Source organism: Lutra lutra, chromosome 1, assembly GCF_902655055.1.
Source record: "Lutra lutra chromosome 1, mLutLut1.2, whole genome shotgun sequence".
Lineage (NCBI taxonomy): Eukaryota > Metazoa > Chordata > Mammalia > Carnivora > Mustelidae > Lutra > Lutra lutra.
Window position 1 is genome coordinate 104014438 of NC_062278.1, and position 121896 is coordinate 104136333.

The 121896-nt window shown below is 42.1% G+C and overlaps 1 protein-coding gene, 1 non-coding gene and 2 pseudogenes across 4 annotated transcripts; 2 read left to right on the top strand and 2 right to left on the bottom strand.

Moving 5' to 3' along the window:
* Positions 1 to 7036: 7036 nt before the first annotated feature.
* Positions 7037 to 7156, top strand: LOC125089507 (uncharacterized; annotated as a pseudogene).
* A 2612-nt stretch (positions 7157 to 9768) lies between these two features.
* Positions 9769 to 121377, top strand: USP13 (ubiquitin specific peptidase 13). 3 transcript variants are annotated; one of them, XM_047731115.1, is made up of 21 exons: positions 9769 to 10078; positions 33475 to 33600; positions 40470 to 40530; positions 50165 to 50286; positions 55904 to 56046; positions 56994 to 57178; positions 63895 to 63989; positions 65298 to 65485; positions 67423 to 67494; positions 67860 to 67953; positions 77007 to 77132; positions 78192 to 78345; positions 79906 to 80080; positions 86204 to 86292; positions 88641 to 88763; positions 90120 to 90146; positions 94081 to 94224; positions 98503 to 98669; positions 100239 to 100392; positions 114824 to 114908; positions 116575 to 121377. In XM_047731115.1, exons 1-21 carry the CDS (start codon positions 9911 to 9913, stop codon positions 116666 to 116668), a joined length of 2592 nt encoding a protein of 863 aa, XP_047587071.1. In that variant the 5' UTR covers positions 9769 to 9910; the 3' UTR covers positions 116669 to 121377. The 3 variants fall into 3 exon arrangements, with proteins under 3 accessions (XP_047587071.1, XP_047587085.1, XP_047587079.1); XM_047731129.1 differs by lacking the exon at positions 9769 to 10078 and adding an exon at positions 19815 to 19819; XM_047731123.1 differs by lacking the exons at positions 9769 to 10078; positions 33475 to 33600; positions 40470 to 40530 and adding an exon at positions 43527 to 43717.
* Positions 18512 to 20983, bottom strand: LOC125087700 (60S ribosomal protein L12-like; annotated as a pseudogene).
* On the bottom strand, positions 30059 to 30238 carry LOC125090247 (small nucleolar RNA SNORA81). Its single transcript, XR_007124255.1, has one exon. It is a non-coding gene; the product is annotated as a small nucleolar RNA SNORA81 (small nucleolar RNA).
* Positions 121378 to 121896: the final 519 nt, after the last annotated feature.

Here is a 121896-nt window from a genome sequence, read left to right on the forward strand (position 1 = left end):
TATTGTACAAGTCAAGAGATCATAAGAGCTTTTAATTAAGTATAATTACTTAGTACTAAATAAGTGATAAGAATTTTTAAAAGTTGGTCTATATTTTCTAATAGTAGCTGTATCATTTAGAAAGTGTTTTCAGCTACTTGTAACAGAGCATCCCCCACTGACTACACCTTTCAAAAAAGGCGACTTAAACAAGATAAAATTTTATTTTTCTTTTATGTAAGACCATTCAGAAGTAGGCAGCCCAGGACTGGTATGTGCCTCTAAGAAACCATTAAAGACACAGTATCTTTCCATCTTTACGCTCTGTCACACCTGGATTCCGTTCTTAGGATCACTTCACTTTCCAAGATGGCTGCTGGAGCTCCAGGCATTACATCCAGTTGCCAGGCATCAGAAAGCCCTAACCTTCCACTTACATCTTAAAGTCTAGAACATACTAGAGGCACTGAGATGCAAAGTTGGAACACTTAGTTTTCTCCCTAAGCCCATTAACCGATTTATTTTTCTAAGAGAGAAGGAGAGATCAATGTCGGAAATCAATTAGCAATCTTTTCACAGTAATAAACTTTCTTAAAACCAACTTTTTTGAGCAACTTCTCTATGTAGAAGCAAGGTTTAGGTTTGGGGACACAAAAACATATTACAATGACCTCTGGCCTAATGCAACTTGCAGTCTAGTTAGGATGACAGTACATAAACAAAAGATTTTAAAAAATACATACTTTAGTAGCTAATGGGTGATATGGGCAGTAAATGTATGTGATAGGGTTTCTGAAAAATACGGGGCAAGTGGGATCTAGAGAAATTTAATGAATGAAGGAGAATATTCCAACTGGGGCTCATCATGAGCAAAAATAAAAAGCACGAATGTTCATGCAGTGATCAGTGAATACTGAGTAGACCGACTTAGAGATACATATGGGGAAAGGCAGTTCCCCAAAGTAGCCTGCAGTCATTCCCACAGAGAGGAAGGAAGGAGTCAGATTTGGGGATAATGATAGAAATAATAAGGATGGTTAGCATATTCCAAGAAGTCTGCTAAGTGCTTTATGCATATTTCATATCCTTGTAGCATATTTTGCAAGATGATTATAGCAGTATTTACGTATGTGTTTATTTATTGCTGATCAGCATACCTTCTTTGTAGAATGGCCCCTTTCCCACTACAAAAATCTGGATCCTAAAAAAAAAAAAAAAAAAAAAAAATCTGGATCCTGAGTAGAGACACATGTGGATGGGATAAAATTATTGTCGACAGGTGGCAGCATTTGGAAAGAAGGTCTATAAGTGGCTGCTACTATGAATTGGGACGTTTGGTTTCTGGTAGTTCAGCCTATCCTTCAGTATTGGGAGTCATCCACTGGTCTTCCAAGACATTCCTTCTTAGTGCTTACGTTGGTCAGAGCTAGTTTCTATTGCTTACAACAGAAGAACTCTAACTTTGTCGGTCTCGGAGAATGTGTTGCAAGCAGCGGATCCTGAAGGATATGAGGGGGTATTGGGATTGCTTTTCAGTTACAAATTGGATAGAAGGCAGTTAGATTTCCATTCAAATTTCAAGATAGAAAATAGCATCCCATAATACTCAGCGGTGAAATAGATCAACCAAGTTAGCACTTGTGTTGTCTGTGACTATGTGTCCAGAGCCATGTAGCTCTGGGGAAAGGTGGCTGCCCTAGACCCCAGGGAGAGGGAAATGTCAGGGCTCTATTTTAAAAGACGTTAGATAATCTCATGCAAGGGATGGGCATGCTCAAGTATTTACAGTCTTTAAGGAATAGGATGAATCTCGAAGTATTCATGTTACCATGATAAAATGATTGCTTCCTGCTTGCAGCTCTAGAATGAGATTCCTGAAAATCAAATCAGACTTTTGAAAATGCTGTCTCACTTACTTTTTTCCGCTTATTTTATGTTCAAGTTATGGCACAGATGAGAAAAAGGTAGGATCCCCATGATTTGAAACAGAGAAATCTAGGAGTATGTAGGAGACTTGGAGAGTCCCCAATTCTGAAATCCTCCTGAACTCCAACACACTTTCCAGGCTCATTAGCATTTTTTCCATTGTCCAACCCTGCAGTGTTTTCTACTGATAACTACTTTCACTGATAACTCCACATGGTCCCTAAGAGTAGATCGCAAAATCAGAGTGGAAGGAGTTCAGCAGCTATAATCAAAGGAGTTATAGGAATTAGCAGATTCTATAAAATAGCACAACATTTGTGGGAATGAATTCTGAGGATATTTGATCAAGGAGGGCAAAACATGAATTTGGAACAGGTCAATTTGATCAATATGGATCTACCCAGCAGTCATTCTGTATAAAATATATTAGCATGGGCATGATCCTAAGCCAAACTTAGGTTGCCCAAATGCTGGCTCATGCAGGATGATGAGTTAGGGGTTCCTTGGTATAACATAGATGAAGAGACTGAAGACACAGAAATGGTGAATTTGATCTATCAAATATGTCTCCAGTGGGGCTCAGAATCTCTCAAAGACAATTTACTAATCATTCCAGTGGCTCTGAGTGCTGCTGACAAGAGTCGGCAGCCCTAAAGTGGGCTTTCTGATTTCTGTGGGGCTGGGAGGAGTCCTAGATGGATCTCAGGTGGTAGTAATTCACTGCCAAGAAAGAGCAAAGCAGGGACGCCTGGGTGGCTCAGTTGGTTAAGCAGCTGCCTTCGGCTCAGGTCATGATCCCAGCGTCCTGGGATCGAGTCCCGCATCGGGCTCCTAGCTCGGCAGGGAGCCTGCTTCTCCCTCTGCCTCTGCCTGCCATTCTATCTGCCTGTGCTCGCTTTCTCTCCCTCTCTCTCTGACAAATAAATAAAATCTTTAAAAAAAAAGAAAAAGAAAGAGCAAAGCAGGAGTTGTTATGGTAATAGGCAGCAGTCCAAACATTATGAACAGATCTCAGGGAATGGACTAATTCACAGATAACTCTGGCTATGGTTTCTTGTGGGGCTACCAGAAGTGCATGCAGTGGACATGCCACTAAGATATATCCCATCCTCCCCATCTCCAAGCTTAGCAAGCAAAGACCTGAATCAAGCCACCATGTTAAGTAGTCATGGTTACAGATAGGACTTAGTTGTCACCATAGAGCTTCCTGATTGAAGAGGAAGCTGGGTTCCTCAGGAAAGATGCTCCAGTATTACCAAATATGGCTATGAACCTACCATCTGGCCTTCCCTGCAGCCACTCCCCTAGTAACTGTGCCCTGGAGAATGAGAAATATCCAAACTTTTTAGAGACTAATAGAAATAGAAATACGTCTATTTCTATTTCTATTAGAAATAGAGACTAATAGAAATAGATTCTGATGGAATCTACAGTCTGGTAGAATGCCATTCCTACCTGCCAGAGGAAAGGCTTATTGGGAATAGATGATATACGAGCTTCTGATCCCGCTCACCTCGTGGTAGGCACAGAGGGACCCAAGCTCATCCTGTGGGTAGCACTCCAGTTCTTGAAAGTATTTTGAGAATACGTAACCTTAGCGAATTGTAGAATCTCCACAGTGACTCCCTTACCTGTGGAGTAATCATTACTGTAGAAGGAAAGACCAAGAAGATGCCATTGATGTTCTCTTTCTCTAACAGGAGTCTAAACATGAAACACAGCTGCACTTCAAGTGGAACAGCAGGAATTCGTGCCAGTATCAAAGACCAGGAAGACAGAACTGGGGATTGCTGTCATATTCCCCTTCTTCCCCCCATCATTTCTATTACTTTCCCCATTAGAATGGAGAATGATGGTGAACTGTGGTAAAGTTAACAAGGTGGTGATTTCAACTTGGCTGATATTCCAGAGATGATCTCCTTACTGAAGCAAATTAGTACATCTCCTGGCATTCAGTATGCAGCTACCGATCTGGTGAAGGTGTTTGCTCTGTTCAGACAAACAGGTCTGCCATCACCTGGAGGATAAGCAGCACAAGTCCAAGGTCATGCCAATTCTCCAATTATGGATCATAACATATAACCTGTAAAGATCTTGACCAGGGGTTGCCAAAATTTTCCTGTAGAGAGTTGGATAGGAACATCCTGGGTCCATACGGTTTCTGTAATACAAAAAGCAGTCATACACAATACAACAAGCAGTCATGTAATACAAAAGCAGTCATAGACAATATGTAAATGGATGAATGTGGTTAGGTTCCAACAGAACTTTATTTACAAAAGCAAACTGCAGGCTGGATTTGGTCCACGGACTGCAGTGTGCTGACTCCCAATCTTGGCCATCAATATCTATATGACATCATATTAATACCTACAGTGATGACAATGTGCACACAGGACCTGGACAGCAGGAAGAGGCAGGGGTCCTGTGACAGAGGATAAGATATCTTCTGAGAAAAATAGGGTCTTGCCATCCCAGTGAAATTCCTGAGGGGAGTTTGATAATAATAGAATGAAGGTCAAGTTCTTCATCTTGAGCTCCCTATCTCTAAGAATGAGGCATGGGGCACCTGAGTGTCTCAGTTGGTTAAGCATCTGCTTTTAGCTCAGGTCATGATCTCAGGATCATGGGATGGAACCCCCGCTCTATTTTGGGCTCCTTGCTGAGCAGCAAACCTTCTTCCCCTTCTCCCTCTTTGTGGTACCCTGCCCCAACTCCAGCTTATGCTCTCCCTCTCTCTCTCTAATAAATAAATAATTAAAAAAAAAAAAGAATGAGGCACAGTGTTTGATGAGTTTCTTTGGATTTTGGAACCAATATGTACCATATTTAGGTAACCTGCTTTACTAGCAAACCTGAAAAGTGGCATGTGGCCCCATGGTGTGTATATGTCTGTGTGTCTGTATGTGTGTATATATATGTGTGTGTGTATATATATGTGTGTGTGTGTGTGTGTATATATATATATATATATATAGTGTCTATATGTATGTATGTATATGTGTGTGTGTATATATATTATATTATATTAATATAATATAATATATAATTATATATTATATATTAATATTATATATAATATTATATATATTATATATATGTATATATATATATAAATTTTTTTTACTGTGTTTACAACAGGGTTTTCTACACCTGAACGGAGGCCATGTCTTCTTATGTGCACATGGAAATGGTAAGTGGGCATGAGTAGGGATTGTGTCAGATTGGCCTGAAAGGCTGTATGCTATGCCTACCTATCTCTATGAGTAACTCATGAGTCAGGCTTCTGGAAGAACTGTGGTGAGTATTACACATCACAGAACCCAAAAAGATGAACAGGGATCTCAGATTTCCTCTCAAACTGAGTAACAGCTTACCTAATCTTGACGTTAACAGTTGTTTAAGGAGTTTGTTCATTCCAGTGTGAACCTATCTTCTAGTTACCCAGATTGCCCATAAACCTACCAGAAGAAACTTGCTTAGTTTTATATATGGGTGGTGAAGAGGACAGGCAAGTTAGAAAGAGGGCAGATGAAAAAGAAATTGACATAAACAGTGGTAGTGCAAACAGTTAACATCTCTCCTTATTAAGAAAAATAAATGGATAGTTAATGCAAAACATCTAAATAACTCAGTAAAGCACAAACAACTTTGTTTTTCACTTAGAGATAACCACCATTAACATATGGCCTATTCCAATCGAACCTCTTTTCTCTGCTATGACTATGGATTATGTGTGTGTATGTATTTAAATAGAATATTAGTGTATATGCTCATTTATAACCTGTCCTTGAAGTTTGCATTATAGTAAACATTTTTCCATGTCAATGAATATTCTTATATCATGTGAGTTTAGATGGTTATATAGAATTTTCTCAAATGGAAAATGTATTACATTTCTTAAGCAGTGACCTATTGTTTTACACTTAATAACCAGTGCTTCCTGCAGAGGCTATCTGCCAGGATAGAGCATTTGAGGGCTGTGTCTCCACAACAAGCTATCACCATATACGGCTTGACTAGATCACTGCACACTATCGGAAGGCATCTGAGGTCAGGAGCTATTCCATTAATTGAAATAATTAAGGTATCTTTTTTCTCTGTAGATTTCCCCAATTCCCCCTTTTGGCATTAGTCACAGCAACATTCATGTCACGTCTTAATGTAACCTGTGTCAGTTCGGGGAACATTTGTGAAACCATGAATTTTACTTAAAAGACACAAACTGACTGCAAAACATATCTATTACAGTGTCACAGATGTGAGTCATTCACTTGGTAGGTACTTATTATTGAGTGCCTAAAATAAACAGAGCGGTACCTTTCTGGGTGGGCAATAGTCCACATTGTGTAAGGATACTAAGAGAATTAGCTTCGTTCAGAGTGTGTTATCTATATAAAGGGAAAAGATATGGAACCCTGACTAATTAAATAACGTACAAAAGACGTCATATGGCAGAATGCTGTGATGGGTACAGGCAACAGGGGCTGGTCTGTATTTAAGATTGGTCCCCAAGGGTTGGAGCCTATATCAGAAAAGGCTTGAAAGGCTGAAATGAGAGCGGAGAGCTTTCAACCAAGGCTAGGAGACAAGTGCATTTATTCTTGGGGACAATATAATTGAGCTTACCAGAAGTAGGTGGGGGACTGAAGTCTGAAAGAGTGCCAAGGGCGAGGTCCTTGAATGCGGGCTCACTTCAAATGACATGCAAGGAGGCTTTTTTTTTTTTTTTTTAAGATTTTATTTATTTATTTGACAGACAGAGATCACAAGTAGGCAGAGCAGCAGGCGGGGGGGCGGGGGGGAGCAGGCTTCCCACTGAGCAGAGAGCCCAATGCGGGGTTCTATCCCAGGACCCTGAAATCAGGACCTGAGTAGAAGGCAGAGGCTTAAAACACTGAGTCACCCAGGCGTGCCCCGTGAGGAGGCTTTTGAGCAGCAGAGTGATGTGGTGACTTCAACAGTTGATGTGGCAAAAGTTAGTTCTTAGTCTTAGGTCTTCTGACATCTCTTCAGCAAGACTGTGGACTTATGTTGGAAGTGAGAATTGTTTACCCATCCTCGCTTTATTCCTGCTCTTTCATCAAGATCTGCATGTACAAACCAGTCCGTTAGTCAAATTGTCTGGTTGAAATTCACGCAGTGGCAGTGTTGGAGTCAATGAGGTTTCATCTGAGGCACCATTATTGCTAATTGGAAACTTATTTCAATGAAGTAGTCTTTATGTAGAATTTGCAAAATTTAGTCAAATAGTTCCAGTAATTGAACCAGATTTTTTCCCCCTAAAATGGCATGATTAAGACATTGTTTAAATTCATTCAAGTTTTTCTAACTTTTTGTCTCAATAAATTTTTGTATTATAGGGGTGCCTGGGTAGCTCAGATGATTAAGCCTCTCCCTCTGGCTCAGGTCATAATCTCTGGGTCCTGGGATTGATTACCCCATGGACCCCCATATCTGCTCCCAGCTCAGTGGAGAATTTGCTTCTCTCCCTCTGCCTCTCACCCTGCTTATGCTCTCTCTCTTTCTCTGTCTCAAATGAATAAATAAATTTTAAAGATCTTTTTAAAAATGCTTCTATTACAAAACAAACATAACATCTTTGAAGAAATTTTGAAAATAGAAACAAAATCTTATAACCAAATTCTAAACATGAACTATTTAAATTTTACATGTCTTTCCAGTCTTATCAAAATGTGTGTTGATTTTTACCCAGTTGCAATATTGTATAAGCATTGTAAGCATGTGAGACTAATATACTACAAACGTATTAACTGGTTATTGAACTTAGAGTGTTCGCATAATTGAGTTTTAATTATTTTTTAAAGCAACACTTGCACATAATAAAAATGTAAATAGTACAGAAAGGTAAAGACTGGCAGTAGGTTCCTCTCTACTCTCAGGCTTTGTGTTCCTCTCCACAGAGCCTGATTGACATTAGTTTCTTATGTAGTCTTTTAGAGACATCTTAAGGCCAAACACACACACACACACACACACAAAATGTAGCCTCTGTGTGTGTATGTATGTGTGTGTAAATAAATACAATATTTACCATAGACACAACCAATTGGACAGAACACCTGTGGCATCCTGGGTGTACCAGAGTGCCTTGCATGCATGCATTCCTTGCTTTTACACGTGGATTTTCACTTTGCTTTTCTCATCTATTGGAAATTTCATCTATGTGGAAATTGCTCCACATCAGCTCACACCTGGTGCTGCATTCTTCTCAACAGTGCTATATTTTAACCACTTCCTACATAGGCACCTTCAGGCTGTTCCCAGTCTTTTGTTACTATAAACAATGCTCTAACAAGAATCCTTACACAGTGTGAAGTTATCTGTAACATAAATGTCCCGATGAGGACTTGTTGGGGAAACAGTGTATGCATATAAAATTAAAGTTGATACTGTTACTGTTTACTATTTTTATTCCCACCAACATATGAAAGCCTATTTCCCATAGGTAGGCCAACTCAACATATCTTAATCAGTCTGAAGGGTGAAAAACGGTGTCTCGATTTAAATTATATTTAATCTAGAAATATTTTGAACTGTAGGTTTTGAATGTTGTTGAAAAAACTTTTTCTCTGTAATTGGACAAGCAAGCATCATCGGTGAACCTGAACGTGAGGTGTGCTTGAGCCTTGCTTGACAGGATGAAAATTTAGGAGAGCAGGGCAAGAGAGGGGCTCATCTTCCTATCAGATTCTAGGTACCCTTGCCATCTCCCAGCTGAAACCGACACATCTGCAGAATCAGGCAGAGTTGCAGAGATAATGGGAGGGGGAAAATGATTTTAAAGACAGTCTGATTTGTTTAGGAGAGTCTTACAGAAACCAACAATTTTATTCACTATTTTTTTTTTTTTTTGTCATTACTGCGTTCCATTAATTGGCAGGAATCCGTGGGTACCCTGTCCTTTCCATTGGGTATAGTTAGGAAACCTCAGCGGAATTGAACCTGTGTTTTAAGAATTTTTTGGAGAAAATGAGAGTACGCTGTGTTGCAAGCTCTGTTCGGCAAATTATTCGCCTCCCCCCTACCCCATTCATTGTTTATTTTGAGGAATTGGACCTGAAACACAGGAAATCGTGAGTCTGAATAAGATGCTCAAATCAGGCTATTCAACGTACGACGCGGAGCCTCGCACAAATCAAGCAAAATACGTTCCAAAGAGAAAAATATAAAGCTACTCCCCGCGCGAAAAAGATCTTGATCCTCCTCACTATACGTAAGAAGGAAATCTGTATTACTGCAAAAATCCACGTCCATCCTCACTGGATCCTATTCTATTCTCTTTTAATAAGCTTTAGATGTTAAAAAAAAAAAAAAAGTGGGGAACAAGGTTTAGTGAGGGTAACACCTAAGTGCACAGCGCAAATTTAGATTTGGGCCCGACGCTGTGCAATCCAGATTTGCACATCGAGTCCCACCCCTACCCAGGCGGGGGAAGTCCCCGCTTTTATCTGCAGTTGTTTTAAAAGCAAGCGGTTTTTAAACCCCCAAATCCTGCTCTTTGTGTTAGCTGCCTTGGAGTTGCCCTTTCGCAACCTATCGATCTAGGGTAGAAAACACCGTGGGGGTGCCCCACCGCAGCCCGCCGTCGGGGGCGAGGGGAGCACCCCGCTCGCTGCCAGCTCCCGTGCCGGGGGTGGGGGGGCTCATTCGCCGCCCCCCGCGCCCCCGGATCCCCGAGCAGGGCCCCTCTCCAGGGCCCCCTCCCCGGCGCGCTGCGGCTGGTGCTCCCCAGCGCCCCGCCTGACGCTGCAGCTGGGCCGGCGATTCGCCATTGGATTAAAAATAGCAGCGTCCCCCACACCCCCGCCCGCCCGCCCGCCCCAGGCCCCCGGTGCCCGTTCCCGCCCCGCGGCCCTCTCCGCCCGCCAGCCCCGGCTCGGCTCCCGTCGCCCGCGCAGCCCGCCTCCGCCGCCGCCGCCGCGGGCAGACCCAGCGCTCCGGCCCGACCCGGCTCGGCTCCGCTCGGGTGCACGCCGCGGCCATGCAGCGCCGGGGAGCCCTCTTCGGCATGCCGGGCGGCAGCGGCAGCAGGAAGATGGCTGCAGGAGACATCGGCGAGCTGCTGGTGCCTCACATGCCCACGATCCGCGTGCCCAGGTCGGGGGACAGGGTGTACAAGAACGAGTGCGCCTTCTCATACGACTCCCCCGTAAGTGAGGCTCGGCGGCGTTCGCGGCGCCTCGGGGGAGGGTCCGGGTGCCCGCGGCCTGTGGCGGCCGCGAGCCGCGGAACTGGGCGGCACGTGAAGCCGGGGGAGAAGATGCGCAGTGGCAGCCCGGGACCTCCTCCCCCGGCGGCGGAGTTGGCTCCGGGGCGCTGCAGTTCGGCAGACGCCGAGGGAGCGCCTCCTGCGTGCGGGGCGCTGCTTTCCCCGAGGCTGCTGCAGCTGAAGACCGGGGCGCCGCGGGGCTTGCTCCGCCAGCCTTCCCAGGCTGACAGGGCCCCAGGTCCCAGCTGCCCGGCCCCAACCCCGCCACCGTTTGAAAGACAGATCCAATGGAAGAGTTCCCCGAGCTCAGCCGCGCGTTGCGGATGGTTTGCGTCCTCCCTGGGGGCGAGAGCGGAGGGCGGCTGGGTGGACCGCCTCGATCCCCACCCCCCGCCCCCGGCACACACAGCCCTTCTTTTTCTGGGACCGTTTGCTTTGCCCAGGGACTCCCACTCCTAGGCAATTCTGATGTCCTCGCTGGGCTTTTCTTCTTCCACTTTCCGTTGCTCCCCACTCCTGTTCTTCCCGTTAGAATGTCAGAAGAAACCTTCGGGTCCCTCCAACGGGGCGGCAAATAGGGGGTCTGCTGGATTACTACGGTTTCTTTCAATCGTTCCTCTTACTGCTCTACGTGCATCGCCTGGGCCGAAATGCATTAGTGTAAATTATTAAAAGTTTAGCCGCGGGTCGTGACCTGAGACCGGAGGGGGGAAGCTACGACAGATCACCGCCTTACACCCCGGGCGGTTGGTGGTAGTTTTCACCAGGTGGCATGTATATGTGCGACAAGGAAAAGGAGGGTGAATGTCCCTTTCCAGAGTCAGATGGGCTTCAAAGTGACTCAGCTGTCTGGCGTTTATCATGTCTTTTTGAGGACCAGGTTATTTTTATCCACCCACTTTAGATCTCATGTGTCACCCGGCAGATCTCAATGCGACCCGGGAGGTGCATGGATTAGAGGGACTGAGGCAGGTTTCAAACAATAGTCTATCACATTTTACTCACATTTATGTAGAGTATTGTTGGAGGGAAAAAAAAAAATAAAGCCCAAACGAGAGGCAAATTTTCCAAATTCACTGTCTGCTAGATTGATATTGACTGATTTCAAAGCGTTTTTGTTCGTTATATACTGGAGTCCCAGAATTCGTATCCTCCCTACGATATTCGGTTTTTCTTTTATGTTAATTCCGGATCATTTGGGGGATAAAAATTTAACTTTTAAAATTACTTACTTTCTTTTAAAAGGTCTAAGTAGAATGAGATGGTTGTATTTATATACTTAGTATATTATGATCACACTACTTAAAGTGACTGTCAGGAGTGTCATTGAATTGTATTCTCCACAAAGTATTTGAAAATGCCATTTTCAGATTTTGTGTCCAGTGATGGGCAGGTTCCCACTAGTAGCTCCTAAGGGTGGAGAGGACTGATGGTCTTAACTAACTTAAGCAAGTCATAGATTGTGAAGTCCAGGAAACGGGAAAAAGAAAGTGGCCTAGTCTTTTAGGATAGTACAATGTTTGGAGTGGATGAAACTACTTTTTCTATGTTTGATCAGGGCTGCTCTTCAAATTCATCTTACCAATTTTGTTATTGGAAACTTTTACCGTATTATAAAATATGTGGTAGGTGTAAAATAAAGCTGATTATTTTAATTCACTTCCACAAATAGTTCCTGGGAGTTAATGGTGTGCCATACACTATTCTAGAAGCATCATGTCCAGCATAAAATGATGATTTCATTCATATCACAGTAATTCCTTCTGGAGACTGGGCTTATTTACAAGGCCGATGAATCAGTATATTTCATCATCTATGAGAGAAAGAGAAAGAAGGTTTTATAACAAGTTATATTAAAGCACAGTGTGTGATCATGGGAGATCTTTCCCTATGGTACTTAACACTTCATCATGAATCAGATACGGGTTCTTGAGCACCTACTATGTGCCAGCTCATACACACATGGCTGTAAGAACCATACAAGAGTAAAATCCAATGGTGCCAAACACCCCAGAGACTTTAGTCTACAGGTGCCATGGGACTGTGGTAGAGGAAAGAACAAAGCAATGTGAGTGGGGAAAAAAAAATCATTGGATACTTTTGAAAACGGCCATAGATAAAGACGGATAGAAATAAGTCCAACATCTAGAAAGGTAAATCACATGTGGACAAACACATAAAGTGTGAATATTTTTTTCTTATTTGCTTGTAATGTAGTGGGAAGAAAAAAATTGATTTAATGAGTAGCGAGGTCATAACCAAGTGGAGAGTAGAAGATTAGAGCCTTGAATACCTAAAACAGGAACTTGATTTAATATGGTCAGTTATGGAAGACTACTATAAGTTATGTGACTTAAAGTGGTGTTAGAGGGAGACGGAATTGATCATTTTTTATTACAGATCATGTCTAAGGCCTGGTGTGACCAGCTTTGCTATTCCTTACCTGTGTGAGTATGAGGATTGAGTGGGACTGTGTAGTAACTCATTTCGGTGTCCTTCTCCTTCCTTCCTACCTTCTAGGGCTTAGCACAGGGCAGATTCTCAGTGACACTTTTGGGATGAGTGAGAATTTGTGCTTTTTGCCTACCAATTCATCCCGATTTCAGCCCAGGCCCACCTTCCCGCCTTGACCTGTAGGTTCACCTCTCCATGACATGGCTCATCTTGCAAGGTATGTAATGGGACCTTCTTGGAGAGTGAGTCCTTTGCATCTTTATCCCCCGCAGCTGGCCCAACATCTGACACATACATATACACCAGGAACCCAACTAAATGCCTAGGAAATGTATGAATTACCTGTGGTTATAGGTTCCAAAAATGCTAAGGATACAACATATGGGAAACAGTGCGAAAGGAATCATGTGGGCTTATCATGTGGGATGTGGTGACTTTATTGACTGTGGGGGACAAAGTGTGAGAGAGAGCCAGACTGGTGGGGTTCATCCCCAGTTCTGTCTCCCACCTGTGTAACTTCTCTATGTTCCAGGTTCTCCATCTGTTAAGTGGGGGGTAATAATAGAACCTACCTCACAAGGTTGTTTTGTGGAATAAATAAATTAATGTGTAAAGTATGCCTGGACAAATCATAATCACTCTAGGAAGAAAAGAAAGAGATAAAGAGTCAAGCCCAAGTGTTTGATTGTCTTGGGTATGTAGAAAGTTTGGTGTGGTTAAGTGGAGACATTGGTCCACACTTTTCCTCATAAGGCTTCACGGCCCACGATGTAAAATCTACTCATCCCTTGGTTGTTGAACTCCTCAGTCATCTGAATGTACTCTGCCCTCCCACATCCCCTCACCTTCTAGGCTGCCAGCACCAGGGAGGTCAGTCTCTGGGTTTCCAGTGGCAAAGATTCATCTCCTTTTCAGAAACACCCTCCTGTCTTGATCATCTTCTGCTTGAGACTTCATTGTTTCCTCTGAAATCCACATTAGAGTCTGTGTCATACAACACAGCAGTTATTTGTAGTCTCTCTTCCATAGCTGGCCATGATTTCAGTCTCTTTTTACTTAACTAGTCATTTTAAAACATCTGCTAGATGTGAAGCCTTCTACCAAGCTTTAGGATCAGGGAGGAGCTGGGCCATTCTTGTGCTAACCATGCCCCTTCCCACCTGGTTGGAGGTGGAGAGCTTATGTTATGCCTTCTCTTAGCTGGGGTCAACTGAAAGACTGAGACAGGGACTTACCATGGGCACTTTATTTTGGAAAAGTATCCCAGGGAATATAAGAGGAAGAACATCCAAGGGAATAGTGACAAAGGGGAGGAAGGAAAGCCAATTCAAGAGTGAGTTACTGAACCGGCTGCCATGGTGGACCACTGGTGCTCAGTCAGGCCAGGGACCTCTGGGGAACTGTTGGATGGGCCTTGATATCCTCCACCTGGGACATGGAGAGGGGAGTATTTATCCACTGGTCTGGTGGTCAGGGGTGCTCCAGGGATGAAATGCCCTCTTCCAGGTTTGTATTTGTGCCAGAGGGGATTCCTGAGGAGCCTTTCCACAACCAGCAGCTGCTGAGAAGAGAGAGATCCCAGTGCAGTGAGGCATGGACATCTGGCCACACCTGCTATGACAAGCAGCTGCACACACCAAAAAGGTGGCCTGAGAGGATATGACACCACCATAAGCGGTCCCTCACACCTCTCCTTCCCTTGCAGCATCAGCATGATTTTGTAAAAATGAGCTTGTTTCCCATTCTCTGAAGCTCTGAGATCCCTTGGCAATCCCAAAGGACACATTCCTTTGTAAAACTCCGGGGATCTGGGGCCTCATGGTACTGGCTGGTTTACATGGCCACTGGGAAAGGCTTTGAGATCATTTACTTGTAGGAACAGCTCTTGTTAGGGGCTCCCTACTGTAGTGGTATGCATGCTACCTTCCAGAAGTGAGACTTGCATCTTTGTGCTTATTTGTAAGGGAAAAATAATTTAATTTGGGGGTCTATATGGAAAAATCTTCCTCCTAAGGGATCAACAGATTTAAGATAGTAAAACATTTCCTATTTCTTTTCCCTTTGAAGATATAAACTTAAACTCATTCTAATTAGTTTCACATATTAAAAGTTCCTTTCCAAAAGCAACTAACTGAAATGTTTTATAGCAACGAATCTCAAGATATTTGGCTCCTATATACTCTTACATATTTTCAAGGATGCCAGAGAGCTTTTTTGTGGTTTCTGCCTATTGATATTTACCCTGTTAGAAATGAAGACTGAGAAAAATTTAAAACAACTTCCATTCTGTTAGCTGTTAGAGTGGTGGTGTCACCAGATGTCATGCAGTCTCCTAAAAATGCCTCTGTATGCTCAGGAGAGAGCAGGAGTGGAAAAGGCAGATAAGTTCATGTTATGAAAATAGTTTTTGCCTCGCAGTTGACTCCAAGGGACTTGGGTGCATGACAAGGTTTCCAGGTCATACTTTGAAAACCAGAGTTCGAGAGTTCTAGAGTGTGGGCGCAACCAGTTACTCTAGTGACACATCCCACCTGCACTGTGGCCTTTCTGGGTTCACAGTTTCACATTTGTGGTGATTGAATAATTGGTTGTTAATCTTAGCTCAGCTATCGGTGTCATATGTCTCAGGTACATTCTTTTTTTTTTTTTAAGATTTTATTTATTTATTTGACAGACAGAGATCACAGAGAAGCAGGCAGAGAGAGAGAGGAGGAAGCAGGCTCCCTGCTGAGCAGAGAGCCCACTGTGGGGTTAGATCCCAGGACCCTGGGATCATGACTTGAGCTGAAGGCAGAGGCCTTAACCCACTGAGCCACCCAGGGCACCCCTCATGTACATTCTTTTTGAAGCAAATTAAAGTTTAGAGAATTTGAGACATTTGAAAAAAAATTGCAGCTGTTTTGCTGGGAATCATTGGGCTTTTTGGAGGTGGGAATTCCGTCTTCTGTTGACTTGTGAACTTCACTGGAAGGCGATCTGGCTGGGCTGTTTGCTCCAGAACCTTAAATTTTAGCATCCTGATTTTTTCCCTTTGGCGACTGGTTAGGAGACTTTTGTCATCTTCTGCCTGGAAGGTGAAGGTCTATCGGCCAATACTGGGGGAGCAGGGAACTGAGTGGGAGGATAGGACGAGGGTGGTCTTGGCATCTGGATATTGGATATGGCTGGATATGGTCTTCTGCTTCTTAATCTTTTTTTGGGGGGGTTCTTAATCTTATCCCTGTTTTGTTAGGCCTCTCCTATGCTGCATGTTGTAGGGGCTGGGAACCTGGATGCTATAGTTGCCTGAATCTTTTGACAGAGGGATTCTTTTTCTTTCTTTCTTTTTTTTTTTTAAGATTTTATTTATTTATTTGAGAGATTGAGCATGAGAGGGGGGAGCATCAAGGGGAGAAGCAAACTCCCTGTTGAGAAGGGACCCTGATGCGGGACTCAATCCTGGGACTCCAGGATCATGACCTGAGCCGAAGGCAGTCAGTTAAACAACTGAGCCAACCCAAGCATGCTTTTTTTTTCTTTGAAAGATTTTTATTTATTTGTTTGAGAGAGGAGAGAGAAAGAGAGCCACAAGGGGGGAGGAGCAGAGGGAAAGGGAGAAGCAGACTCCCCACTGAGCAGGGAGCGCGATGCGGTACTCAATCCCAGGACTCTGGGATCATGACCTGAGCTGAAAGTAGATGCTTAACCTACTGAGCCACCGAGGCCTCCCAGAGAGAAGGATTCTGATTTCTATTCTGCCAGTGAGAGTTTCAGAAAGAGAAGCCACATTGTTACTATAGCAGTAGCTGGTGGCAGATATGGGATTTTCCTGTCAGCTTCAGAGTATCCTTCTGGGACTCAAGGCCACCTCAGCCATGGGGGAACTGGGATAATCTATGCAGTATCTTATGATGCTTGTATGTCTAGATTTCCTGAACATGAGTGGTGATTTCTCTGAACTTGGCTTTCACAGCTCTAACCATGAGTATGTACCCTCTAATTCCCTGTATTAAATTCCTTCCTGTCTGAAAAACCTAGAATGGTTGGCATTTTTGATCCACATCTGGACTGATACACATGCATTACACACACACCTCTAAGTCTCCATGTATTTAGAATGGAACCTCTGTCCCTAACTGAGCTCCTTGTCCCATATACCTGAGTCCCATGTTTTTACCTGCTCTAGATAATAAATCTCCAGTGGTTTGCTTGTGTGGGAGAGTCCACTGCGAGTACAGGAGGGATTTGGGCTCTGATTGCTACCTAGATGGGTTTTCAAACCTTCCTTCTTGAGAGCAAATTCTCTTTTCACTGCCCTGCATTGTTCTTCAGCCCTTGTCTCATCCCAGCTTGTAGAGTTACCTAGGGCTACTAATTCTGAGTCTCTTGGAAGTTCTGGGGTGGACATCAGATCGGATCTTTTTTTCTGCTGCAGGCCTAGATAGGGTTCCTTTTTGTCATCTTAGTCTTGTACTGCTTCTCTATCTGCAGTCTGGTTTCCAGATTTCATGGCTAAGGTTGATGTTTTTTAAAAACACAATGTCTTTACTGTTCTTTTCTTTGTGTTTCAGAAAGGAGTGAAATTGACATATTTGTGTAACCTGTCCCACATACCCTGGAATCCCGCTTTTCCAAACGAATTATCAAGAAGTCACTTCCTGTTTCTTTTTGGCTGACGTTAATTATCTTTCAAGTTGTATCATTTTTAGAGTCTAGGAATGTAAGAGACAATGCTTGTCCTGTCAGGGAGCATTTCGGGAAAGATTGTGTCCTCAGTTGTATTGAGCCCGGACATCTGCACAGCTTTGAATTCTGTTTTCACTCCCCTGCATTGTTCTTGCTGTGGATTGGAGCACAGTTAAAGGTACTGCCCTTCATTTAGGGCTACAGGCTGGGAGATGTGCAATATTATCAACTCTGACTCCCTCTCTTACTTTAAAAAAAATTGTATAAAGTGCACATAACATAAATTTAACCATCTTAACCATGTTTAAGCGTACTGTTTGGTAGCATTAAAGGACATTCATGTTGTTGCACGACCATCACCACCATAGGTCTCTGGAGGTCTTCATCTTGCAAAACCGAACCTCTGTCTCCCTTAACCAGTAACTCCCCAGCCCACCAGCCTCCCAGCCCCTGGCAACCACCATTCTGTTGTCTGTCGCTATGAATTTGCTCTAGGTACCTTATGTAAGCAAGCCCATATAGTAGCTACCTTTTTGGGATGGGCTTTTTTAACTTACCATGTTTTCAAGGTTTGTCCATGTTGTAGTATGTGTCAGAATTTCCTTCCCTTTTAAAGCTGAGTAACATTCCGTAATATGTGTAGACAACCTCTTGTTTATCCATTCATCTGCTGATGGACACTTGGCTTGACTCCGTTTTTGCCTATTGTGAATAACGCTGCTGTGGGGATGCGTGTATCTCCCTCTCTTTTCTTTTCTTCTTCTTCTTTTTTTTTTTTTTTAAGATTTTTTGTATTTATTTATTTGACAGACAGAGATCACAAGTAGGCAGAGAGGCAGGCAGAGAGGCAGGCAGAGAGAGTGGGGGAAGCAGGCTCGCTGCTGAGCAGAGAGCCCGATGTGGGGCTCAGTCCCAGGACCCTGGGATCATGACCAGAGCTGAAGGCAGAGGCTTTAACCCACTGAACCACCCAGGGACCCCTCTTTTCTTTTCTTTTTAAAAATATTTTATTTATTTATTTGACAGAGAGAGAGCACAAGTAGGCAGAGTGGCAGGCAGAGGGAGAGGGAGGGGGAGAAGCAGGTTCCCCACTGAATGGAGAGTCCAATATGGGGCTCAGTCACAGGACCCTGGAACCGTGACCTGAGCCAAAGGCAGATGCTTAACCAACTGAGCCACCCAGGTGCCCCATCTTTTATTTAATTATTTATATTTTGGTCAAATGATCCTTTATTGAAATATTTTCCTTTGTAGTTAACTAGCTGGGCATTCCACAGCATTCCACTGTTGATGTCATCTATAATGTCATGAGAGTGGCAACCATCAACTTGGCAGCCCACAGATTGGGCAGTCCCCATGATCTCTTTAATGGTTCCAGAGAGTTCTCTGGCTAAAGATTGGTGCTGCATCTGTTGACCAATACTGACAATCTCATCAAAAGTGATACTTCCACTGTGCTCAGTGTTTTTCTGTTTCTTGCTATCTCTTGGTGGTTCCTTGAGGGCTTTGATAATCAGGACACAGGCAGAAGGTACCCCTTCAGTCTGGGCTTGTCTGTTCTGAATGGGCAGTTTCACTGTAATCTTAAGATCTTCCAATCACTGGTCACCTTGGCGATGTCATTACCAACGTTTTTTGGAGACACACCCAGCAGGCCGATCTGTGGGGCTAGGGCAGACGTGGCTCCGCCTTCACCACCGGTGAGTTTGAACTTAGGCGGCATGGTGGAGGCTGCTGGTATCGGATGAGCCCGGCCGGATTCAGGACCACCTAAGAGAGTCGCACATTCGCCTCCTCCAAGCTGAAAGCTAAAAGCTCTCCCTGTCTTTTATATCACATCCGACTAGAAACCAGGTTCCAGGGTAGCCTCCTCTCTCCTTATCCACAGCCCAGGCTCAAGCCGACATCATTTCTTGCTTGGCCTATTGCACAAGAATTTTCTTAACTGACCACCTTGCCTTCCTTCAGTCTGTCGCACTGCATCCTTAGTTTTTCTTTTTCTTTCTTCCTTTTTTTTTTTTTAAAGATTTTATTTATTTATTTGACAGAGAGGCAGATCACAAGTAGGCAGAGAGGCAGGCAGAGAGAGAGAGAGAGAGGGAAGTAGGTTCCCTGCTGAGCAGAGACCCCGATGCGGGGCTCGATCCCAGGACCTGGGATCATGACCTGAGCCGAAGGCAGAGGCTTTAACCCACTGAGCCACCCAGGGGCCCCATCCTTAGTTTTTCTAAAACATGGTCTTATCATGTCATTTTGCTGCCTAGATATTTTCAAAGCACCATTCAGGCTTTCCTAACATAGCACCTCAAATCAGTTTACCGAGTTGATCCAACTTTCCTTGCCAGTGTTGTCACTTCGCTCCTAACCTCTGCTTACATTCCCTTTGGCCCAAGGGACGTTGTGTTCTACAAGCTCCATGCTTTCAGCCTCCATGCATTGGTGCATGCTCTTCCCTTGGCCTGGGATGCCTTCTCCCAACCCCCTCCCCCCAACCCAGGGAACACCAGACTGATCCTTAAAAATCAGCTCAGATGTTCTCTGTAAAGCTGTCACCACTCCCCCGTCCCCAAGCTGAGTTAGACACTAATTTTCCTGTCCTCATCAAGCACTTTGTACATCTCTCTCATGGTTGGGATACTGATTGCTGAGGACGTGGAACAGTTGGGGTCTTGTGCACTTGTGCTAGTAAGGCTGCATCTTTTCTGTTTGTCTATCTTTTTTATTTTTATTTTTTTAAAAGTAGGCTCCACGCCCAGCATGCAGCCCAACAGGGGACTTGAACTCCCTGTGAGATTGAGACCTGAACTGAGATCAAGAGTTGGACTTTTAAGTGACTGAGCCACCCAGGCGTCCCTGTTTTTTCAAAATCATGAACATTTATTTTGGAATAAAAAATGTTATTAAAAATAACAAATACCATATTTTTATTTTGTCATGTTATAATCTAAAAAGTCATAAACTTGACCCTTGACAAGCTAGGGAGAGGTGTCTTGGGTCCTTGCTCTGTGTTTTTTGTGTTGTGACTCTGGGCGCTGGAGGGATCTTGGTGCATGATCACACAAGGTGCCCCTTGGGGAGATGACAAGAGGGCTGGTCTCTGTGGAGGTAGCCTGGGCCTCTGGGCTGCCGCTCATGTTCAGTATTATGGGCAGTCAGCCCAGGACTCCTCTTGTCCCCAAGCACAGGGAAGATGGGAACAAGAGCACCTATTTTTAGGGCTGGAACAGCAGGTCAATGCAATAATGACAAGAATTTAATGAATCTGAACATGCCTCCAAACTAGAGGTGGTGCTTGAGGTGCACAACAGTATGTGTGCTTCCTCTGAGGAGATTAAAAATAAAATGATTTGTTTTGTGTTAATTAGGAAGTATTCACACTTACTTAGAGCCTACCAGGTACCCAACACTGCCCTGGGAGGGTTTGGGTATTTAGGAGGGAAACAGAGGACCACAGTAAAGAAGAATATGATGTGGATGTTTCTAGCATAGTACGGAGTATGAGCACCAATTTTGAGTGTGTGCTAGGAATCAAACACGGTACTGGGTACTTTTATATATATTATCTCATTTAATTGCAGTAGTAATTGGCTTGTAAATTATAATTACTATTGTCACCTTGTTTTACAAAAGAGGAAACTAAGAGTTGGGGAGGTTACATAGTTTGCTCAGGGACTTGTTCAAAGAGTGGTGCATGGCACAGATGGGACTTGAGCCCTGAGATGTCATGGCGTTAGACCCTGAAGCACTTAATAGAGTATTATATTCTAAACAGTGTGGCACTTACCATGTATGAATGGAGATTTCAGATATAGGAATAATCAATAAAATCTAGAAAAGTTAGTGGTCTGGATATCTGGACGGGATCCGAAAAGTGGCATCTTGGGGTAGGAAGGGACAGAGACACAGAGGTGGCACCAAGGTTGGCACGTACGTGAGGAAGAGAGATTACTCAGGCAACTGAAAAGTGAGGCTGGATCCTCTGCGGGTTAGAAAGGTTGGGCTTGGTAAGGTTAGACCAATGGGCTGGCGAGTCAGGAGCCCGGGAACAGTTCGAGGACAGTGGTTATTTGCTGTGGCTGTCCTGGAAGGAGAATGAGGACTAAGGTTGGGAGGTGGGGAGAACTTGAATAGGAATAAGGCTAGGGCTCTTGAAATATTGAGGGTGGTGCTTTCACGAGGGTGATGACAGTGGGGATAGAGATGGCAGAGTGGTGGGACTAAACTCACTAGACATTTTGATGAAAGATACACAGCAACTTAATGACCAAATATGCAGTGGATGAAGGAGTGGGAGGAGCTAAAGGGGATTTCAGGGTTTGTAGCCGGGCAGATGGGAGTGCATCAAGGGCATCAATGAGGGTCGAACTATCAAATCATGTGGGCAAGTGCTGTGTAGAGAAACTCAGACAGGAGTTGGGGCAGTATTTCCTCCAGGAATTAGAAATTTGAACAGATGATCATGTTGCACAAGTAGTTACAGATGGAATGCATGCAGACTTGACTGTTGTTTGAAATGAAATCACTCTAGAGCAAATCTGCCCCATATTGAGTACCTGGGCGATTGGCCCAGAGGCTGATGGCTCTTGTGAGTTGCAATTATGAAAACTTTCTCCTAATCCAACCAAGTGTCGCTTTCTTGGCCCTGGTTAATTCTTTGGGTGTTGTTCAGATGTCTCTGTCCCCAGTAGATCTTAGAAATAGACTTGGGGGACTATTAGCGGGATCAGTGGATTGACTAGCCAGGAGGAGGAGTGGGAGGGGACAAGGGTGAAAGTAATTCACATATTATGTCCTTTAAGTCCAGCTGCTGATTTGCTCCTTTGGACGTGTGCCTTTGGGCATGTTCTCTCCTTGAGTCTCAGTCGGAAGCTTTCGAAGGAGCCCCAGCCGATAGATGTACTCTGTTTCTAGGCCTGCACCAGGAGAGCAGGCTCACTGACAGATCCAGCCTGTGGCTGGGCATCGGTTGTTGAGGATGGGTGGGCTCTGGGGACATGCCCATGTCAGCCTGGGGCAGCCACCTCCCAGGGACTCCAGCTGTCCTTTGGAGTTTGCGAAGTGAAGCTGGTGGGTCCTGCTGGAGCCTCTCTCCTCCCCTTCAGGAGAGCCTGACAGAGCACCTGCCACAAGCTACTTGTGTGGGGTGCTCTCCCTTGCCTTCCCCTTCTGCTTTCCTGGAATGAAACGACCTTAGTAGAAAGGAAGAAACTGCTCTGTTCCCCAAACCTCCATGGTGGCATGTGCTTGCCCATAGCTGCTCACCTGGCTCCTGCCATCAAAGCAACATTTGCTTCTCAGTTGCACCAGGTAGGGTGTGGAGGGCCAGACTGGCCTGGGTTCCCACCCCTCGCCCTACCCGGTTGCTACTTAGTAGCGGTAAGACTTCAACAGGTATCTCAATTTCACTGAATTTCTCTGAGCTTTGGCTTTTCCCTCTGTAGTACCTACCTGGCAGGTTGTTATAATCATGGCTTCCCATTAAACCTACTTAATGCCAGCCATCTCTTTAATGGGATTTAGTTGGGTCGGGGGGAATCCTTTTTTTTTTTTTTTTTTTTTAAGATTTTATTTATTTATTTATTTATTTGACTAGAGAGAGAATATAAGCAGGGGGAATGGGAAAGGGATGTGGGGCTCTATCCCAGGACCCTGGAATCATGACCTGAGCCGAAGGAGACGCCTAACAGCTGAGCCACCTAGGCGCCCCAAGTGGGGGGATCCTTCTGAGAAGAATGTGAAATGGGATTTATAGTGTCTTGGGGTTGCCCAGGAGAGACCACCTGTCCTGGACAATTCTTTTTTTTTTTTTTTTAAAGATTTTATTTATTTATTTGACAGAGAGAGATCACAAGTAGGCAGAGAGGCAGGCGGAGATAGAGGAAGGGAAGCAGGCTCCCCGCTGAGCAGAGAGCCCCACGCGGGACTTGATCCCAGGACCCAGAGATCATGACCTGGGCCGAAGGCAGCGGCTTAACCCACTGAGCCACCCAGGCGACCCTGTCCTAGACAATTCTGCATGAGGCTCTGCCCTGCAGCAGAAGCTTTGGGCAGGAGTTTTTGCTGGCCTCCTTGGAGGGGCCTCTGTTCAGGGCTGTTATTCATACTCAAACCCAGCTTGTGGTGATGGGCGTTTTTCAGGTTAGCTTAGAAACCTAACCCTCATGTTTAATACAGTTTGTCAGGGAAACACATCCTGAAGAAAACCATCTTTTTTTTTTTTTTTAAATGAGAAGAAATGACTGTAAAATGTTTTTACCTTTGACAAGGTGGTTTCTCATTCTCTCTACTTATATGTAAGCTGGGAACTGCTTATGTGGATTGCGGCTTCAGTCTGGCCCTGCCGAAGGTGCTCACCTCAGTGTCCTCACTCCGATTGGATTTATTTTGCATTTTTGCCCTGTGAACCTTGTGGTAGCCGCTCTTCATGCCTTTTGCCAAAATCCTTCCGAGGCTCTTTGGGTGACAGCATCCTCACTGCTTCAAATACCCAGAACAAGGATGTGGTTTTATCCTTAGGAAAAAGGTTCCTAAATGACGGGTTGGGGGAACAGTAAATTTATAGTGTGTCAGAACGTAGCTGTTTGGAGTCTGCCCTTAGCTGTCTGGGTTGGCTGTGCAGCTCGAAGGCATATGTGGGAGTCCTCCGCAGAGAGGAAACTGGCAAACTTGGAGCAAACTGGAAGAATCATTACTGCATCAACACATCTATTTTTTCTTAACACTTTATGGCCACAAGCATGATTTATTGATGTCTGGCAGAGGGGCCTACACTCTCCTGGGATTATATGTCTTTCGTTTTTTCTACTTAGTTTATATAGATAATTTTGTTTCAGTGGATTTGCTGTTGGAGGCAAGGTTTCTGGATTTTGCAAATACTGTATTCTGGAAGTTTTGTTCTACTGGCGAGCTGTTTGAGTGTTTCCTTGCTGTCCAGCCTGTTTTTTGATAGTGCTTTTTGCTCATCCTATTTCCCCTTTCTGAGGACTGCGTGATTGCCCCCCTTGATCTGGAACCTTGTTTTACTTTCTTACTGCCCACTGACTTCCCATGTGCCTGTACTTCATTTTTGCTTTTAAAAACTCTTGTCACTTTGTTTGGCTCTAGAAACCAGACTGTACTGGGGATCTGTCCATTCCACATCTGTTTCATTCAGATGTGGAAGTACCTGGGAGGCAGAATTAATAGGCAGGTGGTTGCTTGATGAAAGCAAGAGTTGAGTAGAGAGAAGTGGGTAATCTTAGCAGTCTAACGAGGAGTTGTCCTTGGTTCTCTCCTTTTTCACACACCCCTGCATCTAATCCATCTTTTTTTTTTTTAAGTTTTTATTTATTTATTTGACAGAGAAAGAGAGCACAAGTAGGCAGAATGGCAGGCAGAGGGAGAGGGAGACACAGGCTCCCTGCTGAGCAGGGAGCCCAAGGTGGGGCTCCATCATAGGACCCTGGGATCGTGACCTGAGCCAAAGGCAGACACTTAACCGACAGAGCCACCAGGCTCCCCTTAATCCACCTTTTTGCTCAGGGGTTCTATCTTAAAATTATAACCTGCATCTGTCAAAGTTTCCCCTTCTTTGACTTCTTGCCACCTCCCCCAGGCTGAGCCACCATCTTGCCTTGTTTAGACAAGGGTTGTCTTAAAGAACTTTCTGTGGTGATGGAATTGTTCTGCATCCGTAGTGTAGTCACCCATAGTCACATGTGACTATTGAGCACTTGCCATGGGTACATTGTATTTGAGAAACCAAACTTCTCATTTAACTAATTTAAATTAATTTAGAGCTAAATATTTTTAGGCAACCAGTGGTTTAATGGGTCTAGACTGCATAATAGCTTCGTGACCATATATTCTCTTGGCTCCCACCCTATAATTCCCTCCAATAGCCAGAGTGATCTTGTAGTAAGATGTAAATGTCATCACAGAACCAACCGTCCTTGTCTTTCTCTCCCTCTGCTGAATCAACTCCTCCTGCCCCACACACCACCAACTTCTCTAACCCCCAGAGAAGACATCACCGCCTCATTCTCCTTCATAGCTTTTCCCACTTCACACAGATGATCTCTCAATCCCCTTTTGTGAACACGGATGTCATCTACCTGGGCTGGGGTACAGTGACCTGACTTTGTTTCATTTCTCTCTTGTCATCACATTCTCATCTGTCTCCCTGAGATTGCACTCTTCATTCCCTCTTTTTACTTGTGTGTTCCCAAATTTCCTGAGCTACACATTTGAGATAATTATTTCAGGTAATCTTAATTACTGTGAATAGCAAGAATATACAGCCCCTTAGAGCTATGAGGTTGATTGTGAAAGCCTAAAGAAAGTTTGGGTTAAGAAAAGGGAACATTTGGACAACTCGCTCGTTCAATCACGCATACATATAATTAGTTCTACACACATTCAGTAAGAAACATTTAATTATTTTTTACTATTATAAAATGAATCAATTTTCCTGAAGAAAAATCCGAAAATGTGAAAGACAACATGAAGAAAACCATCTCGCGTGATGTCTGCATGCAGAGATGACATCCCACGCCGTGCAGGGTCAGAACATTGTGTATTTTGTAATGTCACACCTGCTGTTTTGCTACCTGCTTTTTTTCACTCAGAAATACCTTGCAGAGCTTTTCCTATCAGTAAATATGCATTACAAATCAATCTTCAATGGCTGAAGGGTGTTACAGTTCACGGATGTATAAATTACTAAAGAAATCTGTTCTTGAGCATTCAGGTGATTTACTTTCACTCTTACAAGTAGTTAATTCAGTTCATTTCTTCCTTTTTTTTTTTTTAAATCAGTGTTCTAGAAAATACTGTATTCTTGTCCTTTTCATCTCCCTTTTGCATGGGTGTGTGAGTCACCGCCTTCCTGGGTGTTAGTATGTAATTTGTCCTGGACATGGATTTGTTGTGACTCCATCTACCTACATCATGTTTCTCTTTGTGGCAATGACCGCTTGTTTTCCACACGGTTCTGTGGTTATAAAAACAAGTGTTACGAAGCGACTCTGTTTCCTGAGTGCACTGCTCACACAGGCTCGCTCTCCCTTCCTGTCTTCCAGCGGAGGCTGGTCTCCAAGAACACACCATCGTAAACAAAGTTCTCTGAACACCTACTGATTGACAATGTGGTGTATTTTTATTTAAAATGACTGTTCACTTGCTATTCTGAAAACATGTAACCTTGACCTTTATATTCGCCTTGATTTTAATGTTCTTTTAAAAGGCAGTGGTGTAAAAAAAGTTGTCTTTGTCCTTGATGTTACTTCTGAATAGTATGTAGGCTAATACAGTGTAAAGTAATAAATGAACGGCTGTGTGTATATCATATTTATATCAAAATGCTTTGAAGACTGGGAGCTTCCAATGTTGCTTTTCTCTCATGGTTTGATTGTGGGGTGGGAGATCGTAGGGGATCATTATAGAGTTTTAGGGAAGCCCTGAATAGTATTTCTTGGCTTCTTGTGATTTCAGGTTTCTTAATCAAGTCTTACATGTTGGTCAAGTTTCTGTTTAGTGCATCATGAAAATGATCACTAGAATCTTATTTAGCTAAGAGCTTGCAGAGAAGCGCACACCGGCCTTTCTTGCCTGGATGACCCCCGCAAGTAGAAGCTAGATAGGGTCTAAGGTAGGATGGGATGTGGACATGGCAGCCACTGTCCTGAAGAACCAGTGAAGCTGGCTTGGTCACAGAAAGTAGGGGAGCTAGGGTCATGGGGTTCAAGTGTCCAAGCTGCTGAGAGCCTGGCTATAGCTGAACAAACCTGAAAAACTAGTGTTCCTGCAGATGCCAGAGGCTGTTTTTCTATGCATGGCCATCAGCTTTCTTTCGGTGATCCTCATTTTTTAGTTTTGTCCAAGACTTGAAATGGAGCCTGTGGTCTAAAGGGTCTTAAATACAGATCAGAAGGGCACTGGACATCAGTTCCAGAGAGGGACTAAACTCTGTGACTGAATGACAAAGGCCGGCACAAGCTTTGCCACTCAGTCCATAAATGTTTCTTCAGTTCTGCTCTGTACCAGGTACTGTTGTTGGAATTAAATAATGAACATGATGTGATTTCCCTGCCCTCCAGGATCGAATGTGTGATTCAGGATCTGAACCTGGTGGCCTCAAACGAAGAAAGCCTGGGTTTCTCACAGCCATAGATTTCAATGACTGAGATATTAACCGTCATGAAATACAAAAGTAGATTTGGGGTTCAGAACCAGCAGCACAGGGTGATGAGCCAGGGGACATGGGACTTGGTCATGGGCACAGGCTGGCAGGTGGACAAGTGGACAGGCGTGGGATCTGGGAGCTTGTACAGTCATGGAGGCTTTGGTGTATGTAGCTGGTTTTGGTGTCAGCTGCTCTGAAGGTTTGGGGCCTGACCCAATGTCTCTGAAGGTCCTCGGAGTGACGCTTTCTTGACTATGAGATATTCTTAGAAGTGTCCTGTCCTGAGCAGTTCTAAGAATGGGGAGTGGACATGGCAACCAAGTAGCTCTAGGCCAGTGCTACTCAAGTGTGGTCAGCTGACTGGTTCCAAGAGGTAAGTACAAATATTGAGAGTAAGCATTTAGAAATTTCTATGGCAACTTGACATTGTAGCCACATCAAAGTGTGTGGGCAGCAGATTAGTTTGTTTGAACAACATATAAACCCATTTGAGTTTTGTGGGACTTAACACATGGGAGTAAGTTCACATCTGGCGGGAGCCGGGACTAGTCACGTGCAGTGGAGTCACGTGCCTTTCCTTAATGAGTAGAACCAAAACGAAACACAACACAAAATAATCTGGTCTTTCATGATAGTAGTTCGACAAACACTTCTTTGGACACAGCACAAAGGTAAAGGGAGATAAGGCTGTGAGCCCCAAGGTGAAGAACTTAAATATAAAACCACTGATGACATTCCAGCTTCATTTCAGGTCTTGGTCAGTGCACAGACTTCCCTTTCTCTGTTCCCTTTCCTCCTTGTCATCAGCATGTGTTTTTTCCATGAACTTTATTTTTCTGTGCATGTTATATACAGTTCTATACTACATCCTATATACATGACATTCAATTCATAGTATTTACTCAGCCATGAAAAAGAATGAAATCTTGCCATTTGCAATGATGTGGATGGAACTGGAGGGTATTATACTAAGCGAAGTAAGTTAATCAGAGAAAGACAATTATATGATCTTACTCATATGTGAAATTTAAGAAGCAAAACAGAGGATCATAGGGAAAGGAGGGGAAAAAATAAAACAAGATGAAAACAGAGAGGTAGACAAACCATAAGAGACTCTTAACCATAGAAAACAAAATGAGGGTTGCCGAGCGGAGGTGGTTGTGGGGGGAGGGATGATCAGGTGATGGACATTCAGGAGGGCACATGATGTAATGAGCATGGGCTGTTATATGCAACTGATGAATCACTAATTTTATCCCTGAAACTGGTACTACACTATATGTGAACTAACTTGAATTTAAGAAAATCTTGAAAAAAAGAAAAACAAGAAAAATAACATTATAATATTTTGTTGTGCCACAAGTTCTTAGCTCCTCTGTTTGGGAGATTTTTTCCTCTTATAAATAGTGCATCTGTGAATATTTTTGTGCACATTAGATTTTTTCCCTCTTTCTTTTGGGTTCCTGCAGTCTTGTACTCAAAGGAGAACTACTGTGTTAAAGGGTCGTAGTTGTATTGATCTCTAGAAAGATGAAGCCAATTTATATTGTGAGAGTATATATATACAGGTTTTCTCTGTGGCTTCAGGCCTTGTAATTTTAATACTTTTTGCTAGTTTAGTAATCATACACTTGCCTTGAGATTGTTTTAATATGCTTATTACTTCAGGAGGTAGTGAGAATGTGATGATTTGGTTTTAATATTTTCTCACAATTAAAACTAAACAAACTTAAAAACTTACCAAGTTGAACCTGAATGCTGACATCTTGTAATTTTATCAATTTTTACATAATTTGGATATGAACTTTTCTTCATTGTACTTTACATATTTCCTCATTGTGTTATGATTGGTTTTCTATTTGTTTCATTTTTTTCCTCCTGTGGTGTAAAACTTGTTCATCAGTGTTTACATTTTTATACTCAACTATACCATCTCTGTATCCTATATTTTCTTGGCCAGAAATGATTTTCCCCTTCATAAGTGGAATAAATATGCCCTTCTCTTCTTTTCTAGTTTTTTAAATGCTTATCTCTTGGAGTTCTCTGGACTTTATACCAGTGTTTGGTATAAGATGTGGATTGATGTTAATTTTATTGTATACTGATGTCTAACTGTCCCATTAACTTTTATCAGTGATTACCCCCCATTTTTCTGTTTCTTGTGGTTTGACATATATTAAGCAGTTAACGTAGAATGAATATATTTTTGGAACTTTATGGATATGAAAAAAATTTATTTAAAAAAAACTACTGCAATATATCTGAATTTCATTTGTAACCTGTTTTAATTTAATAAAGTGCTCTACTATTATCTCTTGAGAAAAGCATTATTTTGTATTTATGCTCTTATTCTTTGAGTTGTGTTTCACTGTCAATTGGTAGTTTTCTAACTTGCATGATTTCTTTCTTTAAATTTTTTAATTTTTTTAGAGAGGAAGAGAGAAAGTGTGGTGAGGGTGGGGGAGGGGCAGAGAGAGAAGGAGAGAGAGAATCTCAAGCCAGACTCTGAACTGAACTCCCTGAGCTTGACATGGGGCTTGATTTCACAACCCTGAGATCATGACCTGAGCTGTATCAAGAGTTGGTTGCTCAAACTACTGAGCCACTCAGGCGCCCCCTATTTTTATTTTTTTCTAAAGACATAGTGCATCCCATCTTAAGACAAAGACACTGGGCATTAAGAGAGAGGCTCACCCCAGTCTTAACACTCTAGTGCAGTTCCTTCCTGTTCTTCTTGTATGTACTTTGCTAGCATCATTACAAAACCCAAGATGTGATCTAGTTTCTGCAATTTTAGAACAGTATTTATATAAATAAAGTTCTGTCCGATTTCGTGGCTGCACTTTTGGACACGGAAAGGCAAGTGCTTTACGGTATTTCCCGGGACACTAATCTTAGTGGGCGTGTGGCTGGTTAAATAGAGCAGGAGATTGAGGGTTTGAAAACCAAGAGTTGCCTCAGCTCTGATCCCAGGCTAGCAACCAAAGGAATTGGGAGAGACTTGTCAGCATGGTCTTGTCATCATTCGTGGAAGAAGCTGTTCAAAGCACATGACATGGAATGGACATGAAAGAGTCTTTGGACATGAAAGAGTCTTATAGGACCAATACGTAGACATTAAGATGGGAAGAGGGAAGAAAGCATGGGTCATTAGACAGAAGTGTCTGTTTGTTCTTTATAGGGTAGCTTTCGAAGGGATCTGTGTCTCAGTGCTTCCTGAAGTTTTAGCACCGCTGACACGTCCTATGGTAGCACCTCCCTCTCAGAGCTGCTGATGGACATGGCATGTGGGATGGAGGATACCCCAGGATGTTTTTCATAGAATCCTTCCCTGTGTGGGGCTAAAGCATTTTCCTCTCAGGTTATAGACTTTTTGACACTATCAGGTGACTCTAGAAATTGCGAATGAATGTTTGGGGTATATTAAATTTTTTATCAATTGCCCTAATAAGTCAAAAACTCTTGGCAATGAAATTAGCAAAGACTCTATGACTGTTTTAGAGATTACTTCACAAACTCTTGCGTTTACAGCTATCCTGTATTTTTCTCCAGAAAAATGCTGTACTTGAACATTTTTCATCTTCCACTAGCTAATTCCTTGGTTCTCCTACTAGTTGCTTAATATATTTTTTTCTGATAAATCAGTATTTTTTGCCTCCAGCCAGTGTGGCTGTCAGACTCACTGTTTTCTTCCTTGTGCTTATTTCCCCCAATTATACAATAGTTGAGATGATAGGAGGTACATGTGGCACATAGAACTGTAGCTCATAATAAATAATTGCGCTTGTTTATGTAATGCTTTATAGCATGGAATGTATCTCAACCCCTTTGAACTTAATGAAACCTGTCAGATGGGAATTATTGCAGCAGACATGCTTATGAAGGAAAATATGAGGCTCAGAGACTGAATGACAACCTTTAGGCCACAGAGCTATTAGTGGCAATTCAGGACCCTGGTTCCAAATCTCATATTTTCCCCGGTATATCTTTTGGTTTGAATTCTTTTTGACTGAATTACATTTTTGACCGAATTACATTTCGTTGGAAGAGAATGGAAATGTTATTTTTCAAAATCACAATATGTGGAGCTGAATTTAATGGGCTTAATGAAAAACTGACCATTATAATGATGCCAAGTTTTTTAAGGGTTATGACTATACAAAAAGCATGTATATTGAAAACTTCTGAAAGGATTTAATCTGTTGATCAAGTGAATATATGTTGCTTCTAGTTGAGAAACTTTTCTAGTTTTATTCAAATGATCTCATTCAAAGAGAAAAAGTTATCCAGAAGCACAAGCTAAATAACTCTGTCTTTTCTGAATGCTATTTTATAGTCAAGTTTTAAAAATTTCATTTGCAAGATGTTTGTTGCCAAAGTATAAAATTGAAATTGATTTTTGCCTATAAACCTGTATTCCAAGACCCTGGCTAAATTCATTGATTAGTTTTACTAGTTAGTAGTTTGTAGATTTTTAAGAATTTTCCATATAGACTATAATGTTATCAACAAATTGAGACCATTTTACCTCTTTCTTTGTGATCTCTATGCTTTTTTTGTTTTCTTGCCTCATGCAATATATTTGTTCCGATAATAGGCACGTATCTGAACTAATGCTGCTATAATATCCTCATTGTGATAAAACTTATTTATATCTGGGTTATTAACCATAGATACAGTGTTGGAGAATTTTATTAGAAATTTTAAAAAGATACAATCTTGAGTTATTGGAACTTAAAAATTATTTTTCATATATTTGTAGGAACATCAGTGTCTGTTTTGATATTGAATTTGTGTTCTACTGAAATGTAATGTAAGGAATTTTGATAGGTACTTGTTGGTAATTCTGATAGATTTTTTAAGAATTGTTTTTAAAAATTATTTGGTTACTTTAAAAAAAAATTATTTGGTTAAGTGAGACTGACAAGAGCTTAATAAAAATGCACTTTCATTGAGGAAAGGATGGCTTATTTTATAGTTTTTATTTATTTATTTAAATGAGGGGTGGAAAGGGAGGGGCAGAGGGGAGAACCTCATGTAGACTCTGTGCTGAGCCCAGAGTCCAATGTAGGGCTCTGTCTCATGAACCAGAGATTATGACCTGAGTCGAAACCAAGAGTCACATGCTCAACCAATTGAGCCAGCCAGGTGCCCCAAGGATGGTTAATTTTATAGGCAAAATTTACACAGAAGCATATTAAACAAAGTGAGAAAAAGAGGAGAGGTGAAATTGGGATAGAAACTCAAGCATCTAAAATGTGAACAATATCCTTGACTGTTCATTATGCCAGGATGTCTGTAATTAAATAATATCTGAAATGTGGCCTAGAAGGATAAAAAGAGAAATGGCTTTAGTTTAACTGACACTTTCAAGCCTTGTGAACTTGGGTAAGTAACTTACTTACCCTTAGTTCTTTTTTTAAACTGCAAAATGGAAATGATAATATTGTCAGAATCTGAAATAATGTATGAGAAGCACCTGGCACTCATTAGCATGCAAAAATATGTTGCTAGGCTTATGATAGGACTCCATCCTATCATAATTTACTCATTAAGTTATTAGTGGCTTATTAAATTGTCCTAGTTTATTAATGGTACCATCAAATATCATGTGTCACTGAAGGAAGGGAAGAATATCTTTGAATTGAATTGTCCTGCTAAAAGAGTATAGAACTTTCTGTTCCTGGAGACTTACATTGATCAGTGAAGAAGAATGATTGCTGTGCTGGTAGTTGGATCAATTGCCAAGCTTCTCCTTCCCTTATTGTCCTTTACACCAGTTTGGAGAGTCAGACAAGCATGTTTATTTCCCAGGGCCTCTGAGGCTCTCCTGAGGGGGAGACTGTGTGCAGCTGTCCGGGAGCACCTGGAACTCGGGGTTGGGACGGGAACTCCTCTTGTGGGTGGAGGGTCATCACAGGGGACTGTGACGGCCAGGTGGCCTTTTTCTGGGTCTTGTCTTCACCGATCACCCTTCTTCCCTTCACCTTTTTTGTATCTAAATGACTTGGCAAGGTATCTTTGGTTAATTTTGTCGCCTGTCTCTTTCTCCTAGAATTCTGAAGGTGGACTCTATGTATGCATGAATACATTTTTGGCCTTTGGAAGGGAACATGTTGAAAGACATTTTCGAAAAACTGGACAGAGTGTATACATGCACCTGAAAAGACACGTGCGAGAGGTGAGACACACGCTGGGAGAACTGGCCTTGGTATCTTTCCTGGAACGTTGTCGCGCAGTTCATTATCACCTGGAGGGTTTTCTCTGCCCACGTGATTTCTGATGCCTTTTGGTGATGGGAGGCAGAAGCATGACCCTTGGCAGAAATTCATAGATTTCCCCCAAACTCTACCTTACCCAGTTTAATTTTTCTCTTCCTCTGAATTTCTCGTTAGTGTTAACCAGACATGAGTTAACTGAAGGAAAAAAAAATGAAGTAAAAAATACAGACAAGTACACAAAATAATTTCAGAAATCTCCAAATCAGAAATAAAAAAAAATTTGGATATTTTTGCTTCAGACTTCTTATTTATTATATATTTCTTTTGAGCAAGAGAAAGTGCTTTCCTGAAAGCTCAAGTTCCTTTTGATTCCCTTCCGAGTAGTAACCATGGCTGCAAATTTGTTCTCATTCCTATGTACATCATTATATTTTATTTATGTACGGATAGTCATGAACAATATATGGAAGGACTTTATGTGTTTTTAAGGTGTAGGTAAAGACTATCATGCTGTTACATATAATTCTGTGTAGAGCATTCCCTTTTCAGATTGTTCTTGAAAGCTGTTCATGTTCCAGTGCGTCAGAACATACTTAATTCATTTTATGGTTTGTTTGTTATTCCCTCTTATGAGTGCCTTGTCATTTATTATCCTGCTGTCCTACAGATGAACATTTAGACAGTTCCCTTTTTTTTTGTTTCTACAAATGATGCAACCATTAACTATTTGGAAGTGGTAATGCTGGTGTGTGGGTGTGTTTATCTTCGTTTTGGCAAGGTATTGACAAAAATCCCAGTGCGGTTGCCCCCATTTATACTCCTGTCTGCACTGATTACCAAATCCTGTTTTCTTACATCGTCACAAACACTTGGTCAGACTTTTGATATTTGCCAATCTAATGGTTGCAAAGTGGCATGTAAATAATTGGCATTTCCTTCCTCAAGGGTCAAACATCTTCATATATGTCTACTGGCCATCCTGGTTTTCTCTTCTCTGATTTTTTTCCCTTATGGTCTGTGGCTTCACTTTTTGTTTCACTTATGAATTATTGTTTATAGAAGTTTTGAATTTGATGTTAGATTTATTAAACTTTTCCCTTATGAATTGTGCCTTTTGTATCTTATCGATGAAGTTGTTTCCCAACTCAAGGTCATAATGATACTTCTTTTAATACTTTTGTTTTTGAAGTGCACATGTGTTTGCATTAGCATATGTGTGTTTTGACGTTTTTGGATTTTAATCCACCTATAGTTTATTGTATTTGTATGAAGTATGGGAATCTGTTTTTTATTTTCCTTACTAGTAACAAGTTATCCTGCTCTTACTAGAGTAGTGCAGTCTTTCTCAATGATTTATAGCACCATCTTTTTTTACATTTTAACTGGGCATTCATACTTGGGTCTGTTTTGGGGCTCTTGGTTCTTTTCTGTTGATCTTATTTTTCTGTCTCTGCACTGGTGCAGCAAGCCTGGGTATCTGGTAGCACAAGCACTTTTACCAGAACTTTTCTGGGTTTAGACATTTGTTTTTCTATGTAGATTTTAGAATCAGTTCAACTAGTATAAAAATTCCTGTTGAGATTTTGAGGATATCACAGTGAATTTGGAGATTACTCTATAATCCACAACAGCGGGTAAACTCCAGGAGGGCAGGGATTTTTGTCTGTTTCGTTCAGTTCCATGTCTTCAGCCGTTAACAATCCCAGGACATAGTAGGTGTTTCAGAAATATTTATTGAATGTGAGTATTCAAAATGACATACCTCTCTGTTTATTCAGTTCTCTTTTGTCTCCTTCAGTACTGTTTTGTAATTTTCAATAAAAGAGCTTGTATTTTGTGAGTTTTTTTTTAGGTTATCTGTAATTTTTGTAACTATCGTTACTGCTAATTTTTACTTCTTCTGGTATTTTAATTGGTTACTGATAATGTTTGGGGATGTTATTAAAATTCAGATATTGATTTTTATAGTTAGCAGTACTCTTCAGCTTTCACTTCAGTCCTAATAGTCTGTAGACTGTGTTGGAACTTCTAAATAGTAAATGCTGACTTGAAGTTCATCTGATCATTCGCCTTAGCCCACCTAATATGTTCTCTGTTTAAGTTCCAGACAAAGGAGAGATCCCCAAATTGGACAGTGGGCAGAGTAGGAGGAAGAGGAGGAAGAAAGGCCAGGAGGTCAGATAAACCATCAACTCAATGATTAGCTTTAAAAAAATCTAATGTTGGCCTGATAGTACATGATTTATATTCACTGCTCCCGTTATGTGGGACCTAGCAATTCTTATGAGGTACGCTTTGTCCCGGACATATGTCTTAGTGTAAAATGATGAAGTTTTAGGAAACTGGGGGGAGAGGGGAAGGAAATGAAACCAAGGCCCAGAGGCTTGAGATAACTTGATCCCAAAGCTAGTGGTAGAATTGCAGAGTGCTGGTAATCTTGAGCAGTTAGCTGTGCCTCTGAAATTTTCAGTTAAATATTTCACTCTGTGACCACAACCCTCTCTCAGTTTAGCTCTCATTTATTCTGATTTCACTCTGTTGTTTTCCCTCCTTGCAGTCTGCAGGCCTGTGACTGGTCCAGGTGACCACTTTCCCTGTTTGTTGGGTGGGACTGCTTCTCAGGGCTTAAAATGTACTGTTACCACTGGTGCCTCAAGGGACACTTATCCCCTTGTCTTGCCTCCTTAACTGTCCCGAGAACTCTGGTTAGTCATGCTGTCAGTCTCATCCTGGCTTCTGGGAGCACATTATGAGCAATCCTGCACCACCGTGGTCTGGGCCATGTCAGACTCCTGGCCTCCCCCTTCCGCTGGGCTGACTCACTGCCCAGCAAACCTGGCCTGTAGCTTCTTCCACTCCAGACTCCAGATGTCATCCTCAGTGCCCTACCAGGGCCTCCCTCATCATCCTCAGAGAATGACTTGACTTGTATGTCCCTGAGAAAACAGGGACCTTGGACAGGAATTACTGAACATCTGTCTTGCCTCCTGGGAACTCCTTGCCTCTGGTTCCCATATCCCAGCAGAAAGCTATGTTCTCTCTGTCCTCACAGCTCTGTTTCCTCCCCAGAAACTTGCTTCTTCCTTAATTCCCTTTTCTTCAACATCTCCCTCTTCTGGCTTTTTTCTCCCACCTTAAATAAGAACACACCACAAAACTGTCCCTGTAATTTGTGTCCTCCTCTGGTCATCCCGTCCCTCAGATAAAGTGTCTTTAACAGCTTTCCTGTTCCGTTGCTGGAAGTTCAGCATTGCCATCGGGTAAGTCTTCCTGCTAAACCAGCTGGAACTATTGGGGCTGTAGTGACCGCGCATGGTCAGGCTTGGTGGATACGTTTCAACCCTGATTTTACTTGACTTTTTGAGTATTTGAACTTGTTTCCATCTTGGAACTGCTCTTCTGCTTTCTTTGGCACCATTCTTTCCTGGCTTCCTTCTGTTTTTCAGGCTGCCTTTTCTGACTTTGTCTCACTAGCATCTCTTCATTCATTCACTCCTTAGCGCACTTCCTAAGGTGCCTTTTTTTTTTTTTTTAAGATTTTATTTATTTATTTGCAGACAGAGATCACAAGTGGCAGAGAGGCAGGCAGAGAGAGGAAAGGAAGCAGGCTCCCCGCTGAACAGAGAACCCAATTCGGGGCTCGACCCCAGGACCCTGGGATCATGACCTGAGCCAAAGGCAGAGGCTTTAACCCATTGAGGCACCCAGGTGACCCCCTAGGGTGCTTTTTGACCATCTTTCTCTGGAGCTGCTCTTCCTCATCAGTGTTGTCCATTGCCTTGTTTAATCACTGTCTCTGAACTGATGACTTCCTAATCAGTGTCTCTCCAGAGCCAAAGACCTGACCATCTGACTGATGTGGCTTCTCCTACTAACACCTCATAGGTACTTCAAGCCCAGTGTGCTCACACTCAATGAATAATCCTCTTTCTCAGAGTTTTCCTTCATCTTGAATTCTAAAGACCTGGAAATCTTTTCGATTCTTCTTTCATTCCATGGTTGGTTGGTGACCCAAATCTAGTTATTTGGACCTCCCAAATGGCTCTGAAGTCCATCTGGTCCTCTCCATCCTGCTGTTTTTGCCTAAAAGCTCCTTATCGCTTAAAAGGACTAATGCTTTTGCTTCCTGACTTATCTTTTCTTCAAACTTGACGCCTTCCTTCCCACCTAATGTGCATGCTGCACTCCGAGTGATGTTTTCAAATGCACATGTCTGTGTATCTGTGGGACTCAGAAGCTTAAATTTCTGGTATCTCCCTTTGTTGCAGGATGAAGACTTTTTTTTTTTTTTTTTTTTTTTTTTTTTGCATGAGATTATAACGCCTTCCATAATCTGGCCCCTTCTAGCCTTTCTGACTCTACTTTTACTCCACCAGCTTTGTGCTTTAGGTATATCAAACCACCTCTTCCTGAAATATACTATGATTCATACCTTTGTACATGCTGTTTATTTTTCCTCTCTGGGATGTCTGATTCCTCTCATACCTGTTGTATTCTCTGTGATCAGTATATCCATCTGTCTATCCATCATCTATCTATCCATCCATCATCCATCCATCCATCCATTTATCTTTCCATTTATCTGCCTATTCCTCCCTCTTTCCCTCCCTCCCTTCTTTCCTTCCTTCCTTAACTTCCTTCCTGCATTAATCATTCATCCATCCATCCATCATCCATCCATCCATTGAACAAATATTTGCTAAGCAGCTGCTAAATGCCAAACATGCTGCCCTTCTTACCTGCCCACAATTTTCACCTCTGGAAATGTCATTTCCTCCTTATGATCCTGCCTTTTTCACATATCCCTTAATACTCACCAGATCTATTGTGCTATTTGTATGCATAAATGTTCCCCTGCTTTGCTGGTGGAGTTCTCAAGGGATGGACCATCTCTGCATTCATTTTGCAGTCTCAGGAGCCTCACAGAGCCTGACCCATGGGCACAGTCATGTTTGATGACTGAGAAGTTCCTGTTTCTCAAACCCTGTTGATTTCTAGTGGAGACTGAGGCAGGCACAGAGGTGATGGTCTTTGGAAGGAAAACCTAGTGGATTTTTTTGTTTTTGTTTTTCCTGAAAGGAAGTAGATCTAATCCATGTCTAAGGTGTGGATGGCAGAATCAGGGAGAGCCTCGTTTTCTAACAGGTGCTCAGGTGGCCCCTGTCCTTCTTTCTCCCTCCACCATCCTGCAGGAGTGGAGGAGACAGTGAGGTCGGGACGATTAAAAGCTGCCATAAACATTGGTAGAGAGATTCCAAGTGACCTCCAGGATTGGTTTATTTCATCCCTTTTTTGAGGCAGGCATGTGGTGGGGAGAGGAAGAGCATCTCGGAGACCTTGGAGGAGAGGGATTCCAAGAGAGGGGACATGAAATTTGGCATGAGTATTTGGAGAGACAGGTTTTTGAACTAAAGTGTTCAATCATTTTCACATGCCTAAGATGTGAACTATAAACGTATAGTAGAAGCTATAAAAACTTAATGTGAGAATCATAAAGATGAGTCAGCCTTCAATGCCAAATAATAAAATGTGGCAAAGGAGACTTAAGACTGATAAGGGAACAGACTAAAGCAGCACTAAGGCCTTGATGTTGCCAAAACTCGTGGCTACTTGGAAAGATGCTGGTCTTTGACCCTCACACCATGGTATGCGGAAATGTATTCTTTTCTAATAACTGAGAGGACAAACAAGGTGGAAATAAGATTTTGGCCATTTGAAACAAAAAAAAATTAGAAAAAAATTTTATTTATTTGAGAGAGAGAGAGTGCATGATCCGGGGGGAGGGGCAGAGGGAAAGGGAGAAGCAGACTTCCTTCCGAGCAGGGAGCTCGACTCAGGGCTCACACCTGGGACCCTCGGACCATGCCCTGAGCTGAAGGCAGACGCCTAACTGACTGAGCCACCCAGGCGCCCAAAACAAAAATTTTTATAATCCGATTTGAGGGTAAAATTTTGTGTGTGTCAGAAGGGTAAGGAATGATTTCTTTAGCTTAACCACTTGATGGGCATTTATTTCATTTCTGCCAGGGACTTCCACCAGAGGTAGAAAATACACGAAGCCTCGGATGGCAGCTAGCCATTGGCTGGTGCTCCAGAAATGTTCAAGGAGGTTAGACTGAGATTTAATATGACCAGACTATCAGTGACTGCTTATCAGGATTTATTAGCTCTTTCAACAGTGATTGTTGTGCATGCCCAGGACCAAGCACAGGGACCTAGTGGGTAGCAGGGGAATAAGAGAAGAAGAGCCTTGGGGTGCCTGGGTGGCTCAGTGGGTTAAGCCGCTGCCTTTGGCTCAGGTCATGATCCCAGGGTCCTGGGATCGAGTCCCGCATCGGGCTCTCTGCTCGGCAGGGAGCCTGCTTCCCTCTCTCTCTCTGCCTGCCTGCCTCTCTGTCTACTTGTGATCTCTCTCTGTCAAATAAATAAATAAAATCTTTAAAAAAAAAAAAAGAGAGAGAAGAAGAGCCTTCCCTCCAGGAGCCAGCATAATTCCAGCACTGGGCATGGACTCCAGTCTCTTGGAAGCATGTGCCAATTGGAAGTTGAAATGTCTAGTTCACCTTGATCCCTGGTTCCATTTCCTTTTCCAGAGGTGCTGTCTTGATAACTTGGTGAAAATAATCAGGTAGAACAATAGCATTGCCCTTCACCTGCCTCCAGTGACCTGGTCAAGTTCTGGTTTATTCTGGAATCTCTAGTCTAGGTTGAGAATTTCCTCTTGGCCTTTTGTTAAAATCCGAGAACCTATGAGATGTACTCCCCCACCCCTTCCCCTTTGTCTATTCTATAGGCTGCATTTTAAAACAATCTCTTGTTTTCTTTTCAGAAGGTAAGAGGGGCATCTGGTGGAGCGTTACCAAAAAGGAGGAATTCCAAGATTTTTTTAGGTAATGTAAATAATTATCAATAGTGTGCCCAGATTTTGTGTGGTGTGTGTGTGTGTGTGTGTGTGTGTGTACATGCTTGTTTAATTTGGAATAGTAGTTATTTATTGCTCTACAATTTAATGATAAGAGGAAACCATTTACCTTGTGATGACCTGCCTCTGTTTTGTGTTTACCTAGTGGTGAAGGATGCTTCTAGCACTCTTAGAGTTGGGTTTAGTGTTCTAAAGCAATTATACTTACAGTGACTGGAGAGTCATTATGATTCTGCTTCTGCTCTCTTTTTTCACTGCCTTGAAAGTAGAGACTTTTTAAAAAAAATATTAGTTCAACTACAGACTTTATTCAGATTTCTCCATTTTTCCCCCACTAATGTCCTTTTTTTAGGACCCCATGTTGTATTTAGTTGTCATTTTAAAAAATTTTTTTAAATTTATTATTATTATTTTTTATAAACATATAATGTATTTTTATCCCCAGGGGTACAGGTCTGTGAATCGCCAGGTTTACACACTTCACAGCACTCACCAGAGTTGTCATTTTTAAAAATCATAGCTAATCTTTGATAGTTCCTCAGTCTTTTTTTTTTTTTTTTGTCTTTAATAATTGTGACACTCTTCAAGACTACTGGCTAGTTATTCTGTAGAATGTTCCTCAACTTGGATTTGTCTGATGTATCCTCCAAAGTCTGAGGTAATGCATTTTTGGCAGGAGCACCACAGAGGTGATGTGCCCTCCTCAGTACATGATATTGGGGGTCATGTAATGCTGAGATGTCATCCTATTGGTGTGTAACCTTTATCCCTTGTTGAGGTGATTTCAGCTGGGTTTCTCCACTGTGATGATACAGTGTAATTAATAAATACTTTGGGAGTAATACTTTGAGTCTATGCTAGTATCTGGTTTCTCCTCAAAGTTTTGCACATGACTTATATCATCCGTCCATGGATCTTGCCTGCAGCAATGATTACTGTGGTGTGTGCCTCACAGTGATTTTCTTCTCCCTCATTCAGAAAAGCCAGTTTTGTTCATGCAAATGAGTACCAGTTTCTGTACCATGTCATCATGCTCATTTTTCATATTAAACTTCTGACATGCTTTTGCCAGGAGAAAAAGGGACTTGATAATTTTTGACCAAGTAAGTTTATATTCCTAAATGCCTAGGATTATTGTTTGAAAGAAATATCAAAATCATTTGCATGTTATGATTTCATTTTGGTAAAATTATACACACGATATATGTGTGTATGTGTATGTGTGTATGTATGTGTGTGCATGTATGAGTGTGTTTATATGTACATGTGTGGGTATATACACACACGGATACATATATAACTGAGAGTCCAGAAGAGTCTGGCAAAATATATTGCAGATTGTTGATATGGTAACTCTTTCCTAATGGTAGGATTAAGTGATTTTTATTTTCTTCTTTTTGCTTATCTGATATTTTTAAAAAATTATTTATTTATTTTTAAAAATATTTTATTTATTTGACAGAGAGAGATCACAAGTAGGCAGAGAGGCAAGCAGAGAGAGAGGGGGAAGCAGGCTCCCTGCTGAGCAGAAAGGCCAATGTGGGGTTCAATCCCAGGACCCTGAGACCATGATCTCAGCTGAAGGCAGAGGCTTAACCCACTGAGTCACCCAGGTGCCCCATGCTTATCTGGTGTTTAAATTTTTTTGTAACAAACATGTGTTACTGTTATAATGAAAAGACCCGTTAATTATTTGAAAAGTAAAGCCATTGGAAACAGTCGTGGAGCTGAGTGTCCTTCCTGCTCTGAGTGTCCTTCCTGCTCTGATCCTCCATTTTTCTACACCAAGCTTATGTCTGCTGTATTTTGTCCTGATTTTCAGTCATGGTTTTCTTTATGAGGCTTATTTGTAGCTGGTTTTTCTACCCTGGCCAATCTTTCCCACCTCTCTGTGGTCTTTCAACCACAACCTAAATCAACCAACCAAACCCAAACCAGCTCAGAATGGACCTCAAAGCTGAAATGATTGGGTGCATTCTGATGCTTTAGTTATTAGTCTTGGGCTCCCTTCTACTGATAAAGATGATGCAACTTCTGAATTTAGTGGCATTTTTGAAGGTGGAAATAATTAAACATTTTGAATTACTGTTGCTATTTTCCATTATTTTCTTTGGCTTGAATGGAGAAGTCAGCTGTCCCCCCCGCCCTTTAACCTTTGTGTCTTTGCTTGAAAGACCTTGCGGTTTGATTTCTCTAGTGATCATTTTAGTGGTATAGGATATGGTAAAGTAACTATTTTAAGAATTAATCCAAAAGTGAACACTGAGATTTTGTGCCTCATACTGTGTGGACCTCTTCCACTGCTTCTTGGGAATGCTAACCTACCATTCCATTTCAGCGGGTCTGTTTCTGCAGGCTGCTGTCTGTATTCACTCAGCATTCCATATCTTAGAAAACCACAGAATATACTGAAAAGTCACAGTCCAGCAAATAGATTCTAATTGGATTCCACCGGTTTTTAAAAAGCTTTAAATGTAAATGTCATTGACACTTCAGGGCTTGCCTCAGGCCCTGTTTCTCTCTAATGTTTGTTTACCCAGAATCGTCACAAATTGATGTTGGCTGCTTCATCCCACTAAGAATTTGGTTTTGTAAGCCCAGATTTACAGTTTCCTTGAGAAGATGCTTCATGGCCCTTGGAGCAGTTGCTTTTCTCTTGTTACACTGATCACAGCTGTTTTCAAGCTGATGAGGCTGGTGCAGTCAACTGAAGGACCATATTAGGGTTAGATCTGGCTTATATAACAAAAAACTTAAAATATTGGTGACTTTAAATAAAGGAGTTGTTTATTTCTCTCTCGTGTAGAGGATATTGGGAAGCAGCAAGTCCGGGCTGATGTGATTGGCCTCATGTTCATCAGGATCTAGACTCTTCCCCTATCTCTGCTCACTCTCCATCCTGCTCTGTGATTCCAACCTCATGGTCACTACAAGGTCCAAAATGCCTTCTGGAACTCCTGCCATTACATCCCCATCCCAGAAAGAACAAAGAGGAAGGGGGGAAGGACAAAAAAAAAATATCTCTTCTCCCTGTGGAGTCATCAGCTTCTTTTCGTCAGTCTTCTCTCAGATCCCTAAGCAACACCTCAATTTACACCTCTCTGGTCAGGAGCTGGTCATGTGGCCATACCACGTGCTGCGCAGGGAACTGGAAGGTACATTCTATTTACTAACTGGCTTCATGGAATAAAGTCTGTTTGAAGAAGAAGGGGAGAGTGGTTACTGGGAGGCAGCTAGTAGCCTCTGCCACATACTTGTTCACTAGAAGGGACATTAGGGTTGTCTCTTCTTGGAGAGGAAGAGAACTCAGAACTCCCTTGCAGTCTCTTTGTTTCTTTGACTAGAAAGAGTTTTTTTATTGCTCTTGAAAGGTCATCATGCCTGTCTTCCTCTCACAAAATAGATGTATTTGATTAATGCTTTCTCTTGGATAGAAGCTTCTTTTTCTCCAGTCACTTCATGATTTCATGACCAATATGTTTTTCACGGGCTCAACCGTGACATTGAGCCCATTGAATCGTTCAATTCTGACCTTCAATATTGATTATATAAGGGAAACTGAGACCATTAGATGGTGCTGAATGGCTTACTCAAGTCTCTGGATTACCATTTTGCCCCTCAGCATTCAAGTCACTCTTCCCGACTACCTTGATGTGCATTCAGGTAAAGTCACAGTTAAGGATCTTTCCCTCAGCTCTAGCTCTTGCTGGTGTGTGTGTGTGTGTGTGTGTGTGTGTTTAAATCAACAATGACCATTACTAATTTTTGAATCATTTAAATTTTATACTTTTTATACTTAGGATATAAAAAACATTTTTAGAACAATGTTTTTTGGACAAAGCTTAAAATTGAAAAGTTATAAGGGGCTCTATAATGAAAAGAAAGCCTTTGCTGCTTCCCTGTCTCCTAGCTTACTTGGTTACTCTCCCCAGAGAGTAAATAAATAATATTTATTATTTTCTATTTGCACATGCTTATGTATCTTGTATATTCTTTTTTTTTTTTTTTTTTTTTTTTTTTTTTTAAATTTGACAGAGAGATCACAAGCAGGCAGAGAGGCAGGCAGAGAGAGAGAGGAGGAAGCAGGCTCCCCGAGAGAGCAGAGAGCCCGATGCGGGGCTCGATCCCTGGACTCTGAGATCATGACCTGAGCCGAAGGCAGCGGCTTAACCCACTGAGCCACCCAGGCGCCCCGTATCTTGTATATTCTTCCAGCAATAGTATAGATATATATCATGCTTTTAGACTTTTTTCCTGGAGGCTGTTGGGAATCATTAACACTTAGTTTCCAAACTGTGCCCTGAGGCACTCGAGGGTGCTACAGTGAACTCACAGGTGCAACATGGATATTTTAACACTTCAAGGGAAGACCAGTGATGCTGGAACATTGCATGAACTATTAGCATGGTGTAGTTTTACTATTGGAGTACCTTAAATTCCTTTCAGTGACTTCACCTCTGTGGAGCTGGTTTTTTGGTGGTTTCTATGGTAAAAGGCAAGTACCATGTGAAAAACAAATGTGGAACAGGAAATGAGGGAAGCTGTGTTCCATTTGATTCAGAAAGAAGTTGTGCAGAGCCCAATAGGGGCACACATCCTGTTAGCAAGGGATTATGGTGAATTATGAGTGAAGTAAAACATTTCTGCCTTTCCATTTATGTATATTATTTTTTCAAATGGTTACTAAGTCATCAGAACATTAATACTTACTAAGTTGTTTGGACCCAACTACTAAATAAATAGAACTATTGGGCAGTTCTTTTGGCTTAGGGCTGCTATGCACCGAGAAAGTGGGTAGCTCTGTGTCAATGTTTTTAAGCTAGAGAGGGACACTGTTAGCTTGTCTTTTAAATGATAACTTACAACAGTAGGGGAGATTGTGAATTTGTGGACTCAACTACTATAAAACTTAACTGTTTTATGAGATGGAAGGAGAGTAGGAGGAATATAAGGGAGTCCAGGATCTTCAAAGAAATACCCCAGGACTTATGAGGTGGTTCTGGCCTAATCTTACATATTTTTTACAGTCAAGCTACAAATGTGTATAGATGTGTAAATACCTTCTAAGGCATTCAGTGCAGATCTTCAGTATGTCATTAAAAAAGTGTTAAATATTCACATTTTTATTGACTTGCCCACCTTCCCACCAACTTTCAGAAATAGGAGTAAAGGAGTCAAGTTCTTTTTTGTCTGAAGTTTGGGACATTGAAGAACTACTTCTAAATCTCAGAGAGCTTAAATTTCCACTTTTTTGTTTTTAGCCCAAGCATTCATACTTGATGAGAAAGAGGTTAAAAAGAGAGCATTTGTGGAAAGTCCTTGAAATGGGCCTGTTCAGGAAACTCAGCTGTATCTATAATGGCCAGAAGGTTCTGGTAAACTCCATTTTGCCCCTTGCTTCTGAAGTAGGTCCCAGAACAGGGTCTGTATTCAAGGGGGTTCCCCCTGTACCTTCTTGTGAGGGTGAATGGTTGGTCAGATTTCACAGCACTAGATCAGCGAGACTTCTCACCTCGAGCACACACATTAGTCAGTCTGGTCAGGTAGGGAGGACTCTGAGCTGGGTGTTGGAGTCTTGATTTGATTTAAGGATCTTTTCTTCCATGGTGCTGCTTCACAGCTTAGGCAAGTCACTTCCCGGAAATGGCTGGGGTCCCAGCCACTTCTCCCAGGGATCGGAGGAGATCATTGAAGTGGAAATGGGAAGAGATATTAAAAACATTTTTTTTTAAATTTAGAAAAAGTGTCCATTCATGTATTTCCAGTTAATAGCCATAGTGGAAGGTATTTGCTGGGAGAAGTCGGGGGTCCTAGTCCTACTGGTCCATAGGGTATAATTTCTCTGTAGGTTCCTCAACTAGATACTGTTGGGGTAGTAAGACTCTAATTAGGGAACTTTGGAACTTAGGATTAGAAATCTTAGATTTGTCCCTTAAAACCAGAGTGTAGGTTACTTCTGCTGACTTTACCTTAATTTGGAAAAAGATGTTTGGGAAAGGTCATGGTCCCCTTCTATCCCACAGAATTAAAAATAAAAATAAAAGCAACTACAGACAAAGTGTTTGTGCAAAAATTTTATTTATTTTTTAAATTTTAAAATTAAATTTAAAAAAATTTAATTATTGTGCAAAAATTTTTGCACAATAGCAGTTGTGCTTAGTTCTAAGCACAGACCTGTTACCAATTAAAAAACCCCCAAACGCACAACTATCCTTCTGAGACTCCTGCTTTGCTGTTGTCCTTAACATATTGGGGTATTTAAACTTCTTGGAATCTCCTTTCATAGACATTTAGTGCATGTGTGGTGTGGGCTGTGTACTGTGCAGGGGCTGGGCATATATGCAAGGTGAATAAGACGCATTTCCTGCTCTGACAGCTCACAGTCTTGAAGCCATTGAAGCTCACATGTTCTCCATACTGAGATCACAGAGGAGGAGCCCCATGTGGTACATCTCTTCCTGGGATGAGCCAAAGGGAGGGGAAGGCACTTTTGATTATGTTGGTTGTCAGGAGCCTAGAGAAGGTGGTGATAGTGATGGTGGTGGGTGCTCTCTGGGGAGCCCCTAATACATGCCAGATCCTATGCTAGATGCCTTAAAACCTTAACTTGTTTGGGGCGCCTGGGTGGCTCAGTGGGTTAAGGCTCTGCCTTCGGCTCAGGTCATGGTCCCAGGGTCCTGGGATCGAGCCCCGCATCGGGCTCTCTGCTCATTGGGGAGCCTGCTTTCCCCTCCCCCTCTACCTGCCTTTCTGCCTACTTGTGATCTCTCTCTCTCTGTTAAAGAAATAAAATACTAAAAACAAACAAACAAACAAACAAAAAAACCTTAACTTGTTTAATGCTTTCAGCAGTCTTGTGGGGACAGACAACATTATTCATAGCTTACTCCTTTGGAAAATGAACTCGCCCCAGGGTTACATAGAAATGACAGAGCAAAAAAAATAAAAAACAAAAAAAGATAAAAACAAATTACAGTATTTTAAAACGCCCACTGAATTTATAAAACTATGAAGTGAAACAAGGACATAATTACCATTACATGCAGATAGTGGTCATATCAGGGTTTGGGAGCTTTGAGATACGCTATCTGGAGGACTCTCTAATGACTAGAAAGTCTATTTATTGATATAAGTGCTGGTTACTTATTCTACTTGTAAATATTCATGAAGGTCACTGCATGTGAAGCTTTGTCTGTGTTATATTTTACATTAAATAAAAAGGGCTTTTGACCAATAAAAAAAAGAAAAAAAAAGAAAAAAAAAAAAAAAGAAATGACAGAGCAGGATTTTTTAGACTTAGTGTATCATTGTGTTTGTCCAGGTAAGATCTGACTTAGTATTAAGTGAGTGTGTTTTCTGTGGACAAGAGATGCTTAGATAATATGTAATATGAGCTGAATCTGTACACAGAAACAAAAGAGTTGTACTTCCATCCCTTAAAATTGTTATAAAAGATATAATAAAGATTTAAGAATAGAAAAATGCTCACCCACTCAACTGTTTTCATTTGTTTGGATTTCCTTCTGTTTCTCGTCTATGAGCATAAATTTTACAAAGTTGTCTTTTTTTATTTTTATTTTTTTTTTTTAAGATTTTATTTATTTATTTGACAGAGAGAAATCACAAGTAAGCAGAGAGGCAGGCAGAGAGAGAGGAGGAAGCAGGCTCCCCGCTGAGCAGAAAGCCCGATGTGGGGCTCGAACTCAGGACCTGGGATCATGACCTGAGCCGAAGGCAGCGGCTTAACCCACTGAGCCACCCAGGCGCCCCAAAGTTGTCTTTTTTTAAAAATAGATTTTGTTTATTAATTTGACAGAGAGAGACAGTGAGAGAGGGAACACAAGCCGGAGGAGTGGGAGAGGGAGAAGCAGGCTTCCTGCTGAGCAGAGAGCCTGATGCGGGGCTAGATTCCAGGACTCTGGGATCATGACCTGAGCTGAAAGCAGACGCTTAACTGACTGAGCCACCCAGGCACCCTACAAAGTTGTCTTTACAGTGAAGATGAATTTTGTATTTTTAACATTGACATAGCATAAATATTTTCATGTTTCTACATAGTCTAAATAAATATCATTTAAATAATATTCTACTGGGTTGAACACCATTCTCACTGAACATTTAGATTCTAATTTTTAAAATTATAGATATTGAGGCATTTAAATTTTTATAACATATAGAATGTCTGTCTTTGAATGATTTCAAGTAAATACATTTGTTACTTTTTTAAAAAAATTGAAGCTCTAATTGCTTTTGTTACATGATTCATGAATTGAGCAGCATCCCATCTAGCAAATTTTAATGACTTCTTAAACTCTTAGAATCATCTTTAACATTGCATTTTGTCAAACTTAGCTTTTATGGCTGATAATCTGATAATCTGATAATGTTGGCTATTTCTTTATTTTGTCATTTTTGATTCTTATTATTTGGATTATTTTATTAAATTGTTGAGACCATGTTTTCACTCTATCTTATTTTCCACTTAAAACTGCCTCCTTTTGAGAATTTGGGAAGAGAGCTGTTCCCAAAATCATACTAGGTTTTTGATTGGAGGCAAACAACAAGGTAATAACAGAACCCAGATCTTTTAGTTCTCAGGTGGTTGCTTTGTCTAGGAAAATAAGTTTTTTCTGTCTACAGATCTGTGTTTGTGCACCTGCTTAATGTGTGATGTGAGTGGAATAAGGCTCAGTAGCTCCCTGTCACCATAGTTCCAAACATCTAAATATACAAGCCTGATCTGGGATGCTGGCATCCATGTGAATGTAAGGATGAAATGTCCATGTAAATATTGTGACAAGACATTTCCTTGAGCCTTCACTTAACCTTCACCAGAGATTAGCCAAGCAAGCAGGTGATGACTTGATAATATAGCAGGCTAGAGGAGCTCAGTTCTGTTCCTGAAAATTCTGTACAGCCTGAGGACAACAGGACTACTATATTAGGGGGTTTCCCCCATCCCCTACAATATCTTAATAACTCCTAGAGGGGGATGGGGAGGGAGAGACAGAGACACAGGGAGGGAAATTGAGATTTCACTTTTAAATAATAGCTGTCACTTATTGACTAGTTATTATGTGCCAGGTCCCTTGTCTACAATTTCTTATTTATTCCTCGTATAAACTTTGTGAGATATGAGCTATTATCTCCATTCTACAAATAAGAAAACTAAGGATTAGAGACTTTGTGACTTGCTTAAAGTTACGTCAAATTTTGGAGCTGGAATTGAATTGGTTCGTTCTTCCACATTTCAGTGTTTTGAAAAACACCCAATCCATTCTTACGCAATCAGGAGCCAGGTACCCAACAGATCATAATGAACAAGTCATACCTTTAAAAGTCTTCACAAATTGAATATCTAGCACATGTGTCTATTTTATTGTAAAGCGGTATGGTAGGTCTCAGTCTTTATACATCTGTCACTTATTAATAGGTATTTCTAACTTAGGAAAGATGGTCTGCCTTTTACTCCTGGTTTGGGTCGTCAGATGAGGGAATCATAAATGTCCTGCTCTCGTTTGTTATTTCTGGTTTTCCCAGTGAGTGTTGGTGTAGAATGTTCTCTCTTCACTTCTTGTTCTTTGTTTTTGTTTTTTCCTCAGATCTAGATACTGATGACGATTTAAATAGCGACGATTATGAATATGAAGACGAAGCCAAACTTGTTATATTCCCAGACCACTATGAAATAACACTACCAAATATTGAGGAGTTACCAGCCCTGGTCAGTGAGTGTGCACGGCTGCTAGCTAGATGCGCGTGACTCTCTGTGTCAGGTGTGTGTGCGTGTGTGGTGTGTGTGCACGCGGTGGGGTGGGGAAGGCAGGTTGAATGAGCAAAGAGGAGAAGAATGAGCACAAACATGAGCGTGTAGCTTCTTCTCTGTGAAAGGGTCTTGCAGGGTGAGGTTTTAGTAGCGTTCGGTCAGATACCCTCTGCTGCATGGTATTTCCATTGCTCTGTGGGCCTCTAAGTGTATAAACATTGGGCTGCTCTCTCCCCTGTGACCTGGCCTCCCCTGCCTCCCCACGGCAGGCTGCCTGCCACCCCTCCCCCCATCCTTGGTGATCTCGTTTCTTGCCACCGTAATTCACAGTCTGTTGTGTAGATTTTCACACTGTGCCCCTGAGATGTACAGGGCCCATTGGAGAGGGGTGTTTTCTGATCAGAGGAATGGCTATATTTTTACCTCTTCTGCGTGTTAGCCTTCCACGTGAGATTTTGTTTGGGAAAAATAAGGATTTCTCTGCTGAAGCAACAGCAACACGATTATAAAAATAACCAAACGTTTACAAATCACAGGTCTGTGGGAGCTCCGTGGTAATGTGAGACTCCTTGAAAGTTTTGTTCCTCATGAAGGCTAAGACTACTTTCTAGGTTTTGGCATTTAGATTTCGTGGTGAATTTTTTTTCCTTTCTCTTCCCTGCCCTTGTTTTTTGTGGTGCAACATTCACCTTCCTGAACAGCATGAAGCTAGGGGCGGCAGGGGTGGTGTGAGGAAGCCACGTTCTGTTGTACTTGGAGCCCGTAAGGAGGCACGGAGCTCCTGCAAGGACTCCAAGCATTTTTCCTGTTCTTTCCTCCTTTCCTATGTTGTCTCTACCACCCCATCTTCTCTCCTTTGTTCTCTTCCCTTTCTTTTCTTCCTTTCCTCTCTATGAACACCCGGGGAGCAGGGAGGTCAGGGTCCATGGAGTTTACACATGCTAGCTCGCTTCTTCCCTCCTGGCACTCCCCCAGAACAAAAGCCAGGTGTTTAGGTCTGGGAATCTTCAGGACATTGTGTGACTTTGTATCCGCGGCCACCTGCTCCCTTGCCTCTGCCAGTACAGGGAGGGAGGGGGTGTTTGTGCTTGGGGTTCCCATGTCATTAGAGACCAGGTTTCTACCATTCCACCTCTTCTGCCCCTGACCTACTTTCTACCTAAATATAAGACCATAGAAATGAAAATGTTGTGTATTTAGCTACTGTACCTCTTTCCTCTAATTTACTGAATGTGACATACCCTTTTTAGTGCTAAGTGCACAGTGTTTAGCAGTGCATAGAGAATTAAATTACCTCTCCTTTCTCCAGTTCCCTGTGTTGACTCATGTGGCCGTTACCAAGGATAAAATATATGAGTGCGCCAAATGGTCTTACCTCGTCCCATTACCTGAAATTATATTCTAAATCTTGTATCTCCACAATACTGAGAGTTCTCACTGTCTGCCCTCATTTGATGTAACTCTTACGTCTGCCGTCAGAAAAGAGATCAAGAAACACATGATGAATAAATGTCATGAGAAATGATTTTTCTCTCACTCACTTATGAAGGGAAAGTCTTTATGTGAAAAATTTAGTGAAGGAGCCTTTAAGTGTTTTTTAATTAATCCTATATTCAGAATATAATTCGAAGTGTGAATACTTTTATTTAAGTAAAAGTGAAGGGTCATAGAAATCCGAATCCCAAGAATATATGTTATAATTTTTAATATAGAGTCTTTCAGAATCAAGAAATAACGTAAACATTTTCTAAAAAGGAGAGGGAGCATTATTTGAAAGCTGGGGTGGAGAGATTGAAGGAAAAGTCTGGGTTTATCTGATGGTAGCTGATAGGATTTATTTATGTAACAGATGCTAGTTCCTATCTTTTTGTGCTTCTGCTACATTTTTTGGTGTTTGATATTCTCGTTTGAAGCTTTGAAAGATTTTATTTATTTATTTATTTGAGAGAGAGAGAGCGCGTGCGCAAGTGTGTATGTGTATGTGTGTGTGTGTGTGAGAGAGAGAGAGAGAGAGAGAGAGAGAGCGCGTGCGCACCAGAGTGAGCTAGAGACTAGCAGGGGGAGTGGGAAAAGAATCTCCCGACTGAGCAGGGAGCTGGAACTGGGGCTTGATCCCAGGACCCTGGGATCATGACCTGAGCCAAAGGCAAACTTTTTTTAAAAATTTATTTATTTATTTGACAGAGAGCGATCACAAGTAGGCAGAGAGGCAGGCAGAGAGAGAGAGAGGGAAGCAGGCTCCCCGCGGAGCAGAGAGCGTGATGCGGTACTCGATCCCAGGACTCTGAGATCCTGACCTGAGCTGAAGGCAGAGGCTTAACTCACTGAGCCACCCAGGTGTCCCGCAAAAAAATTTTTTTAAGCTCTTGAATAACAAAAATTATTGAGCTGAAAATCACCCAACCAGATGACTCTTCCTTCATCTTTTGAGCGTCTCAGCTCAGAAAAAATTCTGTTTCAGATAGGAACATTGTGGAGTCTACCAGAAGGTTAAACCACCTCTCAGTGATGTGAAGTTTGCAGAGACATAGCATTTGGAGCTCAGTGGGGATCTTGTAGCCTGAAATCCAGTGCCTCATTTTAGACTTCAGAAACTGCTTGTAAATATTTAGCATCCAGCTCCCTGGGGGAAAGGCCTGCTTTGTAACGTTTGATGATTTCCGGGGTGTAAATATTCTCACCATGGCTGATTTCAGGCTAACAGGATGTCTCTGGAAGCAGGGTTGAAAAGAGAGTGTGTAGCAGCACCCCATTGTATAAAATTCCCACCGGTCACATAATGTACATGTAAATAACCTCAAGAGCACACTGAAAATCGTAAGATACAGTAGAACAGGAAGAGAAGAGTTTTGAATATCTGTTACTTTTTTAAAAAATAAGCATTTTACCTGATTGTGTTTTTATAATTTGATTTTCAACAATGTCTGTGTTTCACAACCATCTTGCAGAATTTTTAAAAATTTAACCATCAGTTCTGTGAGCCAGTTTGAGTCCGTTCCAGAACACTACCGAATTTGAGGACTGTGAGGCCTGGGATGGAGCCAGGACTAGTACCAAGTTTTTTTCTCTTCGCTCAAGACAACCAATCCAGGGAAAGATAATTCATGGCCTAATTATAGGATAACAGATCCTGATCTTCAGCTGTGATCCATACGAAGGATTGCTAAGCAGTTTCAGCTGATACTCTGAAAACACTAGATCAGTGTTTGGTCGTGGCCTGGAAGTTTGAGGAAATTTTGTTAAGTGTCACCAACATGTTTTTCAAAGAAAAGAGAGAATATTGTATTCAAATCTTTTTTTTTTTTTTTAAAGATTTTATTTATTTGACAGAGATCACAAGTAGGCAGAGAGGCAGGCAGAGAGAGAGAGAGAGGAGGAAGCAGGCTCCCCGCTGAGTAGAGAGCCCAATGCGGGGCTCTATCCCAGGACCCTGGGGTCATGACCTGAGCCGAAGGCAGAGTCTTTAACCCACTGAGCCACCCAGGGGCCCCTATTGTATTCAAATCTTGATCAACCTTATTGTGCATCGTGGAGAAGATTCAGAGGAGGACAGAGAAGGGATTGAGACAGTCGTTGTAGCAACCAAAAGATTGTAATAACAGACCAGACTGAAAAGCTTAGGATGTGCAGCCCAAGCGCTAAGACAGCATGGAAGGGTTCAGGTAGCTCAAACCTGGAGCATCAGGAAAGATTTGGGGTGACCTGAACCCTGTTTTCCAGAGGCATTCCTGGAAGGAAGTGGGAGATGAATTTTGATAATTGAAAAGAAAGGCTAATTGTATAAAAGTGGTTTTGGTGAGAGGTGAGTGGGACTCTCTTTTTAAAAAGGTTTAGATATATTTATGGATGTTTGGCGTGTCATGGAGTATAACCTTTTTGAGGGTGGAGACCTCTTCCTTACTCCTGATGGTGCCTTGCTCCATGTCATCCATCGGTAGTACCGTGGAGAATTTTAAGCAGGAGCAGGAGAGGATCTGATATTCCCAGCAGACCAGTCTGGCTGCCATGTAGTGGAGGGGGCAGGTGTGGGGGAAAGGAACTGTGGGAGGCTGCTGTGTGGCTGTCTGGGTGAGCTGTGTTAGCGGCTGGGGCCAAACGAGTGTGACGGAAGTTGAGAAGAGAAAGGTTCCAAATAGCTTCTTGGTGTAGGAGTGAGAGGAGTTGCTCAGGGGTTGGGTGGGCAGGGGAAGGAAACTGAGGGAGCAGCCCTCACTGTCTCTTATTAAAGAGTTCTGGGCCTACCTAGGGGAAATCACTCTGCATGAAACTCAGCTAATTGTGCGGGGGGTTAGCGAGGTAGAATACAAACCTTGGTTTAAAAACCTTTTTAAACCATCCAGTGGCTTTTCTTGTGTTGGGAGTTTGACATCCATGGCCACTATCTCCTTGTGGAATACTGTCATCACCCCCCACCTGTCATCCCTCCCAGCCTCTGGCAATCACTAATCTACTTTCTGTCTCGTTGGATTTGCCTGTTCCAGACATTGCATATAAATGGAATCATACAACATATGTACATCTTGGTGGTTGGCCTCTTTTACTTAGCATGTATTTTCAAGATTCATTCACGTTGTAGCATGGATCAGGCCTTCATTCCTTCTTATTGCTGAATAACATTTCATTGTGGGGACATGCGACATTTTATTTATCCATTTGTCGTTAGTGGGCATCAGGGTAGTTTCTGCTTTCTGGCTATTTTAAATAATGCTTCTATGGACATTTTTGTAAGTTTTAGCATGGGCACATGTTCTCATTTTTCTTGGATATATACCTAGGAGTCGAATTGCTCAGTTTAACTATTTGTGGAACTGCCAAACTGTTTGCCAAAGTCACTGCCCCATTTTACATTCCCACCAGAATATGATTTTAAAGACAGTTAGGAATAATTGTTACAGCATTAAGCAAATAGCAAATGTAGCGATAGGCATATGTGCTGGATTAATTGGGTTTAGGAGAAAGCAGAGAATTTGCACCCCCTTCCCCTGTGGTCAGTTGGTGCCAAGCTGGACATCACAGATTTGCTCATGATCTCGACTGATCTGGCCAGAGACACCTAGGCATGTCCCTGTCCAAGGTCACATTTGCACCAGATTAAGAAATGGAGCCATGCTGCTTGCATTCCATTCAAATGCCCTTGACCGCATGCCATTGTGTGATGAGTTGAGGATATTGGATATCTGGGTGTATATTTGTTAGAGGAAAACACTCACTTGGGTAAATCCTAGGCATTTCTGTAGCTAATTTCAGTCTTGTAAATCCTTCACCGAATACTTTTCACTGTGCTTGCTAAGAAATAGTTAAATCTGACTCCTGTGCTTGGCTTTACAAACTGGATTGGGTTCCTTGCTATCTTCTATCCTTGTCAATACTGCACACTCCAGGTTAGGAACAAAATTGAGCTGGATTCATGGAGAAAGTCCTGGAATCTGCTAACTGAGATCTTGCTCTTATGGTCACTGCTGTCTGAATTTTTTTGGATCAGGCTGTATTTATTAATAAACTTTTAAACTTGCTATCTAGAAGTTGCTTTCCTCTCAGGTTGTTTTTACACATAACATCTGGGTTTGTATTACAGGTGACAATTGCTTGTGATGCGGTTCTCAGCTCAAAATCTCCATATAGGAAGCAGGACCCAGACACATGGGAAAATGAATTGCCAGTATCCAAATATGCCAATAATCTTACCCAGTTGGACAATGGAGTCAGGATTCCTCCAAGGTGAGTGTCAGATAGTGAAATGGAACTTTACCCCTTAAAACTGGCCAAAGGAATATTTATGCTTCTACCCCTTCTCTGAACCGGCAGTTATGTATCTTTTTACCAGATGCTGCTGATTAAAACTAAGCTCAATTCTTTCTAAAAAGATCTGTACCTTTGTAGAGGCTGAGCATGGCCAGTCCATACCGCTGAGCTCATTCCCCACCCCTCGGCTCTCAGCAGCAAGCACCTGCTTGAAGGTGCTCTTTGCTTGAGGGCTTTCTCTGCCTGCTGAGACCAGGTAGGCCTGTGCATGGGACAGTGAGAAATGCCACGGAGTTAATGCTCCCTCCTGTCCTCCTGGAACAGCCCTCAACCAGTGACTGGTGCGGATGGATGAATATCCTGGACCCTGACTCCTTGAGTGGCGGTCTCCTGGAGCTCCCCAACTATACAGAGTCCGAGTTTCCCATGGTGGTCATCTGCTTGTTGACATACCTGGACTGGCTTCCTGCCCTTTCCAGTCTTCCTTCCCTCCATTTCTTCCAGGGATCACCTCCTATACGAGCCATTTACATTCAGACCTTTTACATTCAGAGTCCGCTTCTAGGGGAACTCAACATTTTTTTTTTTTAAAGATTTTATTTAAAAATTTTTATAAATAAATATATAATTTATATATATATATATAAATAAATATATATAAATATATATAAATATATAATTTTTATAAATAAAAAATTTTATTTGACAGATAGAGATCACAAGTAGGCAGAGAGAGGAGGGGAAGCAGGCTTCCTGCTGAGCAGAGAGCTCCATGTGGGGCTCGATCTTAGGCCCTGAGATTATAACCTGAGCCAAAGGCAGAGGCTTTAACCCACTGAGCCACCCAGGCGCCCCTTGGATGTTAGTTTTCTAGCTATACCTCGCGTTCCAGTGATCCTAACTGCTCTTCCCTGACCTTTCAGTGGTTGGAAGTGTGCCAGGTGTGACCTGCGGGAAAACCTCTGGTTGAATCTGACTGATGGCTCCGTGCTGTGTGGGAAGTGGTTCTTTGACAGCTCTGGAGGCAACGGCCATGCGTTGGAGCATTATAGAGACATGGGCTACCCTCTGGCCGTGAAGCTGGGAACCATCACTCCTGATGGGGCAGGTGAGTGTGCCTTTATTGGCTTTGGGAACTTGCGGTGGCTCCTCTTAACTGAAATGGTGCCTTCATTCCTGGTTGGATGGTGTAGGCTCTGGATGCAGCTCAGGTCTGAATCCTGATTCTGCCTCCTACTGGCAAGTCTTCAAATCCTTCTCAGCCTCATGTTCCTCATCTGGAGGATGATTGTGGTAGCTCCCTCACAGGTCTGTTGATGCACCAAAAGCATTTAGCCCAGTGTGCACAGTAAGGCCTTAATAGGAGTAGGTTGCTACTGTTACCTGTTTTTACTGTCTTTCTATATATCTCTTGGCTAAGAGGACAGAGGGGTAGGAACCAGGACTTGTGAAGTGAGCAGGGATAATCAAGTCCAGCATTAAAACAGTAGAGGGAAGCCCTAGAATTCATGATGGGAGTTAGCATCATTTTAGAAATGGAGTCATAAAGGAGGGGGATATTAAAGGATATTGTGTGTCAGAGTCCTTGACAGTGGCTGGTGGCCAAGGACTAGACTTGGTTCCTACTTGTATTGCCAGCTTCAGAATTTGTTCTTTTTCTTTATGTTCTCACACCATATGCTCTCAAATGTTAACTTTTGGCCTTGTTTGCACCATTCTTTGCATCACCATTTTGTGATGGAAAAGGGAAATAATACCAGGATCAATAATGAGAAACTTAAATGCTGAGCAAGGGTCATAAGAATCCATCATCTAAGCATCATTGAAAACATTTATCAAGTAAGCATAGATCTACACCAACATCTAGGTCAGTCTTCTTCATCTTTCCAAGTTTTAGTCTCTATTTTTTCTTTATTCTAAGGTCAGATGTTTTTTTAGGAGACGTACCAAGACATTCGTCTTTTCTTCCGTTCTCTTTCTCGGACTGAATTAGCCTGCTTCAGAGTTAATTGGCTAGGATATTTTCTCTAACGATGGCACACTTCTTGTCTAATTTTTCGTCTATTTTGTATTTGAGGGCTGACCGTTTGGCCACGTAAAGATTCTTTTGACTCACATTTTGGATAATCTTCCTGCTTCCGGAGTTAGTGGGCTGATTTTGAGCTCCTTAGAGATAAGTAGCTGCAAGAGGATAACCCTCCGCACAGTCCAGGGTGAATCCTATGAGTACCACGATCGGAGGAGGAAAGTCAGGACGCGCCGCTGGGCTGAGGGTTACGGCAGGTTGCTTACAGGTCGTTATGTTGAATGCTGTACCAGGCAGCCATCCTAACTAAGGCTACAGAGGGAAGGGTTTGTAATATAGGAGTTCTAGTGGGTAACATTGTAGGGGGGGGAATCATTTGAATGTATGTGTGTTTTAAGATTTATTCATTTAGAGAGAGAGAGGGAGCGTGTACGCATGTGTTTGTGACTATGCGGTTGTGGGGTGCGAGGTGAGGTGCAGGCAGAGGGAGAAGGAGAGAGAATCCCAAGCAGACTCCACCCTGAGTATGGAACCAGACGCAGGGCTTGATCTCATGACCCTGAGATCACAACCTGGGCAGAAACCAAGAGTCAGACTCCTGACTGCGCTACCCAGGTACCCTGCATGTATCTCCTTTCTGTGTTGGTTTTTGTAGTGATTTGATAAGACCAGTTATTAGAAGCCCAGTTCCCAGAACAACCTAAGACTACCATTATTTGTATACATGGCTTGGTTTTAAAATTTTGGTTGTTTGAAGGCAGAGCTATGTCTCACTCATCTTTGGGTTCCATATAAAATCTTACACGTGGTAGGCATGAATACTTTTGTTAAATAAACTGACTGGTACATATTTAAATAATTAGATTATATTTAAATGTACGCAAATAATAAAGGCAAGGGTTAATTCTGTTCGCTACATGTCTTTAATTTTCCAGAAGCTTTCTTTCGAGCATGAAACTAATTTTCAAACTATGATTTAGACATTTTTCTTTTTTTCATCTAAAGTTTTTTCCTTTCAGCTCAAGGAAGGAACATGTTATTTTTGCCCCTTGATTACACAAGGAGCAGATATTCAGTGTAACATATTAAGAAAACAGAAAAATTTAGAGACATAAATAAAAATCACCAGTAATATCATTTGTCAAATCACTTCTCACAATTTGGATATTTCCTTTCAGTTTTGTTTTCTGATTTAGGGCCTTGATCAATTCTTATACAACCACCCAGACTACCCCTACTCCACATTTTTACAAAAATGGAATCACACTGTGTACAGGTCTATTCCTTGTTTTCTTCTACTTAACATTAAATATACATGCATATATATATTTTCCATGTTATTAAATACTCTTTAGTATCCCACGATAGTTCCATAAATCATTTAATTTTTCTCCTGTTAGTTGTTATAATTTTTTTGCTATTCTGATGATCATCCTTGTATATATGGAACTCTTTGGATGTTTGTCTGACAATATATTTAAGATCAATTTTTATGAACAAAGGGTTGCACCTTTTAAATTTTCAGTTGCCAGATGAACCATGAGGGACTATGGACTTTAGGAAACAAACAGAGGGTTTTAGAGGAGAGGGGAGTGGGGGGATGGGGTAGCCCAGTGATAGGTATTAAGGGGGGCATGGATTGCATGGAACACTGGGTGTTATACACAAACAATGAATCATGGAACACTACATCAAAAACTAATAATGTACTGTATGGTGACTAACATAGCACAATAAAAAAATAAATTTTCAGTTACTGAATTTCTCTTTTAAGGAGTTACAGTAATTTACATTCCCATTAACAGTGTATTAGAATACCCATTTCAGCAAATCTTTGACAACTTTGGGTATTTATTGTTTTTAAAAACCCTTGCTAATCTGGTATCTTGTTTTCATTTGCTTTACTAGTGAGACTGAACATTTTTCATAGTACTTTTGGTCAATTTGTACTTCTATTTTTGAGTTTCTTAGGTTGATTTTCTAGTAGGCTTATGTGTAGGCGTTCCTTCTTGGTTTAAAAAAAAACTCTTCAGCTGCTAAGGATATTAATTCATTATCTGCTATAGTTAAGGTTTTTTTTTTTTTTTTTTTTTTTGGTTTGTTTTGCTTGTTTGTTTGTAGAGGAGGGAGGGGAGGAGAGAGAACTTTTCCTTATATAATTGAGATTTTTGAATAAATATTCCTGTTTTGATCATAGAAGGTGTAAAACAAACAGCAATGTAGATCATCTAGCCTGTGATGAGGGTTCTTGAATTCATTCACCTGAAATAATTTTCACTTTTTGAAGAAAGATCCGGATTTGATTTCTGCTTGTCTTGTGCAGAGTTGGTTTTAATGATTATTTTCAGTCTAATTATCATATTAGTTTATGGGATACATCAATTTTATGTTACTTTTTAAAAGTCTGTTTAATAGATGGCTAGCTACAACTCATTTGTTTTAAAGCCAAATAAGTTTATGAAAACATGCCTATAGTTTCCCTTAATGTCTGAGGATGAGCCTTGTGGAGATTGAGGCACAGGAGCTCAGGGTGCCCTCTGTCCAGGGGCGGGTGGCCACCTCCTGGTGAAGATACCATTGCCAACGGTCTCATTTCCATATTTGCTCGGCTCACTGAGGCTAATTCAACTTGCAAGAGAGAAAGTGTTTATTTTTTAGGTTATAGTGAGAACTACAACTGCCTGTAAGTGGGATGTTGATGTTGGCTTGACCAGTACATTCCTTTCCTGCAGGGAGCTGACTTATATTTAGAGTACCGCTTAGTGAACATGGAATCCAAGCAGGTTGTGGACTCAACTGTTTAATGGTAATGTGATCTGATCATCCCGGTTTCCTTCTCCCCAGTAAAGATATACCTGTTTGGTGAGGACCTCCTACTTATCTTGAGGTTGCAACTTAGAATCGGTTCTTCCAAGGAGTCTGGACCATCTAGGCGAGGCCATGGTGGTGGTCTGGGTCATAAAAATGGCCCCCATATCAAATTCCATTTTGGGTCTCCATGAGCACAGTGACAAACAAACCAAGAAACAGGTCGCGAGACAAACAAACAAATAAAAACTTTCCTCTGTGGGAGGAGACATTGATTTGGCAAAAGCAAGGATGAGGTTCTTGGTAGGAAGGGAGTGAGGAGGGACAGAGATAGGAGAGGGTGTTTTGCTCTTCTGTTGTGAAACTAGGTTACCTAAGAAGAAGCTTAAGTGCCTTGGTGATTGCAGGAGAAGCTTCTGGAGATGCCCACAGAATCTGTGAACCTGCCTGGCCCCAGGGGCCCCTGTACCAGCTCAGTAGCATCTTACAGTGCTCTTTCTTGAGTCCACTTCACATTTTTTTTTTCTGTGACTACATGTCATTTTTAAGTTCTTCATCCTTGCCAAATTCGAGGATCACAGTTCATTTTTAGATTTCTTGTATGTTACTCATTCAACTGTTGTCATTGGGGTAAAAAAAATAACTGTGTGTCTGACCAAATCATGTCACATCTTTGGAGCAGTTAATGACTGGAGGGAGGAAACATTAATTTCTCAATATGCCATGAGTCTAACAAATTAAGAATTATAGAGTGTTGTGTGTTTTTCACTTATTTCAAAATCCTAGGCCAATGCCAACTGTTCAGCTCTGGCAACTTTGTTATTTTCTAATGAATCTCAAATAATTAGAGGCTTAAAGTCTTAAGTCTTCAAAACTATTTCAATTGTTAATAATAACCAAAGTTAAAGTGCCTAGGGAATGTCATTTTCACATTCAGTCAGTATCTGAGTGGTATTTTTCTTGTCACTTGCCATAGATTAAAAAATATTATTTATGTATTTCTTTCAAGTTATTAAAGATTTTTGTTGGTGGTTTTAGCATTTAAACTTTTTCTTAATTTATTAAGAATTTCTTAGGAAATTCTTAAGTTTTTCTTAATTGGGCTGGGGATTTTGTCTTTTGTTTTTGCTTTTGAGAGCACTGAATTATACTAAAGAAAGACTATAAAGGAAGGCTGCTCATCTACAAGTTAAAATGGGCCCCTGGAGGCAGAGGGACAGCCAAGAAAGCTATACAACATCTAATCTTTTAATAATAGAAAGACTAACTTCCTTTGGTGGCAGTGAGTCTCCACATATCTCCACATATCCACATATTTGGGTCAGAAGATCACAATAGGTTGTGTGTGTATTTTTTTTTTCCTCCTGGTGCTATTCCAAAGAGGAGGAAAATCATTGGACAATCTATCTTTTAGTGTCCTGAAGAATGCTATTTTTTCCCTTTTAAAAATTTGCTTACTTATTTTATTTTATTTTAAAAAAATATTTTATTTATTTAGTTGGGAGAGAGTGAGAGAGAGAGAGAGCAGGAGCAGGGGGAGGGGCAGAGGGAGAGGGAGAAACAGATTCTGCACTGAGCAGGGAGCCTGATGCAGGACTTGATCCAGGGACTCCAGGATAATGACCTGAGCTGAAGGTAGACATTTAACTGACTTAGCCATCCAGGTGCCCTTATTTACTTATTCTAGAGAGAGAGAGAAAGAGAACATAAGTGGGAGAGGCAGAGGAAGAGAGAATTTCAAGCAGACTTCACACCCAGCGTGGAGCCCAACCTGGGTCCCAGTCCTACCACCGAAGATCATGACCTCAGCCAAAACCAAGGATGGGACACTCAACTGACTGAGACACCCAGGAACCCCTGCTATCTTGATATCTATTTTCCCTGTAATAGATTTTGTTTTTCCAATTTAGGAGTGAAGAAATTGGGGTTTTTGACTCTCCCTTCCAATTAAGGGCTTGGAATGGTGCTTCATCAAGTCTCCGAGTCTTCTGAGAGAGCTAAAGAAATAGTCTGGTGTAGAAGAAAAAGGACTGGGTGAGGGGCCTGGATACCTAAGTTCTGGGCCACCTGTGGGGTTTGAGGCAAATGACTGAACCTTGTGAGCCTCTTTTCCTCATCTGCAAAATGGGCCTGAAGATATCTGTCCCCTCCCCCACACTGCACTACTGTGTAAGGACATACAAGGTGATGGACTCCATAGCTTCTGCGGGGATTTGCCAAGAAGGCCAAGATGCCAATCCCTCAGGCCCTGGAACTGGTGGGCCAGGAACCGCCCGAGTTACCCTGCTGGGCCATGTGCACCCTCATTTGCTGTGTGTGCTACGGGGTGGACACATTTGGGATGTACTGAACAGTCTTCACTGAGTCCACTGGGGCGGACACAAGTGTTGGAAAGAAGGGATGAAGGGGCAGGTGGGAGGTGGGAGCTGGCGAGCTGACAGGTCTGAGGCTGTGGAGGATTCCACAGGCAGAATTTTGTTTTGTCTTGGACCTAACACCTCACTCCAGCTATTCAGGTGCTCCTGAGTGCCTCTGTGTCCCCTCTGTCCCCTCACAGGCTCTCCCTTCCACGGTAGGTGGTGCCACTCTCTCCTCCCCCACCCTTCCCTCCTCCTGCACTGTTGTTATGTCAGTGTGGTTTTGGTTATAAAATCAATTGTTAGGCATGGACACTGGTCTAATTTCAATTATTTTAACTTTAGACACTGCTTTCTCATTTTTTTTTTTTGTTTTAGAATACCTTTAAAAAATTAACTTTCTAAAAGTAAAAAATTGACATATGGGTATAATTACAAAATGGACCTATTAATTATGTTTGTTGTTGATCATCTGTCTTTCCTCCAGTTGAGTGTAACTCACAGGAGGTTTTTGTTGGCTTTATTCACCGAAGTACCCCAAGCCCGGTGCACAGTGAGAGCTCAATAGATACATGTTGAATATTGAAGGACTTGATTAAAGATCTCGTTCCTTGTTTTCTCTTCACCTTGTAGATGTTTATTCTTTTCAAGAAGAGGAACCTGTTTTGGATCCTCATTTGGCCAAGCACTTAGCGCATTTTGGAATCGATATGCTTCATATGCATGGGGTAAGGAGGTCTACTTTGTCTGTATTCTTACCTTGCTGGGAGGGAACCCTTTAGTTTCTTTAATATGTAATTGCTGTAACAGGAATCTTTTATAGGTTTCAGGTTTTAATGTTTGCCTTCACTTCTTGAATTTAATTAATTAGCATTTTCTTTTGGCTACCAGCCTAAATTTTTTTTTATGTTATAATAAAAATGGCATCTCGTCAAAAGTACCATTTGTTTTAGTTGGAGTTTACTTCTGAAATTTCTGTCTGTTTTGATGGAGAGTTGCATGAATCACTCCTTGTTCACTGAGGCGAGAAGGTACTGGAAGATGACCTTTAAAATTATCTGTGACCGACATCACTTTAATTAATTTCAGGAGGGGAAGCTGAGCTCGGGGGTGGAAAGAAGAAGCCAACATGTTGTCGTTGATGGGGAGAGCTTTGCTTCATTTAATATTGTGTTTTTAAGCTGGTATCATGACTGTGTAACGCCCGTTCCTGTGAGGAGCTGCTGCGGTGTGCGTGCTGTGCTCGGGCCCTCCCAGCCCTTCTCCCTCTCCTCAGGGTCTCCTCCCCTCTGTCTCCTCATTCTCACTCATGTCCCCCTTTAATTTATGTTCTCTGCTCCTCTTTAAACCTTCCTCCTATTTCAAGGCACTTCCAAGGCACATGATTTTCCTTCATTTTCCTGTCCAGTGGCCTTGCCTTTCTGTTTGCTGGATTGCACTGTATTTTTCCTTGAAATTACTAGCTTCTTTCCGTTCCTGTTTGTCTTTCTTCCTCCTATCTTCTTTCCTCTCGGTCTCTTTTCCCTTTCATTTTTAAATCTTTAAAGAGTGTGTGTGTGTGTGTGTGTGTGTGTATTTACTGTGGAAAGGCATACGTAATATAAAATTTGCCAATTTAACTATTTTTTTTAAAGATTTTATTTATTTATTTGACAGACAGAGATCACAAGCAGGCAGAGAGGCAGGCAGAGAGAGAGGAGGAAGCAGGCTCCCTGCTGAGCAGAAAGCCTGATGTGGGGCTCGATCCTACAACCCTGAGATCATGACCTGAGCCGAAGCAGATGCTTTAACTCACTGAGCCACCCAGGCGCCCCGCCAATTTAACTATTTTTAAGTGTGCAGTCTGTGGCATTAAATACATTGACAGTTTTGTGCACCATCACTACATCAATCTCTTTAACTAGATGATTTTTCTGCTTAGCTTGGGGAACAAAGGGGCAGGAATATCCATTGCTGTTAGAAATAATTCTTGGGATGTGAGCTTTGGGTGATAATTATACAACTAAAGTTGGTTTCCTTCAATGACTTTGTCCCAGACAGAGAACGGGCTTCGGGACAATGACATCAAGCCGCGGGTCAGCGAGTGGGAAGTGATCCAGGAGACCGGGACAAAGCTGAAGCCCATGTATGGCCCTGGGTACACGGGTCTCAAGAACCTGGGCAACAGCTGCTACCTGAGTTCTGTCATGCAGGCCATCTTCAGCATCCCAGAATTCCAGAGAGCGTAAGTGTCCCCCCGCTACGGACCTGGGCACACAGCGCTGCCCTTGCCCATCACAGTATGTGCCGGGGAAGCCTGTCTTCAGCTGTAGGACATGTCACCATAACTGCGTGGTGTGGCTTCTTGCACTGAAGCTGGGTGAGAACTGTTGTCAACTGTTACAGGAATCAGGTGACATATCCGAAAGCAATTTGAAAGGGGCTGTCCCAGAGAAGTGGGCTCTGTTAATTTTGACATAGGTACATAATCTGGAGTACAAATTCAGAATTTGTAGACAGCAGGTGCCTGCAGGTGTCCAGTAGTAGAGGTCATTGTTAACTACTAGTGTGGTGTGGTTCTCTTCTAGGGCTTTGTCGCAATAATCCCTTTTCTGTTGGTTTATAGGTAATCAATTATGGAAATTGGTTATATGATTACATTATATGAATGTATTTGTTCAACGAATGTTTTTTGGGTGCCTTTTACATGTCATATGCTATTCTAGTGCTGGAGATGCTGTAATTTAGAAAGTGTATCTGCCTTCATTGAGATTATACTCCAGTATATAATCTCTAGAGAGATAATAAACAAGGAGATAAGTTATAAAATTACAAGTACTGATGCATGCCAAGAAGAAAGTCAGCCAGGGTCAGGTGTTGGGGATTTAGGAGAGGTGGGGAGGTGCCTTTTAAACAGACCTGAGATGGAGCAAAGGTCTGTGGAGAGAACATTCTGGGAAAGAGATAGCAGATGGCATGACCTTGAAGCAGGTGTGAGCTTGGCACGTGCTGGCAAAGAAGGGCACGTGGCTGGGGCACTGTAGGCTAGGGAGAGGGATGGGAATGAGGTCAGATAAGTGGGCAGAGCTGGGTGCATGAAGTGCCAGGGAAAGGGATCTGCTTCTGGATTCTTCTCTCTAGAGCTTTCACGCTCAGAGAGTTAAAGCCTAAAGATGGAAAGATGAACAGCACAAAGCAGAGGGTGTGCAATAGGAAATGAACTTAAGAAGTGAAAGAAATGAGATGAGAGATGGGTGGTGGAAGTTGTCACTGCTCTGTCAAAGAAGCTGGTCAGAAGGTGGCGGCTGGGGCCTGCTCAAGGAAGCATGGACAGGGCAGAGTGTTTCAGAGCAGGGGTTTGGAGCCAGGCTGCCTGGGTGCACTCTGGGTTTCATCACTCCTTTCCTGAGTAACTTTGGAAGCATCCTGATTTCTCATCTCTCTAATGGGTAACTATACCCATGCCTTCCTTGTATGGTTGTAACGAAAACCCAACCAGGTTATACAGAGAGCCCCCAACAAGTGGTATTTGTCACTGCTATTATCATCGTTCATTTTGATAGGATTGACATAATTCCTAGCCTTACCATTTTTTAAAAAAATTATTTGACAGAAAGAGAGAGAGAGACAGACAGAGAGAGCATAAGCAGGCAGAGTGGCAGACAGAGGGAGAGGGAGAAGCAGACTCCCCACAGAGCACAGAGCCCGACATGGGGCTCAATCCCAGGAGCCTGGGATCATGACCTGAACTGAAGGGAAATGCTTAACGACAGAGCCACCCAGGTGCTCCTTACCATTTGTTTTTGAAATGGCAATTGTGATGGCATAAACTGGTGGCTCTTGACCCTGACTACATGTTATAATCACTTGGGGGACTTTGAAAAGATGGCAAATCCCAGGCCTCAGTCTCAGGCAGTGTTGTTTGAACATCTGGGGGTGGCTCTGGCTTTGGTATTTTCTGGAAAAACTCTATAAGTGATTCTAACCTGCACCCAGGGTTGAGACCCACTGCTAGAAGCACGGGCATTTTAGGGAGGCCCATGAATATGGCTGCAGAGGTAGGATCTCAGAAAAAGTTTTCTGTGAATGGATGAAAGGCAGAAAGGTCTTTACTAGGGTGGCACTTACTTTGTTTCTGTTCTTTCAGTTTTTATGTTTTGACTCTCCCTTCTCATTTTCTAGGTATGTAGGAAATCTTCCAAGAATATTTGACTACTCTCCTTTAGATCCAACACAGGACTTCAACACACAGATGTAAGTACTGATTGAAAAGTATCTAAAAGTATTTTAGGAAAATACCCAGTGATTGAGCATAATGGTTATTGCTGGGTTGCAGAATTAAAGGCAGTTCTCTCTCTTTTAAAAAATTTTCCTGTAATAAAAGTGTTCTAAAATGAGCATGTGCTACTTTTGTAAGAAGAAATATATTAATAGTTATTTATAAAGTACCTAGGATGGTGTGAAATGGCAGCATTTATCGAGAAAAATCAAATAATTAAGTTATTTTTGAGTCATCAAGCTAAAATGTTCCACCTAAAAGCATTCATAGGTAATGCTAATGTCTTTATGGGGAAACAACAATGACCTTTTTGTTTTTCTTTCTCCCTCCTGTGCTGCAGGACTAAGTTAGGACATGGCCTTCTCTCGGGCCAGTATTCAAAACCTCCAGTGAAATCTGAGCTCATTGAACAGGTGATGAAGGAGGAACACAAGGTATGTGTCCCAGTGTTTGCCATGTTGAGATGCAGGTAGGAGGAGCCTTTGCCAGCTAGAATGTGGATTTCCTATGATTTGGCACATGGTGGCTATAAATTTAGCAAGCTGTCAGAATAACTGTTTTATTTTGGAGTCTAGGGTGTCTGTGTGCTCTTAAAACTTATGGTAAGAAATCGCTAGGGTTGGTGTTTCTAGTGACAGTTGCTTTATGAATTATAAGTGAGTGTCATCATAAACGGTTTTCAGAACACTGTTCTTCATAACATAGAGCTGAGATGGGAGGAAGAAGCCTTATAGAAATATAAACATTTTCTCCTTGGTAACATAATCTTGGCCCTTATAATATCTGTCTCCTCCTAAGCCTCGACTTTGTTTGCTAGGATTTTTCCAGAAGCTGGTTGTTAAAAAACAGCACACACATTCCTATTCTTCCCCCTTCTCCACCCCACTCCCACTGAGGAGCTGAGGATTCTGAATTTCTGGAGAGGTCTGGGCAGTCCCCATTTTTGGTAAGCTCCCAGGGGGTTTGTCAACACACTCAGGTATGAGAAACTCAGTTGGCCACTCAGTCACTGTTTATGATAGGATAACTGAAAGATGTACTCCGTCTCCTAATAGCCAGACTTGCATTTCCGTGTGCCTGCAAATAGGCTACTGACCCTTCCCTGGGTGGCTCTGTTGCATGGCTCCAGAGGGCACTGCTCACAACCTGGTCTTGCTGAGGGGTACCCTTGAAATTCTGCTGGGCACAGCTTACCTGGCTGTGCATTTGGCAGCCTGGTTCATAGCATTGCCTGTGGTCTCGTGGAGGGCATGCCCTTTTCCCCTACCACCTGCTCTGACCTCAGCGGGCTCTGTCTTGACTTAGTGGGCAAGTCTGTTTCTCAAGTGTTGGCCTCTGTGCTCCCACCTAAAGTCAGTCATCCTGAACTAGATTGATAGCAGGAATTGAAAGTGAATAGATTCTTGTTCATAATGAACCCAGCTAGTTGGGGAAATGGAGCGACTGAGAGAAGGGAGAGTATGAAGGGACCACCTAGAGGCAGTGTTTGGAGATGGGGAGTAGGAAGGGGTTGAAGAGGATAGAGTGGCATGGGGACTGGAGGATGAATTGCTATCCAGCATGGCAAGATGCCAAGTTCCTTATCCATTGAAGACTGGAAGGCACTCATCTGGGATGCAGCTGGAGGGATGGTTTGGTTGTGGGGCTGGGGGCTAGGGGTCATCCAGGCTTCTTCTACCTCTGAGACTCTGTGAATCTTTGAAGAGGTGTTGGTGAAAACAACTTGGTCCAACATTTTCTTTTCATGACATTTATCCTGGGTTTTCATCCCTGCTATGGCACTTCTTGGGCTGCTTTTGGGTCAGAGCCCACCTTCCTTGGTGATGGAGAAGGAGCCTGGCCTGGGTCTTGGCACTCTGGCTTCCTTTCTGGGCTCTGTCAGGAGTCACATAAACTTCCAGTCCCAGCAGTCAAATGGCAGAATGAGTCCAGGTGGTTGTTGTGAATGTTACAGGTGTGAAGGTTGTCTCTCCAGTGTAAATAAAATCTCGGTATATTACATGCCTGCGGTTGTGTTTTTGGAATCTACTCATTTAAGAAAATATGGAACGGAAAATCATCAATTTGGTGATGTTTGCAAGTAAAGTTTGGTTTTGTTAATATTAAAATGTCCTTTTACATCAGAGTAAGAATAGTTCTTCTATGAGCAAGGCACATTCTTCATGCTATGAACAATGACTGCTTAGGCCCTTGCCCCCTCCTACCATTGGGCTTAGTGATCGTTGTGTGGTAGCTCTGTGATCTCCTGGGGTCTGAAACCTACATGTTGGTCTGAACTCCTGCTTTGTGTGGTCCAGCGTGGGTAGTATGGCAGCATTTGGGCCATATTTGGTCTGTAGGTGTGTTTTGCTTGGCCCGCACATAAACATCTAAATTTCCAGCTTCTCTCTCTTTTTCTCTTTGAGAGAGAGTGAGTGCAAGTTGGGGGGGCGGGCAGGAGAAGGGCAGAGGGACAGGGAAGAGAGAATCTTAAGCAGGCTCCGTGCCCAGTGTGGAGCCTGATATGGAGCTCGATCTCATTGTCCTGAGACCTTGACCTGAGCTGAAACCAAGAGTTGGATGCTTAACTGACTGAGCCACCCAGGCGCCCCAGAACTTCCAGGTTCTCTTAAACAGTCAGACCCTGTAGCAGTTCCAGGCCCATGATAGCAGATGGCTGGAGCTGAGTAGCAGCCCTCCTTCAAACAGGACACACAGTCCCCAGCTGGCTCCAGTCCCTTTGTGATTCATGACTTGGCAAGTACACTGTTGTATTTCAGTGTGTGACCTTTGATCTAGATGATCTGTAAAATCCTTTCCTGCTCTGTGGTGCCATGATCTAGTGGTCTTCAGTGAAGAATCTTGAATGTGACCAGTAGTATGGTGTGCATCTTGGGAGTGGTGGGGAAGACCCGTCTAGCTGGGTGGAATATACGTCTTTGGCTCAGGCACCAGTAGGGTACCTTTAGTGTTCAAAATGAGCTTGACTTGACCATATGATATTCTCTGTGGCCCTGGAGGAATCACTTTTAATCTGTTACTTGAACAGGCAAGTATTTCACAGTAAAATCTCCATTCCCCTTGACTGCGGAGGGAATTACTTTCTGAGGCATCAGGATTTTCACTGGCAGTTGGTTTCAGAGAAACTGATTTGTGGGACTCTTTCTTCTCTCAGGGGTCAGAAGCCCTTTGGTCAGGTGACCTTGTCTCAGGTCTGTGACATTTGTGATTGGTAATGTGCCTGAAATGCCCTAAGAGAAGAAAGAAGGCATACAAGACCAGAGAAGGGGATGGATCACAAGAGGAATGTGGGTTGGAAGGGAGAGAGAGCAAGAAAGGAGTCAGAGCCATGTGGCGGGAGTGCCTTTTTATAGGGCCCCCTGCCAGCTGTGGTACTAATAACTAAGATTGCTTATGAAAGGCCAGGCTCTTTCTGTATGCTCACTAACGCACAGAAAACCTGCATGAGGTTACACAGCCAGAGAGTGACAGGGCTGGGATTCATACCTAGCGGGCTGGCCCCTGCATCTGCTTTTGACCTCTACATGATCCTGCTTACCCCACAGTTGTTCCAGCATTTACTTCAGGTGTCCAAGTGCCTCAGTGTGTGGATGGTGTAGGTGGATGACAAAAGGGGGTCCTTAAAGTCTGCAGAATTACCAGATGGCCCGTCAACTTGTTTCCCAATGCCTCTGTCTTGCATTTCTAGGCTACATGCTTCCTGGTATTAAATTGGTCTTCTACAGACCAAGGTGAAATCTAGTTTTTATATGTGCATGCTTACTTCACATTTTCTTCTATAAAAAGATTTGTGGTATTTGTTTTGGGCACTGCCGTTTCTATATAAATGTGTTGAATTGATTTTTAAAATTAAGTTGCATCCACAGTAGATAAAACCTCCCACTATAAAGGGACACTTTTATTTCTTCAAAAAATTTACTCCTGATCTTATGCAGTCTGAGACCACGCTTTCACACATTTTAATGCTGAATATTCTGTAATTTATTTCTCTTTCCGAAGAGAACATGTTTAAAACAATTCTATGTTTCAAACAAACTGCATTTTTTTTTTAAGATTTTATTTATTTATTTGACAGAGATCACAAGTAGACAGAGAGGCAGGCAGAGAGAGGTTTTGGGGAAGCAGGCTCCCTGCCAAGCAAAGAACCCGATGTGAGGCTCAATCCCAGGACCCTGAGATTATGACCTGAGCCGAAGGCAGAGGCTTAACCCACTGAGCCACCCAGGCGCCCCAAATGTAACGTTTCTAACTCACTTTTTGAAATATGAAAAATAGCTTGGGGGAAGGCACTCTGTTCCTTTAGCTGGATCTGGTTAGGAACTGGGTTAGATCCAAGGTTTATGGTTTAAGGTTAAACCTTAAACCAGGTTAAGGTTAAAACAGATGCCATACACCTGTGTATTAGGGGCAGGCTGGGATGTGGCTACCTTTCTTTTTATTCCTGGAGTTTTACTGTGTGAATGTCTGTGCAGGTGTTGCTCTAATGTGATACAAAGCCCAACTCTTGCTATGTGTGTATTAATTAAAGCATTAGGCTCAGAGGATTGTGAGTGAGGAGTTCTAGTGCAGAGCTAAACAGAAAGTTTACCTTCTTAGTGCAGAGCTAAACAGAAAGTCTTGTGTAAGCATTTGGGAAAGATTCTGAACACTGTAGTCCTCTTGCTAATTTTAGCTGATCTGTTTTGCAATTGCTGATGGAGGAAGTAAGTACAGTATCCTATAAATATGACAGGTTCCTTAGGTGGTTGCTATTTTAGAGACTCCCGGGGCTCCCTCCTAATAGAGTTAGTTGTTGGGACTAGTCATGGCTTCAGCTGTGTAAGAGCTAGCTCGTGGGTGAGAATGCGTGCTTCCTGAAGGCAGGTCTGACTCTTGGTCAAGTCTGGTCACTCCCTCTCTTCGTGTGCGGTGATAGACCCATAGGGGACTTTGGGATGATATCAGTGATGTGTTGACAATTAGGAGACGTGGTTTCTTTGACTTAGTTCTTTGGTTCTTATTTTGACTTTTGGTTTCTTTTAAGTATTAGCTGCCTTATTCAGAGCCTGGTCTTCTTTTTTATTTTATTTTTTTTTTATTTTCCAGTATGCATACAAGTAGCATTGTGTAGCTTTAGCAATTGCCATTCTGCCAGTCTGGTTTCAGTAATCCCCTCTAGGCTCAACTTTTTCTTCCCCTTCCTCTGTCCTCCCCTTCCTGTCCCTCCCCTTCCCTGCAGCGTATTAACACAAAATCCAAGCATCCTTCTTGTCACCTGTAAATGTTAGCACACATCTGTGACTAAAATACCTTCTTTTGTTTTTCCACATAAAAATCATGTTAAAAGTTTTAAGTGTTAGAAGCACACCCACAAAATTAAACTGTTCCTCAGCATCATCTAATACCCAGTTCAGGTCTGGATTTTCCCCTGCAGTGTCAAAGATGACTTTTATAATTCCCCCTCCTTTTCTTTCTGCAAGCTGTTGATTGGTGGAAGGAGCTGAATCATTTGCCCCAGGATCACTTTAAAGATTGTTGTCTTGTTCAGCTTGTGTTTCTGATAAGCTGGAAGCTAGATCTGGAAGACTTTCTACTATACTAGGTATGAAGGGAAGGTACTATTCATTGAGTGAGGGAATTAGGGGGGACGTCCCCTCTGCAATCAGGTAGAATAGGCGTGGGACATGGATGCAGGCAGCCAGCCCAGCTGATGATCAAGGCATTAATTGTGGAGTAGTCTAGTTGGAACTAAAAGGCTCAAACCCAGCTGCGAAATTCAGGAGTTGGTCTGCAGTGTGATGGGGAGAGGGAGACATAGCTTCTCTCTGGTTAGGAAGCCTTTTCAAATAGCTTTCCAATGATCAATAGTTCTCAAGCTATAGCTGGCGGAGGATGGAACAAAGGATTAAGAAAGGTCAGTCGAGAAAAAACAAGGAAACGAAATTGGTAGAGAAAGAGTAGAGGTGTGGCTCATGAAGGATGCTGGACCACGGTCCAGGTGCAAGGCCGAGGTTCTGGGGGTTTCACCAGGGTCCCGCTTGAGACTTCTTCCAGTTACACAACCACACAGTGGTGAAGCGCAGCAGCCAGATTTTCTGAATTTCCTGACTTGTTGAACTTCCCAAGGCAGCTGCTTTGATGGGGACAGGCAATCCCATCAAGTAGAAACCCAGATGGCAGGAGAAATGCCATCCGCAGCAGGCAGTGAGTGCGTGCTTATGGGAAGACCTAAAGAGAGATGCCCAAGGTGAAAAGATGGATTCCAAGTGGTGCCCTGAGACATACTGTCTTCCTTTCTTAGCAACTGGTAAGATGGACTCAGGGCCACCAGAGATGAGAACTAGTGTGTGAAGGTGATATTAAGACATGGGATAAAGGGAGACAGACAGACACACAGACAGAGAGATGGAGGGACAGCAAGTGACTGACTTTTGTAGCTGTGTGGTGCTGAGCCAGTTACTCAACGCTGCTTTGCCTCAGTTTCCTCATCTGTCAAGTGGAGAGAATCTTCCTCCTCCTTCTCCTCCTCATTAGGTTAAGTGAGTTAAGCAAGATGCATGTATAAGGTTCTCGGAACTATGCCTGGCACCTAGTACGTGTTCATCCAAGTTCCTAGAATAATGTCTGATATGTTAGAGCACTTCATAAATTTCTGTTAAATGGATGAATAAATGTTAGCCATTATGCAAAGATCAGGCATGACTTTTGCTTGCTTGTGTTGGCTGCTGCGAAGCTTATAGACATCAGCAGTGTGAGTAAAGAGAGTTGTAGTTGTTACATCTTTTTCAGGAGGTATATATATACAGGAATATTTAATTGCCAGGTAAATAGCGGTCTTTACCTAGCACTGGAAGCACATCAGAAGCCAGGGGTGTGTACAGGATGGGCATTTATGTATGGTTTCCACATTCTCAGAAGCCCACATGCTGCCACTTCGGCTGTTCTCCTTTAAGAGCCGCTGGCACTATTCCAGGTCCTGGGCAGTGTCCCTCAGCGTTTGTCATAGATACATGGGTTGTCTCTCATTTCCCCACGGTCTCTCAGCTCTCGGAAGGCAGAAGCCCCAGGGGTCTGTGTGAAGTACGTGGTTAGTAAATACAGGATGACAAGGTCAGGTATATATTCAGCAAGACAGGACACTTCATCCTAATTTTATTAGAACATGTGTTGGGGAGCTGCAGGGAGGTGGATAAGGGAGTTTTCCCATCCCCTGTTGCATCTGACTGTGTGACTGTGCACACCTAAGCGCTGCCTAGATGTCCAGGAGATCCCAAAGGACTGTGAGATGTGGCCTCCACCTGCCAAGGTCCACTGTCAAGCTGAGGAGATGGGCTAGGGCAGACTGAAAGTTGAAGGAAGTGGGAGGCACTTTGTGCTGTGTGCCCAGTGATGGCCCAGGGAGCACGCTTCCCAGATCTAGATGGGAATGTGGCCCAGAACGGAGCAAGTGGAGGTCTTGAGAAGACGTGTGTGGGCAGCAGCTACATACTTTGTGGGGTACACGAACTTCTTCCTTTGCTTGTTTGCCAAGGTGGGGTGTGTCTCACTGAGACCTACTAGGGGCTCCAGCTGCCATTCCCATTTTTGTGTGGGAGAGCCTGGAATTGGAATCAGAACCTGGACTTCATTCTGGTTCTGCTGTGTTAGCTGCATGGTAATCTGTCTGGAGGACCTCCTTGAGTTGGAAGACCCTTCTGGCACTTCTTTGCCCATCTCTGTCCCCCTAGCTATAAAACGAGGATAACGGCAGTACCCTCTCCACAGGGTGATTGTTGAGTATGAAATGAAGTGACAGGTAACACCATTATTAGATGCATGAACTTGGAGGGAACTCAGGAATCAGCTTTCTCATGAGCCCATCTCTGTCCTCAGTGGCCCTGTGGACTCATCCCACTCTGCCTCTTCAGAGCATCACAGGCAGATCGCCTAGATTTCCAGTGATTCCTGGAGATTACCAGCTTTAAAAAAGTTCAGTTCACATCAAAGGCAGTTGAAAACTTTTTCCCACTCCCTAGCTTCTGAGTCTTGGAAACCAGTGGTGTGCAAGGGTTAGCATCAGCATCTTCTGGTCATTTTTCATCCTTGCTTCCTCCAATTCTGGCCCCACTAGAGTCAAGCAGGGTCCATGGGATGGAGACATTAGACAAGAGGCAGAGCCTTTTGCTGAGCTAGTGTGTTTGGCTCCCTCCTGGCTGCCATGTCTAGCCTTTTTGTAAGGACACATTAGTGGCTCTTTAGAGATGTCCCTCTTCCGTGCTTGTCCACTTAGGGACCTCCCTGGGACCTCTCTCTGATGCTCTGTGCAGCTGGCCTCTGTAACCCCCACCTCGGCTCCAGCCTCAAGTCTTCTGCGCTGGCCCGCCTTCCATCGTCTTAGGCAGTGTCCTTTCTGAAGGAGCCTGGTGATCTTCTGAGCTATGCTTCTGGTCCCCAGGGACATTTACATATCCTTGTCCTCCGGAGTTGTCCTTGCCACCCGCTCTTCCCACTCTGTCATCCTAGTCATTGTTGCCAGGCTTCTCCAGTGTCTGCCGGCGAAGGGCAAGCTCCTGGGAACAACCATGCTCTGATCCAGAAAGAGCCCACAGCAGATGTGGGCACCTACATACCTCTACGACAGTTACTAGGGTGTCATTTCCTGCTCTTGCAAGAATAGGCATACCTCGGAGAGAACGTGGGTTCCGTTCCAAGGCTACCGCAACAAAGGGACTGTTGCAGTCAAGTGAGCCAAAGGAATTTTTTGGTTTCCCAGTGCATATCAAAGTGATGTTTACATGATACTCTGGTTTATTGAGTGTGCAACAGCATTATGTCTAAAAAAACAATCTATGTACCTTAATTAAAAACACCTTATTGCTGAAAAATGCTAACCATCATCTGGGTTTCCAGTGAGTTGTAATTACTGACTGCAGATCACCATAACAAATAGAATAATAATGAAGAAGTTCAAAATATTTCCAGAATAACCAATAGGCACAACATGAGCAAATGCCATTGGAAAAATGGCATCAGTAGACTTGCTAGACGCAGGGCTGCCATGAACCTTCAATTTGTAAAAAACACCATATGGTCAAATCACAATAAAGCAAAGCACGATCTAATGAGGTATGCCCGTCTCTACCAGGGCTTCTCTCCTGCCCTCTTGTGGGGAGGGAAGGAAGGTGCGGAGAGTGCTCCTCTCCATTGACTTCCTTCTGAGGACCCCCACTCAGGCCTCTCTAGCCTGCCCTGAAGTGGGCTGTCATAGACTGGCTTGGCCACTGTGGAGCAAACCCTGTGAAGACGGACCTTAGAAAGTGGGGGTGTTTATCATGTCTTGTTAGTGTGGTGCCTGCTGCACAGAAAACATCCAGTGAATGTTGGCTCTTAACATTGTTTAGCCTCTGTTGTTTAGCTTCAGTTGTCTCATCTGAAAATTGGGGTTTATGGTAATCCCTACTCTGCTGGCCGCTTCATGCTGTGAGTGCGTAGGAAAGTGTGATGAGTTGGTTTTACTTTTATATTTCAGCCTCAACAGAATGGGATCTCTCCACGCATGTTTAAGGCCTTTGTAAGCAAGAGCCACCCGGAGTTCTCCTCTAACAGACAGCAGGATGCCCAGGAGTTTTTCTTGCACCTGGTGAATCTAGTAGAGGTGAGTAAGTCCATCTTCAGAAATGCTCAAAAGGTTGTAAGAAGGGTGTCCAGCGCCTGGGGGCGGTCCTCTCTAGTGGTCCCCTCTGGTGGGGCCGGGATGCCCACCCTCAGCCCCTTTCCTGAATCTGTCACAGTCCCAGCTGGTGCTGCATCAGCGTGAGGCTTTCTCTTCTCAGCCCACGTGGGGTGATCGCTGCGCATGTTCTCCTTTCTAGCACTTCTGGATCTCCCCATCCTCCTTTTAATTTGTGCTTAAAGGAATGTTTGTCCATTATTTAATTCAAAAGTTTTTTTTTGGTCTCTATGACAAAGCTGCTTAAGAGTCCAGTGTGGTATTTGGTGTCCTTGTGCCCCCACTCAGAGATGGTCACACTTTGGTCCCAGCAGAGCTGAGTCACATTCCGTGCTGTGGTTCTTAAAAGCTACCGAGAATTTGTGATTAAAGGCTTTCTTCTCCTTCTTAAAAAGCAACTTCTTTTTTTTTTTTATGATTACAAAAATATTCTCTGTGGAAGATTAAAAAGGCACAAAGGAGAAAATCAAAATAGCCAGTGGTAACAGCCCCTACAATTAAGCAGTGCTAACATTTCGGTGTCTGACCTACCAGACACTTTCTCGGTGCATTTATTGATTCTCTCCATGCTGTTTTATAAGCATCAGTTTCCACTTACTCTGTTGTGAATGTTTTGCCACATCATGACATATTTGAATGTAGCATGATTTCTTTTTTGTGTATAATTTACACCAATGCATTTCCATGATCGTATCATACGTGGCTTAATTTTTGCAGGGCAAAAAAAAAAAACAAACCCAAAAAACTGTTAGTGGCTGCATCATGTTCATTCACATGGTCAGCTATAGTTTATTTAACCAGTCCCCTGTTTTTGGATATATGCCCGTGCCTTGTTATTAAAGTACTCTGGTGAACGGCCATGCCAGAAGGAACACTTAGTAACGCCAGATCCTTACTCCAGATTTATATATTCGCTTCTGTGCCAATTTTTATTCATGAGTTAATATTCATACATTTACTGACCTGATCTAATCAAACCTGCAGAGGAATCGCATTGGCTCAGAAAACCCAAGCGATGTTTTTCGGTTTTTGGTGGAAGAACGTATTCAGTGCTGTCAGACACGAAAAGTGCGCTACACGGAGAGGGTGGATTACCTGATGCAGTTACCTGTGGCCATGGAGGCAGCAACGAACAAGGGTAACGGTCCCAAACTGGGAACTTGGCGATGTGCTTCCTCATACGTGCAAACAAACCCTTGAATCGGAGATAACGCGGTTTACTACTGCTCAGTGGAGTCAGGAGGAGACCCAGCCCAGATGGTGTCTGGTTCGCACCTCTCTTTTCCTCTTTTCCCCAGTCCCCATGTGCCTTTCTTGTGAGAAGAGTCAGATGAATCACGGGTTTTTGTTGGAGGGATTATGGGCAGAACCTGTTTTAGAGCCTATAAATTTGATCAGCTGGTTGGCTTGGAGTCAGCTTACTTTGGAGGAACATTATTTGTACTTATAGATGTGGAAAATTCTTTAATGCTAGCACTCATGAGTTGTGCCATAAATTCTGGGGGAAATGATCAGAACGGCATTTTTCGAGGTGAGATGTTCTAGCAGCGACCTCCTGAAATAATCGGACTTTGGCATCTGAGTATTGAAGATGCCCCTAGTGGGAGATGCAGCCGGCAGGGCTCCTGTAGAAGCGAGGCCCATTAGAAGGGTTTTTGGACTCCGGGAACAGGAAGGAGGTGGAGGAACTGCTGGGATCTGAGGGGAAGTCCTTCAATCAGGCTGTCTGGTTCTTTCCTGGCAAAATAGGTGAATGGTATTTCTTAGAATTAACATTTAAAAGCAGAAAAAAGGTAAAATGTATGCTATATTGCTTATGTCTGTGAACTGGTCATTTCTGTAAAGGTCAGTAACTCACTGGGTGGCCTTCCTTCCTCTTTTTTTGGAGGGGGGTCAGTTTGTTGTGCTAATAGACAAGCGATGATTATGATGATTTTAAGGTGAAATGATTTCCATTTTCTACATGCTCTTGCAGCTTTTGGCTAGTTTCTAAATTCTTATCCATTATATAAGGTAGAAATGAGGGTAGGGGACTGTGGTTTGTTTCCTTTCTAGAATTAGGCTTAATTGCTTTCTCTTGCCAGCCTCGGGGATGTTCCGCTCAGTTCTGTGATCCTCTCTAACCCACTGTTTATAATTTATGAAGAGTAACTATTCTTTTTCAGAAAGATTTATAATGTAGTCCCTGGAAATTGATTGTTGGGATGCCTAATACTGGCATCCTAGATAAAAGTACATCATAAACTGGTTGTGGACTGGACAATGAATTTTAAACCCATATTCAGGTGTGCTTAAGAAAACACATAGGTGCATAAGGGTGCCCCGAAACTGATAAATCAGGAGTGATTTTTTTTTTTTTGTAAACAAAGTGAATTCCCAGAAAGACCCCATCAAAACTATATAAAATTTTGACTTGTAGGCAGTTTCCAAGAGCAGATCTGCTGACTCCTGGGAAGTTGATGGTGTGCTGTCTTCTTTTTCCCTTGGTATTTAATCGTTTGAGCAGGAATCCTGTAGAAAGTCCTTTTAGGTTGGTAGCTCTGCTATCTGAACTTGTTTGTAACCTCAACCTGAAGTTGTCTGGGAAGTATTGGTTAGAATCATGGCCCGGCCCAGACACCTTTAGGAAGATTGGCCAAAGTGGGTGTTTTGTACTTCAGGAAGATAGAGTGAGTCATTCATTTGCTCTTTTACTCAGATGAACTGATTGCCTACGAGTTAACGAGAAGGGAAGCAGAAGCAAACAGAAGACCCCTTCCCGAGTTGGTTCGCGCCAAGATACCATTTAGTGCCTGCCTTCAGGCCTTTTCTGAACCGGAAAACGTAGATGATTTCTGGAGCAGCGCCCTACAAGCAAAATCTGCGGGTGTGAAGTAAGTACACATGTGTGTACGCTTTTGTGTTTGTGCTTGTGTGGCAGTAGTGGGGTAAGGAGGGGCGCTTAAGAGGTTGGGACTGGGTCAGGGAGAGGTGGTGGGTGTTATATGAGTCTGCCCACGCTTTCTCAGGTGTGGTGAGATGGGGTTATGATTTATGCAACCCTAATTTTCATAGAGCTCACTTGTGTGAGGCCTGTCCAAGAAACCAGGCTTATAATCTATGTTGTGTGCTAGCAAGGGAATGTCTTCTCTTTTCTTTCTTTCTTTCTTTCTTTCTTTCTTTCTTTCTTTCTTTCTTTCTTTCTTCCTTTCTTCCTTTCTTCCTTTCTTCCTTTCTTCCTTTCTTCCTTTCTTTTTTTAAGGAAGGTTGTGGTTTATCCTTTATTAGGAATTTGCTTTTTTTTTTTTGCCAAGGACCTCCTAACCACCCCTCCCCCACCACATAGCAAGAATCTATTAATGAAGAGATTACAGAAATACTTATGGTAGTCTTCAATATTTAAACTCCCCTATGATAGATTTTAATTCCATAATTAAAGACTTGGCTTAGCATTTGGTGACCGGGGCTTTCGGGACATCTCGAAGTGGACATACAGCTCCTGATTGTTCTGATGAGCTGCTTGGGACATAGAAAATGCTGTTTCCCCATCTTGCGCCTCATTGTCAGGCACATAAAACATTTTTTCCTGCACTTGATTAACTGATTTTATACAGTCAAGTCCTAGCCAATGCACATCATACAATTAGAAAACGAGTACTCACAGAGGCATAAAATGAAGGTAGATCTGAAAGTTTGGCTCTGGGAATCTTACTTCTTTTGGGTATTCTTTGGCAGTCTCTCCTTCTAGCTAAAATTGAGCTCTACTTTGATGCACAGGGTCGTGAAGGCAGAAGAGCTACTGCTGGATGTTTTTATCACCTCAAGTCGCAGTCAGACTTAAATCAATTATTCCCTGCAATAGCCATCGCTTGGGATTCTTCTTTGTTTCAGATGATTGACCTCCTATGTTAAAAATGGGAAAACAGAAAGAATTTATTTTAGAAGTTAAAAAAGGCCATGTTTTCTTAAAATAATTTTTATAAAAATGTTCATATCCAAATGAGATTAATAATAGTCCATTCAGTTATTAATTATCCATTGTGGAGTAAGTTTTCATCCTAGGGTTGCTCAGTTATGGGATGTGTGTGTGTGTGTGTCCTCACAGATAAGTGTTAGTGAGTTGGTATGTTCAATGCATGAGACTCACTTCACTGAAACCTGGAGCCATCATTGGGCAGTTAGACATCTATACACTATCTTAGTGATAGACCCAATTTCTTTCATTATCCCCCCCCCCAGCTTTATTGAATATCATTGATAGTATTGAGATATTGACATATATTGATACATATTGAGATAAAATACTATTGTACGTTTAAGGTGTACATTTTTTTTTTTTACTTTAATTATTGACCATAGGTAGGTTTCTCAAACCTGGATTCTTCTCTCTTTGCACTTGAATTCTGATTCCATGTGGGGCATAGAAGTGATCAGGGGACCTGACCTCCTAGAAAGTGACCAGCATCAGGTGTAAGCTACAGTGTTCTTCATTTCCCTGTCTACTTACCCACCCTTTTCTGCTCTTCAGAAAAGTAGCCTCATGTCTTAGAAGTGCAAGTTCTGACATACTCTCTGGGCCTGTGGGAAGGAGTCTTCTCATCACTAACAGAAGGCCCATCATTAAAATGGAGTAGGGAGGCATTGGCTTTGTAGAGACGGAGGCTCTCGCCCTGGGGCAAGTGGCTGGGAGATCTGGATTCATCTCCTGTGTCCCCTTTCCAGCGTATGTTCTATCCTAAGGCAAAGTCACCACACAATGTCCTCCTTCCATCTGTAATGGAGGAATGATGCTTGCTTACCCGGTTTTCTCCTCAAATGCTATGAAATATTTAGTTGTAGGCAGTGCTAATGTAGCTGTCTAGGAGAGGGGTTTCTGCTTTCTCTAATCCTTAACAGTAGATATTCAATGGATTTTTCCTTTTCATCTTTTATATGTATATGTGCCCTCATGGTTTTATGTGTATGAAAAAAATGAATATTGGATATATCCAGTTGTTAATTGAAAACTGGTCTTTGTGGAAAAGGAGAAAACATGTTTTAGGTTAATAAAGCAACTACCATATTTGTCCATATATCATTCCAGGTCATGTGTTAAGCACTTACCATCAATTAACCTTTAATCCTCTTGGTATTACTAAGGGGTAGGTGCTACTATTCTCCCATTTTATGGATAAGAAAATAAAAAGAGAAGTAATAGGCCAGTAGGTGGCAGACCTGGAATTCATTCAAACTGATTGAATTCAAAGTTTAAACCCTTAATCCCTCTATATGTATTATCCCATATTTTTGATCATGCTTGCTTATTCTCATATCCTTGTAATCCTTATGTAGCCTTGCATATTCCTTATTAGTTCTTATCATGTTTCAAATATTAGCTTTGGGGAAACCACTTCTGTGAGTTCCTAATAGATTTTTTTTCTTTTTCTTATTTCCAGCAGTATAGACATGATCTCTTCCCTATGTTAGTTTGGGGCCTTGAATTTTTCTTGTGTTAGACCCAGAGCCTGAAAGGCCAGGAAGAGGCAAAAGATGTCCTTTTTGTAGAGTTTTGGCTAGTATGGACCAGACATAAAGGCTCTTGCCTTAAATAGTCCTGAACGGACTGTTTCTGGGAACAATATTAGTGTCTGGAAAGTTCATTCACCCTGCAAGTATTATTGTTCACCAGGAATATCCTAGGCAATGAGCCGAACAAGACCTAGGTCCTGCTGTCAAGCAACTCATGCGTTAAAGGTCAATAGGGAGAGATTTTGTCTTGACTTTTATCATTTATGAAGAGGAGAGCACAGTGTGGGGTTCCAGAGCACAAGCTTTAGGTGGACGGGCAGTGCTTGAATCCCCAGTGTAGAACTTACTGAAACATGATCTTGGCCAAGTGAAACAAGAAACAGGCCAAGACACTGTTTCCTTAACTGTAAGCGGGATAATAATACTTTCTTCATAGGGTTGGAGTGAAGAGTAAGAGGAGAGAAACTTTGCAAAGTGCTTTGTATACTGCCTTGTGCAGAGTAAGCGTATGCTGTGATTGTTATAACCATTGTTTTTATCTTTCCTTTCCTTTTTTTGGCCTTGGGTTGTACAGTTTGTGGTTAATTAATTATCATATTTTCAACATATTTAATGGAAAGGATAGAACTATGCTGTGTTTTTTTAGTTGCCAGGTTTTCAGTACAATAGACAATCTTAATTTCATGGGGAGGGACAGTTTATATATTTTTCTTATTAAAACATTTGTGGTGTTTTTGCCTCGATTGTAATTAGTGAACAATTGATAGGATAATGATAATAGGTTGTCAATAGACAGCATAATAGTGTTGTCAAGCACTATTTTAAGCACTTTGTGTCCTGACTCATTTAGTTCCCATAGCAGTTTTTGGAGGTAAATTTGTTGTGTGTCTACCTAGATCTTTTGAATGATTTACACTCCAGTGGTCTTAATACAGAAATTTTCAAGAAAAATTTTAATTTCCAGGAATGAATTTTAGGAATAAAAGAGTAAGCGGTGCATCATTTACAACTTTGTTAGATTTCAGGAGTTGATGTCCCAAGCCTGCAATTAATGAATGCTAATTACTACTTTTGACATTATTTTGAACAAATATATATTGAGCAGTTACTACCTGTGTGATTCAATTTGAGACCCTGTAGAGGCTACAGAAATGAATAAAGCGTGCTTACCCAATAGGGCGGATGTAAATGTGGGTGTCATCTAACCTGATGTCTGGTACTCTCAGGTTGGGAGTTACCCATAACAAAGGGGTATGTTAAATTATCCACCCCTCTCCCATTCAACCCCGCCTCCAGTTCCCTGCACTGCCCCTTGCCCCCTGCTGTCACCAGTTGTTTTACTCACCCAGTTACTGACCACAGAGCAACTGCAAGAATCTTAGGGTTTCTGAACCACATTTTGGAGATCATTGACTTACTGATGACTTTTGGTTGGTCTCACTGTTCTATACTTTCCAGCTTTTAAGCTGATGTGGTAAGAGGAAGAGGTCAATCAGAAAGGTGATATTTTTATGTTAGTTGAAAACACTGGATGGAGTTTGTTGGGTTTCAGGGAAATTAGTACTTGGCTATATTTAAGTAAGAATGATGTTTATTATTGCCTCTCAGAAGATAGGAAAACCTAATTAGAGATAGTATGATAATTTCCAAAGAATGAACCAGGATAATGATAGATGAGTTCCTTAGGATGGTTAAGCTCCTTTATTTATTTATTTATTTTTTAAAAAAAACTCCCTTACATTATTGCCTATACCCTTCTACTGTCCTTGTGATGGAGAATTTGAGATCCAGAGAAGTTAAGTGACTTGCCTGGGGCAAAGAACAGGTCAGCGACAGCTCAAGTCCAACACCTGGTGGATTGTAGCTCTTTTATGACCAGATCATCATGCTAATTCCCTAGGAATTCGGAGTGTATATTCTAGTGTGCCAAGTGGTTTCACATCATTTCAGGAACATCGCATTGCCCTGTCAGGTAGCTATTATTAGTAAATTTGTTTTGTAGATGTGACCCTCATGGAGGGTCAGTGATTTGTTCACATTTGGAGTGAATCATGTAGCATATCTTAGACCCAAATCCACATCCTTTGGCCCTTTTTCTGCATAGTGCTCTGTCCCTGTACTATGGCTTCTCTTGTACACTAGGGGGCAGCAATGCACTTGTAGTTGCTTTCTGAATTCTGGGCGATACATTCCAAGTAGAAGGCAATGACTTAGAGTTTGTGTGGATGGTGTTCTAGAATCTATTATTTTAGAAGATACGTATAGTATTTGCCTGCAGCTTATTTTCTTTCTTACATGTACCTACTCTATCCACATTGACACTGACACAGAAATGGTTGTTATAAACATGTGGAGAAAATGAACTGGAACCAAGCATGACTTTGGTGTCCTGGGTGAATAGTCTGCATAAAATCGTCAAACCAAAGTCCAGGCAATTCCTGAACGTTTGAAGGGGAAACTCGAGATATTGACCATATGTGTTAATTGAAAAATTTAAGGTTCAGATTTCGATATTTTAGATACTTAGCTAAAATATTGAAATCTGAACCTTAAATTATTAAATATATATGTATGTGTATGTATGTGTATGTATATACACATATGTACACACACACACACACCCCTTTAGGATCCATGGATTTTAGATACAGTAATATTTTCCTGAAGCTTTGGCATTTCCAATAGTCAACCTCAACCAAAGTTCCAGTGAACCCTTCTCATGCCAACTTTGTGGTATAAGATAGTGATTCTCTGTGGGAGGGGAGATTGGGGGTATGTCAGCGTCTCTTGGGGGCTTTTCAAACCACACGTATAAACACAGAGTGCATGCATGCCTGCACACTCCTGCAAATGTAATGTGTATGTATACACATACACACAGTTGACCCTTGAACAACACAGGTTTGAGCTGTGTGGGTCCAGTGGGCTTTTTACAGTACAATGCTATATTTTCTCTAGCTTATATTATTGTAAGAATATAGTATATAATACATATAACCTAAAAATGTGTTAATTGACTATATTATTGGTAAGGCTTCTGGTCAGCAGTAGATTATAAGTAATTAAGTTCTTGGGGAGTCAAAAGTTACATATGGATTTTTGACTGCATGGTGGGGGGTCAGTACCTCTAACCTCTGCATTGTTCAAGGGCCCACTGTGCTAAATTCTAGCTAGGATTTTAGAGAAAAACAGATGACTATGGTTGAAGAGTACTTTTCAGAGATGCAAAGTGCCACAGCAAAGTGAAAGTGTAATTTTGTAACATGCCCCAGATCCTTCTCAAAGGACACCATTGTCCTCTGTTAAAAAATTTGTTCTTGTGAGAAGGCCAGGGCGAGTGACTGGGAGTAGGTACGTGGGTCCACTGATGGTGTTTGCCCGTCCCTCCTCTTCGGTGCAGTCGCTGGAACTGCCAGGTATGCGTCGGGCAAAGCTTGTGATGCTTCATGAACTATAGCCATGATTCTTATTGCCTTGTTTCATTGATCTAATCCCCTTGTGTTTCCCAGAACATCTCGCTTTGCCTCATTCCCTGAATACTTGGTAGTGCAGATAAAGAAGTTCACTTTTGGTCTTGACTGGGTTCCCAAAAAATTTGGTAGGTATCTTTTGCATGCTTTTGCTTAACACATCAAATTGACCATTGGAAAGAAATGGCATGTGAAGGGGGCCCGTGTGGTTGGCTCTCAGATATCGTTCGATTGCATTCTTTTTCCATCATCCCCACCTTTCTCTTTCAAGTCAAGGGTATATGATATGCACTGATAATAAAAAGCACCCCGTGTTCCCCACCCCTCTAATAATGTGTTCTGGAATGGCTGGATTCTAAGAGTCAAAATGGGATCCCCATGTTATCAAATCAACAATACTTTCCAAACTTTAACATGCATACAAATCACCTGGGATCTTGGCAGAATGCAGGTGCTAATTCAGTAGGTCGGGGGTGGGGGGCAGGGATTCTTTATTTCTCACAAGCTCCCCGGTGATACTGATGCTGCTGGTGCTGCTGGTCCAAAGCCCACACGTGGAGGCACAGGTAACTGAAGATACATGCTCCTCTTATTAGCTCTCCTTGGCCTCCAAAGCAGGTGGGTGTGGCTAATGACAGTCACTTACATCACGCAGATTTTATTAATAATGAGTACAGCCAGTTGCTTTAAATCGTCAAAAAAGGGATTTGATTTTGGCTTCCTTGGGCTTTTTTTTTTGTGAATTATAAAGGCCCTCGACCCTTGTTAGAGGTTTGAGTTTTCCAGAGGATGTACAAGAACCTTTTCTGCATTATCAGGATCCAACGTCAGAGTTGTTTTTAGGCTGTCCTCCGTGCCACGGCAGGACACATTTCTCAAGCAAGTACCTCAGACTGTTTGCCAGGCTTTTAAACATTTTATGTTTCTGAGTGCTTGAAAAACAACTCAGGCCTTACACTGGTTAATTAAGCACTCACCGGCTCTTCAGGAGAGTGTAGGTGAAAAGAATGTGAAATCAGGCTGGTTTCCCCGGGAACCTCCAGCACTCAGTTGTCAGGGCCCTTGTTTGCCACGTGACAGGATGGAGGGTGCTGACTGATTCTGCAGTAGACCTTTGATTTCCTGGTGGAATGATTTTGCGGCCAGCATGCTCCGCATTCAGCCTTTCCTCTGTGGACGTGGGAAGGACCTGAGAGAAAACTGCTTTCTCCTAAAGGCTTTCACCTGCTTTGGAAGCAGCATTCTTATTTTTCTCTGTCCTTGGAATTTCCATAAAGGATAAAAACTCCAGATCAGATTTCATAGACTTGCTGAATTTAAAGGAGCCTCGAAGCCTGCTTTAATGAACCTGAATTTCTCTTTGGAGAACAGTTGTATTGATTTTGTGGGTCGGACATTATGTTTGTTTTTGCTGCTCCCTGAGATTGAAAAAAAAAATTTTTTTTAACTAAGCTTTTTCTTCGGGTTGTTGTTTTAAAATAAGATTTACGTACCTGGCATCATAACTGGTTTTGGGGATGGTATTTTCAAGCTCTGTTTGCTAGCCTGGCAGACCTATCCTACACCAACAACATTTGGACCCATTTTTCATTATTATTGTATCTGAATATAACACTAAATTTCAACAGGCTCTTAGACTGTTAAATTTTGTATTCGAGTAAGTCAGTACAGTAACAACTGACCCGAGAAGTTAGAAAAAATTTCCCAAGACTAATACACTTAAGATTGAATTTATTTCTTTAAGACTTCATTCTTTATTACCTTGAGAATGATCACAGGGTCCTTCATGATCTGAGAAAAGGCATAATCTAGGGGTTGCAAACTCCACTGCCTCATATGGACAGGGGGATAAGGTAAATGGCAGGAGTACATTGGATATAAGAAATGTGTAGCCTAGCTATCTTAGCCTTTCTTGGGTATTTCCACTTTGGATAAAGACGTGGCTTAGAAAGACATTTCCTTACCAGAAGAATCAGAATTGCGAATATGATGCTCAGGACCATGGGGGCAATTGGGAGCAGTGGGGTCTGTGCCCTACAATCTTGTAGGGCACATATTGTCTGAAGTGGAAACCGAAGATAAGCCCCAGGGCAGTTGTTACCATATAAGAATATTTGTTTTTCAAAATAAGCTGGAAATACGGATCTTTAAATGAAATCTTCTGATTTTAAAATTGGAATTTGTCGCCAACATTTTAGAAACATCCGACATTCTGTTTGCTACAACTGGTCTTTGGGCTCCCAGTTTGCAACCTCTGGCTTGTTCAGTGTGAAACGCTCTGTATCTTCCCCCTGCTTCTCCATTAAATGTAACTAGTCTCAGTTAGTCTCCTGGTCTGGGGATTTACTCCAGGGGACTGAAAAGCATCCCTTAGCTCTGCCTAGACACATGCACGTAAGAGCTAGAGGTGCTGGTTTTAGGGGGCAATTGTGGGTTTTGGGGGAGTCTGGTGAATGTAATCTCTTTCACTTTGTAGATGTTTCTATTGATATGCCAGATCTACTTGATATCAATCATCTCCGAGCCAGGGGGTTACAGCCAGGAGAAGAGGAACTTCCGGACATCAGCCCCCCTATAGTCATTCCTGATGACTCAAAAGGTACCATTGTCTGCCAGGAGGTTGCTCTCTTACCCCTCTACCCACCCCACCCCCAATGGAAGAGTCTCATCTTCCACCACTCTGTGGTCCCTTGGCCATCTTCCTGTGTTGTAACCCACTGTAGACGCACAGTAGTGAGGCCTGGCTGCAACTGTAAACCTCAGGTAGACATGGGAAAAGACACAGACCCGTCACGGGTAGTTGAAACGGACCTGCAGAAATCACTGGCAATAGAGGGCAGCAAATCTCCAAAATAGTCTTTAGGTTATGCAGTCTCTGGCTTCCCCTCCCTTCCTCCCTCTCCTTCCCTCAAATAAATTGGCCCATGGGGAAGAGAAGGAGCGTGTTTTCAGTAGGCTCTCAATCTTGAGGAGCTGGGTCATCTTGGGAGTCCTCTGGACAACCCAAAGGGGAAATTCAGTAGTGTGTGTTGGTTTTAAAAATCTTGACTGCATTTCACCTCCCCAGCTTTGTCACTGCTTCATAGCGAGGGAGTGAGATTTTTGTTCAGAATATTTAACTTTTTAAGGGAAAACGACAAGCAGATAATAATTGTCTCACTTTTGTGGATCGAAGGACAGTTTCAAAAAATCTTGGTTTTATTTTTAGCTCAGTTACTGATGAAATCAGTTTCATTCTGTTTTCATTTGCTTACCTATTTACTTACTGTTTACCTTTTTAATCAGTTAATTAGGTCAGTTAATAGTGCTAGAGCACACTGGGCCCCTCTTCCAAAGGTTTCTCATCAGTTGAGCACTGAATATTCTTGGTGACCATGTTCAGGTGCAGAAGAAGGGCAAGGTGAATCCAGGAGACTCAAGATAGGATTCGAGATTGGCACCTATGTTCCATTATTCTCGGACGCTAAGTCAGATGTTAAACTGTAGAGTATGGAGAGTAGAGAAGGGGCCTGTACGTGGGACACTCTGGGTTATGTGGTAAGAGTGGTTCACTAAAGGGGCCAGAGAGCAGAGATCAGGAGCATCGGAGGAGTACAGGATGGTTTATTAGCCCTCTTCCTGCTTTCTCTGATGTTCTTAACAGAATCCTTGGTTTGTAATTATATGGAGTCCTTAGAAATACAGGGAGATAAATTATTTAGTTCACTAAGTTGATAACCAGAGCATCATGTTTTATCTGGTTGAAATGCTTGAAACCTGTTTATTTTTACTCCCTACTGTAATTATTTCATGTTGTACAGGCTGGGTGGTGTGTGTGGTGGGGTGCTGAGGGGTTGACCACAGCATGGGATTCCTAGGGGTGAGGGATTAGGGATTGCCCTGCAGGGACTCTTTCTTTCTCTAAAACTCTTTGCTGTGCATTGATCTCATTCTCTGCCTCTCCATTAATTTCCAGATCGCCTGATGCACCAACTGATAGATCGTATGTACCTTTTGAAATTTTTCTTAGTGTCCTACACCAGTGTCATTGGTCTGACATTTATCTGTGGGAATGCAATAAAGGGGCATTGTTCTTGCCATGTGGTTGTGTGCAGCTTTTCCTGGGTGGGAGGGATTCTTTGTCTGCAAGTTCAGTTAGCAGCACGTGTAAACCAGTGACATGGTGATTAGTGACTCTGTAGCTCAGGAGAGTGATCATCAGCCTGAAAGCCAATCGGCCCTGGATTGGAAACTCGGCCCTGACATTTATGACTGCAAGCTAGAAAAATTTACTTAACTTCTCTGAGCCTTAGTCTCTGCATGTGTGAAGGTGGGCTCATGATGCCCTTTCTTTCCACTCTGGCCACGAGTAGGGCTCTTGATGCAGTGATGGCACAGTGGCCAGGCATTTTTTTTCCATTCCTGCTGATGGACATGTAGAGATGACTCATGATTGACGGGACATGGTAGCATTAATTAATACTCTCAAGGTTAGTAGTGTCATTGGATTGTGTGTTAATTTTATAGATTTTTAGTTCCTTAATCTTATAGGAGTTGATACTCTCGGTTTTCTGAAAAGAATGCAATAAACCATTTATGATGAGTATTTAGATATTAATTAGGAGGAAGGGGGAGTGTTTAACACTAAATACTCCGAATCTTTCTGTCTACAAAGACCTTCCAGAGACAAACTATTGTTACTTTACAAGTTCATGTGTTTTACATTGCAAATGATTGATCATGTGGATTAGACCTCCGCATTTCCTCTCCTTGGTCGATTATGATTTGCTCATTGCTAGAAACTGTCAGGGTCAGCGAGGGTCTTGGGAAAACCATTGCCTCTGTGAATAATTTAATTATAACAATAACAATGGTTGATATTACTCTGGAATGGTTTCCATGAGTCATACTGTTTATTATTTTACAAATCCTTCCGATCCTATATAACTTTACTGTTCATACAAAATCCAGCTTCTCATTTGATTATCACAGTAAGAAGGACAGGGCAGGTAACCTTTTACAGAGTATAAAACTGAGACTTAGGAAACTTCAGAGACCCAAGAGCTGGGACCAGAATCTGGGCTAGGAGTCAAGTGTGCTTTTCCAGCCACGTGACCTTTTCTGGAATGTGAGAGGTCTGCTGGCTGCTCTTGCTTCTGCAGAGAGCTCTTCTGTAAGGCTTTTGCCCCAGGGGAAGGGATGCGGGTTTATCACTGACTGCGCCAGAGGAGTCTGTCTCTTACCCAGAGCACTCAGCCAGTCTCTAGTGTTTAGGGCTTGGCCATTGATTTCCTTCCAGATCTAAGCCTGCTGTCTTATCAGCAACTACCTGTACTCTCAACGGGAGAAAATAGAATTATCTGGGATTGTTTAACATTTGCACCCCACCTTTCTCAGATTTTTAAAGAATAACTTTAATTGTTTTCTTATTATGGGAGTAAAAAGATATTTACAAACTGTGGGTTAACCGTAAGTGTCCTTTATGGTTTCATCACTCATCCATAACCATTGTTAACACTTGGTGTATATCCTTCCACTGGCCTGTGCTTTGCTTACTTTATTTTTCACAAAAATGGAATTATATGTTTTCAGTCTGTTATTAGAGACACCCATAACCATTTATTGAGCTGCACTTCCTAAATTACATTGTAGGGAACATTAGAGTCTCACAAGACGTTGGAAGGTGTTCTGTAGAAAGAGTTTCCTAGTTTCCTTAAGTGCAGGAGTCTTTATGACAGGATTTTTAAGTCTTCACTGTGCTAATGCACATTGTAAATTTCTTTCTTTTTTTTTTTTTTTTAATTTGACAGAGAGATCACAAGCAGGCAGAGAGGCAGGCAGAGAGAGAGGAGTTTTTATTTGACAGAGAGATCACAAGCAGGCAGAGAGGCAGGCAGAGAGAGAGGAGGAAGCAGGCTCCCCGAGAGAGCAGAGAGCCCGATGCGGGGCTCGATCCCAGGACTCCGAGACCATGACCTGAGCCGAAGGCAGCGGCTTAACCCACTGAGCCACCCAGGCGCCCCACATTGTAAATTTCTAAGGGGAGAATAGGGAATGTAGATTTTAGGACTTCTTTGGCCATGGAAACCCCTTGTTTTGTGGTTCAATAATGACGTCTTTCTTAGGACATCAGGCTATCATAGAACACAACTTGGGAATCACTGCTGTCCTAAATCATTGCTTTCTTAAAATCTGGTATTGAAAAGATGTTCTCTTGTAAAAGAGAACGTTGATAAACACATTTCCTTTTTCTTTTTAGAAAGAGAGAGTGCAGGGGGTGGGATGGTGGTGAGGAGGGGGAAGAGGGAGAAGCAGAGAGAGAATCTTTTTTTTTTTGAAAGATATTTATTTTTTTTGAAAGATATTTATTTACTTATTTATTTGACAGAGTGAGAGAGCATAAGCAGATAGAATAGCAGAGGGAGAGGGAGAAGCAGGCTCCCCACTGAACAGGAGCCCTGGACCCTGGGATCATGACCTGAGCCGAAGGCAGTCACTTCACCAACTGAGCCACCCATGCACCCTGTAGAGAGAGAATCTTAAGCAGTCTCCATGCCCAACATGGAGCCCAAGGCGGGGCTCGAGCTCACGACCCGGAGATCATGACCTGATCTGAAATCAAGAGTCAGACACTTAACTAACTAAGCCACCCAGGCACCCTGATAAACACATTTTCAATATAGTTTTTATAGAACAGATACCTCTAATCCTCATTTCTACTGCTACTACTCAGTTCTCCTAGTTGCCCTCTTTGGCAGAATTTTCAGTAGATTAGAGACCTCAGGATGTAGAAAATATAAGGGATGTATTTTGTGCTCCTGTTTCCCTCCAGTTGTTGGATAATTTGAGAGCACTATGTAGGTTTATATACATGTATATGTATACATATAAACATGCACATGTATATACACATACAAATGTGTATACATAAAATGTAACAGGTGTAGTATATATACACATGTACATGTGTATTATAACCACACATATTTCTGTGTATATCTGTGTACACATACATGTATGTATATACACACATGCCTATAGGTTTTTATGTATGTTTTATACATTATGTATAGATACATGTGCTTATCTGTGTCCGTGTATACACACACATACATACAGACACATACACATACGTCTTTACCAGTATCTATATGTCATTATGAGAAAAAAAGAAAACCCTCTGTGTCTAAGCCCACATTAGGTTTATAAGGCTATCTCATTTTTTTTTTTAAGAGATTTTATTTATTTGTTTGACAAACAGAGATTACAAATAGGCAAGAGAGGCAGGCAGGGAGAGAGAGGAGGAAGCAGGCTCTCTGCAGAGCAGAGAGACCGACGCGGGGCTCAATCCCAGGACCCTGGGATCATGACTTGAGCCGAAAGCAGAGGCTTTAACCCACTGAGCCACCCAGGCCCCCCTAAAGCTATCTCTTTTAATATCTTAAATGTATACTATTACAGAACATATTGTGTCCTTCCATACTTAGCATTTGGGCTCTCCATTTCCCAGAGCTGATTACTTCCTTTGATAGCTGATACACTTAAAGACCTGGCATAACTTCCTATGAGATTTAAAGCTTTTCTCTTCAGCTTTCAGTGATAGGAGAGACGGCTGTAGGAGAGTTCTTGAGAAGGATCTGAGAGACTGCAGTGGTTCTGGGAATACACCCAATCTCCCATATGAAATTAAGGAATTGTTTATCAGTGCTTGGATTGTCTAGGTGGTTATTGTGATTCCTATTTAGGTCAAAGATATTTAAGCTCAAATGGCATAATATTTAGATGAACTCAAACAAAGCAAAGTTAAAACACCATTTATACACCAAACAGAAGAGCATTTTCTTTGGATAGCATGTGGCTGGTGGATGAGGAGAAGCTAGGGTGAGGAGAAAGAGAGTTTACGTTTTTATACCAGAGTGTTCTGTTGTGCTCCGTAGCCTCGGACATTGATGAGTCATCAGTGATGCAGCTGGCCGAGATGGGCTTCCCTCTAGAAGCGTGTCGGAAGGCTGTGTACTTTACTGGAAATATGGGAGCTGAAGTGGCCTTCAACTGGATCATTGTTCACATGGAAGAGCCAGGTGAGTGGTTGGAGAGGGGATAGCTTTGGAGTTTGATAGGGTTGTCAGTGATGCTAAGTCTTGGTCCTTCGGTGTTCTCTGAATGGGTCCCAGAAAATGACACTTAACTTGTAATTTAGCTTCTTAGCTTGCTTTCTTCTGCCCCTCATAATTTACACACTCAGATCACTTTCTCTGCTGCAGAGAGGGGGCACTTTGCTTGTGGAGCAAAGTCACAATGTTCATCTTTACTATTTAAAAAAAAATATATTGTGGAGGGCACATATTGCATGGAGCACTGGGTGTGGTGCATAAACAATGAATTTTGGAACACAAAACAATAAAATTAAATAAAATTTAAAAAAAATAATAAAAATCTTATTGCATCCTCAAAAAGAAATTACTAGCTTTCTTGAAATATAACTCACCCTTTTAAAGCAAGCAATGACCACTGTAAAGATGTGGGATATACAGGCATATGTCAGAGCTGTTGCTAGCTCAGTCCCAGACCACCACAGTAAAATGAGTATCATGGTAAAGTGAATCCAATGAATGTTTTGGTTTCCAGTGCATAGAAGAGTGATGTTTATACCATACCATACTGTAGCCTTTTAAGTGTACAATAGCAATATGTCTAAAAATGTACATACCTTAATTGAAAAATACTTTGTTTTTGCTGCATCGACTGACTCTTCCTTTCATAAATGGTTGCTCTGTAACACATGATGCTATTTGATGGAATTTCTCTCACAGTAGAACTTCTTTGAAAATTGTAGTCGATCCTCTCAAACCCTGCTGCTGTTTTGTCAACCAAGTTTATGTTATATTTTAGGTCTTTTGTTGTCATTTGAACAGTCTTCATAGCATCTTCACCAGGAGTGGGTTCTATTTCAAGAAACCGTTTGCTTTCTTTGCTCATCCATAAGCAGCAAATGCTCATCTGTTAAAATTTTATCATGAGATCGCAGCAACTCAGTCCCACCTTCAGGCTCTTCTAATTCTAGTTCTCTTGCTCTTTCCACCACGTCTGCAGCGACTTCCTCCACTGAAGTCTTGAACGCCTCTAAGTCACCCACGAAGGGTGGAATTTTCTTCCAAACTGCTGTTAACGTTGATATTTTGAGCTCTTTCCTATGTATCACAAGTGTTCTTAATGGCATCTAGATTGGTGGATTCTTTCCAGAAGGCTTTCAGTTTACTCTGCCATATCCATCAGAGGAATCTGTGATAGCTACAGCCTTACAAAATGTATTTCTTCAATAGTAAGACTTGAAAGTTGAAATCACTCCTTGATCCATGGGCTGAAGAATGGATGTTGTGGTAGTATTCACGAAAACAACATCAATCTCACTGTTTGTCTGCGTCAGAGATCTTGGGTCACCAGGTGCATTGTCAATGAGCAGTCTTATTTTGAAAGAAATTTTTTTTTTCCTGAGCCGTAGGTCTCAACAGTGGCTTAAAATATTCAGTAAACCATGTTATAAACAGATGTGCTGCCATCCAGGCTTTGTTCCATTTCTAGAGCAGAGGCAGAATGGATTTAGCATAATTCTTAAGAGCCCTAGGATTTTTGAAATGGTCTATGAGCATTGGCTTCAACTTAACGTCAGCAGCTGCATTGTCCCCTAATAAGAGAGTTCAGCTATCTTTTTACACTTTGAAGCCAGGCATTGACTTCTCCTTTCTAGCTATGAAAGCCCTAGATGGCATCTTCTTCCAATAGATGGCTGGTAACTTGCTACTTCACCTTGTTCATTTATGTTATGGAGATGGCTTCTTTCCTTCAACTTTGTGAACCAGCCTCTGCTAGCTTCATACTTTCCTGCTGCAGCTTCCGTCCCAGCTTTCGTTTGAAGAACGAAGAATTGAAGACAGGGAGGGCTTTACTCTAGACTAGGTATTGGTTTCAAGGGAATGTTGTGGCTAGTTTGATCTTCTGTCTAAACCTCTAAAACCTTCTCCATCAACAGTGAAGCTGCTGTGCTTTCTATCATTGGTGTGTTCACCAGAGGAGCCCTTCTAATTCAAGAATTCTACCTTTGCTTTTACAATTTGACTCTTTGGTGTAAAGAGGCCTAGCTTTTGGATTATCTCAGTTTTCAATATCCCCTCCTCTCTAAGATTAGTCACGTTAGCATTTGAGTTAAAGTGAAAGATGTGTGATTCTTCCTTTTGCTTGAACATTTAGAAGCCATTGTATGGTTAGTAACTGGCCTAATTTCAATACTGTGTCTCAGGGAATAAGGGGGCCTAAAAAGAGGGAGACTGGAAAATGGCTGGTCAGTGGAGCAGTCAAAAGACACACAACATGTGGATTAAGTTTGCTGTTTTATATGGGTGCATTTTGTGGAGCACCCAAACAATTACAATAGTAACATCAAATATCACAGATCACAGATCACATAATATACTAATAAAGAAAAAGTTTGAAATACTGTGAGAATTACCAAAATGTGACTCAGGGTCATGCAGTTAGCGAACATTGTTGGAAAAATGGCACCAGTAGGCTTGCTCAACACAGAGTCGCCACTAACCTTCTATTTGTAAAAAGTGCATTATCTGCAAAGTGGAATCAGGTGAAGTGCAATAAATTGAGGTCCACCCATACTACTAGCTAATAAATGATAAGGACTTGAAATAGAAAAATGTACATGAAAAAATGGGGCTGTTTAGTAAGATTTTGCCTCTGTCTACTTTATTAAGATATAATTCACCATATACAATGTAATTCACCCATTTGAAGTGTACATTTCTGTGTTTTTTAGTAAATTGACAGAATTGTGCAACTGTTACCACTAAGAATATTTTGCTGTAGGGACACAAGCTATTTATCTTTTCATCTGTTGATAGACATTTGGGCTGTTTCCAGTTTTTGACTACTGTGAATACTGTAGCTATAAACATTTGAATACACATTTTTGTGTGAACATGTTTTAATTTCTCTTGAGTGGAGTTGCTATGTCATATGGTAATTCCATGTTTACCTTTTTGAGGAACTGCCAAAGTGATTTTTACTTGTTTGTACCGTTTTACATTCTGTCACAAAGGGTGAGCATTCCAGTTTCTCCACATCCTCTCCTACCCTTGTTACTGTTGTTTTTATTATAGCCATTTCAGTGGATGGGAACACGGTAGCTCACGGTGGTTTTCATTTGCATTTCCCTGATGACTAATGATGTGTAGAGCATCTTTCCCTGTGTTTGTGGGTAATTTATGTATCTTTGGAGAAATGTCTATTCAAACCGTTTGCCCATTTTTAAGGAGGTTGTCTTTATATTGTTGAGTGGTTCTTTTCATATTTTGAATACAAGCACCTTGCCAGATACATGATGTGCAAATATGTTCTCTCATTCTGTCAGTGTTTTCACTTTCTTGATGGCATTTTTTGAAGCACAAAAACTTTTAATTTTGATAAAGTCAAATTTATCTATTTTTTCTTTTGTCACTTGTGCTCTTGGTATAGTTTCTGAGAAATGTTGCTAACACAAGGTCTCTTGCATTGAGGTTAGGGAGCTGTTTTGAGTTAATTTTTGAATATCGCCTGAGATGGGCATCCAGCTTCATTCTCTTGCATGTGGACATGCACTTGTTCCAGCACCATCTGTCGAAAAGACTATCCCGTCCCCATTGGAATGGTCTCGGTACCCTTGTCAAAACTCAATTGACCATAAATCTGTGGGTTTATTTTTGGACTCTCTGAATTCTATTCAGTTGATCTATAGATTTATCCTTATGTCAGTACCGTCTTAATTATTAGAACTCTTTAGGTATTTTTCCTTCTTAGCTGCATGGTGTTGTTTATTTCCTTTTTTTAAAATTAAACATTTTTAAAATTTAAATTCAATTAATTAACATATAATGTATTATTGGTTTCAGAGGAACAGGCCTTTGATTCATCATTCTTATATAATATCCAGTGCTCATTACTTAACATGCCCTCCTTAATGTCTGTCACCCAGTTATCCTATCCTTCTACCCACCCTCCCCTCCAGCAACCCTCAATTTGTTTCCTATGATTAAGAGTCTCTTATGGTTTGTCACCTTCTCTGGTTTTGTCTTATTTTACTTTTCCTCTCTTCATCTATGATCTTCAGTTTTATTTCTTAAATTCCACATATGAGGGAAATCATATGATAATTGTCTTTCTCTGATTAACTTATTTCACTTAGCATAACACTCTCTAGTTCCATCCACGTTGCTGCAAAAGTATTGTTTATTTTAGGACTAGGTCTTAGAGACCTAGACCTAGACTAGGTCTAGAGACCTAGAAAAAGGTCTGAGTGTGATTCTCTTCCCCAGATTTTGCCGAACCACTGACCATGCCTGGTTATGGAGGAGCAGCTTCTGCTGGAGCCTCTGTTTTTGGTGCTACTGGATTGGATAACCAGCCTCCGGAGGAAATTGTAGCTATCATTACCTCCATGGGATTCCATCGAAATCAGGCTGTTCAGGCGCTACGAGCCACAGTAAGCACATGAGGTTGTGCGAATGCCCTCCTCTTAGTAGAGGCAGTGTGTCTTTCTGTCAGCCGCAGTGGAGACTTTCCAGTGTCCTTTGATCATTTTGAATCATGTTTGTCTCACTCTGTACCCCACCATGGCCCACAGAGATTTATTTGCATATATTCTATGTACAGCTAAAATAAATGATTGGGGGAAATTATACGGTTTAAGAATAAGGAGTAAAAAAACACCCACACAAAAAACCCAGAGAGACAGCTGGGACAAGATGAAAGAAACTGAAAGACCAAAACTGAAAGAAACTCCGTATCATCCGAGTGTTTATTATTAGCAAGGCTCCAGGATTTGACTTGGAGATTCCTTGTGGCCTTAGAGCACAGAGAGATGCATGAGAGTCCATATTCAATAAGACAGTTCTTTGGGACAAATTTTGCTTTTCTAATACCAAGACCTTAAAGAAATGTCTCTCAGAAGTCCTCATAGAGAAGACTAAAGGCTCCTGGGAATTCTCCACTTCTGTGTCTGTGGAGGGAGAAGATTCTTCTGGTACTCATGTACTTCCTGATGTTGTCAGGAAAGAAGGGACCATGAAACTAGATGGTGGTGGAAATCTTCTCTTCTCAGGGTAGATATTTGTTTAATATTGAAAGGAAGTTCTTGTTTTTTTTTTTTTAATCCATCCTTCCTTGCCACACCTGTATATTTTTGAGGGGTCGTCTGCTACTAATTCCTGCTTATCTATCCTGACCAGTTTCCTGCAAGGGTCCATTGTCATAATGGCTCTCAACTGACTCCCGGAGTGTGGCTGGAACAATCTGTTTCCCTTTAATGCGCTTGAAATATCTCAAGCAGAGTTAGTTTCATTCAGGGTACTTGCTTTGCCCCCCTTATTTTTCTTGTCTGACTGTTTCACTGGCGATTCTGATGATGTCTAAGCAAATTCTTAAACCTGCCTATGATATCACAAACAGGGGAAGATGGCAATGTTTTTATGGTCGATTGGTTTGAACTGCAGAGTTAAGTTTGAAACAATGTACCTAACTAAGCAGTATTGTCATCTTTAATCAAGATGCTAATCTTGTCTCTACTGCAATTCAACAACTCTGCTTGGGAGAGGAGGGAGAGGAGGCACTAACACAGCCCTCATGTTGGGCCCCCTCTGTCTGGCATCATTCTCTGCAGAAAACACAGTTGATAGGGAATGTAGTATGTGCAGTCAGTGGGGCCAAGAAAGGGCCGGGCGCCAACAAATGGCAGACTCTCTGGTGTTCCATACCCCATCATTAGCATCAGCCTACAGAAACGCTGAGCTAAGACGGATACGGACTTTGGAACGCTGGTCTGCTGCTCAGATCTGTTTCCCAGTGAATCTAATTACAGACTTCAGTCGGGAGACTTGGAGAATGCCAGCTGAATGTGCGTTTCATATGCAGGGTCAGAGCTTTGCTCTCAGAGGCACTTAGGACTAATGAATTCAGGCCTCCTGTCTTATCTGCTTGACATCCGGGTTCAAGTGGTCAGGATGTAATGAGGCCCTGGGACTGCATACATTGTAAAAATGTTTTATTTTATTAGAATAATAACCTGGAAAGAGCACTGGATTGGATCTTTAGTCACCCTGAGTTTGAGGAGGACAGTGACTTTGTGATCGAGATGGAGAATAACGCCAATGCAAACATTATTTCTGAGGCCAAGCCTGAAGGACCTAGAGTCAAAGATGGATCTGGAAGTAAGTTCTTGCCTTAGAGATTGTCTGAGCAGTCGTGACCACACATTCGGCTCTTGCCGTTCCCTCCCCCTACTCATATTAAAACCTTCGCCGTCATCCAAAAGTTAACCCAGATCCTACCTTCACATAAATGGTGCATTTTGCCACTTTGCATGGCCATGGTGATCTGAAAAAGTCTGGGACAAATTCAGAGTCATGTCCCCTAGAAGTGTGTGTGCTTACGTTTAGTGCCTGCTGTCACTTTGCCATTCGTTTGAGATATTTTTTTTTCATGGACCATGAAAGTTTTTGTCCAAAAGAGAACATTTACTTTCATGGTAGTATTTTTTTGGAATGACTGAAAAGCAATCTTATATCCTTGACCCTGTCATTGACCATACCAACTGCTGATAATTTTCTGAAGGACCAATCAAGAGGGCAGGAAGAGATGCCATTGGCCAGTCATCTACCTTTTTTTTTTAAGTTTTTTTTTTGTTTTTTTTTTTTTTTTTTTTTTTTTTTTTAGTAATCTCTACACCCAATATGGGGCTCGAACTCACAACTCCGAGATCAAGGGTCCCACAGCACTATGCCTTTTCAAAGGGAACACATATGTGTCATTATGCACCAGGCACTGGTTCTAAGAACTTTACATATGACCTCTCATTTAATCTTTAACATATCTGTTTTATGTGTGAGAAAACAGAGGCACAGAAAAGCTAGTTACCTTGCCCAAGATCACACAGCTCTTATGAGTTGGAGCCAAAATTCAAATCTAGAATCCCACGTTCTTCACCGTTGTGATGCCCTGCTTCTTGGGCTGTGATCACCTCTGGAAAGTGTTTAGGCTTGTTAGCTGGCATTCGTTACCTCCTGCAGGCAGATGACAGCATATCTCATCTCTCAGTGTTATTTCTTCTGTATCCCCCTACCTCTAGCTCAGACACCTGGAACCATAGCCATACCACCAGCCTCGTCAGGGCACTAACCCCCTTCTTCCTATTTCTAGGCCTGTGCTCAGGTTAATCCTTGATTGTGAAATGCCCTTCTCTCCCATCATGGCACACTAAAATCCTTACCATTATTCACAACTTGGCCACAGATTCCATTCCATGGGATTGCTTTCCCAGACCTTCAGAATTAGTTCTTCCTTATTTTGTGCTAGTAATAATTACACCAACATTAACAATATTTCCATTTGTGCCACGTTTAATCCTCACAATAATCCTATGAGGTAGATATCATTATTATTTCCATTTTATAGGTGAAGAAACTGAGGTAGAAGAGAAGGTTAAGTTTGTTAAGGTCACATAGTTAGCTAGTGATGGGTAGAATCAGAATTCCAACCCAGGTCGTCGGCCTCCAGAGCATGTGCCCCAAGCCCCATGACATAGTGTTTATTCTTCTGTTATTAGAAGTATCAAATTCAGGGGCACCTGGGTGGCTCAGTCAGTTAAGCATCCCACTCTTAATTTCAGCTCAGGTCATGATCTCAGGGTTGTGAGATTGAGCCCTGCGCTGGGCTCCGCACTGAGCAGGGAGTCTGCTTGAGATTCACTCTCTCCTTCTGCCTCTTCCCTGCTTGTGCTTTTTCTCTCAATAAATAAATAAATCTTAAAAAAAAAAAGAAGTATCAAATTCATCTGGTGATAAAATTATTTATGTAAATATTTAGGTACCTATTTGGGAGCTTGTAGAGGGAAGATGCTATTTTACTTTCATAAAGCTCATGGTGTCTAGCACATAGAAAGTACCAAGTAAAAAATTACTGGATTTAATTAAATTCACATTTACAGGGGTGCTTGGGGGTGCAGTTGGTTGGGCATCTAACTCTTGGTTTTAACTCAGGGCATGATCTGACGGTCATGAGATCAAGCCCCATGTCAGGCTCTGTGCTGGGCATGGACCCTGCTTGAGATTCTCTCTCTCACCATGTGCCCCTCCCACATCGCACTCTCTTTCTGAAAAAAAAAAAAAAAAAATTTTTATTTTTTTTAATTTTACATTAGCAGCATTTGTTCCAGTAATCAGATAGCTGTAGCTCTCATTAATGGCCTACTCATTAGTCATTTTGCCAGATATAAAATGTATGTATTGATCTGCCACTAGACATAGAGGGTGCGAGGGAGATTTTCTTTTATATAAAACAGGAATTTCTTTACTGAAACTCTTATAATCCCGACTAGGTAAAAAAAGATGAGATATAGTTCTCCCAACTTCCATATTCATCTAAAGGGCCTTGTATTACTTTTTGGAAATCAGTGCCTTGCCTAAAATTCTAAAAGCTGTAATGGATGGTATTCAATAATTCATGAGTGGGATTTATTACGTGTTACATGTCTTGGTTCACGGCTTCCTTGATTTTCTGTAATGGACTTTTCTTTGGGGATGGTGAGTCCTCTTTGCAGAAGGAATAAACCACACAATGGGGGTCATTGTAAAGCTGCCAAGATACATGGCTATAGAAAGAGGGTGAGTCTGATCATTAGGTTTTCCTGTTTTCTGATGGAGCGTGGAGGGACCAGCCACTCTCTTGAAGATGGTCATTAATGATATGAAACAGCCACATCATCCCCTTGGGCTTGCTGAACTCAGAGTGATCTTCTAGTACTCCTGGCCCTGCTGGTTTTTGAGTTGAACTCTTGAATGGGATGTCACGATGATGCTTTCAAGCACCCTTTAATTTAAAGGCACTACGGGCCAAGGTCAGTGGTCTCCCTCTTCACTTCCCCCACATTTAGGGTGAGGGTAGAGAAGGAGACAGAGATGCACTGTGAGACATCAAGTACAGGATATACTGAAGCTAAAAGCAGTGGTAGGTGAAAATTTTAATTACCAAAATCCAAAAGAGCCTGACTCATCAAATGCATTTTGTATCTGATTTTTAAGAGGAATGGATGTTTTTAAAGTAGCCTTTCCAGCACTGTGTCTTGCTTACCGGAGGTGATCAGAGAATTAATGATTGAATGAAGAATGGCTGAAGATCAGGAGGTAGTGGCCACAGGAATAGTCTTGTGCTGCCTCCTCCAAGTGCCAGATGGAGGAATTGGGAGTGCACCATTTTGTGTTACATTGCATAAGTCACAGGAAAAGAAAAAGGTGATTTCTTATACTTTGCTGCATTAGCACCTGAATTCATGTGTCAGTCACATGAATTTTTTTTATTTTTTATTTCTCTTATAATTAAAAATGTATTTAATAATTTTAAGAGCTTGAGAAAAATGCAGATTTATAAAAAGAGAAAATAAAAACTACTTCTAATCCTACTACCCGGTCATAACCACTGTTAATGCCTTGTGTATATTCTTTAGACCTTTCTATGCAAATATAAAATGAATACAAATACAAATATTTATAAAAATAAAACATTCTGGGGCACCTGGGTGGCTCAGTGGGTTAAGCCTCTGCCTTCGGCTCAGGTCATGATCCCAGGGTCCTGGGATCGAGCCCCGCATCGGGCTCTCTGCTCAGCGGGAAGCCTGCTTCTTCCTCTCTCTCTCTGCCTGCCTCTCTGCCTACTTGTGATCTCTGTCTGTCAAATAAATAAATAAAAAATAAAAATAAAACATTCTATACATGCTATTTTGTAAAGATTTTTTTTGTTTTAGAGAGAGAGAGAAAGAAAGCTCAAGCAGGAGAGGCAGAGGGAGAGGGAGAAAGACTCTCAGGCAGACTCCATGTTGAGCACGGAGCTGGAGGCCGGGCTTGATTTCACGACCCTCAGATCACAACCTGAGCCAAAGCCAAGAGTGGGCCGCCTAACCGACTGAGCCACCCAGGCACCCCTCTACATGCTATTTTATAAATGCTATTTTATAACCTGGCTCCCCCTAACTGTGGATGTACATATATATATATGTCTAGATCACTGAATGTGTATTAATAATACCCCATTGTATAGCCGTACCATAATTTACATACCTAATTTTAGATCAGCTAATTGTTATTTAAATAGAAGATGATTATATGGGTGCCTGGGTGGCTCAGTTGGTTAAGCATTTGCCTTTGACTCAGGTCATGATCTCAGGGTCCTGGGATTGAACCCTCCATTGGGCTCCCTCTCAGTTGGGAGCCTGCTTCTCCCTCTCCCTCTGCTGCTCCCTGTTTGTGTTCTCTCTCACTCTCTGTCAAGTAAATAAATAAACTCTTAAAAAAAAAAGACAATTACAGAAAGAGTTTCCGATAATGGGGCTATTTTTACATTTAGAAGGTGACAGCAATTATTATTACTATTATTATTTTTAAAGATTTTATTTACTTATTTGAGAGAGAAAGAGCATGAGCAGGGGGAACGCAGAGGGAGAAGGAGAGAGAGAAATAGACTCCTCACTGAGTTGGGAGGGAGCCCACGTGGTGCTCCACCTGAGGACCCTGAGATCATGACCTGAGCTGAAGTCAGACGCTTAAGCAACTGAGCCACCCAGATGACTGAAAGCAATTATTTTTAAGTAACAAATTTTTAAAGGATGAATTTTGTTGACAGAAGTATAACAAATGCCTCCTTCAATCTTTATCTAGGTAATAAACATTAAGAATAAGAAATAAGAGGGGTTGGGATGCCTGGGTGGCTCAGTTGGTTGGACGACTGCCTTTGGCTCAGGTCATGATCCCAGAGTCCAGGGATCGAGTCCCACATCAGGCTCCCAGCTCCATGGGGAGTCTGCTTCTCCCTCTGACCTTCTCCTCACTCACGCGCTCTCTCACTGTCTCTCTCTCAAATAAATAAATAAAATCTTAAAAAAAAAAAAAAGAAATAAGAGGGGCGCCTGGGTGGCTCAATGGGTTGAAGCCTCTGCCTTCGGCTCAGGTCATGATCCCAAGGTCCTGGGATCGAGCCCCGCATCGGGCTCTCTGCTCATCAGGGAGCCTGCTTCCCCTCCATGCCCCCTCTGCCTGCCTCTCTGCCTGCTTGTGATCTTTGTCTGTCAAATAAATTTAAAAAATTAAAAAAAAAAGAATAAGAAATAAGAAACATAAGTTTCTTTTTTTTTCTTTCTCTTTTTCTCTATTAAAAATGATACCATAAAGAACATTCTTGGGCCCTCATTTGATTACTTTCTTAGCATAAATTTCTACAAGTGAAGTTTTTGAGTCAAAATTGCCTATTTTTGAGGTACTAATGAGTATTACTACATTGCCCCCCCGCAAAAGGCAGCTTTGCTGGCTCTCTTGCTCCCCCATCCCTCCACCGGTGCAGTCAGGCTAAGAACTCTCTTTATTTTTCATATATTTATTGGCTATTGTTTTTCTTCTTGTGTTAATCACTTCCTCATTTAGTTTGGTCCATTTTCCCATTTTTATTGAGGTTTTCACCAGCTTTTTATTGATTTATATGAGAGTTTCATATATTGCACATTAGCTTGGGAGTACCTGGTGGGTCTACAATACTGAATTTTTCAGGCCAGAGACATGCTACCCTTTTTTTTTTTTTTTAAATTCATCTCCTTTTTACCACCCCTGCAAATCTGTATGGTTTCTTCATAAACTTCCTGTGTATTTCTGTTTGAGTTTCTTCTCAGAATTACATTTTCTCTATGACTTATGAATATAAATTTTTCCCATTATATTTTCTAAATTGTTACTGCTGAATTTTGGAAAGTTCCTAATCTTGTAATTAGCCATTCTGTAAGGATTTCGTTAGAATTACATTGAATTTAGGTTCGCTCCTAGGAGATGTGTTTCTGTGTAGGCAGGTTGTTTACATTCCCAAAACACTGCTTTTGACCTCTTTTTTGGGTTGGTAAGTTGATGGAAGCATTTGGTTTGGGGGGTATGAAGACAATTTAACAGTTTAAGTAATCATTTTTTAGGAGCAAAACGGAGAGCCAAAACAGACAGTCAAACCAAGTAAAACCAGCAACTTCAGTTTTCTGGGTTCTGCTGTAAGGGGCGGGAGAGCCGAGCCACACTTATCCAAGCAAAAAGGGAAGTATTTTATCACAAGAGCTGGACAGTGCTGGGGAGACCTGACTCGAGGCATGCCCTTGATTCTGGGACTGAAACCCTTTTATCTGGTTGTTCCCCTTGGCTGTACTTCTCTGGGTTGGTGTGCGTCTCAGATAGGCTCTTCCTAATGGTCACAAGTTGGCTGCCAGTGCCTCCTACTATGTATCTCTTTAGGTTAAAATCCAGCCAAGCATTGTCCTGGAGTTCTTAGTGAAGGTCCTGGAAATCTGAGAGTCCGGCTGCTCAGCCCTCCCCTGGTCACTGGCCCCACTCATGGAGCCTGAGGATGGAGATCTCTTCCCTCCTAGCTTGTGCACAGAGAGGGGAAGCATGATCCCTTCAAATGCTCATTCAAATGTAGTCCTGGACCAGGAGAATTAGCATCCCCTGTGAACAGCATCACCTGTGAACTGGTTAGAAATGCAAATTGTTGGGCCCCACTCTAGGCCTTTGGGGGTGGGCCCAGTGATCTGGAGGTCAGCAGGCCCTCTAGGCCTTTCTGATTCAGCATAAATTTGAGAGCCACCATGCTAAAAGCCAGATGAGGTTACCATTGCCTTAAGAAGGAGGACAGTAGCTGCTGGGACATCTTACACCATATTAACGCTGAAAATAATGACAAGATAGGAGTTTGAATGGGAAAAAAAATGTGACTCTATAAGCACATGGTTTAAAGGAGCACTTGATATCAAATTCTTTATGGAATATGTTAACTAAAAATCACTCTTACAGTTTTTCGAATGAGGAAATAATGTCATTGCATGAAACTTATTTTCATGTTGTCTAGTTTGCTCAGAAGAATTAGTGCTAATAACACTGGGTCAGATAGTGGTTGTCCTTCACTGATCGCCTGTTGTGCACTAGGCACTTCCTGGACAGCTTTCCTTTACTCCTGCAGCTAGGTGTTCACATGAGCAGATGGGGACCCAACACGTTAGGGGCCTGGATGGTGGAAGAACCAGCTGGGAATTCAGGTCTGTGTGATTTTTTTTTTTTTTCAAAGATTTTATTTATTTGACAGACAGAGATCACAAGTGGGCAGAGAGGCAGGCAGAGAGAGAGGAGGAAGCAGGCTCCCTGCTGAGCAGAGAGCCCGATGCGGGGCTCGATTCCAGGACACTGGGATCATGACCTGAGCCGAAGGCAGAGGCTTAACCACTGAGCCACCCAGGTGCCCCAGGTCTGTGTGATTTTTGAAGGCAGTGCACTTCCTCTTTCATCTTACCACAGACCTTCTAAATCTCAAGGGAGGCGGGACTCTATTTTTTGCAAGGCTCTCTTTATCATTACGTTCTGCACATTTGATGGCTATCACCTTTCTGTTGAGTTTTTAAAAATTGCAAAAGTGGAAAATTGGGTCTTTAGTTTGACCTATCTGGGCTTCTGCCATTTGCAAAATTATTTCTGTTTCTATGTTGCACTTAGTGTTTAATCTTTCTTTCGTTCAGAACTCACTGATTGCCAGTGTAATTAAAATGTGATTAGGCTATGATTATTCAAAAGCTGCTCTGGCTTCTCAGCCGCATCACTGTAATGGCTCCGAGAGCTTCTAGGGCAGCAGAGATTTTCCAGGAAGGGGAGCAGAGAGACATTTCGTTTTTGTAATGGTGGGGCTCCTAATGCACCAGGCTCCCTGAGGAATGCAGCAGGAATGGGATCCACAGAGCAGGAGGGTACAGCCCCATGGGAGCTAAACACCAGTGGTTTACTTGAGGGCAACGCCTCCTAATGCAGCTGGGGTCCAATGCTCATCCCACTTCAGCACCTGTTTGTAATTCCTGTGGGTTTTTCGTTTTTGTTGTTGTTGTTGTTGTTGTTGTTTGTTTGTTTTTTTCCAGCGGTGTTATCGGAAGTAAAGAGGAAGTCACTCTGAAATAAACTAATTTATACTAAAGTATGAGTGACTGAGAACTAGGAAGCATGGAGGCAATTGTTTGATATTTGAAGTTTTAGGTGGTATAATAAAGAGAAGTCAAAGGGTTTTGGTAATTTTCAGCTGTGTGGGGTTGGGGAGGCAAGGACAAGGATTCTGTCCTTGTTGTCAGCTGCCTGGAGCTGTTATTGATTTACCCAAATGCTCCTTTTGCTCTTTTTTGGGGGTATTCAGAAGTTTTCTAAAAGCTTCAAACCCAGATCCATCAATTTCTCTCTCCCTACCTCTCACTGGTCTTTTCTCAGAGCAGGGACAAGGGAAATCAAGCTGTTCTGGGTAGAAATTGTTTGCAGATTGAAGGTGTTTGTGAGTTAAATGTTAGTAAATTGAGAATGGTATTTTCCCCTCTGTTGTACAGAGGGAATTAGAGGTGGGTAATGGAACAAATTATTGAAGTTAGGAAGATTCAGTTGGAAAACTCAGTTTGGGTTTCTCATCAGAAGGCTGTGGAGCCCCTGGGGTTTTGGGGGTCATTTCAGAGAGTCTTTTGGTGTTTGTGTATTCTGTGCACTCTCTCCAGACTGACTAAATAATGTCACACCCTTATGAGATACTACTGCTTTTCAAATATGCATAGATGCTATAGGGTTCATAAAATATAAATTAATTGAACTGCATTCCTGAATCTAGAGCTGCTTTAGGTCATTATGTGTTGTTGAACTATAATTCTCAAGAAGGTAAAATCATGATTCTCAGGTACATCTAAACTGAGCACAAATCACAGATTTTCTTCAACTCGTTAATTAATGCGGGAACCACCTAGTTGTTATTACTGGTTCAAAGCATCTGAGAAGCTAGGATAATCAAAGGTAATTTGATTGCTGAGTTAAATATAAAATTAGTGTCTCCAGATCATAAATCCTTGAAGTTATATGTTCTACTGGACAGAAATTTTTCTACCTTTACTAAACAAAAATCTGTAAGTTAATGAGTAACTTGACAAATTCTGGTACTTTTAATCAGTAGTAAGCAGTGAGGGTGCCTGGGTAGCTCAGTTGGTTATCTGCCTTCAGCTCAGGTCATGACCCCAGAGTCCTAGGATCCAGTCCCACATCCGGTTCTCTACTCAGTGGGGAGTCTGCTTCTGCCTCTGCCCTTCCCCCGCTGCCCCGCTCCTGTTCATGCCCTCCTCCCTTTCTCTCTTGTGCATGCAAAAAATAAACTAAATGTTAAAAAAAAATAGTAAACAGTGAGATGAACTTTCATCCCTCTAGACCAGGGGCCAGCATACCTTTCCTCTAAAGGACCAGATATTAATGTTCCAGGCTTTATGGGCCATAATCATGTCATGACATATTTTTGTCCCTCTCCTCCTCCCCTTTCTCCTGGGTGGTACAAAAGTAGGCTATGGGCTGGATTTGGCTTATGAGTCATTGCAGTATGCTGGCCCCTACCCTAGACAGTCCTTGGGTGGCCATTCCTCCATAGGACATGAAAGGACAGGCTGCCTGCCTCTTCTGTTTTCCAAGTGTCACATTCGTTTTCTGACGGTGCTTTTTCAAAGAGTAAAATCAGAGCACCATTGCTGTTTTGTTGGGTAGGGGTAGGGGTGGTAAAATTTTGATATGAAAAAATTCTGCATATTAGAAAGGTTGGAACCATTTTCCTATGTTCAAAGAAGGACACGTTTTGTTGGGAGAGGGAAAGAGGGGCAAAGTTGCTAGTTTCAGACTCTGTTTAATTCTTGCTTTCTAGAGGGACATGTTGGTTTAGGCAATGTTGTCTAACTTTTCTATGCAGGTCAGCATTTTAAAAATGATTTGAGGGGCACCTGCGTGGTGCATTTGGTGAAGTGTCTGACTCTTGGTTTTGGCCCAGGTGATGATCTCAGGGTCAGACGATCGTGGCCAGTGTCAGGCTCCTGTCTGCTTGAGACTTTCTCTCCTCCCTCTGCCCCTCTACCCTGTGCTCACATGCTTTCTCTCTCTTAAAAATAAATAGGGGTGCCTGGGTGGCTCAGTGGGTTAAGCCGCTGCCTTCGGCTCAGGTCATGATCTCAAGAGTCCTGGGATCAAGCCCCGCATCGGGCTCTCTGCTCGGCGGGGAGCCTGCTTCCTCCTCTCTCTCTGCCTGCCTCTCTGCCTGCTTGTGATCTCTCTGTCAAATAAATAAATAAAATCTTGAAAAAAATAAATAAAATCTTTTTAAAAAGTGATTTGCCTTGACTCAAACTGTCTTTTCTATCTACGTGAAAAGGGGTCTGCACATCTTTTAGGAGTGTGTACACTGATGCTGTTTTTTTAGAAGGTGCCCTCTGAGAACTTGGAGAAGAATCAGTAGTAGCTTGTCTGTTAGGTTTATTCAGCTTCGTTTTCTCTTTGGAAGCAAATACTAATTGAGATTTCTTACCTGTTGAGTTTTTGCAAATGTGTTGAGAGAGATGCTCTCTTTTGCTGTCAGTTCCAGCAGGAGATCTTGAATAATGCATGGGGTGGTTGCTTGTATTGATAAACATGGTTAATTTTAATTTAGGATTAAGATTTATGCTAATCTTTTCCCCCCTTTAATTCATTTTTATGATTCTGAGTATACACTGAATTGTTTTTAACCAAAGAGAGGAGAAATGCCTTGGGGGGCTTAATGACATGTTTGGGCATGTGGACTGTATGGATCTGTCCCTTTCTTTGTCAACTTGTTTTTTGTCAACCCATTGGCTGTGTTGGTATCCAAGCAGTGTGTCATTGTACGACCTGGCTTAACATGGACGTTGCTCATTAAAGAGTCTGTTCAGTTAGTTAAGTCATTGTTTTGGGGAAGAGTGCATGGTGGAGGGAAGCCTTGGTTGGGTTGTCATGTCCTTTCTTTATTTCATGAAAATTCTAAGAGAGCAGCTTCATTTCGGGAGACCAATACTGTATCTCAAGCTGAAGAATTGGGCTGTGATACAGATGATTCCAGAAGAGTTTTAAAAACCAACCAGGGTCAAGCAACCTGAAAAGTTCTCTGCCTGCACTCTCCCTCACTTACTGGGTAGGGCAGGTTCTTAGTGTTAGGGGACAGCAGGGAGGGCAGACCAGAATAGGGGTCCTAGGTCACTATCTCAGAAACTAAGTGCCAGGCAAAACGATTGTCATTCACAATTGTTTTTGCCTAGATTCTGGTTTTGAACTTGGGTTTGTTTGTTTTTTTGTCATCAATTGGTATGACAGCAACAAAAACATGATGGGAAAAACAATCCCTTCTAGGTCATTTCTTTCTTTCTTTTTTTTTTTTTTTAAAGATTTTATTCATTCATTTGACAGAGAGAGACACAGTGAGAGAGGGAACACAAACAGGGGGAGTGGGAGAGGGAGAAGCAGGCTTCCCGCTGAGCAGGGAGCCCATTGTGGGGCTCGATCCCAGGATCCTGGGATCATGACCCAAGCCGAAGGCAGACGCTCAACGACTGAGACACCTAGACGCCCGGAGTCATTTCTTTTTTTAATAATTATTTTACTAACTTTATACTTTGGTAGGTGGTTTATAAAATATATACAATGTAAGATGATATAAAAACACGTGAAGAAATGGAGTGAACAGAACTATTCTCTAATTCACACATTTATTTATATATTCAACAAATACTTATGACATGCCTATTGCACGCTGAGCCACCATTTTCTGTGCCAAGAACATTTCAGTAAACATAACAGACCAACTTCCTATCCTTATGGAGCTATATTCTAGCCAGAGATAAAGGGGATAGACAATAAATAAATACACAGGTGGGTTTGGACATAGCAGGAGTTACTTCATGTTATCAGTCAATAAAAAAGCAAGGTTGGGGGGAGGTTAGGGGTCAAGGTGGGAGTGGAAGGGAGAGTTGTTCTTTTATAACTTGGTGCAGGAAGACCTCTCTGAGGTGACATTTCATCCACGACCTCAGTGAAGTGAGGGGTAAATCTTATGACATCTGAAAGAAGAGTTTCAAAGAGGGAACAATGAATGTAGAGGCTTGAAGGCCAGAACACGCTGGGTGTGTTTGAGGAGCAGCCAGGAGGCTGGAGTAGCAGGGGTGCAGTGAGGGAGAAAGTGGGAGTAGCTGAGGTGGAGTGAGGGGGAGAGAGGGAGTAGCTGGGGTGGAGTGAGGGGGAGGGGGGGAGCTGAGGTGCAGTGAAGGGGAAGCAGGAGTAGCTGGGGTGAAATGAGGGGGGAATTGGGAGGAGGTGGGCTTCTTAGATCTTTGTAGAAGGAAGAGTTTACTCTGAGATACAGGATGAGATATAATTTGACTTCCATTTAAACACCACTGTGACAGCCATACTGAGAATAGTCAGTAGAGGGGAAGGAAGGAAGCAGGAAGCCCGGATAAGGGGGTGTTGTAAAAATTCAGACAAGTGATGATCGTAACTAGGATCACACATTACTAGTGGAGGTGGTAAGAAGAGGTTGGATTCTGGATATACTTTGAAGAAAATGTTGACAGGATTGGCTGATGGATTGGATGTGTGTAAAGAGCATGAAAAAACCTGAAATTGTTGTAACTTGTGTGTCAACTGTACTTAAAAAATGTACCAGAAAGGAAAAAAAAAAAAAAAGATGTATGTGAGAGAGAGCCAAGATTTTGTCCTGCATGGAAGAATGGAATCACCATTAACTGAGATAGATGAGTAGAGAATGCCCAACAAACTGGAATGAAAGGGAGCTTCCTCAACTAGGCAGCATCTACAAAAAACCCACAGCTCATATCATGCAGAATGGTGACAGACTAAATGCTTTTCCCAAAAGATCAGGAACAAGACAGGGATGTCCACTCTCTTCATTTCATTCTTTCTTTCCTTTTCTTCTTTTCTTTCCCCCTTCCCTTCCTTCCTTTCCCTTTCCCTTCCTCTCTCACTCCTACCTTCCTCCCTCCTTCCCCCCTTCTCTCTTTCTTTCTTTCTTTCTTAGAGGGGGCGGGGGGTAAGGGGCAGAAGGAGAGAGAGAATCTCAAAAAGACTCCCTGCTGAGCACAGAGCCTGATGTGGGGCTCCATCACAGGACCCTGAGATCATGACCTGACCTGAAATCAAGAGTCAGATGCTTAACTGACTGAGCCACCCAGCCACCCCCACTCTTGTCATTTCTATTTAGCATTGTAACAGAACTTTCTAGCCAAGGCAATTAGGCAAGAAAATGAAATAAAAGTCATCCAGGTTAGCAAGGAAGAAGTATAACTTATCTCTTTCTGCATATGATACAATTTTGTATATAGAAAATCCTAAGGAATCCACTAGAAACTATTAGAACTAATAAGTGGGTATAGCAAGATTGTAAGAAACAAGATTAATATACAAAATTCAATTTTATTTCTGTGCATTACAATGAACATTCAGGAAATTAAGAAAATCGTTCCATTTAATACCATGAGACTAGATGAGATCACCCAAAGAGAGGGAAAAAATCAGCAGAGAGAAAAGAAAAAATCTGTGGTCTGAGCTCCAGGTCATCAGTGTTTAAAGGTCAGGGAGATGAGGAGGAGCCAATGAGTCAGCTAGACAACCAAGAGACCGTTATGGGCTGGGGGCAAATACTTGAGGAAGAAGGAGGTGATCAGCAGTGTGTGATGTGAAGGGGGGGTAGGTGGGGACTCACCATTGAGTAAGTAGATGAACCTGGGTGAACAGCAAGGGAAAGAAGGAATGAGTGAGAGAGGGTTGAGGGAAGAGTCTGTCCAGAAACAATCCTTTGGAAAATGGAATAAAAATAGAGCACTAGAAAAATGAATATGTCAGCCCATTTTTTCCTTATTAGATTTCACAAACATAGTATTATGAAAGTTTGCAAAAAGGTGCTCAGTTTCTATACCTGTCTCGTCATAGCCTGTAAGAGTTTGTAGAGTGGACTGGTACCCACTCTGTGGGTCCATGGAATCCACTCTGTGTTGTGTAGGTCTAGCCCAGGCAAGGGGAGCTTGAGCCGAAATTAATCTGGAATGGGTATGTACCGAATTCTCTGATAGACAGCAGGAGGCACTTGTTAGAGAATAAACATTGGTCTTGCACTCAAAGGCTATATATTTCCCTGTTCAGAAAGAATGAGTCTGAATTTTGGTCCCATATAGTTTATTGTGAGCAAGTCAGAAACCACAGGAAGCCTATTCTGAAGCATTATCCCTGTCTATAAATGACAACAGCTATCTGCTGTCTTCCTCATAATGCTGACATTTGTATGGTATTTTAGTCTGAATTGCTCATTTACGCTTCATACAACCCTGTGAAGTGGGTGGATTTTTCGTCTCAGTGAAGAGACGGGCTCGGAGAAAGGAAACAGCTCCTCCATCCTCATGCTACTTAAAAGTGATAGAGCTGGGACTGCCCCTTTATACCATGAGCTTGCCACCAGACTCAACTGTGGGATTTTGAATCCTCTTCCAGATAGGAATTAAATGCCAGCTGTGCTTGGATAGTTTATGTCCTGTGTTATAATGAATTTGCAGGTTGAAGTAGGTGAGTGTGTGTGGGTGTGTGTTCTCAGCATAGCAAAGTAAATAGACTTTGTCTTTCAATGTAAGCAGTTGCTGGGTTGCACCGTTGTTGCCTTTAAATTCTGATCAGAAGTGCTCTTGGTTTCTAGAAATGCTGCCTTGTAACAGAGTTGTTTCCTCTTTCATAGTGTATGAATTATTTGCATTCATCAGTCACATGGGAACATCTACAATGAGTGGCCATTATGTTTGCCATATTAAAAAGGAAGGAAGGTGAGTAATTTTTAGAAAATCAATGAGATCTATGTTTTATTGAGCACCTACTATATGCTAGGCTCTCAGTGAGGTGTTGCACATATTATCCCATTGGTTCTCACGATGGTTTTGTAGGGATATACTCTCAAAGCCATTTTATATGTTAAGACCCTGAGGCTCAGAGAAGCTGAGTAGTGGTAACTTAGCCCGGAAGTAGCCATGTCAGAGCTGGCATTCAAAGCCACTCTCAACCATCTTACCAAAGTGACTTCCCAAAATAAAGATGCGTCCTGCAGCAGAATGTGCGCATGTTTGGGACCTCCATAGGATTGCCAGTTTTAGCCCACAGAACAAAAAAATCAGGTGCCCTGTTAAATTTGAATTTCATATAAACAATGAATACCTTTTTAGTATAAACATGTCTTAAATATTACATGTGATGTATTTATACAAAAACTTATTTAATGTTACTTCCCTGCCATATAAACTTGACTGGGTATCCTGTGTTTTATCTGGCTTCCTTACACATCCACTGTTTTGCCCTATTGTGGTCTTGCAGTAGACTTCTTGGCTTTGTAGGTAGAATCGCTAGATGTGTGGTGAGCTGGGAATGAGACATTTATGGGATGTAAGGCTGCTGCTCTCTTCAGGACCTTCTCTTTGGGGCTCTAGCCCCATTGAGCCCTCTGGTTTCTCTTCTGTGAGCTCCCCTCTGAGCAGCCTGAGGCTCAGCCTCCTGCTTGAGGCAGTGCTCAGCCACGTGGATGCCAGAGAAACCTAGAAACTTGCCCTGTCCTTGTGGGACATTGACCTCTCACACCATGCCACACACTGTGGGAGACACAGTCCCACCGGGGACTTAGTTGTGCTCCCTTTTGGTGTGTCTTTTAGTGTTGTCTTCTTAACTTGATTAATGAAATAGTTGAGCAAAGGCACTTGAATGATAGTAAATTCTTTTTATTACCAAGCATGATGCTCTTTTCAAAATACTTAAGAAAAATGCTTAATTATAATTTAAAAAACAATAAAATTTATGGTAAGGAATTTGTAAAATGCAGAAATATAACAAAGAATATGTCATTTGAAAAAGATAATCATTTTTATGTTTCGATACATTTCTCTTCTATTATTTTCACTGGGAGAGGGTATACGTTTGTATACACGTAATCGTACGTACATATGCATTTACAGCTTTTCTAAAAGCTTAAAGTACACACACGGCACATACAGTTTTTTAACCCTGTTCCCACGTCATACTATATTGTGAGTATTTTCTCACTTTACCAAATATTTTCTGAAGACATTTTAATAGTTGTGGGATAGTTCACTTGCATGGCTCTTTACTTCTTATTTTGACCTAGTTTTACACCTTGAGGGTGAAATAAACACTGCCGTACATGATTCTTTGACTTAATTTCTGAGGCCATCTGTGGACTTCTACAAAAGGGATTTTGAGACCAAAGGGCTTAAAATGTTTGGCGATTCCTTTCGTAACTACCTTTTGATTGAGCTCAAGAATAAAAAAAGCAGTTACAGTTTCCCACCAGAACTCTCTTTTTACACAGTAGGCTTGAGTTTGGTTATCTTAAAACAACTCGCTGAAGTATGGCACAGTAACTTGTTTTTGGCAAAGCTTCCTGGGACTGACTGAAATCCATCAAGTTCTTCTGTCTTTTGTTTTCAGGTGGGTGATCTACAATGACCACAGAGTGTGTGCCTCAGAAAGGCCCCCCAAGGACCTGGGCTACATGTACTTTTACCACAGGGTGCCACGCTGAGCCTCAGATGCGTCAGTCGGCGAGAGGAAGCCACACGCCTTTTTAATTTGCCAAAAAAAAAAAAAAAAAAAAAAAAAAAAAGCAAGCAGAAGTTGGGACAACCAGACATGAAGGAATACATGGGGTATTTATAGTTTATTTAAAGAACATCATTTGACACCTTCTGAAATAGAACTGGGAAGAAATTTCTATTAGTGATGATACACTACTGTAGATAGTTTTTCTTTTTATAAATGTTCAAGGAGAGGATGATTTAAAAAAAAGTATTTATATTGCTGTTGGGGGATCTGCCACTGTCACATCAAAAAATGGGAATGTGCCACCAGCCCTCTATTATGATTTGGGGGCCAGTGGTGTGGCCTCACCCCCCCCCCCCCCCAGTAAATGAAAAGCCCATTTTTGTTTCATATCAAAAATCAGTAATGGGGATGGGCTTTATGTGTGACACAATTTTTTCATTACACACAATTTCTGACCTATCCATGTATAGAAGATTAGAGCATCTGCAGTGAAAGGTATTTTTAATTTAATCGTATCGAAAATCCTAATGTGATTGTGTGAGTGTGTGAGGGTGAGACCGTTGTCGTCAACCAGGAAATCTGTGCCGGGCTGGTTTTTAAAGGTTAAAGCAGTTGGTATTAAGCATAGCTGGGAAAAGTGAGTAACTATTTTAAAGAAACTATAACTCAGGAACAGTTTTAAAAATTGGCTCCCTGCTTAGATTTTCAGGCGAAAAAGGGCTGAGTCGTCCCTTTTAAGTGCTGTCAAGAATTCACCGGGGTTTGTGACATTTGGTGAAATAAGGCCAGATGCCCCCAGCAGCACAATATTGTTCTTTGCCAAACAAAGGTAGGTAAATTCTGGTTCTCAGCAGCCCTTCCCGCTAAGGCATAGTGTGTATTTTTAGTTAAAATATAATCTTACCATAACACGTAACAACTCCCTGGAATCAAAGTGCCCCAAATTTGTCCGTAATTTTCTTGTCCCTGCACTCTTTGCCTGCCTCCGTTTCTCCACTTTCCTGGGGCTAGCGTCTCCTCTTGGTCCTCTCTTGGCTAATCACCTCCCAAATAGCAGTGTGATCTCGGGTGCCTTAAGGGCCTCGGGTGCAAAGAAACTTTTTAGGACATTATGAAAGACCTTCTTTTCCATTTTAGTATCTCGGTATTTTTATTGCAACCTGGGATTAGATCAGAGTTTCAAATGCGATGAAAAAGTATAACAAAAGTGGTTTAACGTCTTCCTGCAGCTCTGTACTGAATTCCAAGGTCTCTGGAGTTTCTATTTCAGATTGTCCAGTCAAATGAAGAAGGATCTATTGCAATCTGCTTAACATGCATTTGATTGGTAGCAAGGATCTTTCTAGAAACTGTAGGAAAATAAAGTAGAACCAGCTGGGTAAAATGCCACACGGACGATTGATTACAACATGGTGAGTGGTGAATAGTCAGGATTCTGGGTATGATCAGGGTCCTTCTCTGGGGAGGTCAGCTACACCGTGTGCTTGTGTTGCTGTGCCCAAGGAGACCTGGGTGCTGCCCCTAGCTGGGTAAGTCCCTCATCTTCCCTGTGCCTCACTTTCCTTATCTGCACAATGACACCTGCTCTCTCTTGCCCACTGTACTTTGAGAATATGGTGAGATTTGATACAATGACCCGTGAAAGAGTAGCACGTCGGGTGCCACGTGGGTCCCCCCCGGAGAGTGTTCTCCCTCCTTCTCTCGTCTGATCTTTTCTTCAATTTGGGGACAAATGCAACTGGCATAAGGAGGGAGCTCAGGGTGCGGTAATACTCTCTACTCGGTTGTGGCCACTGATGTCCTCTTTTAATGTTGATTCGGATATCCTAAAACAGCCCCTCTCTGTCACATGAATCTCTAGACTCCTGTAGAAAACCCCATGCTAAGCAGCCTTACAAAATCCAGTCACCTTAGGGCTGAGTGTCATGGAAAAATGACTCCAAACGCACATCAACAATGACTTGTTTTCAACGCTTTTACAAAGCAAAGGCCTTCTACGGGAGTGGGGAGAAGTGGTTATTGGGGATTTGGAGTGAAATGTGGACAAAGATAGCATGTGTATTTTGAACAAAATAAAAATTTTGGTATAAAACTTTGCAAAATGGTGTAAAATCAGTATAAGACTATAGGCTAGATATTATTTAATTTCATTAACTAGAAAAATAAACTTAGCCCTTCCAATGCCTAAACATATTGTAAGAAAGCATACTATGGCTGCCTTTTTTTTCCTGCCTCACAAAACAAAGGGCTATTTCTACAAGGCAAAGTTTTGTATATGTGCTATTCTTTACTTCAGATTGAGAGTTGGGGAAAAACTAGAGCAAATAATGGATTTCTTTCTTGCTTAAAAGTGTATTTATATGTATACCTTCATATATACAAGGTAGGTTTCCCTGGAATAAAAGTCTGGAACATACTGCTCCATTTTTCACACATATGTTGACGAGATTAATTGTGACTGAAAACTGGAATAACGTGTAGATTTTGTCAACTATCAGCCTGTGAGGAGTCCTCTGTGTGAGGTGTGGTGGTATACTTGTGAAATTCTCACTGTGTGTGGGTGTAAGTGTGAAAGAGTGCACTTTTTTCTTCCTGTAAATATCTTTTGATATCCATTTGTGTCAAATCCCAATGAATGTGTCTTTGGAAAATGTATCAAAGTTTTTATTTTGTCACTTGATCTAAATGCCCATTTAACTAATCAGAAATCCAGTTTGGTTCAGATAGGGTTGTTTTTTGTTTTTTGTTTTTTGTTTTTAAGGGCAAAAAAGCATGCAGAAAGGACTAGCGGAAGAATCATGTTTTAATGCCACTTTACATCAACATTGCTTCAGTGTTTTGAACAGACTTGGCTGTTTTCTTTCAACTATAAGAGAATGTGCCTGCCATTTCCCTGCACTCACTTTGGGCTGTAGAAGCCTACCCCCAGTCGCTTGAGCCTGTGACTCCCAACATCCTTTATTTCCAAGACCAGCAAGGCCCACTGAGCTGCACTCACCCTAGTGCCTTGGGCCCTTTACCTCTCTGGGCTTTTTTCTTTACAGTGAATGCATTAAGTTGGATAAGCTCAGAAGTCCCTTACTGCCCTAACATTTGATTCTATTTTTATTTTCCTGCGGTAACCACGGGGGCCAGATGCGGGGATGTGAGGGATCCCATAGGGGTCTGTTGTAATGTGTTGGTTTCGTTGCAGCTAGTACACCCGAGCTTATAGAATGTGTCGTTTTTACTGTCCGTACCTTAACCCCTCTGCCCACTTTCTTGGGTAATTATTCTACTTTTTTCCCATTCTTGAAATGCTTCACTTCTCAGTCCACGAGATTCCTTGTCTCCATCCCCTTCAAAAATGAAAAACCTATTTAGAACACCTCCTGCGATGAAAGACCTCAGAACCACTTTCGGCTAAATTTGTAGCATTTATAGAATATGTTCTTACTCAAATTCAGTTACAGCTAGGATCCCCAAATAAGTATGGAGAAAGTTGTCTATCACAGAAAGGATATCTTGCCTCTTGTAGGCATTACTGTTGCTAAATTGCATCACCTATGGAGTCCTGGGGAGGTGGCAGGTGACGAGAAGGACTAGGGGAAAGGATCAGATGAAATGTGATTGCACCCTTTACCTAGGTCATACATCCTAGGTCACAGAGTAAGATTCTGTACTCTTAAGCCGGGCTATAAGAGCACCTACCCAGTACGGTGAAGATTCCCTACTCTGTAAATTGTCTTGAAAGAGATTGTATTAAACCTCTCCAGGTCTGTGCTATTTGGTGCAGTAATCAGTAGCCACGTGTGGCTCATGACCTCTTGAAATTGGGCTTGTCCAAATCGAATTTGTGCTGTTCATGTAAAAAAAAAATACATACCAGACCTTCAAGGCTTGGTACCAAAAAAAGGGAATGTAAAATATTTCATCCATTATGTTTTTTACATGACAATATTTTAGATAAATAAGGCATTATTAGATTTCACTTTTGATTTTTTAAAAATCTGGCTACCCAAAAATGTTGTGGTTTGCTTTGCACTTGGACAGCACTGCTCTGGACTGTAGATGGTGTGGGTTATGCAGTGAGGTGCTCCCTGTGGAAGGTCCTTCTCCCAAGCATCCAGATAGACAGAAACAGCATACATACTTTTGCTGGAGTCAGGAGCCCTGTGAGAGACACAGAATGCCTTCTGGAAAGCAGAAGATGTCCCTGTGTCAAAACTAGTATGTATAAGACTCCACTTAAAAAACAGAAACAAATGAACCCCAAACCTCATTCCTTCATCTTTGCTTAGAAGCTGCTAACTTTGCACTCGTTTTAACCCCGTTTTAACACTCTCCTGTTGCCAAGGATGTTGGCAACAGGAGAGTGTTGGGCATATTTGCTTCACTTTAGGCAACATTCTCTTGTGGTCTCCCCTCCCCAGGTATTGTCTGGTCTGTTCCGAGCTGGGTGTGTTGACATACGGTGTAGATCTTGCCACTCCTGTCGGCCTTGGCAGAGGCTGAGCCCGTCATCTGCGCCCACCTGCCCAGCAGATTTTGATGTTGGCTCCTGAAAGAGTTTGTATTTATTTTATTTTGCACTAGTCACAGTTATTGTTAAAATATCTCAACTGTTTGGGGGAGAGCATTGCCTGTGATGGAAAGAGAGATGGATGATTTATTGCTTCAGTTGTTTTAAATTAAAGGCTATTCTCACAATCTGAGGTCCCTTTACGGCTCTTTTTTCTTTTGCAAAATGCCAAGTAAACTGATTCTGCCCTTTTCAGGTTCTCATCCATCAGCGGAACAGGTAACTTGAGACAGTGACTAATTTTATTTCTTTTTAGGGTTTCTTTCTATAGGCATCAGGGCTGCCTCATTCACATCAGTAGTGGAATGTCAGCAATGATGCAAGACGTTACTTCTTGGGGGTGGGAGGGACTGCAGTGGGGAAGAGTCTGATGTCTTTTAGACTTTCTCTGCTGGATGTACAGTTGAATACTGGAGTCATTTGGGAGCCTTCTGTGGTTCTCTGACTCTGTTTTTGGTAGCTTCCCTAATACAGGGGCAAGCACACTCAATACTGATTGCACCAAGGGATTTTAGCATTTCTGTGGCATCGTGTTTGTAGGGTGAATGAGTTTCCTGTTGCTGCTGTAACAAATGATCATAAATTTAGTGGCTCAAAGGAGCACGTTAGGTGAGACATCTGAAAATGGGTCTTACAGAGTTAAAACC

What these genes read in the sequence shown, in the direction of transcription:
- USP13 (XM_047731115.1), top strand. Translation starts at nt 9,911, where the DNA reads ATGCAGCGCCGGGGAGCCCTCTTCGGCATGCCGGGCGGCAGCGGCAGC. An exon ending in GAATTCCAAGATTTTTTTAG is followed by an intron (nt 40,531 to 50,164) that starts GTAATGTAAATA and finishes TTTTTTCCTCAG; the next exon opens with ATCTAGATACTGATGACGAT. An exon ending in CATCACTCCTGATGGGGCAG is followed by an intron (nt 57,179 to 63,894) that starts GTGAGTGTGCCT and finishes TTCACCTTGTAG; the next exon opens with ATGTTTATTCTTTTCAAGAA.